At 43.0% G+C, this 144,179-nt stretch overlaps 4 protein-coding genes across 4 annotated transcripts in view; 1 reads left to right on the top strand and 3 right to left on the bottom strand.

Moving 5' to 3' along the window:
- Positions 1-60,928: 60,928 nt before the first annotated feature.
- On the bottom strand, positions 60,929-90,857 carry KIAA0753 (KIAA0753 ortholog). The gene is made up of 20 exons (XM_065418403.1): positions 90,791-90,857; positions 89,756-89,788; positions 89,291-89,419; positions 89,040-89,188; positions 87,817-88,414; positions 86,846-86,952; positions 86,500-86,562; positions 84,417-84,632; positions 81,975-82,185; positions 80,390-80,619; positions 78,425-78,594; positions 75,483-75,599; positions 71,526-71,615; positions 71,288-71,375; positions 70,772-70,855; positions 69,679-69,849; positions 68,521-68,602; positions 64,013-64,133; positions 63,600-63,827; positions 60,929-61,046 (listed from the first exon to the last, which is right to left on the bottom strand). The coding sequence occupies exons 4-20, from the start codon at positions 89,127-89,129 to the stop codon at positions 60,929-60,931; spliced, it is 2,784 nt and encodes a 927-aa protein (XP_065274475.1). The 5' UTR covers positions 89,130-89,188; positions 89,291-89,419; positions 89,756-89,788; positions 90,791-90,857.
- A 121-nt stretch (positions 90,858-90,978) lies between these two features.
- TXNDC17 (thioredoxin domain containing 17) lies at positions 90,979-94,312 on the top strand. The gene is made up of 4 exons (XM_065418391.1): positions 90,979-91,184; positions 92,650-92,731; positions 93,371-93,446; positions 93,990-94,312. The coding sequence occupies exons 1-4, from the start codon at positions 91,043-91,045 to the stop codon at positions 94,056-94,058; spliced, it is 369 nt and encodes a 122-aa protein (XP_065274463.1). The 5' UTR covers positions 90,979-91,042; the 3' UTR covers positions 94,059-94,312.
- Positions 94,313-96,517: 2,205 nt separating this feature from the next.
- Positions 96,518-102,845, bottom strand: MED31 (mediator complex subunit 31). Its single transcript, XM_065418228.1, has 4 exons — positions 102,770-102,845; positions 99,473-99,550; positions 98,588-98,684; positions 96,518-97,952 (listed from the first exon to the last, which is right to left on the bottom strand). Exons 1-4 carry the CDS (start codon positions 102,777-102,779, stop codon positions 97,760-97,762), a joined length of 378 nt encoding a protein of 125 aa, XP_065274300.1. The 5' UTR covers positions 102,780-102,845; the 3' UTR covers positions 96,518-97,759.
- Positions 102,846-129,893: 27,048 nt separating this feature from the next.
- The window catches only part of SLC13A5 (solute carrier family 13 member 5), a 22,597-nt gene continuing 8,311 nt past the window's right edge, over positions 129,894-144,179 (bottom strand). The window contains exons 5-11 of the mRNA XM_065418154.1: positions 142,880-143,002; positions 141,957-142,169; positions 139,461-139,582; positions 138,404-138,522; positions 136,292-136,453; positions 131,244-131,381; positions 129,894-130,022 (exon numbers count right to left, since the gene is read on the bottom strand). Coding sequence (XP_065274226.1) covers positions 129,894-130,022; positions 131,244-131,381; positions 136,292-136,453; positions 138,404-138,522; positions 139,461-139,582; positions 141,957-142,169; positions 142,880-143,002 — 1,006 coding nt within the window. The remainder of the gene's footprint in view (positions 130,023-131,243; positions 131,382-136,291; positions 136,454-138,403; positions 138,523-139,460; positions 139,583-141,956; positions 142,170-142,879; positions 143,003-144,179) is intronic.

The raw sequence follows: 144,179 nt of genomic DNA on the forward strand, positions 1-144,179 counted from the left end.
TGGAGTGGAAGCAGAGAGCAGTGACTGGAGTGAAGGTGTGAGGGTTGGATGACTTAACTGCTTGCTTCTTACTTGGACCGTAAGCTCTTTGGGGCAGGGTCTGCTTTCATGCCCTGTGTTTGTACAGTACCTAGCACAACGGGGTCCTGACCAGTAACTGGGGCTCCTAGCACTACCACGGTAGAATTGAACTATAGGTTCTGTGTGATGGTGGGATATACCATCTAGCAGCCTTCGCTAAATGCTAACAAAGGTTCTCTGTGTGGGAATACAAGTCATTGGTGGGCACTGGCACCAACATCTCAGTTTAATCTTCACTGCCAAGTCAGGGAAAGAGCAGTAAACCATGAGAAAGTTCTTACAATCCCTTCCCAAAGCAACTGAAAATATCTGTCTGGGAGCCAAAAAAAGTAGTAGTTTGATTATTGAAGTAGTGTTGTTACTGTGCTTGCAATCAATGCTATTCAATAGACTCTTATTTGCCTTAACAGCACAGGAATGATACCCCAGAGTAGGTCAACGGATCTATGAATGGTGATACTTCTGCTTTCAACCACTGGGCCATTCCAGAGACACTATCTCTATTCTGGATTTTGCAAGCTATAACGAGTTAAACATATGATGTGATTCCCTTCCACCTCATCTCTCCCCTCCCCACAAAAAAAAAAAAAATCCCCACCAACAACCTCAACACTTTCAGGTACTTTGACAAGCCTTAATTGGATTAGATAATACACTAGAACTGAGTAACTCTGTCAGAGGAAAACATTGAACAGTCTAACATGAAACGCGAATACACAAGTCAATTATTTCCACTCCATTATTAAAAACAGACAAATTTGAAAATTAATTTACCATTTACAAAAAAAATACCACCCTGACATTGCTTACCATAACGAATTACAAAGGAAACACCTGACCCAAAGGCAGGCTCACATGGTCTCTCAAAGAGAAATGCGGACAACATTTGCGTATGATTGAAATGCGCCTCCCACACATATCCCAGGACACAGGCTAGAACCAAAATCCCAGAGCCAAACCAACCTGAGCTTTTGCAAAGTTTGGATCCAAACTCTGTGGCACAGATCCATCTCATATACACATATACTGAGATTTTTCAAAGGGGCATAAAAGAATCAGGTGCCTAGGCACCTTTGAAAGTTCCAGCCAGATACAGAATTTAAATGGATTTCATTAGGAATATTATACTAGTGGCAATGACAGGACAAGGCCCAGGAGATTTCCAGGATCCTAGCAAAAGAAATGGACAAATGAAAGATCTGTGGACTCTAAAATGAATGGGCTAGATCCTCAACTGGCATAGACCTATTGACATCAATAGCGTTACACCGATTTGCACTAGCCCAGGGTCTGTCTCAGTGGTTCTAGAAGGGTCAGAAGATGATATTTTAGGAACGGGAGTGAGCTTGGAGTTCAGGGTTGGAAACCAGTGAACACGAAAAGGTCACTTATGTCAGAAAGGTCTCCTAAAGCAGCATGGAAAAGCTTCTGAGGAACCACCAGAAGCTTGCTTGCAATTTGAAGATTCTGAGCTTAAATACACAAATCAGTCTTTTAAAATACACTTTTCCTCTTATCCCACATAGAGGATAGATTCCAAAACACTGAATGATGTAAAAGTCTACTACCCTCATTTTTTGAGTGGTGAAGTCCTGGATCCATTTTTAAATGAAGAGGAATCGGTCATTTTCAAAGAACAACTAGGTAGCCAATCAATTAAAAGGGATGGCTGCAAAACAAAAACTATGGTTAATTTAATTTAAAAAATAATCTAACTTGCATGGTCATCGAAGCGATTAGCTGGTAGTAACCAGACACACATATGCTAGCATTAAGTAGAGTGGAAGAGGTAGAGGTTACGTCATACATGAGTTTGATTGGTCAGTTCAAATTAAAATGAAATTCAAACACTCCTTTGATCCACCCCCACTGAAATCCAGGTAACTTGCTAGGGTGATTAGTGCTACTTCACCTTAATATGCATAAAGCCATGCAGTTCTCCATGCATTCCAGAGAAGTTGTGAGTTGTAGCAACATACATAAAATTTGAAGGGAGGAGGGCAGGTTGCAGGAGAGATGAGTTTGGAGCAGGTACCAGGAAGTCAGAGTGTGCACATGGCTAGAACGCTAGCTGCAGCACTTCTCTTCCTAGTTGCTTTAATAAAGAAGAGTTTAGTTTTAAGAGCATGGAGTCTTCATGTTATTTCCCAGCATGATGTACATGAAACATGCTGGAAGTAGGATTCTTTTTTATTTTTTTTAAACAAAAACTCCTCAAACCGACCCTGAAAAATCCAGAGTTTGATATGCACTAGTACGAATTATGGTCCTCAATGCTAGAAACATTTAGCCCCTGGCTTGCTTTCACTATGGCAGTCTTCAACCATAGTGAGCAAACTTAGGTGAGGGATAAGTGTTTGCAGGATTGGGGCCAACAACATAACAGATATAAACTTAATGTACTACCTCAGCTCAACAGGTGACTGCTGACTACTAGAGGCAGGAATTACCACAGCGGTGAGGAGACTTCTGAGGGGCAGGGAAATACATATGTGCAGGGTGGCTACCCCTTTAAAAAGCATCTTTAAGCAGCCGTCAATGTAATACCCCATTTTATTTGATGCTGTTTCTGTCATAATTTGGTGCAAGCAGTAACATTTGTCATAGTCTCCCACTTGCTGTGTAATACCTTAATGCTAGGAGGTGGACATTTATCTTAGCATGCGCTTTTAAGATTGCCCAAGCAGGGAAATTACACTTTGAAAACTTGCATTCAAATAGATCTATAAATAAATGGCAGGCAAAACCCAGGAAATTTGCTTAACTACAGAGGAGAATGCACTAAAATGCCTTCCTTTCCAGCAACATGAACAGATCGTCCATTAAAAAGAAAAAAGAACAGGAGTCCTTGTGACACCTTAGAGACCAACAAATTTCTTTGGGCATAAGCTTTCGTGGGCTGAAGTGGGTTTTAGCCCATGAAAGCTTATGCCCAAATTTGTTAGTCTCTAAGGTGCCACAAGGACTCCTTGTTCTTTTTGCTGATACAGACTAACACAGCTGCTACTCTGAAACCTATTAAAAAGAAATTACTGGGGCATGTCAGTGGTAAAGAAATTAAAATGGACTTAAATACAGAATTATAAGACTAATTACTTTTGAACATGTATATTATGCAACTGAACTTTAAATAAATAGGGTTTTTAAAAAAAACTTATTTTTACTCAATTTAAATTTAGGATCATCATCATAATATAGAAAAACTTCTAATGTGATAGATTAATTTATTTCTGGTTATTTGGGCCTGAACCCTGCAAGTCAATGGAAGTTTTGCCATTGACTTCAATGGATACAGGATTAGGTTCTTGGATAATAGACACTTTAATAAAAGTATTCAAGGATTGAAAAAGACAATTAGGGGGTATAAGCTTTTTTGTTTGTTTGTTTGGGGGTGGGGAAGCCTTCCTGTGTCAGAAGCAGCAAGATTTTGTTATGGGGAGACAACTTCATTCAGCTCCCATTATAAATCATAGAAGCTTAGGGTTGGAAGAGACCTCAGAAGGTCATCTAGTCCAACCCCCTGCTCAAAGCAGGACCAATCCCCAACTAAATCATCCCAGCCAGGGCTTTGTCAAGCCTGACCTTAAAAACCTCTAAGAAAGGAGTTCCACCATCTCCCTAAGTAACCCATTCCAGTGCTTCACCATCCTCCTAGTGAAAACGTTTTTCCTAATATCCAACCTAAACCTCCCCCACTGCAACTTGAGACCATTACTCCTTGTTCTGTCATCTGCCTCCACTGAGAACAGCCTAACTCCATCCTCTTTCCTCTTTGGAACCCCCTCACTCTTCTGCAGACTAAATAAGCCCAGTTCCTTCAGCCTCTTCTCTTAACCCATGTGCCCCAGCCCACTAATCATTTTCATTGCCCTCTGCTGGACTCTCTCCAATTTGTCCACATCCTTTCTGTAGTGGGGGGCCCAAAACTGGACATAATAGTCCAGATGTGGCCTCACCAGTGCCGAATAAAGGGGAATAATCACTTCCTTCGATCTGCTGGCAATGCTCCTACTAATGCAGCCCAATATGTAGTTAGCCTTCTTGGTGACAAGGGCACACTGTAGACTCATATCCAGCTTCTTGTCCACTGTAATCCCCAGGTCCTTTTCTGCAGAACTGCCGCTTAGCAAGTCAGTCCCCAGCCTGTAGCAGTGCATAGGATCCTTCTGTTCTAAGTGCAGGAGTCTGCACTTGTCCTTGTTGAACCTTATCAGATTTCTTTTGGCCCAATCCTCCAAATTTGTCTAGGTCACTCTGAACCCTATCCCTACCCTCCAGCGTATCTACCTCTCCCCCCAGCTTAGTGTCATCCGCAAACTTGCTGAGGGTGCAATCTATCCCATCATCCAGATCATTAATGAAGATGTTGAACAAAACCAGCCCTAGGACCAACCCCTGGAGCATTCCGCTTGATACCGACTGCCAACTAGACATTGAGCCGTTGATCACTACCCGTTGAGCCTGATGATCTAGCCAGCTTTCTATCCACCTTATATAGTCTATTCATCCAATCCATACTTCTTTAACTTGCTGGCAAGAATACTGTGGGAGACTATCAAAAGTTTTGCTAACGTCAAGGTATATCATGGCCACCACTTTCCTCATATCCACAGAGCCAGTTATCTCATCATAGAAAATTCATTTGGCTTGGAAACTGCCAGATTTATTCTAAAGGACAAGAGAGAGTGTTTCTGCAAAGTATGATGAAAAGTGCATCAAACTAGTTTTGTACTATAGCCTGCCATGTCCCTAATTAAGACCATGGCCAGTTTAGTAGGTTACAGCAGGTCAGATTCGGGTCAAACTTAGTAGACTAATGGACTGGTCTACTTAACTCTCTGATCCCAAGAAATCAGCTATTATTGCATAGCTGTAGTGAGACATGAGACACATGACAGTTCTATTGATATAAAAAAATATCACCTCCTTGAATAGTTCTGGATGTATTTCCGAGCCTACTAGGGAGGTAATGATTGTTAGTTATGCTGTCTTTCAAAGCAGAGTTCCCCAGAAGCATGAGATACTGGAAGTGTGACATAGCCTGTCACTATTCAGTAATCAAATTTCAGATTGTAGGGTCTCTCTACAGCTAAATATATGGTGGCCAGAGCTACAACATTGATATGCTACAGTCCAGTATTTAGTATGAAACTTAAATCACTTCAGTACTCCCATCTAAATACACATCCATGTCCCTTTGCTTCCTGAAGCGTGCTATATTGCATCCCTTCAGCCTAGGTGCATGCTTAATGATAAACATCACATTACCAGTATGGAGTGTCTATGCTAATGGCATAATTTAATGCTAATGTCAGAGCGATTATGGTTATACCTGTGCTAAGCTTCCATCCTTGCCACCTGTGAGCTAGTTTCCTGAGGCCTAAGAAGAGCCAGACTGAGCCAACTGCTGATGCAGTCAATAAGAGTGCTGGTATCAGCTTTCCCAGGAAGCCAACCCATGAGTGTTTTTAAACATTGCATAGGTATGGTCTCAAAGTTTAGTAGGCTGATCACTGGATTTAGAATTGTTATATTTATGTGCCAGTGCGTGCGTACACACACACACACACACACACACAACCCTGACTTGAAAACAGACATGAAACTTCTCCGAGAGACAAGGTGGGTGAGGTAATCTCTTTTGTTGGACCAGCTTCTGTTGGTGGCACAGATAGAAGAATTACCTCACCCACTTTGTTGCTCTAATATCCTGGAACCGACACGGCTACAAATACACTGCATACGTGGAAGTTCTCAAACAGGCAGGGAAAGAATGGGAAACAAGAGCTCAAGTCACCCAACAGACAGCACCAGTCAACAGTAAAGCATCAAGAAAGGAAGAATTCAATAGCAAGCATTCTCAACGAAGCATCAATAGTCTTTCCTAGCTAAAGCCTATTCGGAAGGCCACACCTTAGTTACCTGTATACCGCATCCATCACTCACGCTATACTGACTACAAAAGGATCTTTTCTCATCCTCACACTGTTTGAAACATGGGCTAGCACAGGAGGCTGCTGTCAGCCAGGAATCAGCACAAGAAGTGCAGCCAAAAGAGATGCACTTCAAAATGACGGGGCTTCTCTGCCTCTGGTCGTGTTAATCTGAGTTGGAGCGAGAGGAAGGAATAAAGTTTGAGAACAGACCCGACATGTAATAGATTGTCAGCTCCCAATGCTTTTCTAGAGTCAACTGCGTCTGTTATTTCAAAAGGACCTCTCTCCCAGGGGAAACAGCTTCAGAACTCATTCGATCACACAACATGTATGCCTTTGGGTGCAAACAGATGAAGGATGGTAAGGGCTGACCTAGTTTGGCTTTGGAGCTCCAGGGTACAATTTTCAAAAGCTCTTAAGTGACTTAAGAGCCTTAGTCCTATCAAAAGTCAACAGGACTTAGGAGCTTTTGGAAGTTTTACCCCAAGTCTCTTTCCATTTGTTTCTATGTTGGAGTCGTATTACATTTAAGCTCCCCCGACACACATACTGACCAGACTGAGGCTTTCATTCCCTTTCTAACAGTTAATAAGAAACCTGAAAAGGTTTCAGGTAAGCAGAGATTGCGCATTTGTTTAAGGCTCCCATGATGGGCCTTACTGAAGATATGAAAAGGAACTACTAGTGCAGTTTATTGGTACTCATTTAAAGCATGCAGTAACATTGGGTTGAGAGAAGTAGGCCAGACACAAAAACCCATCAGTGTTAAAGACAGACAGACCTCCAACCCAGCTGTCCCACTCCAAGTCATCCCATCCATCCATCCCCCTCCTAGGAATCGTTTGGAAAAAATGTGAGTATTGCAATGTGACCTGGCCGTGAAATCTGGACTCTTGCAGTGCAAGGAAGCAAGAGTTCCAAAGCAACATCCCAACTCTGTCTGAGGTACTTGTATGGCCCCCCATTACTGCAGTATTTGAGAGCCTCACAATCTGATGTATTTAGCCTCACAGCACGCCTGTGAAGACAGGTGTGACGTGGCTCCATTCACCATGCTGGCGCCTCCTGCTGGCCATCTTGGGGATTAGCTCTGCAGGTCAGTATGCCCTCTCCCGATGGTGCCTCACCCGCTATAATTTCTGCTCTTGGACTCACATCACTCCAAGGCCCGCAGCATCCTCTTCATCACACAGCCCTCTGGCTATGTCATGATCTGTGCTCCCCGCTTCCGGAGGCAAGTGTTGCAGTCCAACTGTCCCGCCACTTCCCCAGTGGTGAATGGCCGGGGGGGGGGGGGGGGGGAGAAAACCCGGCCTGCCCACTGCTCTGCGTCCTGACCCAGGGATCCTGTAGATGGCAGCCATGTGCTGCGTCCCCTCTAACTCCTCAGTACCTCTCCCTGGGCCACTTCCCTACTTTGCCCTTACCTCAGGGCCTCAGCCTGCAAATCCCAGCAGACAGCCAGGAGTTCTCTCTAGCTCCCCCGGTCCTTGCTAGCAGCACTACTCTGTCCAGAGTACTAGCTTCCTTCTGCCTGCCAGGCACCCACTGCTCCCTCCTTGAGCTCCAGGGAGTAACTGACTTGGCTCTGCCCTACAGCTCTTCTTATAGGGGTCTGCTGGGCCCTGATTGGCTGCTCTTCTCAGCCCCTTGCTAATTGGCTGCCTCCTGCTCAGCCTCCCTAGGGCTCTATTAAGCCCTAGAGGCCACTGCGGGGCCAACATCCCATCACAGTAGGGAAGTGTTATCCCCATTGTACAGACGGGGAAATGAGGCACAGACAGATTAAGTGGCTTGCCTTAGATCACACAGGAAGTATGTTGGCAGAGCCAGAAGCAACCCAGATTTCCCATGTTTGGGGCATAACTCCAAAACTATCTTTCCTTTCTAACAGGTTTCAGAGTAGCAGCCGTGTTAGTCTGTATCCGCAAAAATAACAGGAGTACTTGTGGCACCTTAGAGACTAACAAATTTGTTAGTCTCTAAGGTGCCACAAGTACTCCTGTTATTTTTCCTTTCTAATTCATCCATAAGACAACCAGCATTTGAGTTAAGCCAAAGCTGCAACCTAAATAATACACAAGCTAATTAATATTGAAAAACAAGTCACTATAGTGCAAAACCCATCCTACTTTCTACAATACACCTAGGCTTTCTGCAATACACTCCACAGAGCTGCAGTAGCTGCCCACACAGTCCCACACCACTTCCTCCAGCACATTGCAATTGTGCTTTTCATGTGGGAACAGTGGAAATGTTGCTTTTAAATGAGTGAGGTTTTGTACAGCACTTTGAAATAGGCAACGTGAATGTTGTTGCAGCCGTGAAGATTATACTGAGATTTGGCAAAACAAGCAGCTTTTGACTTGACATTTGTTTACCAAGGTTCAACCTGTGGCAAGTTTCCCGTGGTTTGTTATGCACCCCTGAAGAGAAGGGTTTAATAATAGAAGTCTAGGCAGATGAAAACACATTCATTCCCCCCTTCATCTTGATGCCATTTAAGTCAACAGCAAATGCTCCACTTACATCAGTGGGAGTAGGATTGTGTCAGAAAAATAAAGAACATTCAAGTTGAGGGCAAGGGCTATTCATCAGCAGCATATTCCCAATCCTCACCCAATGCTGGCTCCATCAATTTCCACAGCTTGGGAGCCAGGCAAGTCCCATCACCTAGCAGGGAGCAGCCACATTGTGAAACTGGTTCAACCTTCTGCTGAATCAAGCCCTTAAGCTGTTCAACATTCCTTGCATATTTGATCTAAAGCAACTTCGGGAGGAACTTCAGCACAAGTTTTTACATGTCCCTGGATGAATCAAACTTGCAAACAACCGAAAAAAAACAAAAAACAAAAAACAAAAAAACGACCAAACTTATTTCCTTTCACTAAGTAAGTTAGAGTTCCACTTGTAGACAGCACTAACGGTAGGAGCGTGCTAGCCAGCTTGCAGGGAAGAAAATGGCCTGAAAATTGTGTGTCACAGTTTAACATCGTTAGGTAAAAATTAAGCACCTAGATATATCAGTACATTTACTCTTACAAGAAAGAACTACATTCATCAGAACAGAAAGATTCAGAGATTTCCCCCCCCAACTTTTGTGCTTTTGATATACTATGTGTCTAGTCAGTTTCTCCCTCTGTAGTCAATTTCCCCTGTTTGTGTAAGTCTCTCCCTCAGCTGCAGGGCACCGAAATAGGAACAGATAGGAAAACGTGTTTGTACAAACCACAAAACACAGCTAGGGGGAGGGGCTCAAAGGCATGTGTAGCATTGGGAACTACTTTTAGCTTCTTTAATTTTGTAATTGATTAAACCATGTGGATACATGTTCATTTAAAGATTTATGACTATTTGAAAGTTTCTGATGAAGGTTGCACCTTGAGAAGTTTGGTGAATAAAGAAAACAATTATTTCTTGGGTTTGACTTCATACTGGGCAATCTAACAGGGTTAATGGGATAGACCTTTTGGGTTTGGGGAGGAAATAAGCAGATATGAGCAAACGCTTGGCTATTCCCCACCCCACCCCACCCCATGTTTCTCCAGTTTCTTGATTGGTGCCAGAAGCTTAATGTTTGCTTCCTATGCTTGCTAGATTAATTTGTATCTCACCAAAGGTCATAACCCAAACCTTTCTTTTGTTGTGACGATAGCTCCGTGTGTTGTGTGTGTGTGTGTGTGTGTGCGCGAGAGAGAAGATTTGACTTCGTGCCATTGATGATCAAATTCTGTTCAAGGGTTGTCTCTAAATTGTTGAAAATTCAATTTATTTTAGCATTGTGTGCTTCTGCATCACAAAAGCCACTTTGAAGATTGAAGGGGTACTTTTGCTAATTTAGTCCTCACAACCTTCAAAACATGTAAAGTGTTCAGTTTCCATTATCACATTGCATTACTTTCTTATTGTACAGGGCTATGTTGAGGATTTTAATATAAAAAACATACTGGCTTCAATCATATCTCATGAGGTATATCTCTAGACCTCTGTAACCACAGCCTTGGAGAACAGATACAAGAAGAGTACAGCCATCCTTTGCTTTCCAGTTATAAAAAGAAAAGAAAAGAAAAAAAAAGGAGAGAGAAGGGATATAATGGAACTTGCCAAATCAACATCTGTTGGAAGCAATGGGTGAGAGCAATATAAGATGAGCCAATAGTGGTGTTAAAAAAAAAAAAAAAAAACCACCACTGCGGCCCTCCCCCCCCCCCCCCACACACACACACACAAACACATGCATATTCAGGCCAGGCGTAAGAGGGCAGAACGATCAGTTATGGTTGAATTTGGTCCAAAAATGTAGGAACTAGAAACCAATAAAGTTTAGTGCTGGTGGAATAGGCTGAATGCAGAGAGGTAATGACAAAAAAAAAATAAATTATGAAATATGAAACAAGTTCACAGATCAAATTAGTGTAGCTTTGGCAAATGCAGATTATCAGCTTTCAGACTCCTCTAGATTTGAAATGTGTGGAAAAGCAAAAATCCCTCTTTCAGATGTATGCATCATTCTTTCTTCACAGTAACTCTATTTTCAAAGTATTCTTTACATCCCAAAGATTTTCAAGAGAGACTACTGGTTTCAGGTTTCACAATAGTTGGAGCCAGTTTTGAGATGCTTTGAAAGGCCCCAATCTTAAGAAAGCACTAAGCATACACCCTCCGGAGTGGGGGAAACAACAGGCCTCTTAGTGTGTCTAGTAATTGAGACACCCAAAATAACTAATTACTTATGAAAATTTGAGCTGATCTATAGGTGTCTTCCGCCCCTCGTCAATTCAGCCTTGTATTTTCCCAAATGCTTTTGAATAGCAGCTAATTGCACAACAGGGACTCAAAAAGGATAGATTATTTTTTTAATGCCACGTATTGTTGAATGTAAGGAAAATAAAAGCCTCTAAAACCTATGTACAATAGCCAGCTAAAAACAGCTCAGAAGAGCAGTCTAAGAAAACTTGACCAGTGCTGGTATTTAACCAAATCAAAAGTGAACTTGCTATCTGTCTACCACTGAATCAATAACTTTCTAGGTCGGACCTTTTTTATTATTATTATTGGATGCCTGCATCCATGGTGCCTATGAAAGTTCTCTACTTGCATCTATGGTAATCTCTTCCCTGCACCTTCATCTGCTACACCATTGCCCATCTGGTGGCAGATCACCTTCCTTCCATCACAGCTCCTCTGACCTTCAAAATATTTGACACAAGGTGGGCGAGGTAATCTCTTTTACCAGTTCAACTTCTATTGGTGAAAGAGACAAGCTTTTGAGTGACACACAGTTCCTCTTCAGCTCTGTTATTACTTGTTATTTCTCAGTCTGTTGCATTATGCATCAGCTCTGCTTCTTGCATAGACAGCAAGATAAAGGGGGCTGTTTTACCATATATTTCTTGGAACAGTGAAGGTTATAGTTCCACTGGCTCTCTCCAGCACTTTAATCTTTCACGAATTAAATAGTAGTGTTTGACTTTTAAGTAAGTTCACCCAGAGTTAAGCTACATTTTCGTTTCAATTCTTAGGAGCAGGTCCTCAGTTGATGTAAATCAGTATAACTCTATTCAACCACACTGATTTACACCAGCTGAGAATCTAGCTCTCATGCAGTGTTTTTGCTGCAGCACAAAACTTTTACCATGCAGAACGCAAATATTTATTTTCTTCGCCAATGAATGTTTATTTTATCATGCAAAAGTAATTCAGTCAATAGAATTTTGATAGAGTCAGCCCTGTTCTCTCAGTTGAATACAATCAACTGTTCGGTGAATCAATTATTGAATCCAATAAGGTCGAAAATCATCTATCAGGTATGACAGATACCAAAGGCTTGAAAATTTAGTACAATTCTCAAGGAAAGCTGACAAAATTCATTAACATGAGTAGAAACTATTAAAATCAACCAAGCAGCCCATGAAATCTCCGTATACATTAAAATAAGCAAACAGATAGATGCATGCCTTCCTTTTAGCAATCAGAAGTGCCTGTACCAGACTCAGCATGGACTTAATATATGCTTTTTTTCAATGTACTTCATCTGCTCCACATCCACCTGTTTGTAGAGCTATGAGAACACCCTACTTTAAAGGTTCTGGGGGCAAAAAGTGTCATAGGGTACGTCTACATTGCAATCATATTTTGATTGCAACACGTGTAAACATACCACAGCTAGCTTTGAGCAAGCTTGCTCGAACAACAATAGTTGTGAAGCATGGCAGCACAAGCTATCACCCTGCGTGCATACCCAGCGCGTCCTACTGCCCATGCTGCCATGACTTTGTTGCTATTGTTATGAGCTTGGTAGATCAAAACTAGATTGAGCAGGTCTCCACATGCTCCAGTCACACATCCTTCTGCAATGCAGATCAACCCTGCGTGGGATAACGCAAGGACTATGTTGTGCTTATCCGTCTGAAACAAAAGTGCAACATTTCAACCAAAAGTTAATTTACAAATTCTTGGATGACATCACAATGATGATACTCACACCTCCTTTGTAAAGCACTTTGTGATCGATAGATGAAAAGTGCTAGAAGAGCTAGGTATTATTTATTATTTTAAAACATTCAAAACAAATCAGCTTTATGAATTTAGAAGCACTAGGAGCAGGAGCGGTCTGAGCCATTTTGCTGACCATGACAGAAAATGTTTTTCACGTTACCCCCTTCTTCCCCTCAGTGGCCAAGCCAAAAAAACAAACAAACAGAGCCCGTCTAAGTTAACTGGAATCTTCCTATTCACTTTTATGAGCTTTAGATCAGGCCCTCAAAGTTTGGCTTTTCTATTGACAATCCGACATGCCTCCCAAAACATTGGTGTTAATGCAACATTAATGATATGAAATCAAGAATTCAAGGATGAGAATAAATAAAGCTAGGACTAGAATTACAGCTTTAACGACGTCCCTGTCTCCTTACATCTAGTCTTTTTAGACAACTAAAAATAATGAACTGATATACTTTCTACAAACCTCAAATACATTAAGCTGCAGTTCTCAGTCTTGACAAGGCTTGATTTTCAGAACTCAGCAAGATCTACACACAAGCCAAGTTGCAAGAAGGAAATTATTTGGAGAGAATTGTAATGTGGATCGTCTTAGTGAAACAAGCCAGAATTAAAATTTCCTACTGACACTCAGCTAATGGAATCTACTGCAGCCGAATACACCTGTCTCCTGGCTAATTCTCCTTTGTATAGGAGAGACAGGTTTGTGGCCTTAGATTTAAGCAGCTAACCATACAGAAACTAAATTTTAAGTGACAAAATTCTCTCTACATATTCCAGTGTTTTGAGAGGAAAATGTTAAATACTGACGTCAGGTTTTCCTTATGTTGTTTTGTATGGATTTGCAAGAGAGGGGCTCCATTCAAACTATATTTATGCACTTTTCCTTGCCCTTTAAAATATTCTATGATAATCAAGATTACAGTCAGCTATTTTCTTCCGCTAACAAAATTTCGGTTGTCACTTCAAAACAGAAACACAAGAGTGCGTGGCTGCTGCTTGATTAGGATTCTACTGCATACTCTTCCTACTGTTAACGTTAAAATACTATTTTCCAATAGCACACTCTGGATTTCCTTTATGCAAGTCCAGTTTTTACCTCCACTTTGCCACTCCCATTGTCACATCTGTGCACAAACACAACTCATTCAGGAATCAAGCAAGGTTATTTCGCTTTACATATGTTGGATAGTAGTGTTCACATAGTAAATTAATGGAGTTCTTAGGGTAAAGCTATGATGCATGTGAAATATAGCTAAATTTCTTGCTTATTTTCAGTTTTCCTCCTTCTGAACATAGCATGAATGAACCATGTCATTCAGGATTTTAAACTAGCAATGTATGACGACGACTCCCCCCTGTCCCCCAGCATTTAAATGTACTTCTAAAATTTTATTATCCATCTCATCCAGCTACAAAGAAAATCCAGTGGTCTAATTTTGTTTGTAGTCCTCAGGCTACAGCTACACTACAAGCACTGCTCCAACTGTGTCGCTGTAGTGCAGGGGTAGGCAACCTATGGCACACCAGCTGATTTTCAGTGGCACTCACACTGCCCGGGTCCTGGCCACCGGTCCGGGGGGCTCTGCATTTTAAATTTAATTTTAAATGAAGCTTCTTAAACATTTTAAAAACCTTATTTACTTTACATACAACAGTTTAGTTCTATATTATAGACTTATAGAAAGAGACCTTCTAAAAACGTTAAAATGTATTACTGGCACGCGAAACCTTAAATTAGAGTGAATAAATGAAGACTCACCACACCACTTCTGAAAGGTTGCCGACCCCTGCTGTAGTGCCATAGCATAGATGTTTCCTACATCAGCAAAAGGGGTTTTCCCATTGCTGTAGTAAATTCGCCTCTCCAAGAGGCGATAGGCAGGTCAACAGGAAAATCCTTCCATCAACCTAGCCATGTCTTCACCAGGGGATTAGGTCCACCTAACTATGGCACAAGATTTTTAACAGCCCTGAGTGATGTAACTTGGTCAGCCTAATTTTTAAGTGTTTACCAGGCCTAAGTTAGAGTTATTTTCACAATTACAAGCAGCAAATATTTGTCCAATCCTAGACTCATTGGTTGGTATTATGCTTCCCTCTCCCAACAAAAGCTATTTAAAAAAAAAAAAATCAGGATTTTTCTGCAAAATATTTGCCAATTTATTAACTTAATCCTGCAAAACCTTATTATATCACCAGTCCTCCTGACTCCGGTTTGAGAGAAGGATGGTTTTGTGGCTAAGGCACTGGACTGGTCAGGAGACCTATATTCAGTTCCAAGCACTGTCAGACTCTGGGTGACCTTGTGCAAGTCACTCAGGCTACAGCTACATTAGAGAGCTTAGCAGCTGCGCTGTTGTAAAGCTCTCTAATCAGGGCCGGGTCCAGGGTTTTTGCCGCCCCAAGTGGCTCAAAAAAAAAAAAAAAAAAAAAAAAAAAAAAAGCCACGATCGCGATCTGCAGCGGCAATTCGGCGGGAGGTCCTTCGCTCCGAGCGGGAGTGAGGGACCGTCCACCGAATTGCCGCTGAATAGCTGGACGTGCCGTGCCTCTCCGGAGTGGCTGCCCCAAGCACCTGCTTGGCAAGCTGGTGCCTGGAGCCAGCACTGTCTCTAATGTAGCCACTTTAAGTCGACGGGCCTAAACTACTCCATCCCCTGCGAGTGGTGGTAGCCATGTCAGCAGGAGAAGCTCTCTCTCCAACATAAGCAACGGTGTGGACAGTACTATGTCAGCGTAACTTATGTCGCTCAGGAGGGTGATTTATTCACACTGCCGAGCAACATAAATTATGCCGACGTAAACCATAGTGTAGACATAGCACAGTCTCTCTGTGCCTCAGTTCCCCATCCGTAAGACTGAGATAATAAAGCTGCCTTTCTCCCTACCTTTGTCTATCTTGTTTATTTAGATTGCACAGCAGGGACTGTCTCTTAATAGGCGCATTCACAGTTCTCAGTTAGGACCTCAAAGTGTTGCTGTGATAGCAATAATAAAGTAGTAATATCACAAACACACACACACATGCGCACACACAAACACACTGACGAGAGAAGGCAATTCACGAGAGCAAGGCTTGCATAACGGGGGCCCTCTAGAAGAGGTTTGATTCAAAACGCTGGAAGAGGTCCCTAGTTCTTAATGATGTAAGATGGCTCATGGTCGCAGGGGGAAAGATACGACCTGTATTCCTGGTGCAGATCATGTAGTTAGAGATAAATTTGGCCCTGTTGATTAGAGGTTGCAAGAGATCAAGAGTAAAGTGGTTGGACAAGGATGCTGTATCCGCTAATTAAAGCTAGAAAGGAAGTTCTCTCTCCTCTCAGCTTACACTGCTCCTGAAAAATATGATACTTGAGCTCTTCACAAATTCTATGGCAAGATGTTGGACATCATCATCATCATCATCCTCAGATATTGTGAAACCTTTTAACAGAATTATAGAAGAAGGGAGAGATAGGGGCATTCCCTTCCTAGACTGTTTTATTCTTGTTACTACTGAAACAAGATCACAATTTACAACACAAGGGATGTGTGACTGAATGCACCCCTGTATTCACACCCTACATACTATTGTAATGATCTTTGTGCAAAATACACCTTGTGAGATATCATTTGAAAACTAATAACTCACTGGTCAATAGTAGTATGGTGAAATGTATGTAGCAACATTATGTATAAAGTTATGAAATCCCCCCTTTGATGTGAAAAGCACATGTTCAAACTCAAGTAACCCCAATTAGGTAGGTCAAAACACACCTGTCTTAAACAAGGGCTGTGTGTTTACTTCAATTTGCATATAAGATGTAAACAGAGTTCTCAGACAGCAAGAGGGGGAAGAGAGAAGATTTAAAATATAATCTGCATTTCAGCATACCCAGGTGAAAAGAAACAGCACAAGGCCTCCTGCCTCCACCAGGCTCCAGGTCCCCTTACTCTCAGCTGGAAGGAACTTTAACTAAGGGTCATGCTCAGGAAGATGCTTTTCAAAGTGTGACTGAACTATACAAGTGAGGGGCAAAAAAACACCTCAAGGCATCTCTCCCACCCATCTTTCTTGACAAAAGAAACCACCGTTAGACCTTAGGAGCAGATCCTGACCTGAAACATGGTCAGCAATGCTGCTGAAAACCCCTGGTAAGAATTTCACCTTGAATCAAGTCTAGTTTGTTAAGTTCAGTACTAGGAAGCATTTTATCTTTATTTTTCGTGTAACCATTTCTGACTTTAATGCCTTAATAGGATGTTAAGTGAGTACAGCTATCTTCTTTTGTTAAATAAACTTATTTTGTGTCTTTAATCAAAGCTAAGCCAGCGTTGTGGTCAAATGGGGCTGTGTAGTATCTCCTTTAAAAGAAACAATTTGTTGTATATTGTTCCATTACATGGACCACACCCCTGAAATATCTGAACTGTCCAGGAGAGGGCTGGACAGTACAGCACACATTTTGGGGGAGAAAATTCAAGATTGGGAAGGTATTGGGGTCACACTGCCAGCAGTAACCAAGGCTGGTGGAGGCCAGGGTGTGACTGGTGGGTGCTGCTCGGGTCAGAGTTGCTGAACCAAGGTTGCAACTATACGCAGACATTCAGGATGTGACCTGCCTGCTGGCAGGCTGTTTGTGAGCAGCCAGGTGGGAACTACAACAGCAAGGCATTGCGAGGCACCCACTATCGCAGGGGTGACAGCCCCTCACTGGTTTGGATTGCACCCCAGAATGTCATAGGATGGATGATCTGTATAATAATCAGTGTATTATACAAGGTATCTGATTTACTTGTTGCTGTGTTTTCTGAAGCAATGCAACCAGGAAATATAACAATTAGCAGCTTTCATGAAAACAGGTGTCTTTCAGAATTGTAAAGTAATTACTAAGTGTACTAATTCATCATGTTGCTCCCTCCCTCCCCAAAACACACACTTCACAGCTCTCCTAGCGTGAACTGGTAATTAAAAAGAAAGTCATTCCTGAACAGTGTTAAAGTCAGTTAAAGTAAGATTTCTAGTGTATAATAAGCTCATTAACCAATTTACCTGTACTAGACTTTAATTTCCTTAGCATTAAGATGTTTAAGTTCACAGCTGAAGTCTATAACCTATAACCATAAGGCAGAGCACCATACACAGCCAGTTGCATTCTCTCATGACTCACTTGCAGTGAAATGGCTTAACATGGCTCAAGGATACACTGAGCCAGTTCCAATCTTCTTGTCTTGTCCCTGGGAAAATACTGTTGCACCCTGCAGTTGGGTCAGGCAATAGATTCCATTCATCCCAATGCACTGCATTCAGTGGAGGCCCATAATTTTTTGGCTCAACATCTGAATATCTCCTTCTCATACTCAAAAAAACAATTCTTGTGGCATTATCATCATATATGTCTCTCTCTTTCCAAGGCACTGGCTGGCAGAGGACTGTTGAAGATCTCGATCCACACCTACTAGCAGGTAGGGTGACAAGATAGCAACTGTGAAAAAAATAGGACAGGGGGTAGGGGGTAATAGGCGCCTATATAAGAAAAAGTCCCCAAAACCAGGACTGTCCCTTTAAAAATGGGACATCTGGTCACCCTACTAGCAGGTCACTATTGGAATGCAGTCCCTCAAAGTCAGGCCTGGTGTAATTAAACACAACTCTGCGGTTGCTGTCAAACAGAATTTACACCAGGGCTAAGTTTCATCCCAGATATTTGGGGGCCATAAATAACTCTCACCTAACTGCTTATATGAAATAAGTTAGCGGTGTCAGCCCAGATCTTGAGTGTATTAACCCCACAAAAGTTACCACCATGGTTGTCCATGTCCTGGCCAGCGTCAGCAGATGAGGACTGGAATGGTCCATGTAGACTAAACTCCCCTTTGTTCCACAAACTAGCAGGCCACATTCTGCTCTCGGTTACAAATCACAAAAATGGAGTGCCTGCCACCCACCCACATGAATGGAAGCTGCAACTTGTGTTACAGAGCAGTGTTTTATACAGAGCAGTGTTTTATCTGGTTTCTCCAGGTCACAGCTGAGGCATGTTGGCAGGGAAGCATGGGATGCTAGATAGACGGCGTCAATGGACATCAGTTCAGTTTCTTTCTCTTTTAACTAACATTAAAAAAAACTGGCATTTAATAACAATGCAACATTAAGGTTGTGAAATCAAGTAAACACATACATTTAAAATATATATATATATGACAGTCCTATCAGCACACGTCCAATGTGCCAAATTGCTCTGGATTAAGGAAACAGAAACCCCAAAAAACACAGGGTTTTGTTTTGGTGGGAGGGGACAAGGATTGAGGCTGTGAAAGTCACCAAGTACCTTAGAGACCAAGCCCTTCCCCTGAAGTCAGTTGGAACATCAGACATGTTCCCCCTTACCTCAAGTTGTGCACAAATAACAGAACCACTTCTGCTCAAGTTTTCCTAAAAGAAAAGAAAATAGTCACCTTCAGGCAATAAACAATGCACTTGCTGCAGTTTCATGAAACCAATTTTCTCCACAATTTAAAAACAACCCCCCGCCCACCCACAAAAAACCTGACCCCAAACACACACCTCTACACTAACGCTGAAGGGCCCTAATTTACTATGGAACGCTATTGTTATTCAAGAACTATACTGTCTTAGCTAATGACACCTAGAAATATTGTTTTAATAAGTTACTTGTTATGCAGCAAGCTTGTTTATGATGTAAATTAATTCAAGAAATGAAATTCATTCCCCTCAGGTAAGCTATTACCTTCCAACTAGAATAAACAGAGGAGAGAAGTGACGGAACCTCACCTTTAAAAAGAAGAATAAATCTGAGGCGGTATTAGGTTTGTGTTTGGTGTACACAAAAATTCCTGCAAAACAGGAAGAATGTTTACCTGGGGAGGCAATGTTGCCTAGTGAATGGAGCACTGGACTGGGACGCAAACCTGGGTTCTGTTTCTGGCTTTGCCACTGGAGTGGGAGGAGTCATTTCACCTCTCCGTGCCTTGGTTTTCCCTATTTATAAAATGGGGATGATACTTGCTCTCCTTTGTAAAGCACTTGGAGATGGATGGGTAGAAAGCTGGGAATCATTATTTGCTAGCAGGGTTTCTGTTCTTAATCCAAGTTATTTGACCTCAGTCAAATTCTCCTATAAGCATCCCCGCTCAATCACCAGTCTCCAAACTGGAGGCTGAAATACACCTCAAAAAGGCATCATTGGGTGTTTTAAGACAAGGTCTTAAGGAAATGTCTGTGGCAAATCGCTTGATGTAGTAGGAAAGACCTACAGGTGTCTAAAGTGTTAAAGCTTTACACACACATCTTTGCATTTCTCTTTAAGAGGCACATGCTTCTGTCACATGCATTGGCTTGTTTGAATACGAGGTGCTCATGTACCCTAACACAAATTGTATTTTGCCCACCAGATCTGTGTAAGATAAATGGCTGGTTTATACAATATGACAGAAAAAAAAATTGGGACAAGAGCATGGCGTAGTGCTCAAAGCTGGGAACCAAGATACATCTACAAAGCAAATAAGGAAAAACCCACAGCAGCACATCTCAGAGCCCAGGTCAACTGATGCCGGCTCACACTATGGCACTAAAAATAGCAGTGCAGATGTTCCTGCAAAGGCTCTTATTCTGCCATTGAGATGCTGTGGAACCTTTTTAGATCTCCTGTGATGCTACCTGCCCAGCTGAAAAAGCTCCTACAAAAATTGCTATTTCCAGTGGAGTTACTCAAACAACTGACATCATGCTTGTTTGGTACAACAGCATTGTGCAAGTGAAATGAGGGTTGACATAACAGAAGTGCAAGGAACACAGTATTTTCACTACCATTTATTTTGTATTCTATGCTTGCCTTGGGAATGACTTAAAAGAGGATTTACACATTTAGGGGGAAAACTGCACATACTACTAAACATAAGGCTTACTACAGTGGAACTACCCAATGTTTTGATTTAAAATCATCGAAATGTAGGGCTGGGTGGGACCTTGAGAGGTCATCTAGTCCAGCCCCCTGCACTGAGGCATGGTTAAGAATATTTAATATGCATTGAAGTCAACAGAGGGACTTGCATGGACATCCAGGGGCTCTGGATCAGTACTAAACCCTATGCTTAGTTGCATTTGCAGAACTGGATCACACAGAGAAGTTGATAGAAAATGCAGTGAGGCACATTACTTCTTTACCAAGCTAGATAATGGAGATACAACAACTGACAACATTCCCAAAGCTACCGAAAACACCACCGTGTTCATAATAGAATTATTGAAGAGCATGAATTAGTCTCAGTAGAAATTAACTGAAAATAGATGCCATTGCACTAATTAAAGCCTTTCCCCTGGTTAGAATTTCAAACAAAACTATGATCAGTTTGAATTCAGGAGAGTTTTTCCACTATAAAAAAAAAAGAGCAAGTTGCTTTTTCGTTTGGAAACAGACTTGGGGTGAAAGCAGTGACCTTTGCAGTTAGAACATAAGAACGGCCATACTGGGTCAGACCAAAGGTCCATCTAGCCCAGTATCCTGTCTTCTGACAGTGGCCAATGCCAGGTGTTCCAGAGGGAATGAACAGAACAGGTAATCATCAAGTGATCCATCCTGTCACCCATTCCCAACTTCTGGCAAACAGAGGCTAGGGACACCATCCCTGTCCATCCTGGTTAATAGCCATTTATGGACCTATCCTCCATGAACTTATCCAGTTCTTTTTTTAACCCTGTTATAGTCTTGGCCTTCACAACATCCTCTGGCAAGGAGTTCCACAGGTTGACAGTGCGCTGTGTGAAAAAAATACTTCCTTTTGTTTGTTTTAAACCTGATGCTTATTAATTTCATTTGCTGACCCCAGTTCTTGTGTTATGAGAAGGAGTAAATAACACTTCCTTACAGGGGTGGCGTTTTATATGTGCCCATGGTGCCTGTACTACAGGAATATTCAGGGCCCAGGTGCCTGGCTCCACCAATGTTCGGGGCCAGGTCTCTCCCCCGGCCCTGCCTGCTGCCCCCACACGCCTCTCTCAGAGTATCCCCCAGCCCTGCCTGCAGCCCCCGGCCAATTTAAAAGGGCCCGGGGGCCCCCAGCCGCACAGCGGAGCTAAGGTAAACTTCCTTCCCGGCCTCACTCTGTGCCACTCCCGGAAGTGGGCAGCACGTTCCGGTGGCCCCGAGGGATGGGGGTGTCTCTGCGCACTGCCCCCGTCCTGAGCACCAACTCCGCAGCTCCCATTGGCCGGGAACTGCGGCAAATGGGAGCTGTGGGGGCAGTGCCTGCGGGTAGCAGCGCACAGAGAGACTCCCCAGCCCTCCCGCCTAGGAGCCGCTAGCAGAGGGGTGTGCCAGTCACTTTTGGAGCCACCCAAGGTAAGTGCCACATCCCTCACCTGCACCCCAACCACCCCCTGTCCCAGCCCAGAGCCCGCACCCCAACTCCCTCCCAGAGCCCACCCCCCGCACCCTCTCCTACACTCCAACCCCCTGCCCCAACCAAGAGCCCACACCCAAACTCCCTCCTAGAGCCTGCACCCCACACTCTTCCTGTGCCCAAACTCCCTCCCAGAGCCTTAGGCAAATGAGGGGGGGGCGGGAGGGACTTGCACCCATTCTGGGCACCACCAAAAATTATACAAACCTGCCACCCCTGTCCTTATTTACTTTCTCCACACGAGTCATGATTTTATAGACCTCAATCATATCCCCTCTTACTTGTCTCTTTTCCAAGCTGAAAAGTCCCAGTCTTATTAATCTCTCCTCATATGGCAGTCATTCCATACCCCTAATCATTTTTGTTGCCCTTTTCTGAACTTTTTCCAATTCCAATATATCTTTTTTGAGATAGGGTGACCACATCTGCACACAGTATTCAAAATGTGGGCGTACCATGGATTTATATAGAGGCAATATATTTTCTGTCTTATCTATCCCTTTCTTAATGATTCCCAACATTCTGTTCGCTTTTTTGACTGCCGCTGCACATTGAGTGGATGTTTTCAGAGAACTATCCACAATGACTCCAAGATCTCTTTCTTGAGTGGTAACAGCTAATTTAGACCCCATCATTTTATATGTATAGTTGGGATTATGTTTTCCAATGTGCATTACTTTGCATTTATCAACTTTTAACTTCATCTGCCATTTTCTTGCCCAGACACCCAGTTTTGTGAGATCCTTTTGTAGCTCTTCGCAGTCTGCCTGGAACTTAACTATCTTGAGTAGTTTTGTATCATCTGCAAATTTTGCCACCTCACTGTTTACCCCTTTTTCCAGATCACTTGAATATGTTGAATAGGACTGGGCCTAGTACACACCCCTGGGAGACACCACCATTTACCTCTCTCCATGCTGAAAACTGACCATTTATTCCTACCCTTTGTTTCCTATCTTTTAACCAGTTACCGATCCATGAGAGGACCTCCCCTCTTATCCCATGACAGTTACCATTGAATGCTGCTACATAATATTCTTTTTCTAGTCTGCTTTCCTGAAGCTATCAGGAGCCTCCCTGCCTGCCCATTAAGTTATCTAACAGAGCTGTCTGCATAGCGCTATTTAGCAACTATGCTACTAAATCTTATTAGAGGCCAAAGTTACACATTGTTATTTTCCAGTGGCTTCGTTTTAAATTTGCCAAATTACATGTATAAATACTAAATAGTCACTTTAAAATATATCTTTACAGTTGGGATGCCCCAGCTGAGAACAAGACCCCCATTGGGGTAGGCACCATACAAACATATAGTAAGAGACAATCACTGCCTCAAAAAGCTTAGCTAAAGCAAAGGGAAAAGATAATATTCTCTCCCCTTTTTGCAGATGGGGAACTCAGACAGAGAGAGATTAAGGCCTCAGTCCTGCAAAGAGCTGCATGCAGGTAGACCTACTGATTTAACTGCAGCTATGTGGGACCCAGCCACACAGACCTTATTGAAGGATAAGGATTTACAAGACTTGCCCAAGGTCACACAATGAAATCTGTGGCAGAGCTGGGGATCGAACCCAGATCTCCCAACTCCCAGTCACAAGGCCAAGAGCCATAATGGTGGCACCGTACGAACCTAAGGAGTTAGGATTTATTTCTCATTTGAGAATCTCTCTGATCTAACATATTGTGATGAAAGCAATAAAACAAATGTATGTATGTTCTTAAAACAGGTCAACGCTTAAAAGTTAGGTTGACCCAGCTATATCGCTCAGGCATGTGAGGAAAAAAAAAAAATCCATGCCCCTGAGCAACTTAGTCAAGCCTAACCACTGGTGTAGACGCAGCTAGGTCACCAGAAGAATTCTTCCACTGACCTAGCTACCACCTCTCTGGGAGGTGGATTAACTACAGCGACAGGAGAACCCAACCCATCGCTACAGTAAGTGTCTACACTGAAGCACTACAGTGGCACAGCTGTAATGCCACACCTGTACCCCTGCAGCATTTCTAGTGAAGGCATATCAGCTCAGAGGGCCCAAGTATTCCCGTGAACTTCATCTAGCACAGGGCGGCGCTTAAGCTACCACAAAAGTATATTGTGGGTTGCTCAGACACACTGCAATATGTTTTTAATATTGTATCGGCAGCTTTTCCTTTTAAGTAATTAAAGATCTACTACACTGCGAAGAGCACGAGGGAACTAATTATAAGATACATTGAACAAACAGTTTTATTTGCTGTCAAAAATACCCTCAAGGTCTTGTACAGCTCAGAGACATTTGATTCAGCTTTTAGCTGCTAAGCAATAAATCAGCGGAGGTGCTCTGTGCACCAAGCAGGGGACAGGCATAGCTCATCTTTACTAAGCCAGCCGCAGACCTTCCACTGGTTGCAGCTCTCAGCCCCAGAGGGAGGACTGAACTGAAATCATAAACCATTCTACAGTTACGTTAGTGAGAGAAGGGGAGGGAATAGTCTTCAGGACCAGAATTTTCTAAAGAGCACAGCTCCTATATTTAGACTCCAGACTAAGCAGCCAGACTTTCAAAAGACTCCAGCGCGTCGGGCAAGAAAGTCTGGCATTGAGTATCACAGTGGGAACTACTGAGTTCTAAGTGCTTCTGAAAATCTGGCCTTTATTTCAGGGTTTCACTGGGAGCGGAGCTCTCTGGAAAAATCTGGCCCCATCTCTGGGTGCTGACTGCGGAGCACCTGAAAGTCTGGCCAGGAGCTCTTTGGAAAGTCTGATCCAACCAGCTCAGGGGTGGCCAACCTGTGGCTCCGGAGCCACATGCAGCTCTTCAGACGTTAATATGCGGCTCCTTGTATAGGCACCGACTCCGGGGCTGGAGCTACAGGCACCAACTTTCCAGTGTGCTGGGGGGTGCTCACTGCTCAACCCCTGGCTCTGCCCCAGGCCCTGCTCCACTCCACCCTTTCCCACCCCCTCCCCTGAGCCTATGCCATGCCCTCACTCCTCTCCCTCCCCCCAAGAGCCTGCTGCATGCCACGAAACAGTTGATCGGGAGGTGTGCTGAGAGAGAGGGAGGTGCTGATCAGCGGGCGGGAGGTGCTGGGAGCAGTGTGTGTGTGGGGACTGCTGATGTATTACTGTGGCTCTTTGGCAATGTACATTGGTAAATTCTGGCTCCTTCTCAGGCTCAGGGTGGCCATCCCTGGGCTAGATAAAAAACAGTTCCAACAGTAGTTGCTTTCTGCTCTGCTGTGCTCAAGATTAAGGTTCCACAGTGACGGACAATATCCTTGACTAGGGCTTTGTAGCGGGAAAGTCTGGTGACTAGCTGGCCTAGTCATCCCATAGGGGGCCCTGGCTGTGGCCTCAAATCATCCCCTCATGCCCCGATTGCTCCCCCAGAGACTGGTCACTACAAAGAAGCAGGGAGGCAAGGTAGGGGAACCAGGGACCACCCACTCCACCGGGTCCCAACCCCGGGCCTGAGGCATATATCACAGCATCCATCCAAGTTATGTTTCCCCTGGATCACTTCCCACCAGTCTGAAGTGCCTCAGTTTGGGGAGCAGTTACTATCTTAGATTCAACTCCCAAAGGTGGCTGGGAGGCAGGGGGGCAGAAGGGAGGATACAAGTCCTTGCTACTAGAGCAGCCTTCACAAAGCTGTTGCCCTTCCTGGCACAGCTCTCAGCCTGGCTTCCTGGTGCCACATGCAGCTCACTGGCCTTTCTCCTGGGCTACCAGCTTCTTTTTAATCTGTTCCTCCACTGGGGGGATGCCTTGAGGGGCAGCACCTCCCTCGCCCAGTACTGCTCTGCTCCCTGACCTGGTTCAGAGTGGGACCCATAGATCCCATCACAGACTTGATTCCCCCACTTCTGAAGTCAGTGGAGATTTGCCATTGAGAGCAGGATCGACCTGGAAAGAACAGCGAGTGGTACTGAGCAGCTGGACTTGGTACACTACATGAGCAAGAGAAAATTAACTGAAGAACAGATTTGGTTCAAAACAGTCGTTTACTCTCTTCTGCTTCTCATCAAGGGGGTCATCTACTAGTAATGACTCGTTCCCAGGCTTCTGGAGTTAGGAATGAAAAACAGATTGCTTCAAAATGAGTTCCCACCAGACAGATGCCCACATCACAAAAAGCAATCACAACTGGTTATCTTGGTGGCAGTCTCTGCAGATAGAAGCCAAAGTTTAAAATGGACCCGGTGACCGAATTATCTCCTTGCTTCCTTTGGGAGGGACAGATGGATCAGGATTTCAGCACACAAGCATGGGGAAGCTTGGGCAGTGGCTCGAGGATCCGACTCTGTGGTCAAGTACGAAATTCACACGACCCATTTAAAAATATTAGTCATTACTCCAAGGCAGCATCTGGCTAGAGTTGCTGGGGCTTCTCCTTATGGTAACAGAGCGTGATCGGTTAGAGCAGGGGATGGGGCACTAGGACTCCTGGGTTCAATTCCTGGCCCTCTCACCCATGTGCGCTCCTGTAGGCAAGCCTGCATTTCAGCTGCCCCTCTAAAATGGGACAGGGCTTACCTCTTGCACTCTCTTACCTCTTAACTGGTCAAATTGGGATGTCTGTCAACGCCTGAGATTACTGCATATGAAGACATCATCATAAAGTGATGACTAACTAATCATCCACTGAGCATCACAGGAAGGAAAAAAAAAATCAATGGGTCAGTCTATTATACTAGGCGGCTTTAAATTTGCATCAGATTCTTCCCCTACTTTATTCGTCATCGGCTGCCTAGTCATACGTCATCTCCTCTCCGTGTTTTGTGCCATAACAGTGCTAACTAATAGCCTCATTTACTTTGAGGACTAGGTGACAAGAGGAATTCATTTCCAATGGGCATTATTGGTACATGTTGCACTGTAAATTTGAGCGGCACTTCGCAAACAGAGCGATCTCTTCAGGAGGGACAGGGAACATATTATTTCAGTAGCACCCAGGATCACCGATCATGCACTAGGACCCCATCATACGAGGCACTGTATAAAATACCTCTTGCAGGCCAGTCCCTCAGCTGGTGTAAGTCAGCACAGCTCTCTAGCCCTACAGTCCAAGGTCCCAATCTTGCAATACACTGCACAGAAGCCAATTGCTGCACCTCACTGAAGTCAGAGGTGTGCCCACGGGCAGTGATTTGCAGGTTGAGGCAAGTCAAACATCAGTGGTTCATAAAAGGGTGAAGGGAGGACAAAAGGAAGGAAGCATCTCCTGGAAGTAGGGGTTTACAAAGAAGGAATTTAAAGAGGACAAGAGGGAGTGGGAGCTTGGCAGACAAGAGGTGGAGAATGTTCCTAGCACAGCAGGCAACAGAATGAAGGACAAGAAGCCAAGTGTATGAAAGAGACAAAAGGAGCAGTGAGGCAAGGCTGAATGGGGAAAGGGGAGGAAGCCAGAAAGGATCCATTGTGCAATATCACGTAAGGATTTAAAAGTTAGGACAAGGAGCCTGTATGCAACACAGTGACTGACAAATTCAGGGAGGTGATTGGAGGAGGACATGACATGGCCACAGTGACAGAAAAGGATGTGGACCATAACCATGGCAGATAGGGAAAACCGGGAAGGAAGTTACAGTAATCCAGCCAAGAGATGGTCACGGTCCAGACAAGGGGGTGAGGGGTGGTGTGAAGATAGAAGCGTGGGTTTGGGGGATGCTGAGGTAGTGTTTGGAGAGAGAGACTGGATATTGGGGAGATGGGAGAAGAAGGGAAGAGGGAAGAGTCAAAGAGAACACCAAGTCCAGAAGACTAGCAGAGTTGTCAGCAATGAGAGAGAGAAAACCAGAGGGGAGGGGGTTATGGCAAAGGTAATGAGTCCCATTTTTGAAAGACTGAGCTCAAGAAAGCCTTGGGACATGCAACGGAGACATCAGGGGATAGAGACATAGGAGGAGATGTCAGGGACAGGAGTTTACTTTGGAACCATCTTCTGGACAGAAGTAGAAGTTGAAGCCAAGGGAGCAGATTAAGAAAATCAAGGACCAAGCCTTGACAGCCATCAGATTGGGAAGGGGAACTGAAGAGGAAGAGGAGCAGCAGCATCTGAAGAAAGTCATCTAAGATGAGAACCAGGGGAGCACACTGCTGCTGAAGCCAAAAGTATGGTTGGCTCTTTCAAAGGCAGTAGAGAGCATAAGACAAATTAAGATGGTCAGACTCAGCCAGAAGGGATACCATGTAAAGCAGTGGCTCTCAACCTTTCCAGACTACTGGACCCCTTTCAGGAGTCTGATTTGTCTTGCATACCCCCAAGTTCCACCTCACTTAAAAACTACTTACTTCCAAAAAATCAGACATAACATACAAGTGTCACAGCACACTATTACTGAAAAATTGCATGCTCTCTCATTTTTACCATGTAATTATGAAATAAACCAATGAGAATATAAAATATTGTACTTATATTTCAGTATATAGAGCAGAACAAAACAAGTCAATGTCTATATGAAATTTTAGTTTGTACGGATTTTGCCAGTGTTCTTTATGTAGCCTGTCGTAAAACTAAGCAAAATATCTAGATGAATTGATGTACCCCTGGTTGAGAACCACGGATATAGAGGGATGGTGACAAAACACTACCTAGGGCTCAAAAGAGTGCAAGATGCAGCTGTTCCTCATCACCACCACCACCACCCTCAGTATTTTGGGCTATGACATTCTTTTCCCATTGGGCCCAATGTTTTCCCTCGAATAGCATTTCAACAATGACACGTCCCTGGTTATCTACCATACTTCCTTCAACTGGCAATTTTGCAGCAGATGGTGTAAACAGGCCAGCATACATTTGCTGAACAAGTATAGAAAACAAAAACAGCCACATCTGCCTTTGAGCTACTATTTTAAGCAACAATTGACATTTTTGCTCTTGCACCCTATGGTGTCACTGACTAGCGGCACGGGGGTGGGCGGGAGTAGAGAGACAACAATCTAAGCTGTAAATCACAGACTGAACTTTTCCATGGTTTCTTTCAAATGTGGCATATGTCCTAGACCTACTTCTTGAATCCTTAGGCAGTGACTCCCCAACAGTAGAATTAATTTCACCATCCTCTCAGCCAGCACCACCGCCTCCTCCAACTCTCTCCCCAAATCCATACGATATGAAAAAGGTTAGAGAATATTCAGCAGCTACTGTGGATGGGCTGCCTGCACCATCTCTAAAGTATCCAGCATTCACAACAAAGTATTTGGCTTTCTGGGTAGACACGAACATTGGAGTCACTGCAGCATGTTGTAAAGTGATGTAGAAAGGGTAGTATGCCGCAATTGCTGTTGTGCTATCTGCAGTCACAGGCCCTGATCCTGAAAATCATAGGCTCCAATCTCCACATGTTTAAGCATATGCCCCAGTGGAGACATATGCCTGAGTATTTGCAGGATTAGGGCCTTACTCCAATTGCTCAGCATCTGAAGGACCCACCCCTAGCTCAGAACTCCAGATCAATTAAAAACAAAAATCAAATCACACCTTTTACTGATGCAGCCTAGGCAAGCAACAGACTAAGTCTGCCCCTCCAAAACGCATTCTCCCTCCCATCATGATCTCACATGTAATTTGATATTCTGATCAAATGCATGAGTGGGTGGACCTGAACCCCTACCATGCTAGGAATTGAAAGCAGTGGCCTTGGAAAGGTCATTTCCCCTGTGTTTGCAATGAAGTCTCAGATCTGAGATGGCTCGACACCAGGAAACAGCGATTGCCATGCAGGTAAAGTACAAGCAAGTCACATACACATTCTGGTACATTTGCATAATTCCAGTTCATACCGATAGGCTCAGTAAGAGTTCTAAAAATGTAGCTCATTTCCATTGCTCCTCTCACAGGTAGCTCTGGAACAGTCCCTATGGATAGGTTATTCACTTTTAAATGCCTCTTTAAAATAAAAAAAGGGGGGCCTCTTAAATCTGGCATAAAAGTTATATTTTGTTTAAACTCCAAGATCAATAAAAACGTATCCTTCATTTATAATCTTTTAAAATGCTGTGCAAACCTAGCTGAGTTTAAACAAATAAGCAAATCCCTGCAGTGCATGCAGCCCAAACACCAGTGAAAGACTTTCCCGATTTTCATTGTGCAAGGGGAAAGAAATGCGAATCAATGTACGAGAAGGTCAATTGGATTTTTCCCCACTCTTTTAAACAATTATCTCCTTTGGGTTTAAAAAGTTTGTTTTGTTTAATAGCAGGTTTGCTTTTGGTTGGTTATTACTGTTCTCTGTTTCAAGGGCACCATTTCTCAAGGGCTGCCATCAGTTTGCATCTGCCCAATGTGATGTGTCTCCTCCAAGCTAAAGACATTTGCTTGTGTTTATCAACACGACAGTGTCCCTTTTCAATCGGAGATGGAGAAAGGTGTCCTCCCCTCTGTAACGAATCCATCTGCAGACAACAGTGGTCACAAATACCAGACAAGTCTGGCACACACAGACATTGCTGCAAGCCAGGTTTTTAGTCCAAGTGAAGTCAGGCCTTTTGCCTCCAAACACACAGGCCTCTCCACAGGAGCTAGAAGAAATCTCCTTTTCCTGGTAGCCCTAATAGATTCCTTATTGTCTCTGCTGGCAAACCACTAGAAGGCAGCATCACTCGCTCATACATATGATCAAGTGCATTGCACCACCTGCCTTTTCTCAATTCAGTGATCTTTCCCAACTCATTTTCAGCAGCTGATACCTAGTGAAGCATTCCTAAACCCCTCCCTGCAACACAATCTAGTGGTACATGCATGTTTCTAAACCTATTAGACAGGTAATCAAATCCAATGGGAGGGTGGGAGAAGAAAGATGAAATTTACAAGATGGACAAAAACAAAAAAAACCACAACACCAGTCCCATCCCTTTGCCTCTTGGCAGATAAGGAATCAGCACTTTGTCCTGCAAGTGCCTTTTCTGAACAAATGGGTTAGCTTAGTAAGTCTACTTGGGGAAGAGCACCAGTTTCACTGATGATAAAACTGTATCAAGTGGTATTATTCTCAGAAAGCAGGGTTTCCCTCCAGATCTCTTAAAAACCCATTTCAAAAAGCTGCTTCTACTTTCTAGTTCGTTCACTCTTTCCCCCTTTTCAGTGAGGGGGTATAAAATAAAGGAAGTCATGGTGGAGCAGAAATCATTTAGGAAGCCGTTCTACAATAAAAATAGGATCTCAAGCGATATAGCTGTTGATTCTTGCACTCGCTCTCAGATTCTCCCCCCCCCCCCACACACACACACAAAAAAGCCGTGCTCAAGATTTTCAACAATGAAGTGTAAAGATGAATGAAAACCACATGCGATGCTTTCAGCTAAATATTACAGGCACCGATCAAGAGGAAACAGCCTCCTGGGAGCCTAAATAAACTTAGCTGGGAAAAAGAGGAGCAAATTAAGCGGCGTTTCCATTCATGGAAAAGTTTGTGTTTGTCTTTGCACCTTGGAAAAGGGCTTCATAGCTCTATGTATAGGAGAGGATGATCAGTCTAGCTGCATGTGGAAGTAATGGCTGGCTAGATCCCAGGAGAAGGTACACGCTAGCAGAAACCATGCAAGTTAACACTGCGTGACTTGCAAGAGATTTTTGTCCTGGTGGGGCAATACGACAAGGCAAAACCGGATTGGGGGGGGGGGGAGTGCGTGCTACAAAGGGAGCCAGTCGTGCAATAAAAACTGTGCCTAGAGCCCTGACTCCAGCAAAACCACGGCTGGGAACCAAATGGCCGAGCACCGCAATTTGGAGACGTGCAATGGAGGAACTGGACACGCAGCTGCCCCCACCCACCCCACAGCCGGGAGAAAGACGATCCATTCAAACACCCGCTGCAGAGGAGAAAACACAAGCTCCCCTCAAGCGAGCCCACCATCTGGCGAACTAACAAGGAGCTCGCACCATGGAGGCATGTACCCAAACCATCCCCAGCCACAAGCGCCAGTCCGAGCAGGAGCGCTGCCCCCGAGTCACGGACCCCGGCCCCTAGTGCCCTCCCCGCGCGGCTGGGGGGACCCCAGCATGCAGACCGCGCACGCTGCGCCGCAGTGGGGCAGGGACCCCGTGCGCTTGGGCGCACAGAGCGCCCCGGCGCTGGAGCCTCCCGCTGCAGCCAGACATTCCCGGAGTTTGGTGTGTCCCCCCCCACCTGCCTGAGCTGCGCCTCCCCGCTCGGCCCAACCCGGCCCCCGGGCAGCTCACCTGGGCGTGAGGCTTTCGCCATCTCCCCGGGCGCCTCGGCTCCTGCGGCTGACCCCCGAGTCCCGCACCTGCCCGAGGCCGCCGCTCTCCACGCCTGCTGCGCCCTAGCGGCTCGCCGCTGGAGCTCTCCTAGCGCACAGGGAGACGAGGCGTCTTGCGCTCCTTGGCCACATTTGTTTCCTTCGGCTGCCTCTAGCGGCACCTCTCCCGGGGTTCAGGCTGCAGCGCCGGGAGCCGGAGGGGAGCCGCCGCCAGGGCACCACGCGCTGCTGTTGCTGCTGCTTCTTCCTGCGGCTCAGCCGCCGGTGTAACGACGCCTGTTAAAGACGCAGCGGACAATTCCTGCCCGCGGAGGGAGACGTTAGCAGCAGGCGCTGCCCTCGCCCAGCGGCTGGGACAGTTTGGGATGAGGGGACGCTGTGTCGCTCTCTCCAAATCAAGATGATCAAGAACTGTGTCCTGAGAGACAAATACATACAACTCCCTCTCCCACCCCAGCCTCCCCTCTCCAGGGGAGGGGAATCTCAGGAGCGCCCCTCAGCCACCCTGTCCCACCCCACAGCCTGGGGAAAGGCAATGGCTAAGGACAACGTTTGGAAGCATGCGGCAGCGACACTGTCTCCCGGGCCCAGCCCTCCCTCCAAAGGAGATCATGCCAGGGTCTCACGCTGAAACCCAGAGCAGGAGACTTCCTCACCAGGAGAGACTTTTAAGAGGCTCTCCAAAGGCTAGAGACCTGTAAAGCCCCGAGACACGGTGATCTTTCTCCCTATTTTGGATTAGGTCCGCAAACGGGTTTCGCCCCTGCCTCTCCGTAAAGCAGATCTGATTCCTCCCCTTGGAATTCAGCAGATCTGCGACGATCCCCATCCCACCCACTCCCGTCAGAAATTAGCAATTCCTCCCCTCCCACACCCCAAAAGTCACTCCACGCCGCACTGGGATTTGAATCCCTTAACCCCCCCCCCCCCAACTCCTCCTCCCCGGAGTGGCTGGGCAGTAGATGTGGATGGAAGAGCTGATGCAAAGCCCCGCATCCTCGAGTAATTTTTCTTCATTACCAACAAAATGATAGCACAGAAATGACAGGAAGCAGCTAGCCAGTGGTTTGTGGTCCTTTTAAAAAAGCTTTCTGAATTAACAGTGCTATTCCTCATGATGATTTAGGGAAGGATCATGTACCCGAGTATCTATTGCAGAGCCTCAGAAGAGGTGCATTCAAGAAGTGGGAACTTTCACATTTTGGTTTGTTTAGGGCTGAAATGTCTTTCCGTTTGACCAAGCTCTCCCCTCCAGCGCGCCGTCCCCCATAAACCTCCCCTCGCCACCGATATATTTTTTCCCCGCTCCTGAATTCACACAGCTGTCCCTAGGTGATGATACAGTTGACAGTTCCCAAGTCCCAGCAAGGAACCCTAACTGCCACTCTATTACGCTGGGAAGACAACACAAGTCCCCATTTGAATACCAATAGAGAGAGACTCAGCCAGTTTCCTCCAATCTGACGTCAATTGCCAGAAGAGAGAACCGGGAAGCTCTGACTGATCAGCTGCTGAAGAAAATAAAAAACCACATGGGCTAAACCCTGTCCCTCTGATTCCAGTGAGAGTTTTGCCCTAGTAAGGACGGCAGGATTTGGCCCAAGTATTTATGAGCAACAAAAATAGAACAAGGCTAAAGCTCATTCTGCTGCAGCATACAAAAAAACCAAAACTACCCTGAGAGGAAGTGACAAAGCAAGGAGGAGGCAGCATTTTGGAGGAGTTAAGGATATAACAAAAGCAATAAGCCAGATCCTCTAATTGCCTCTGATCACTTTTTAATCGAAAGTCTTCAGGTTACATGGATCTCCAATGGCAGCTAGTGCCCATGCAAAGGAAAATTATGCCAGAGTTATCAGGCAAACAAAAGGAATTAAGCTCTCTTTAAAACACAAACACACACACAGCTGATCTTATTTATATGTACCACACACACACACACACTCAGTGACCATCACACCGCTACAGAGCAGAATGAAAAAATCATGCATTTTCCTCTGCTTGAGATGTCTGCCACACACAGAAAGAGGAAAGTGCATGTTTTTGCCCCCATTATGCTTTTTATGGGTGCGATGTGGGATTGGATATTTTTGAGTAAAAAAAGGGGCCCGCTCGACCACTGGGAGAACTCCTACTTAATGTGGATTAGGAAAGGATGTAGGTCCAGAGCTGGAAGCAGGCTCAGTGACAGGTAAAGGATTGCTCTATGGATCCAAGAGGATGAGGTGCCTGTAGCCAGCGCTTGAAATCTTGCAGCTCCTACCTCTTCTCCTGCAGCTGTGAGGGAGCAGGTGTATCCTATGTGTGCCCCACTCCCACCTGTAAGGATCTGCCCTTAATCCACTATAACTCCCAGTGATTTCTGGGACAGGATGGGCAGCCCAGTAAACATTGCATCTTGATGTCTACCTTGATATTTTCTTGCTAGCATACTGGCCTCATGGATAGGGGAGAAGCAGATGATGTTATGTATCTTGATTTTTATTAAGGCTTTTAGCAGTCCCCCATGATGTTTTCATAAGCAAACCAGGGGAATGTGTTCTAGATGAAATACTATAAGGTAGATGCATAACTGGTTGAAAGACTGTACTCAAAGCGTAATCATTAATGGTTCACTGTCAAACTGGGATGGTGTTTCTAGTGGGGCTTTGCAGGGGGTCAGTCCTGGGTCCGATACTATTCAATAGTTTCATTATTGACTTGGATAATGGAGTCAAGAGCACGCTTATAAAATTTGCAGGCAACACCAAGCTGAGAGGGGCTGCAACCACTTTGGAGAACAGGATTAGAGTTCAAAATGACTGAGCAATTGGAGAATTGCTCTGAAATCAACAAGATGAAATTCAATAACTATAAATGCAAAATACTACACTTAGGAAGGAAAAAAAATCAAAAGCACAATTACAAAGTGAGGAATCACTGGCTAGGCGGTAGTCCTGCTGAAGAGGATCTGGGAGTTAGAGTGGATCGCAAATCGAATGAGAGTCAATATTGTGAGTCTTTGCCCTAGAGAGCTCACCACATAAAGGCACAGGCAGTCCCAAAGCAGGCAAGTTGTTTGGAAAGTCTTCTGGCCATAGGCGCCGACTCCATGGGTGCTCCAGGGTTGGAGCATCCACAGAAAAAAAAAATGAGTGCTCAGCAGGAGCCACGCTGGGGGGCAGGGGGAGAGAAGAGAGGAGAAGACCCGGAGCCCGGCAGGAGCAACGCTGGGGGTGGGGAGGGGAGAGGAGCCCTGGACCATGGCAGAAGATGTGGGGCTGAAGTCCCTGGCTCAGGAGCCCCAGCCACCCTAGTGGCAGAAGCAGCAGGGCAGAAACCCTGACCCTCCTCTGTGCAGAATTGGCCTGAGCCCCTCTCTCCCCCATTGCCCACAGCTGGCTCTCACTCAGGCTGTGGTGAAATTCAGCCCAAATCTACCCACATTGGCATCTCCATTTCCGCCATCATCACACAGCTATGAATGGATTTAGCCTAGGAGGCAGGGTCAGTATTGGCCCCATTTGGCAGGTGGGATCTAGGGCGCACAGAGGTGAAGTAACTTTCCCAAGGCTAAGCAGGGAGTCTGTAGCAGAGCAGAGAATCAAACCCAGAATGCCTGAGGCCTGTGCCTTAACCACTAGGCAACCTTCCCACCCAAGGAGGGGGAACCTTCTCTGCCACTTTGAAAGTGTGGGTGGGAGCAGCCATTAGCCAGAGCCCCCAGGAGGTAGGGAGCAGAGAGAGATGGGACATGGGTGGGAAGAAAGAAGGGGGAAACATCAGGAAGGGGAGCAAGGACTTAGAGAAGAAACAAGAGAAAGGGAACGGGGCAGGGAGAGCGAGAGGAAGGGAGAGGAGAAAGACTCTCCACTGCTTGTCCCTCCCATCCACTTCTTCCCACAGCCATCAGTGGCCCTCAGCTCCCAAACAGGCCCTAAGCAGGTGCAAAGCCCAGAGCAAATGCAATGTCTTTACACAGGGATGTTAGTGAAGACAGCTTATAGCTGAGTGTAATGATTTTAATATACTGTAATTCATGATAATGTAATGATATATTTCATTACTATTTTAATAATGATTACATTGTTAAGGTGCCAATGACAGACATTCAATAACAGAATATGAAAGAAGTGTATAAATATGCTGAAAATTGCCAGTTTTGAGGGAAGGCTGAGCCCCCGCCCAAACACACACACACACACACACACACACACACACCCCTCGCCTTCAAGGCAGGAGGGGGCAGAAAGGAGTGAGCAGTGCGCAGGAGATGCTCAGGGGAGAGGACCTAAGGGGAGGGGGGCAGAGTGAGGGCAGGGCTTTGGGGAAGGGGCGGAGCCGGGTTGGGGCACCCACCAGCAAAACCAAAAGTTAAATAAAATCAAAATCAGAAAGTATCCACACAGGGTTTTGTACCAGTTTGTCCATATTGCTTTAGAAACAGAACTTTAACTAAACTGGTGCAGCTTTGAATGTAGACAAGGCCACAGGAAACTCACCCTTTGTTTGTTAGTAAGATTCCCCCATTTAGAAATCCCACCGCATGCCTCACCACTGTGCATAAACGGTGTATTTTGGAGTGCTAGTGACTTTCATTTTTCCCCACCCTGGGGTCCTATCAGCATGGGATAGATGCTTGATCAAAATAAGGCGCTGGATTTTTATGGCATTACTTAAAGAGGAACTAGGAAGGAATAAGCCCTTTGATGATACCTAAGTAGTCCTGGATGAGGAATAGGATAAATTTGGCTTCTGCTGTTCACACACAGACCCAAAAATGTCAGTTTCTTGTAACACATTCATGCTTCACAACTATCCTGCAGTGTGCTAGACACAGTGGATTGTCAAAAGCCTCACCAATGTGAGTGCCTGTACAGTCAGGTTAACTGCAGACCCTGAGAGGAAAAAATTAAGTTGTGTTCCATTAACTACTCAAGGATGAAGTAAATGTCCACCAGCCTGCGACAACATGACCAAGTCTTCAAAGCTTCCTTTGGTTCAATAGCTGTCTGTTTGAATGCCAGGGTGAGCTCCAGAGATCACAACTAAATAAATCCTTTCAATAAAGGATGCATACAGCTTTTCCCACCACGTTATTAACAAGATAAGGGATGAGCCACAGAGCTGAACAGGAGAGTTACGGCCAATTAATGCTGTAATCAAAAAAATGAAGCCAATCTTGGAAGACTTTGCCTTGGGTCAGATAGTTGTCTTTAAAGCCACTTCCACATCCCAAGGGCATATGAGAGAGAGAGAGAGAAAATGGGACTGGAAGCATAAACCTCCAAACTGGTGACCCAAAGGGCCCTCTCCTCAATATGTTGAGTAGGCTCCTGTTTAGCTTCTCCCGCAGACCATGTTCCATATTCGTACAGAGTTTTCTAATGTCACAAGTATTAATTGAAGCCTGCTTAAGGAAGGGTTTCCACTCCTACACCTGCAGAAAAGGTTTGTGCGGTTGGCAGGGCTGTCTTCCAGAGAAGATCTACAACCACAGCACCTCCGAGAGCCAGGTGACTCAAAGGGAAGGATGCTACCCATTAAGTTTAGACTAAAGACCAATTCCAGCAGGATTCAAATTCTCTCTGCCTGGAGGTCACCCAACCATCTTCAGCTCATGAGAGCCGACATACACATTGCCTGGGGTTTTGTGGGTGCATTTCAGTAGCCAGTGAAGTGATTCTTTTATAAAACTGGACTCAGCTGAAGCCTGACTTCTTTGCCGTGGTGCCTGCTGACACCAGGGCCAAGTTTGGCCTATGACTAGATGGCTTTGGAATCCACTGAGAGGCCCCATCTTGTGCCCTTTCCCTGTAGTCGAGAACGGCCGTTGAAGCCTTAAGCAAATAGCATGACACACAGCAAAGGGTAGGAGCTGTGAGTTGTGACAGCGACCATGGGATCCAGGCTTGCGTTCAGATGGATCCAAGCAGGGCTGTTGCCAGAATTTACAGGGACCAGGGCAAGATGACAAAAAACAGCCCCTCTTCCTGTAGCTCCATCCCTCCACAACTACCACCCCCCCCCCCATGTCATTATCTCAGCTCAGAGGGCTCGCCTCCCTCAGACAGGCTCCTAGCTCAGTCCCCGCCCCACAGCCACATTGGTCCACGCTCCCTCCTCCTGCATCAGGGCATGGCCCTGAGGGAGTGGTGGCTCTCAGCAGGAAGAGGAGCAGTTTTTGCTGGGCCCTGGAGTAACCCTTAGGCCTGAAAAGGAGCCTGGTAAGTGAGGGGACCTGGAGGCTGCTGCTCAAGGCCCCACTACTCCTGTCTAGGGCCAGATGCAAATCCCCTGCTCACTGGGCTGCTCTCAGCCAATTGTAGCACGTCAGCTGCCCACTAGAAAGTGCAGCACAACCCAATCTTACTTGGAAAGAGAAATTCTCTAGTGGCCAACTCATGGTCCTTTGTACCCATGGAGCGGCAAAAGGGGTCGTAGCACACCCAAGAATCAGACCCAGAGGGAGCAGCTTTAGGCAACACAGTGTTAAATCACTCAAGAGAAGTTTTGTATTTATAAGTCACCCATGACCATGTAACAGGACATCGAAAAGCTGAAAATAATACTTAGAGCAAAGCTTTGCCCAGGGTCCCAGAGGAGAGTAGCTGCTCTGCCAATGGAAAGGGAACGAAAAATAAGCCAGAGAGATGGGGTTGGTGAACAACAGAAGGTAAAACAGTTAGAGGAATTGACCTAAAAACCTTACACACCAAACCAGCTACGGCAGATGCTACAGCACAAATACTCTGGGAGGGAGCGTCTGGGGGAGGCCAGAGGCATGGCCAGGTTGTTACTAGCTCTGGCCATTTCCAGTATCTAGAAAGGCCTCGGGCAACCGCAAGTTCTGAGGCTGCACTAACTTATGCCTAGAGTCAAGCAGCCCCAGAGCTGTAGAGCAGGAAGCATGGTGTAAAATGCCCACCATATTTCACACCAAACACTGTACAGCCAGCCTTGAGAATCAGGGCCTCTGGTTTAAAAACAAACAACAACAACAACAAAAAAGTCAATATTTAAAGCCACAAGGGACCCTCATGCTCACCTTGTCTATCCTCCTGCATAACAAAGGCCAGTGAATTCTACTCACTAGTGCCTCAGTGGAGAAATGCAATCTCCCATTAATGGGCCAATCCAGCTGTCCTTCCCCATGGAAAATGCCCCATTAACTGCAGTTGAATCCAATTTCAATGATCATTTTCAGGAGCAAGAGCTGGAGTAGGTTCAATCTTGAACCAGTTCAGTGTTCTTTACCCACATCCTCACCAAGGAGTGCTCCCTATGCTTTGAGCTGAAGGATGCTGCCTCTGACACATGTTGCAATCTAACAAAGAGAGATAAATAGGACTTTTAGTCCCTGGCCTAACGGAATACGTGTATGCAGTAGAATTCTGTTCCCACTGAATTAGATGGCAAAGTGCCCACTGACTTCAATAAGAACAGGAGCAGGGTTATGCTGATCACTAATACAAACAGTCTTGAAGCCTTCTCAAGGTGGATGTTGTATGCAAGAGAGAATGGTACAGGTACTCATCCAGTTGCAGAGCCCTCCAGCTCTGGCAGCTGCTGCGGCAGGGGGAGATGGGGACTGGAAATGTAATAGAAATGGGTGAAGGCAGAGTTGGAATAATGAAATCAAAGGATCTAAGTGGGGCCTTGTGAATCATCACTTGTTGCTTGAATTCCTTTGTTGCCATGTGAGTTTGCTGCAGAATCCGTCTATTTTAATCAGGATTGTAGTTGTCCTCCACATGGTTTACAAATGCACCTCAGTCTTGTCTATTCTCTGCCTGTGGCACAGAATAGTCTTGTCTCCTGTGGGTTGTAATATTTTGGTCTCGTTTTAGTGGTTGGGTTTAGCATGTGGGTGCTACAGGAGGACAGACTAGATCTAGTGATCCCTTCTGGCCTTAAACTCCTTAATGAAAATAAGTGAGGGATTTGCACAATGTAAAGCAAAGAGTCTTCACTTCTAAAGGGAAGAGAGGAACAGGCTCAGCTCAGAAAGAATCACTAGTCCGCAGACACAAATAGGATCATACCACGGACCGGCCCCAAACCTTAAAGGAACATCCACAGAGCTTATGCATTTACAGTCATGACTTCCTTTTGTGTGGGAGTCCCACAGACAGAGGTTTTTAAGAGCAAGAGGCCCAGTCCCCTGTTCAGATCAGGACAGCAAGGGCAACTTAAACATGCTAAGGAACTGCTGGGAAGACCCGTTCTGGGAATGCCCTTATGAAATGGAGGAAGCTGTAAGAAAAACACTCAGCAGAAACTTTGGTATAAACACCATCTTGCCAACCCTAAGCCTTCAAAAATTCATGAATGAGGACACCTGCTTCCCCCCCCAAAAGGCTTTTGTTTGTTTGTTTTAAGTCCCAGGATTTTTAACCCAAATATTACACTTATTTGGTTTTTGACCCTTCCAGGAAGGTTAAAAATATCTGGGTGGTTGTTGTTTTTTTTAAATGAAAGCTGAAATTTTCAAAGCAAGAAAGCCCAAGCTGGGGTCATAAACAACAAAAAAACAAGTACTGAGAGCCTCACTATGAAATCCAGAGGGTTGGCAACACTGTTTAAAAAATAAAAAATAAAGAGACATTGATGACAGATCTAAATTATACTGATGTATAGAAAATCCAGCGGGATCAATCCATCCCTACACCAATTTAAAAAAAAATAATAATCAGGGACCCAAACCTCTGGAGCAATTTACAGGTTTGTTTGCTCTTACAGTCACCCAGCCTGATGTCTCTCATTGCCTCATCTTTCAGTAAGGAAGAACTCCAGTTTCCCTTCCCCGTTGTGATGAAGCATAACCTGGATACCATAACTTCCAATATTACTACCATTAGTTCTGCTTTATCAAGCCCTTTCTGACTTTTCCATTAAAAGAGGAAGACAAAGATAAATGGCAGAGCGCCTTGATTTCACTTAAGGAACCCAAGGCATCTATTCTTTCCACCTGGCAAAGCTTGACAGCTTCCCAATGTTATTTTCTGTGAAGGCAGCCTGATTTTCCAAAACATTGTTTTAGTGCCTAAAAGCGTTGCTAGGAAGCCTTCCTTCCGGAGCTGGGTTGTGTGTCCGTAATAAAATGGTATGTTGGGAAAGATCAGTGACAGAACAGATCATAATAAGTACATGCAGAGTCATTTAAGAAAATCAGAGATGGCTAGTTAATATTTAACAGGCCTGATTACAGGAGGGAAAGAATGGGTGCCAAAGGAACAATCAGTTGGTCTGACCTTCCTGGTATTTTATACATTAGCCTATTTTAGTCTTTGAAAACTGATGTGCTGCAAAGAGTTGTGGGTGGCTGAGATTTCCAAAGCACCCAAGTCCTACTGAGAGTCAATGGTTTTGAAAATCATCCCCCAGATGAATTGTGAACGTACGACATTAGCTCAGAGGGGATTATTCATTCAATGAATTTCACCTTTGTTTTTGCAGTCTGTAAGTGATCCCCAAATACCTGATGAAATTCTTCAGTGCATTCAAATTTGAAGAATGTCTTTAGCAAACAGTTCTTGGTTTGGTGATCGTTTGCAAGTTACAAACATCCACCATTCATACTGTGTCGGTTTCTAACCCATGCTAAAGAATTCAAGAGGAGGGTTCTCATGATTCATTCTCTGTTCTGGAGGCAGGGTTGTCCAATGGCTACAGACTGGATCTCGGGAGACCAGGGATTCTATTCCCAGCTCTGTCACTGGTTTTCTGGGTGAACTTGGGCAAGTTGTTTCACCACCTCATGCCTCAGTTTCTCCATCTGTAAAATGGGTATGATGATACTTTCCTCCTTATTAAAGCACTTGGGTATCTAAGGATGAATACCAATGTATAAGAGCCAGGTAATATTAATTTCCACAAGATTTTACAGTAGTTCCCATAGAACCTTCCTGGTTTCACCCTATTATATTCTAAGGCCTTTTTCTCTTGGTGGGGGAGAGTTTAACAACCCCCCCTAACCCGTTCACACTCTCCTCCTGATAATAGGCAATCATCATTGTAACACTTGTGTTCTTCCTCCAGTGAGCCTCAGTATATACATCTTGTACTTATCCTTTTATCAAGCAGCTCTGATTCCCAGTTTACTCACCAGTTCCTTTCATGTTATCCGGTAGTATCAAGGCATAATGGTTATTTCAATACCCATTCTGTTCATCTTTGGGAAGGGAGTAAAAAAAAAAAAAAAAATTCATGGCTATAGCTATGAGCATAGTCAAAGAGAGCTGCATAAGGGAGAGAAAAATCTCACCCTTAATTAAAAACTTCCCTGGGTGCCAAGACTGATGTAACAGACTGTGTGGGTTTTGAGTAAGTTAGCATTCTAGCTGCAGAATTCTGGCTAAGTATGCTGTAATTTGTAAAGTAAATTGTCTAGAGGGTCTGTTAAACAAGCTGATGCAATAGTGCTGCAGAGATACAATTAAGACATGATTAAGGACTCAGCCTCCTCATGAGACCCCATTGTTTATAGTTTCACTAGCTTCCAGAGATGACATTCTGCTTCCGCAGGGTTGAAGGTGTAGATCAGGAGTGACATGCACATGCCTGTCCCACTGAGAAGGTGTGGCCGGCGGTACATCCCTCCCATTAAAGAGGAAGCACATTGCAAGAAGCGCCATTGAGGAGGAGATGAAAGTGACCAAAGCAGCAGCACTATTTGCTCAGCAACTCATAGGGAAATTTCAAACCAAGCAAGAGTGAACACCCTATCAAGCTAGCCGTTGTTTTCATGGGTATCTGCCAAGATGGAAAAGCAAAGCAAAAATCAAACCATTATAACTGAAAAACTATAGCACTTATGTTGTGCTTTTAGCCTTCAAAGGACTTTACAGACATCAACTAATCCTCATTATATGCCTGTGGAGTTCTTAATGAAATCCTGTTCCCATTTTACAGGTAGGGAAATTGAGTCTTTTTGTACAGCGCCTAGCACAAAGGGATGCTGATCCATGACAAATGCCTGAGCACTAAATAATACAAATAGTAATAATTTCCCAAAACCACAGAAGGAAGTGAAAGCTAGGGTTGGCATTCAGGAGACTTGCGCTCAGAACACTCTGCCACACGGAGAGGCAAGTAATGTAAATGTAGAATAGCATGTTAAGAATCTATATCAGACAGTCACAGGATGGCAGTTCACATTCAGCCAGGGTGAAATTCAGCACTGGGCAGGCTGTCAGTAAAGGCCTATGTATCACTTAAGTCCTCAAAATAAGGCTTCAATGAGGCCTCAAACTGGTCCACTGCCCAGGGGCAAACTTCACCCCTAGCATATTTTATTTTAAAGGATCCCAAAGCACTTCACTGATTAATGCTAGATGGTAAAGATAGATGGTTCTAGAACCAGCTATATAATACAGTACTGACAATAAGTCACACATTAACACACTAGTATTACCAACCACAAACATTCAAAAATCATGAGCAAGGCCCCTATGTAGCTAGTTAAGTTAACCTGATCAAACCAAAAAGTGCATCAGATGCTGTTTTCTCACTTAGTCCCACATCAAATTTATAAGCAGAGACACAGAGTTGTGAAACAAAATTACAACTTAACTTACCGCTTCCATTGTCTTCATTGAAGTTTGGCTCAGGCCCTTAATGACTAAAATAAGAGCCAGAAACATATTAACAACATCTGGGAACTGGAAATCAAGGAGTTCTGAGTGCCTGCTTGCCTTTGTATTGCATATTCTTTACACTTATTTCTTAATGTATAAACATTCTTTTCCTTCCCCTGGCATTCAATAATGGCACTACACACACGTTTAAGGTTCTGTATGAATGTAAGTGGTGGCAAAATCAGAGCCTTAGTCACTTGAATATGTTCTTGGTGAGGACCAGCTCCGGTATCTTTACTGGGAGTGAAGGGTGCTTAGGACCTTGCAGTGAGATTAGCTTAAAACTCGTGAAATTTAAAAACAAAAAACAAAAAAAAAACCACACAAAACCCCCCACCACACTAAAATTTGGGGGGGAGGGGACAGGTGGAGAGATTATGTGCCTCCTTGTTTTGATCCATTAGGGGTCACATTGTCATGCTTTACTCAAGCCCTGGGGCCAGAAGGGGCCACTGGATTTTCAGAAGTGGCAGCTTGGGAAGTTCTCTCTCTCTGGCCCTTTGCCAGAACCCAGCTTTTGCTAACTTTCAGCCCCAAAAGTGACTCTGTTGGTCAAAGTATTTGTTGGACTTTGCAGGACTGCTGTGCAGCTTCTTTTACAGTGAGCTGGGGTAGCATAGAGAGGGACGTCATCTGTGCTCTCTTGTGGGCAGCACAACCTATTGCTTAATGTACAGATGACGGTATGGGCGCACTGAGGAAAAAAAACTAATCCGCTGCACCCTTCTTACTCAGCTGAGATGTGCCGATTGATAAATCCCTGCCTCAGGGTTTGTGCCACAATAGCATGCTGGGTCTGATATTGGAGGGCAGACCTTTGCTAGTCTTACACTGGTAATTATGCACAGGCATTGATGCATAATCCATCTTGGCAGCAGAGCGCAGAAAACTCTCTTACAGCTACTCTTCTCACTTTGCTCTTATCAGATGTCCTTCTGAACAGCCAAGTTCATTTGTTCTCAAGTAATACATACGGGATTGCCAAAATGAGCCTGGCCCCACTGCTATTTGAACATTTAAGTTGTATGAGAGGACCGTCTGCCGCCCCCCGCCCCCTCTCCAAAAGACTGCAGCATGAAAATCATTTATACAAGCATCACATCTGCCTCAGGCTTTGATCCCATTTTTGTTTAAATCAGTGGGAGTTTTGCCATGGTCTTCAAAGGGAGCAAGTCGGGGTGCTCAGTGTGCGGTGAATGTATTCTCGCTGCTCTTCTGTAAGCGCCTTGGCTTGCTGATTGCAAATGGAACCTGTAGGGTGTTTTCAAGCAATACCCACTCTCCTCTTCTCTGCTTCCTCCATGAGGGGCCAAGAGCCACCAACTCTCATTGGGACCTTTAGAGCCTGAGCCTGCATTACATGCACACCCAACACCCATCCCCCCCATCCATTGACTTCAGTGAGAGTTCACATCAGGACCCAGTTCCTCATTGATCATTTTCTGATTGTTCTCCTGGAATTTCTGACCCAGGTTCAGTTCTATTCCAAATAGCTTGTTCCAAGGTGTTCTTGCAGATAGTGCTTAGATACAAAGATAGGTGCCTAGGACAGCTACATATATTCACTTGTTATATTGGTGCCTAATTGTGCTAAGTGCTTTGTGAAAACAAAGTTTAAAAAAAAATAAAAATCCCTACCCCAATGAGCTTACAAGGTACAGCCACCATACAGATAAGCATTGTGATAGATCACTACCGACATGAGTGGTGACTGGTGAAGTCTAGCAAAGGAATCAAGTGCATGCTAATGGCTTGTGCATCTTGTATGGTTCACATAGTTCTTTAGAGAGTTTTCATCTCCTTCGTCCGGCCTTCTCTATTAAGAGATTTCAGGACATTAGAAGATCAGAATCAGCCCAAGTCTCAAGCAGACTAGATGAGGAACAGCCCAGTTCCTTCCTCTAGAAGATCTTGGCTCGGAGTCATTTTCCTCCCCTTCCCAGCATCATTTTAATGCTATTTATATTTAGTTAATATTGCAGATTTTTGCTCTGTCAACTCAAGAAGGGAATCAGACTGCACTGCAAGTTACTACCAGAAAAACACCAGCCAGGGTATGGATTTTTAAGAGTTTTACTAATAATCAGCATTGCTGGCACCATATCCTACTGACTTAATCCAGGTTAACAGTAAGGGGGGGTTTCTATGGGATGGTTAGAATCGCAGTTTGGAATGCTAACAATAGCCATTGTCTTAGAGAAAAGAATAGGTTATTCTTTTAACTAAAGTTACATTGCCCCACCCTCAGCCGTGTTTATCTCGGCTCTGTATAGTCAAGTCAGTTGCAGCAGGGGGTGAGGGGAAGATGCGCATTAGGCCTGCTTAGTATTAAATCAATTGATGCTAGTTAATTTCTTTATTTAAGAGAAATCTTTTAATTGGGAATAGAAACAACATGCAATTTGGAAAGTGCAACCTCTGTCACTGGATTTCAGCAGCTTTTATAAGTTCAAGAGAGATGGGGAAGAAAAAAAATCCATAGAAAACACTTTGATTGTTAATTAATACTGCTCTGACTGCCTATGTTCACACAACACAAAAATAAATCCAAACTGGTTTCATCTATCTATGCTGCCACTCCATAGACTGGCAGAAATCAAGGCTTGCAAACCTACAAGGTCCTAAGCATCCTTCACTCCCAGTAAAGATACAGAAGCTGGTCCTCACCAAGAACATATTCAAGTGACTAAGGCTCTGATTTTGCCACCACTTACTTTCATACAGAACCTTAAACATGTGTGTAGTGCCATTATTGAATGCCAGGGCTAGGAAAAGAAAGAATATGCAATACAAAGGCAAGCAGGCACTCAGAACTCCTTGATTTCCAGTTCCCAGATGTTATTAAAATGTTTCTGGCTCTTATTTTAGTCATTAAGGGCCTGAGCCAAACTTCAATGAAGACAATGGAAGCGGTAAATTAAGTTGTAATTTTGTTTCACAACTCTGTGTCTCTGCTTATAAATTATGTGGGACTAAGTGAGAAAACAGCATCTGATGCACTGTTTGCTTTGGTCGGGTTAACTCTACCAGCTACATAGGCATTGTCTCTAAGCCTTGTAGAAAGGGCATTTAGCTATATTAGTAAACTGATAAGTGATCAGTGCTATCTGCATTTCATTTGGGAAGGGGACTTCAAATGCATTTTGGTTAGCTTTTGAGATAAGTCTTCACTCATCACATAAACAAGCGTATCAAGATTCAGACCTATTGAAGAACACTATCCAAAATGAAGCAATCTTATAGAATTATGGGACATATTACTAGAGGCATTAGCTGCTAATACACATTTCAAATCAGAGAATTATTTTCCCCTCCCATTCCTACTGTGACTTTCCATAACACTTTTTTTCTTCAGATTTTAGAGTTTCTCTCTCTCTCTTTTTTTTTTTAAACTTGCAATCTGGGATTTAAACATGGTGTGGTATTTCAGGGAGTAACACAACAGACAGCAGTTGACTGGAGAGTAGATTAAGCAAAGTACAGCACCTGATTTACCTCCAGGTACCTCCATAGTTTTACAGAGTACAGAAAGATTGGCCCACATCCTCAAACACATTTAGGCTCCTAAATCAAAGGAAGTTAGAAGCCTAAATACCATGGCCCAGATCCTCAAAGGTAAGAAGTAGTGAACAGAGGACAGGGAGTCCTGCCTTAAGAATAGTGTCTGCACCTCTTATTGAAGCCAGTGGCATTTATTTGTATTTTGCAGCAGCGGCATCTCTAGTTTCTATTCCTAACGCTGCCTGCTTGCGACCTTGGGCAAGTCACTCAATTTGTGTGCCTCAGTTTCCCTGATCTGTCAAACCACTCCAATAATACTCAGCTCTGGGGTATATTGTGTGGCTTAACATTAGTTTGTCAAGCACTTGGCTATGCCCGGGTGAAGGGCACTCTATAAATACTCTAAGTGATCCTCTGTTAAGGTCAAGAAGCAATGAAGGAGGGTGGCCTTGTGGTTGAGGCAGTGGATTGGGACTCAGGAGATCTGGCTTCAGCTCTTAGCTCGGCCACACTTCCTGAGTGACCTTGCCCAAGGACACTTTAATCTCTGCCTCAGTTTCCCCATCTGTAGATTTCCCAGTGTCTCCTTTTTCTATTTAGGCTGTGAGCAGTTTGGGGAAGTGTCTCTCTTTCTAGGTGTTTGTACAGTGCCTCGCACAATGGGGCAACAAAGGTGCTAATGGAACACAAATAATACACAATATTTCCTGTTTCAAGGGCAGCCTGTGAGCAGAGCTACAATGGCAGGAATGGGTTAAGAATCCATCTGAAACTGTATGTTCATTTGCTGCCCAATCACAATCCTTTTACTTGGAGCTGGAGATCTCAGCAACTGTCAGCCAAAAGAAAATAGGTAGGTTTGGGCTAAGTCTGGCAAAGTTCTCCCTCCTTCAAGCAGCAAGCTTTAATGTCCTTGTTAGAGCCTGTGCAGATTACTCAGATCATGCATCCAGCATCTGAATGCTCCCCGAGTATAGGAGTTGATGCTTTAGTCATCCAAGGTTTATGAAAGAGAATTGACTCCACTTATTAAAGATGCACTGGATTATGTTCTCTCTGACCGAATACTCCTGGGAACCTGGCACTCAGCTCAGCTATTCCACACTGAGGAAACATCCCACTGTGGCTACTCTTAATATGCCAGATCCCTGTTCAGCATCTCTGAGGAGATAGCAGGGGGCATACTTCAGCTTCCTGAGGCAGGAGAGGGGAGGATTGGGAAACTCTAGGAGATGTTTTCTAAAGTTTTTGATCAATATTCCTTGGTGTGCGCTTGCAAGAGGAGGGGGTGGGAAGGCAGGTGGAAAATACGTTTTCCAAGTCCCATGGATCTCAGGGGGAGATGGCGCGCCAGCCTCTATCTACTAGTATCTTCTGCTAAACTTCCCAGCCTTCCCCGTCCGCCTAGGCAGCATGGTCCCCAAAGGAGACGTGGCACCGTTGGCTCTTCTGTCCCTAGCTGCATAATACCCTCCTCTCTGAAGGGGCAGCAGGAATGGTATGGAGGTGAATGCTACTTCTGATTCCCAAGCAGATGTGCCATAGACCAGTGATTCTCAACCTTTCTATACTATATTCAGGAGTCTGATTGGTCTTGCGTACCCCCAAGCTTCACCTCACTTAAAACAACTTGCTTACAAAATCAGACACAAGAATGTCGCAGCACGCTATTACTGAAAAATTGCTTACTCTCATTTTTACCACAGAATTATAAATCAATTGGAATATAAATATTGTTCTTACATTTCAGTGTATAGTATATAGAACAGTATAAATAAGTCATTGTATAAAATTTTAGTTTGTACTGACTTCGCTAATGCTTTTTATGTCGCCTGTTGTAAAACTAGGCAACTATCTAGATGAGTTGATGTACCTCCTGGAAGACCTTTGCGTACCCCTGGTTGAGAACTCTTGCATACACAGCAACTACTCCCTAGCCTCACTCCAGCTTCCTAACTCAGACACACACAGCTTGCATAAACATGAGTCATGCTCCTCAGCCAGATGATCACTAGAATCTAGAAGACAGGAGGACCATAATGAAGCAATTCTGACCAGTTAGTATATACCAGAATAAGCCTTTATGCAGATTTTTTTTTTTAATAAGATCCAACAGCTCCTTCTTATGTCTTGTCAAACATATAAAGAATCTTAGATTTATATTTGGAAACAACACTAGAGCTTGCTACCTTTGACTAGAAACCAGCCTATGGAGTTACAGTACAACAACAAAAGACTATTTTGAAATGGAGAGTTAAGGGTTTAAGGCCAAGATGTTCAAAGGTGCTGAGGGGATTTGAATGGTTGATCTCAACTGAAGTTAATGGGAATCCAAAATCTAACAGACAGCTTTCACAGTGTCACCCCATACTCGGCTCCTGGCACCCTCAACTCCAGCAAAGTTACAGGTGCTCAGCACCTCTCAGGATCAGACCCTTAACAACAGGTATTTAGCAGCGATTGTGATTCCCAGAGCATCAGTTTTACAGAGAGAATGAAAAATTAATCTAGGTTATTACAAAGACCCAGAGACATGCTCCCCTCTCTGTTAATAGGCTGGAAGGTTTGAGACTGATTACACTTTTTATTCTCTTTACTTACATCCTACTCCCCTTAATTTATGTTGCAAACATTTTCCTTCACCAGGAGAAGCACTACCTGAGGACATCCATTGGTGGGCTAGCCCTTTTCACAAAGTGCTGCTCCACTAATATCTAATGGAAGCTATATCTCAGCACGGGGATTGTTCACGTAACTATAGCTGTAACTAGCACATACCCTGTTTTCTGTATCAGGTCCAGCGAGCAAGCAGCTTTCCCAGAGCTCAGACAAAACAAACAAGTGAAAGCAATGGCTCTCATTGCCAAAGGTTTAAACTGAAAGCTCAAAGAGGGCCCCGGGTCTCCAAACAAAGTCAATCCATGGATGGCTTTTTACAGTCCACACACTAGTAATTCACAAAGGCAACTTTGCCCCAGATTACTTTCTTCCACAAAGAAAGTCTAGTTCCTACTGCACATTAAGCTTTTAAAAGGGAGAAATTAACTCCAGCTGGGCTCAGCCTGATCTCCCATGGACCGATAGCTCCATTCCTTCAGTAAGGGCATGCAGCTGTGATCCTTCTAGTCCTTGGGGAGAGTTAACCCTCTCCCTGCCAGCCTCTAGAGCGGAGTTTATACACCTTCTACAAATCATAAAACAGTCATGCTAAAAAAAAAAAAAAAAACATCCTGGCAAGGATAGTCCTTGGCTTAGTCATTCTTGAACACATTGGTTTTAGCTTGTTAAGTTTTTCAGGGCTAGGGCTGTCCCTTCTCGTGTTTGTACAGCACCTAGAACTAGCAGAAACAGATACAAATAGTAATAAATGCAGAAAAAATTAAGAAAAAATGGAACCTTATAGATTCACCCGAAAATAGAGACTGCTGCCTTTTCAAGACTGGATTTTTAAAAAAGCAAAACAAAAAACTTAGACATGTTACAGTTGAAACTTCAGTGTTAAAGGAAAATTCCAGTGTTGCATATGAAAGATTGACCAGGTAAATTAAGTCACAACAAGATACTTAAACATGTGCCTAAACTGCAAGTACATCAGTACTCCCAGGATTATACATGTGCTTGGAGCTATGGACATGCTTAAGTATCTTGCTGAATCAGGGAAATAAATATGCAAAAAACCCATAAATATATTAAAAAGTTAAATTACTTCAGAAATACCCCTTGAAGGTGCAAATCTCTGTGACTGTGGAGGTGCCTAAGTTTATGATTTATTCCTTAGCAACAGCCATCTTCCTGCAAACAGCCAGGCAGAAACTATCTGCACTGAAAATGACTTGAGAAGACCAGGAACGTTGAGCACCACACATACATATATATATATATATATATAGCAGGGATCGGCAACGTTCGGCACGCGGCTCGCCAGGGTAAGCACCCTGGCGGGCCGGGCCAGCTTTATTTACCTGCTGACGCGGCAGGTTCGGCCGATCGCGGCCCCCACTGGCCGCGGTTCGCCGTCCCGGGCCAATGGGGGTGGCGAGAAGCGGCCAGTGGGGGCCCACCAGGGTGCTTACCCTGGCGAGCCGTGTGCCGAACGTTGCTGACCCCTGATATATAGTGACTAATATGGCAATTTCCTGCAATATCCTTGAAAGACCTTCTTGTATTAAGTGTATGTGTTATTGGGAGCTGGGAGCCCAATGGCAGAATACAGGTGAATACAGGTGCAGTTACCCAGAAACTGTGACATATACAGTGGCAGCGTGCGTGGGATCTATGACAGTGTGAATTGCTGTAAGTGCCAACAACAGTGAAAGCAAGTAACGTAAGGGGGGGGAAACTCAGAGAAAAATCTCATAGTTAGGCTCAGAAGCATTAGAGTTTTATTGCAAAATGTCAGTAACTCGCGATTCACTGTAGACACACAAACTGACAAAAATATATTTCCACTGATCAGAACCAAAATGCACAGAGGGGCAAAGTCAGAAAAATACTGCTTGAGAACTTATTAGAGTTTGATTTAAGGATATTTACCTTATATATTTTGCACGTGATGCTGACAATTTGTGTTTTAACAGTTATAAAACTTTCCCTTTTTGAATCTCCACATCTACTGTCGTTAAATAATTATTGCCTGATCTCCACTGTTGTCTGACTGCTCTCTCTTAATTTCCTCCAAATGGGAAAATGTAAATGGATAAAAATTAAAAAAAAGTTTTAAAACATCTATATTATTGCTCAAAATTATAAAAAATAAATAATTTAATTCTACATTCATAGCATTTTCGGGAAAGGAATAGTGAAGAGAGAGACAGGAGAAAATGAGTTATAAACAGTTGATGGGAAGTCAGTTAGTTGAGCTATGCAGAGAATAGCAGTTGCACACTGAGGAGTGAACAAAGACACAGCTAGTCAACTTCTTGTATTCTGATGACCAGAAGAGAACTGATGGTCCAGGTTCTCAGGGAATGTCCAGCCCACTGGCAGAGTCCAGCAGGCGAGGGAAATATTAGAGCCAATGCCCTGGAGAGAAGCAGGGAAGATGCTGACAAAGGCAACATCCATGCTCCGTCCAGATCAAATACATCATTGCAACAGAGATCACAGATGGGTCTATGGGTACACCAGGAGCGGATACAGCTGGAAAGGGACAGGCTGCATCTAGAAAACCAGCTGTTTGCAGACCGGGAGTGCCAGCACAAGAAAGAAAAGAAGTATAAGGATCGTCAGCATCAGCTCAAGATGGGGAATCTGTGCCAGCAAAACGTTAATCCAGTAGGCCGATCCAGACTCCATGTACCTGTCCCAATAGGTGGCATAGACTCCAAATTATTTCTTCGCTTTAAGGAGGGAGATGACATGGATGTGTTTTTGAAATGAGGTGTGAATTGAACAAAGTGGGGCAGGAGGACACTCCTGTCAGGGACAAAAGCCTTAGACATTTTTCACCCTTACGGACAGAGAACTATAGAGATTATGGGCACTGCAAACAAGCTTTGGTGCAAAAGTTTAAACTGACCCTGAAGTGTATAGGGCAAGGTTCTGGGGAGTTCAGAAAAAATGGGGACATGACCTATGCTGAGGTTTTAACTCAAATTAGGGGTTACAGAAGAAAATGGAGAACTGGTTAGGAGGTTACCACAGGTGATGAGGCCTACAAATTAGTGGGTTTAGAATAGGGTTGCCAACATTGTATTTTAAAAACAAGGGACTATTTTCTTAGCACCCCCGCTGCACCCCTCCTTCCAATATTATCATCATCATCATCATCATCAGTAATAATGATACTAAGCAGTACTCACCTACATTCACCAGGGGTATTTCTTGCTGCTTTTTGCAGCACTCAGCACCTTCCAATCTTGTTGTACAGAGATGAAAATTAAGGGACGTCCCTTGTAACAAGGGACTGTTGGCAACCTGAGTTTAGAATAAAATTCTATAAACTCTGCCACCCTGACCTACAATCACAATTAATACACAAAGATCCTAGAGATGTTATTATAGCTGGGAAATTGACAGACCACTATGTAGATAGTTGCTTGGGTTTGATAGAAAACCTATTAGGGAAGGAAAAGGGTCAGGGGAGTGGGACTGGGCCCAGAGGAAAGGGAAGCTACCTCCAAGAAGTCCTGGGACAGGTGGGGCAAAGTAGTTTTCCATACGTGGCCAGCAGGGACACTTTGCCCACTCAGGCCCAATGCGGTGCTGGAAAGGCCAGCTGCACCCAGGGCTGGTGCAAGGAAGTTTCGTGCCCTAGGCGAAACTTCCACCTTGTGCCACCCCCCAGCCCTGCGGCAGCTCCCCCCCCTGCCCTGAGGCACCCCCCCCCCGCAGCAGCTTCCCCCCCCCCCCGGGGGAGCCATGCGGCAGCTCCCCACCCCAGCTCACCTCTGCTCCGCCTCCTCCCTGAGCACACCGCCCCCGCTCTAATTCTCCTCCCCTCCCAGGCTTGCAGCGCCAAACAGCTGATTGGCGCCACAAGCCTGGGAGGCGGGAGAAGTGGAGCGGCGACCGCGTGCTCGGGGAAGGGGCGTACGAACGCTGTAAAAAAAAAAATTGGCGCCCCCAAATCTTGGCGCCCTAGGCAACCGCCTAGTTTGCCTAAATGGTAGCACCGGCCCTGGCTGCACCTCAACCTCATAGAGTTAACTGTGTGACTGAATCTCCGGAGGGAGGGAGTCACACAGCCAGCCTGCCGATGGTGTAATATGTTCCTGCTGAACCATTCACATCCCAAACCACTGCCCACATGTCTGGCTGCACCATGCTGGGTGCAGAACCAGCAGAACACCAGTGGGAGTAGCCGGTGGTAGTCAATGAGGAGACATTCATTGGTTGGAGAGATACAGGGACTCCTCAAACTATAGTTAAGCCTCATGTTGTGAAACCCCCATCAAATGCTCTGCAGGTGTGAAATTGGAGTTAAAGTTTCTAGTGTAGACGCCTTTGCTCTACCTGCAGCACAGATTTCTACACAGGAAAGGTCAGGGATTCCGGCTGTAGGTGTTGTAGCTGTGGCCTGGCCTGAAAAGAGGGAGCAATTGGTGCCCATTGCCTAACTAATAGCCGGGCAACAAGCAATTGAGGATAATATTGTTCAGGCAGTAGAAATACGATGGTGGGCTGTATCAGAGGAGGTGAGCTTGCACCACAGGGCCGGCTCTAGGATTTTTGCCGCCCCGAGCAAAAAAAAAAAAAAATAACCTCAGAGAGCGCAACTGCGGAAGGAAAAAAAAAAACCCCACCCAGAATGCCACCCCTGGAATTGTGCCGCCCCAAGCACTTGCCTCATTTGCTGGTGCCTAGAGCCGGTCCTGTGCACCACCTCGTTCATGCTTTAAGCCTAATATTAATAGTGGTTCAAATGAGTACCCCCCACAGTGCTCTTGAAAATGTGGGTAATAAACTTGAAAAAGAAAGCACAGAAAGACAGAAATATAATGCAAATGAAACGAATGCTAATATAAAAAGCAGGGGAAGGTAGGTGAGGCCTGGGCCTGACATGAGTAATTAACACATGGAAGGTGGCCTCATTTTTTGGAAGAGAGGATTAGGGAAGGAAATAAATCATTAGGTTGAAAACAAAATGTTTGTGCTAAATAAGGTAAGTGAATAGGTCAGTCGACTAAGACGACAGAATATCTGAGCCAACTAAGATAAGAAGGAAAACACGCAGGGAGCTATTTATGATGAACTAGATAAACAAGGGATACATAAGAAAGGAAAGATGAGGTAAAGAGGAAGTCGAATCATGGACAGTGCGTGGTCAGCACGGGCTGCACAGGGATTGGCTTCTTCAAAGCCAATCCAAAAAATGTGTAATGCAATGTATAGTAAATGCAATAAAATGTGTAATGTATATAAAGGGAAAAGGTTTTTGTATAACTTTGGAGCGGTGGTGTGCCGTGCATCCACCCCCCACCCCGCCCCCGTGTTAAAGTCTGATCAACTCAGGGTGGCACTGCTGTATGCTAAAGATACCTGAGTGACTAAGGCCAAAGTCAAACTGCATTCTTGGAAAGCAGAGTGGAAAGAGGTCTCGGAGGGAATCCCAGCAGGTGTGTTGTCAGATATTTCATATTCTTTGCTTTTGAGGAGTAATATTCTGGCTTTAAAAGCATAAGGGGTTAATCAGACACCCCCAGTTAGTCCCTTGACAGTCTGGACCTGTGTTAGCCAAAATGCAATGGGGCAACTGAGAGGGAGGAGGGGAGATACAAGTGCAGTTACCCTGAAACTGAGACATACATATGGCAGAACTTGCAATTTCAAATTTAATGTTTTAAATCTTTTAGAGTCAGCTCTTGCCCAGGAGTTCCAGATAAATAAGGCAGATAAACATAGGGCAGCCTTCCTGATGTGCCATAGTGCATAAAAGCCCCACTCCTGAATCTGGGTCCTATTGTGCTAGGTGCTGTACAAACAGACAAAAAGACAGCAGCGGCCCCAAAGAGTTTAGAATGTTAGATAACAGATGGATACAGACAAACAGGGGAGCACAGGAAAACAATGAGCTCCTCTGATCTCAATCCCCCACACTTGCTTCTTTAGCCCCATACTTTCAGAACAGATCATTACTCTAGAATGTAAGTGGAATCTAGTACTCAAGACTGGTTGCAGGAAGGAAGGCTGGTTTGGGGAGAGGAACATGTACTGTAACTATTCACAAAAAGAACAGGAGTACTTGTGGCACCTTAGAGACTAACACATTTATTTGAGCATATGCTTTCGTGGGCTACAGCCCACTTCTTCAGATGCATAGAATGAAACATATATTGAGGAGATATATATACACATACAGAAAGCATGAAAAGGTGGGAGTTGTCTTACCAACTCTGAGAGGCCAATTAAGTAAGAGAAAAAACTTTTGAAGTGAGAATCACTAGTCAGTAACTACTTCAAGGAAAGTAGTCAAAAGGAGCAAAAAAAAAAAAAAAAAAAAAAAAAAGAAAGAAAGAGAGAAGTGGGCTGTCCAAAAAGGCATGATCCTGGAGTAATATGGAGACAGATCAATGAACCCAGTCTTGCTCCCATAGCCATCAAGGCAATGCTCCGATTGACTTTAAAGGAAACAGAAGTGGACCCAGCATCTGTGGGAAGCACTGGCAGAAAACACACAGTTGCTACCTCACTCCCAGAAACCCACTGATTTAATGTCTACGGTTTAATATTTAGAGTGAATTGTATTTATTTTCACAGGGGGTGGAGGACCCACTTAGAGAACACAAATGAGCAGTAACATCTTCGGGGGCCTCTTTCCAGGTTTCTCAGGAGTGGCCCCTTTGCTCACTTCGAGCCATATGACAGCTAGCAAACTCCCCCCTCACCCCTCTGCCGAGGGCTGCCACCTGTCCAGGTTTCCCTAGGATTGTCCCTTTTTTTGAGATAACTGTCCCAGGCAATCTGTAAGGGGGCTCCCGGACACACTGCCAGCCGTCCAGTTTTATGGGCTCAGGATCATCCTGGATCTCTTGGGTTTGTCTTGTACCTCAGAGATGGCAAACCTACTGCCATACCTCCCCTCTCCCCCTTCGAGTCGCTCCTCTAATGCTCCCATTTCTCTGACAGGCCTGTAAACCTGAGTCCTCCCTCAACCACATAGTAACGAAATAACAAATATATGTCAAGGGTCAACCCTCTGGTGAGAGCACCCCCTAGCACCCAGGCATGACTAAGCAGCGTTTCTACCTCTCTGTTGCTCCTGCTGGACGTCCGGGAGTCCCCTTCCTCTTCTGACAACGCAGCCCTCCAGCCAGGTCACGCACCGTGGTTCCCCCCCTTCAGGGTATCAAACTCCTACATCCAAAACAGATAAATCAACAGTCACAGTCACACTGACGTGGGGCCCTCGTTCCTGGCATCCCTGCAACATAGACCACTCAGTCAATAGTAGCTCAGATATTTCCCGCTCTGACTGACTCCCTGCCCCAGTCCCTTATTTCAGGCTCCTCACAGCACGTCTCAGCTCCGTGCTGGCTCATTTTCAGGCTCTGTACCAGGTTTTTGTGTCACCTCAAGTTGTGCAGCCTCCCTCAAGCTTCCCACTAAGCCCAGAGCCTCAGCCACCTACCACCAGGGCCTCTCTGCTTCGGGGCTGGCAGTGGGACTCCCTCGCCATCAGGCCTCACTGCTTCAGGGCTGGCACTCTCACGCCTCAGTAGTCTGAGGGTTTCCTTCGTTACAGGCCTGCCCTCACAGACACCCCCTCAGGTGTACCACAGCAATCCCAATTAAGACCTATGCCACCCCCCCCCCCCTATTGCCAGGTGTCTCCAGGCTGTTCTAATTAAGACCCTGATTCATTAACCCTTTCCTGAGTCCTGTTCCTTCTAAATAAATTCCCTGGCAGGGGGAGGCCTGTGCTGTGACTTTTTTTTTTTTTTTTTTTTTTAAATAGAACCGTTCAGACACATCCTTAGCGCCACTGCTCTGGCCTGCATTCCGTCTCTAGCCCTGCCCCTGCAGACTTACGCACATGCTTAACTTTAAAGGTAGCGTGTATAGTCCCCTGGACCTCAATAGGGCTACTCATCAGGTATAAAGTTAAGCACATGCATAAGGCTTTGCAGGACTGGGAACTATATGTTGTCCATTTAGGACCCACTTACATCAATGGGATTTCCTCATGCAGAGTGGTTACAGGTTGAGGGGCTTATATTAAGTGTTTCTCAGCAGGGGCCTCTTGAGTCTATACCAGGGGTAGGCAACCTATGGCACACGTGCCAAAGGCAGCACGCGAGCTGATTTTCAGTGGCACTCAGACTGCCCGGGTCCTGGCCACCGGTCCAGGGGGGTCTGCATTTTAATTTAATTTTAAATGAAGCTTCTTAAACATTTTAAAACCCTTATTTACTTTACATACAATAGTTTAGTTATATATTATAGACTTACAGAAAGAGACCTTCTAAAAAAGTTTAAAATGTATAACCGGCACACGAAACCTTAAATTAGAGTGAATAAATGAAGACTCGGCCCACCACTTCTGAAAGGTTGCCGACCCCTGGTCTATACTGTAGTTAGCATGCAAGGCACTCTAATAAAAATCACATGGACGGTAACATCCCGCAGTATTGTATTAGGAAAGGCAGGAAGGTGCTACCTTTCAAGGCCTTACTCCTGTATGGGTCCAAGGTTGAAGGCAGCACTCTGGTGCCAGCACACCATTCCTCCCAGGATCGGAGCTCACGGAAGCATCATCAGATTAAATATACAGTTAGTGTCACAAAGCCTAGTGGGAATTTATGCAGGGAGAAAATGAAGCTACTTTTGGACAGATTAGTAAGTTAGTAAGGGCCAAATTGTGGCCCAGCCACAAGGGTGGCACAAGATACTCTCTCAAACCCCTGCTGGCAACCCACCTCACAGATAGCAGTGGGAGAGGAGAAGCAGCCTCCGTGTGCAGGTGGCGGCTCCCCATCCCCAAGGCCCCTAGATGTTACAACAGATATAGACCTACCACTACTATACTCCTTCCCAGGAACAGTCAGGGTAGGAGTAGGGAGACTGGCCTTGGAGGCACAATCTCCTCCCCAAACCCCTCTAGTGGTAGTGTAACAATGCTCTTCCTATACGTGGTATAAGGCCATAAATGTGATGATTCAGCCCTCTATTAGCATCTCTTTTTCTGACTGTAAAGATTAGGATGGCAGAAATGAAGAGCATTTTCTTAGCAGGGAATGCAAACATGTCTTATTCATTATTTATAATAAACATGGGATTTAGATCCAAATTATTCTAAATTAAAAAAAATCCTCAATCAATAGAGTTTATTTGAAAACAATTCAAATATTTGAAAATACTGTTGCACATATACACTGCTGGTTTAGTGAACCCAGAATTTTTTAAAATAAATCTCTCTATACATTTTGAAAAAGGTACCAGTTAGCTGTATTTTGTTTTAAATTACAAAACCACACAGAATCCACCAAATAAAGAGTACACTGATATAAATAAATGTTATCAAAACAAATCACAAAACACAAATTACATACTTTAATAAAAACACTTTGGGGTTTGGGTTTTTGTTTATTTTATTTATTTTTACAAAAATGTGTTTTGACTTGCAAAAAATATAAATCTCGATATATTGGAAAATGATGCTATAATGGGTTAAACATTATTGCACAAAAGGAATTTGTCACAGTAAATAGCATTCACATGTTTTGGCCCATGAGTTTAATCATATACCCTTTTTTCTTTTTTGTTGTTGTTTGTCCTCCGGACATATATTACCAAAACTCAACACAGGACATTGATTGTTTGAAACTAACAAATGAGCCCAATATAAAAGAGCCAGGAATGTGGGTTATTCTATTTATTTTTATTGCACAATAAAAATATGGGGATAAGACACAATTCTGTGCAATACCATCTCAACACAAATCAATAAAAGCAAGGACATTTTACAAGTCTCACATTCCATCCCTAACCTGCAACTGAGTCTAAAGTATTCAGGTACATATCATACACACCATACCCCCACAACACTAAGAACAACTATGAGAAGTAAGGAAGACGCTGGAATACCCTAGATGGTTTGATGTCACAATTTTGGAGCTGAATCCTGCATTCCTTGTTTACGCATAATTCTTATTGACTTTAATGGGCATTTTAAGTGAATAAAGAACGCAGGATTGGGTCTTTAAATGGAGCTGCTGTTAGATGAATGGTATTGTTTTAGGCTAGTATTAAAAAAAGGGGGGTGGGGGGGAAAGAGAAGAAAACCTGTACCAATAACTTTTCTTAAAAAAAAAAAAAAGTCTTGTTTGTATGGACTGTTAAATGTTAATTCAGATATGCATAGTGCTGTAAAATATTCAGAAAACAATGTTACAACCACAAGCGGGTTGCAATAGTACAGCAGCACAAGCTTTCTTGCAAATAAATTGAGCCATTTCTAGCTATTGTTCAAAATACCCACTTAATGCTGTGACATGAGGATCACCCCTCTGGATTATTGCATCTAGTCCAAAAACCAGCTAACAAGACTGTGAAGAATGTTAATGCAGTTGTCAGACAAAATAAACAGCATCTTTCTTGTGTGATACTGGAAACACTGAAGGCAAATCAAACAGCATTTACTCTTTTGCATCAGCATTTTCAATTTGGGTTTTAGACGCATATGAAATAATACTTTGTATTTCCAGCGCACCTTTCAGAGGAGCTCAAAGTGCATTCTGAACAATAAATGATTAAGCCCCACAACGCTCCGGTGAGGTAAGTAAGGAGCATTACAAAGGAGGAAAGTAAGGCATGGAGTGGTTAAGTGACTTGCCCAAATCACTGAGAGTTCTGGGTTCCGTCCCCAAATCTGTTAACTTCCAGTGCTTTGCTCGTACCACTAGATCACACAAAAGAGTGAACAACTAATCACAGATGTACAGAAGGATTGATAATGGCTCTGCACACACATGTAAACTTTACTGTTAAATGTTTACTTCTCTTATAGTCAAACACTTTTTCAGCACCTTTATTACACTGAAATCTAAAAAGGAAAGCATCTTTATTATAATTTTTAAAAACCCCAAGATGAATCCCTTCCGAATTTCATCCATACATTGAGCAGATTCTTCCATGTGCTCAGTAGGAACAAAGATACTGAAAAAAACCTAAGCACCCAATATGCCTGGTAGGCTGGGATTTGACATTCCATTAGCTGATGGCAGATTTAAAAGCGTTTACTCTGTGGGCTGCAAGAACTCAGAAGTGAACACGGCTTCTGCATAATCCTCACATACATCCTGCAGCTCTGCTGCCACATCACATAAGGCTTCTTCTGTCAGTTCTTCTGCAAGGCTAAAGGAGAGAAAAGAAAGTTTAAAAGCCAAGGACAGAATCCTGGGGTTTGTACAAACGAACCCAAATATGCAGCAATCATTTCGTCCATTTATATCAATGCTCTGATCTCAAAAGAGAAATGTTTGTATTTCTTTTCACCTTATTATATATATATATATATATATTTACTATGGGGAAAACTCTTGTACTACAGAACCATCCTGTTTACTCCTAAGTTTTGTGGAGCATCTGAAATTTTTGCATCTATCAGCTTTCTGATAAAAGAGAGGTGAATACATGGTGTCCATGGAGGATTGGGGAATGTGACCAACCTTCCATTAACTGGTATATTTTTTTCCTTTTTAAAGATGTTAGATGCAAACATTCTGCTTTGTACAGAAAGATTTAACATACTCGGGACCTGATGCATTGAAGTCAATGGAAAGACTCCCACTGATTTTAATGGTCATTGGATCAGCCCCTTCTGAAAGCAAGGATGTTTACAGGGGAGCAGTGGGATCAGAGGTTTTAACTCAGGAGAACTCAGGTCAACAGAAGACTTCATAGTGTTTCAGCATTTGAGAAATTCAGGTCTTTGCTGGCCTGTTTAAAATTTCTCCTCAGAGTCTTACGTTTGCTGCAATAATACTAGGAAAATTAACTTTTCTGTGTCTCTAATACAGAGCAAAGCGGTTTCTTCTAAATGTTTACTGATACATGTAATGGTTGACAAGTTTTATAGGGCCCTCTAATGGTAAAACATTCACCAAACAGTGCTGTGAATTGGATTACATTTTTAGTTTGATTTCAAATCATATGTACAATACATACATAAGCAGAGCTGCAATTCAACTGCAAGGAAGGAAGGACTCATTTTCATTTTGTCCTTTTGCCAGTCATGAAGAGGGGCCAGTGTTTGAGCTACTGAGGCTCACACCAATGCCAATTATGAACACTCTATTGGAGTTGATAAGGATAGTGCTGAAACATGCTCAGGGATGTTTTAGCGGTCCATTCTAACCTGCCTCGGGTTATAGTGACCAGTCCAAGGTCATTCAATTCTTGCTCACATAGGCCCCACTCCAGCAAAGCACAGAAGCATATCTGAACTTTAAGCACGTGAGTGGTCCTATTAAAATCAAAGGCACTGATCCGGCAGACACTGGTGTTGAGGCTTAATTTTACTACAGTAAGCCTGTTGATTTCAATGAGACTAGTAGAGGTAATACTATGAAGTATTTGCTTAAGTGTCTCTAGGATCAGGGCCATAGAGACTACACACATGCTTAGAAAGTTAATCCCATGTTTATGTGCTTTGCTGGAGCGGTGCCTTGATCACAACACAGACTTATTGGTAGTTGATTTTTGAATGACGCATTCACAGACCGAAAATAAATTCTGGGGAGAAATGGCAGAACTTTTTGCTGGACATTCATTGAGGCACGCTTAGGAAATGATAACAGATAACACTGTTTACTTGCTGAACCTGTTACTTAGCAAACCAAAAATGCTTATTCAAACTTCACTGGTGGGATGGCTATTTTTTATTTATACTGTAACCTTTCAGCCTCCACCTCCCTCCTCATTTAGCAGACGTGGAGAGAATGAATAAACATTTTTTCTTTGCTAAGGAATGAGCAGCAAATAGTCAGTTATTTATTACTTTACCTCTTGTTTGCATTGCAGAGGACTAAGTGGTGATCCAGCTATGCCATACACTATTTATATACCTAGCAATGTACTCTACAAAATATTTCCTTTTTCGAATCTCTTCTTCAGTGAAATTTACAATAAGGCAGCTGCCATTTTAAAGTATTTCTCTTGTTATTCCAAAAACAGCACCATCCAGCCCCTCCTTTGTGAAAATTAAAGGTTGCCAATGTGTTCTCTGCTACTTTTAATACCTTGATTGACTTTTTATTAATAAATATATAAAAAGCTTGTTCCTTCCTTCCACCCATCATTGGCCTGGCTGTTCTTTTACAGCTAGCAAGGCAATGTTTGCTTTTTAATCAAATGGCAAAAGACAATCATGTTGTTAAATAGTCTCAGTTGAATGGATCAAGGCTCTCCAGAGCAGGTTCTCCAGCCTTACCACTGGGACTTGCATAAAGACAGAAGTGGATAAGGAAAGCAGAAGATGTAAATTTCCACATACAGATTTCTACAGCAATAAGAGCAGATTTTCACAAAATGATGTGAAGTGGAAACAGAATTACACACCCCTCTGGCTTAGACTCCTTTAGATAGTCTAAACCAATCTATATTTCACACAGATGACAGAGCTGGCTCTGTGGTACTGCTGTATGCTATAGAAAGACATGAAAAATAATTGCTCTTCTAAGATATTCTGCTATCACTCCCTTTAATTTTCTATGAACACTTTAAAGGTCCACAAGCATCAAGGATCATTGAGAAAAAACGCAGTAGTTACTGTCTTAAGTGTTCTGGCTTTCAATTCAGAATTTAAACCGCCCATTTTTCCCCTGTGTGTTTCTAAGTAAGGACAGAAAGACAGGTCTGGAACTGACACATTTACTTCACAAAATCAAACATCAATAGTTCATGTACCTCTCAGCAATGCGCCATGGATTGAAGTGCCCTACTGCCTCATGAGAAATAAGTTTCAGGTGCTGCTCATATCTATTGTTATAATCAAGGATGTTCTGGAGCATGCGCTTTGGAACAGAGAGAAAAACGCAGCGCTCCTTCTGCTGAGATATATTGCGAGTCAAGGGCTGCCAAATGTCATTTCCAGTCTCCAATTTCTCTTCCACCTCCCCATCTTCTTCAATAGCACTGGAAACACAAAAAACAGTCAATAAACCAGAACTTCTTGGTTTTAATGTCCTTTTCCACATGACCTAAAGCCACAAAGCCTCTTTAAATAACACTCCCTGGGGCATTTACTCTTAATGGAAAACATATATCTCCACAGTAAAAGCACATGAGCATTTTAGTTTATGACCAAATTCTCTACTCACTTTCCATCGAAAGGTCTTTCAAATACAATATCCACTTGTGACTCTTTGTGTCCTATCAATTTGGTTATTTGGATTGGATGAGGAGACACAGGCCTTTTCTCTATTGATGCACTCTCTCTTTCTAGAAGGAAGAAAACAACATTAAAAAAATGTTTCTTTGGGAGAGAAAAATCTAAATGTAGAGAAGTCCCCACCATAAGCATAGCTCCCTTCCAAAGTTAAGTCCTTTGGAGAAATGAAGAAAAATGTTACCAATGATGAGCCTCTAAGCTACAAATTTAAGGGGGTACTTTCAAAAGAACGAAATGTTTCAAACGCGAGCACTTTAGAATATGTCACTTTTAGTACAACTCATTGAGTATTTCTAAAGCGGTGATAGGAAACATTACATTACTTGGCAACCAATCTATTGAGATTGGCAGTAAATGGAGAGGGGAAATAAAACTAAAACAATTGGGCCCAGATCCTCACCTGGTGTAAAATGGCATAGCTCCTAAGAAGTCACTATGGGCCCAAGCCTCCTCCCAGAAAATTCAAGGGCAAATCTCCCATTGGTGCAGGATCAACCCCTATATGGTCAGGTGCTTAGCTGGTGTAAATTGGTATAGCTCAACAGACTTACACCAGCTGAAGACCTGACCCTATATTGAAACTAAAGTGGAGAGAGAAATCACGAGCCAAATTCCTCCCTATTGCTACTTGGCTGAGGCAAGTGGGGCTACAATCAGGATCAATATGTGTGGGAAATAGTAGGAGTGTTTGTCTGGAAAGCTAACTTTTTTTAGCAAACAGCTTCCTGCTAACATCCCTCAGGTTCTCTCTTCACCCAGTTAAAAAGCTCTTCTGATATGAAGAGCTACAGTAGAACCTCAGAGTTACGAACTGAGCAGTCAACCACACACCTCATTTGGAACTGGAAGTACGCAATCAGGCAGCAGAGACAAAAAAAAAAAAAAAAAAGAGCAAATACAGCACAGTACTGTGTTAAACGTAAACTACTACAAAAAAAATAAAGGGAAAGCAGCATTTTTCTGCATAGTAAAGTTTCAAAGCTGTATTAAGTCAATGATCATTTGTAAACTTTTGAAAGAACAACCATAATGTTTTGTTCAGAGTTACGAACAACCTCCATTCCCAAGGTGTTCGCAACTCTGAAGTTCTACTGTACAGTATCAGTCTGGGCAATTATATATATATATTTTTTACTCTCTATTACTGAGAAGTAAGGAGGAAAATATTTGTGAATGTTCAATTAAAATCTTTGAGGTGATTTTTTTTTAAAAAAGAAAGATTAATAACTCATGATAGAAGCACATTGGGCAGTATACTCTGATATAAAGAAAATGTAGCAATTCAGGGTTAAACCATAGATCGGGGTCGGCAACCTTTCAGAAGTGGTGCGCCGCGTCTTCATTTATTCACTCTGATTTAAGGTTTCGCGTGCCAGTAATACATTTTAACATTTTTAGAAGGTCTCTTTCTATAAGTCTATAATATATAACTAAACTATTGTTGTATATAAAGTAAATTAGGTTTTTAAAATGTTTAAGAAGCTTCATTTAAAATTAAATTAAAATGCAGAGCCCCCCGGACCAGTGGCCAAGACCCGGGCAGCATGAGTGCCACTGAAAATCAGCTCGCGTGCCGCATTTGGCACGTGTGCCATAGGTTGCCTACCCCTGCCATAGATCGATCTATGGACAAGAACTGAGAATTCGACTTTTTCCTAAACAAATCTAACTCCATCGTTTTTATAACTTTTCCATCATTTGATTTATGTGAAAGAATGAGTGGGGCAAAAAACCTGTACACTTAATGACTAATTTAACAGTGTTCTTTGCATTGACAGAAAACCTACACTGACAGCCAATGCATCGTCTTGTTCACTGCTGCATGGACATGATATATACCTGACAGATCTATGGAATCGGAGCCATTTAAATTGCTTGATTTATTTATTTATTTATTTTTTTAAAAGAGGAGGGAGGAGAAGAGCCAATATGACAATAAATATTCATTTGTTCTTTCCTGGGGAAGAATCGTTAGATAAATCAAGTGAGAGTGTTTGCTGTGTTTTACAGATATAGTCTCAGACTGTGAACTCTGAACTTTTCTACTACTAGAAATAATATTTTTATATGCTGGAGTGGAGTGAGAAGGATTATTGCCAGGGTATATAGAGGGAACTGGATTCCCTTGCAACAGCATAAATTAATCCATGGTCAAATGAACCCATACAAAATACTCTCTCCCCCCAGTTTTGGCTTTGTTCTCTAAAGTGCAGGGGGATTTACAGGCTTTGAAATTGATTTCTCAATCACAATGGCAACAGATGCGTCTTCAAGAGGTGTCAAAAGAGGTTTAATGAAGTGGCTCTAGTAATTGCTCAGTCTGAGGATGAAGAGGTGTTACACATGGATCTAACAACAGAACTGTTATTCTACAAATCACTCTAAACAACTGTAGTTTGTGTGTATCCCTCTCAGAAGTGGACTCCTTTCCCTGTCAGAATCCCACCGGCTTTAACTAATCCAAATTAGAGCCAGGAGCTGTATTTGTTCACAAAGTAGGTGGCTTCAGAGAAGTTCAAGATAAAGTTCATCCACTCAAAGAGCACGTTGCATAATATATGGCATGGGTCAGGATCTCATTCTTCTCCCCAATGTTTGAAACTACAGAAAGACTAAAGTCAAGTGTTGGCGCATTCAGAAGTTAAGCATGCTTTGAGAAGGCAAACTAGATCTTTCTGGAATATGACTAAGAATGTCTGAGCTAAAATGTGAACTTGAACATTTGACAGATTGCCTTCTTGGAGGATCACAGAAAACATCACTTGTTAAAAGAGTGCTGAGAACTCATTCTCCATCACTTGAAGTCTTTAAATCAAGACTGGATCTCTTTCGACCTGAAGAGCTATAGCTCACACAGAAGTCATGGGCTTGGCGGAGAAATTATTGGGTGAGGTTCTTTGGCCTGTGTTTGGCATGAGGTGAGACTAGATGATCATAATGGTCCCTTCTGACCTTGAAATGTGTGAATCATTGAGAATTCTGAAACAGATTAGCAAAGAGGAAAGAAGAGAGAAAAAGTGATTTATCCAGGTCTGTGTTTTTTAATTCTTTTTAAAAAACCTTGTGTTTACACTTGCATCTATATGTTATTTTCATTTTTTCCTTGTCCTTTCTGGCAATGGTGTATGAAAAAGGAGGCCTGAAGAATAAAAGAAAACCCACCAATTAAGCTTCAGAAAAGGGAGTCAGACTCGGTTACAAATGGATCAATAGAAAAGAAGTGAAAATAATTAGAAATAAGCAAGCAGAAGTCAGAAAAGACAAATAGAGAAATAAAGTTGAAGGTGGTCAGTAAATCCACTATATCTTATATTTTTGGAGAGATCCAATGGAAACTCTGCAAGATTCACATTTACAAAGAAGGGATGAGGTCACAGAATATACAAAAATGTTGAGAACCAACATTTAAACACAACATCCTCTCTGGTTTGGGACTACATACAAAATGTTTTAGGCCTACTTTATTTCTGGTAAATTAGAAGGGGGTCAAAACCAGGGTTTAGAATGGAAAGAGTACCTCAATTATGAAGTCATTATCACGACTCCATAGTGGAGCAGTGCTAACCAGACTTATCTTGATCCCCACACTGCCGCCTCCTCCTCCTCCCCGCCCACCCAGCGTAACTGATATGTGTTATAACAACAGGGTAAATTCCTATCTTCCATGCCATGTTAGCACAATATTACACAGTGTGGGAGGGGTTGGGAAAGAGTGCCTGGAGAAACCATCATATAATAGGGATCTCCACACCTTTTACACACTGGAGAGATGGGCTCTGTTCTTGTTCAAATTAGGCTGGAATGGAGAGAGTGTTAGGGCCAGGACCTGAGGCAAAACACATGCTATTGTAGCTCATAGGTGGTGGTTACTATTGCGGAGTTGGGGGAGGCCTGGAGGAACCTATTTCCTAAGATTTTGTGCATGGCAGACTGCAAGTTTCACCCACACTGAGAAGAAGAAAGGGAAAGAATACCGGTGCTACTAAGAAAAAAAAAAATCAATTATATTTTTGTCAAAGAATAACTGGAAGAAGAAACCAAACTTCACTTAAATCAACATCAAACATCCCCTGTTAAGACTCAGGCCCTAGTCCTGCAACTGGATCGCACAGGCAGACTCTTGCATCCAAACACTGCTTCAGTGACTTCAATCAGATCCATTCAAATAAAGCCAATTGTAAGATTGGTACTTTAGCTTGCAAGCTTCTCAGTTAGCCTCTCCTGCTTTCAGATATTAATTTTTAAAGCAACAGTTTGTAAACATTCCTTTTGATACAGTGTTTGTAACATACTTAAGTCCAAATGGTGCTATTTGATTATATTATCAAATCTAATCTACTAATTTTGGTTAGGAGACGTTAACATTTAAAACAGAGACTGCAGCAAAAATAAGTTGTATTTAAAAAAAAAAAAAAAAAAAAAAAAGCCAACACTTACCCCTTTTCTCTTCCTGTGCCCAGAACTCCGAATCAGCATAGACAATCTGATTAAATCTCCTGCGAACCGCATCTTGGTATCTCTTTTTTTAAAATGTACAAAATTAATCAACCAACAGATATTTAATCAGTTCAACTGTACTAGGTGATAACTTGATGGACAAGCAAACAATGACCCATTTTGATCAGGTTATAAATCTCCCCCCCCCCCCCCCCCATACCCTTCTTAAATATAATAGAGACAGAAAAAATAATCTTCGTGGAAATATCTTGATTGAAGTACAGCACTGTAAGTCGATTGATTGCAGATTGTAGGATTTGAGCCATAGGATGTACAAACATTTAATACCATGAATAGTCCCACTGAAATCAATGGGACTACTCACAGCAATAAATTTTACCAAGTGCATAAGTATTTGCAGGATCAGGGCCTATGGCCAGTCTGTAAGTCCCCTTACCTTTACTTGTAATGTAGCTGTACTTTTAATGTAGCTATTTTTACAGATATTCATCTTCAATTGCTTTGAGTAGCTTCTGGTTCCAGTCTCATTTCTACTTTCTTGCTATGTGAAATTGACCATAACTTGGAGATACAGCAGTTTAGCTTACACACTATGGAACATCTTGTAAACCCCTTACTCTCATTGGTGAGCAGTTACTCAGAGGAGTAGTTCCATTGACTTCAATAACTCATCTCATTCTAAAGGAGATACCTCAGGGAGCAGCACTAGCACCATTCTTGGACTTTCTCTCGCTTATTTAGTTAGATAGCCCCTATATCTGTAGTATCTGAGACCTCACAATTACGGTCATTGTGCAGATGAGGAACTGAGACACAGAAACACACGAAGTGTGATGGAGCAGGAAACCCATGTCTTCCAACTCCAAAGTTAGCCCCTTAATCACTGGACTATCCTTACTCTTATTCCTTGATCATTGGTCCAGTACGGACTCAGAGGGAAAGCGTCACATATAGAATCAACAGTTCTACTTTCTGTTACATGTAGACACTCCTTCAAGACCTTTCGTCCAAGTTCTGACCTAGTAAGACCTTGCTTAAAAAAAAAAAAAAAAGAATGTACCGGCTCAGGTTGTAAGGTATGGACAGATGCACAAGTTGACAATGTTGCAAACAACTAGCACTTAGACATTTGCTTACTTCGATTTCTTCCATTCTTTGCAGCATTGTTTCCAGACTAGGACTGTCATGCATGGCTACAGCCTCAGCTTGCATCTTCTTGTGTTGCTCCATATTCCAGAGTTCCTGAGCTGTATCTTCCAAAAGATCATCCAATAACTTCTCACTCAGCATATCTGCATTGGATGCAGCCTATAGATACAAAAACCCCAAAACAAACATTTATTTTTATTTATATACACATACACATATACACATACACAGAGGAAGCCAGTTCAAATGTATGTCTATAATTCAAATTTCTAAAAGCAGTTATTAGCTTTGATAAATGGGCTGTCATTTCTTTCAACTGCTTCCTTTAATGCAAATCTAATTACATTCTTAATACTTTTCTTTCACACAGACAGTAAGCCGAGCTAGTAAAATTAATTCAGCATGTACAGGACACTATAAAAATGTATCACCCAAGCCAATTGAGGGAGCTCAGCATGCTGAAGGATCAGGCCCTCAAATTTAGGACAGTTGATCCACTCACTCCCCAAATTCAGGGATCCCGTAGGAATCCACAGAACTAGAACTAAAACACAAACACTTACAGACATGCTTAGCTTTACTCGTGTGTGTTTGTAGGATCAGAGCCAAAGTAAATCTCAATTATGTCTTCTTAGCGTGACCATTTAGCTGGATAACTTTGCTCTAACAGGGCTATTTTCCTAGCTATACCGTTCTATATCTCAATTACTTTTTCTAATGTTTCCATAGAGTGTGAAATATTTTGGATCAGATACTATACATAGAAAGGATGTCGATAATAGTCTTATATACTAATTTTCTGAAAATGATTTTGCTTTTTTAAAAAACACTTAATATCCATTTTCTCCATGTTTAATGAATTCACACTTTGTATATTTAAAACATGATAGCTCGTCAACGGAAAAAACGTTTGTATAATCAACACCCTAATTAAAGAGGTCATTCTATTTAGTTTCCATTGGCATAAGCTACAGTTTAGGAAATCAAATCTAATGTCCTATCCTTTTCATGTCATGTACAAGAGAAAACATCATCATGCATTTTGAACAGCTTTACTCCATTATATCCAAACAGAACATACTTTTTCAGCAGCCTGGGATGACAGTTTGTTTATAAACGAAGAATCCTTCAAACGAGTGTTTGTTTCCAAAGAAAGATTGACTTTCTAATGAAACAGAAATATGTTAATGTTTATAAAATACTTTTTATATTGTATTAGCACAAATTAATTATGTTATTAAGGAAAGCTATAACACGAATTCCTAATATACTCTGATCAATACCAGTAATATTTAACATGGAATGCTCATAGTTATTCAAAACCATGTTCCAGTTTATCTGCTTGGCCACAAGATAACAGGAAAAACATTAATTTTACTGCAGATATGGCAAATATATTCCAATAGTCAAGGACCACACTGAGAAGAAAAATATTCTGCAAATGAATGTCTAAAAACTGTTTGGACTGGGTGAAAAATTTTGCACATGTTTTTCGCTAATCAAATTAAGGCGACCTGCCATTTGCTTTCCCCATAACAAATGTTTTCTAAATCTAAGAGACTCTTCAAAATGTCAGCATAAGCTTTGATTGCACTACCTGTGCTTTATCCAAGAGAGGTTCCAAACGCTCCCGAACTGCTTTCTCCACCTTGTCTGCCAGCTGTGTAGGAGAAGCACCTTCTAACCTATTTAAACAAACAAAAAAAGTGATGATGCATTTTAGTGAAAATCTGATGCGACAAAAGAACATAAACCCACTTTAAGAAAACAGGGCCACATGAGAGATCTGCTACCAAATTTGCTTCTTGCATGACACCTTTAAACTGGATAATTACCTCAATTTTTGTATTTTCTCCATTTCTTCTCTACTAAATTCCGTTAGTTCCTTCGTTCTTCTTGAAGTTTCTGCATCAAGCCAAGCTAGTCTTCAGAAATAAAACAGCAAGACAGAAGTTAAGAAAATAAAATGCATGTTTGCATAGACTATCTAATGAAATGATGTAAATTCAAGGTAAATGAAAACCTCCACAAAGAATCAACAATGAGAAGTTAAATATGTTAAGTTTAAGGCAAGGAAAATCTTTGTTCTGTCTCCCAGAACATCTTTAAGTGAAACTTTGTTTCAGAAGCAGAGTTGTCTAGTGGACACAGCACAGATGTGGAAGTTGAGAAACCTGGATTCTAAACCCTGCTCTAACATTGACAGCGTATGACCTCTGTTGTGGCTTTGGTCCACCCTAAAAGATGGATAATAACATTTACGTACCTCACAGCAGTGTTAAGAGCCTTAATCAATTAATATTTGTGGAACAATAAGTTCCAGAGATGGCATGACAGTGATAGGTATTATTATTACTTTCAAATACATAATGACGGGCCTTCTTTTGTCCCTATAATTCCTCAGCTTTCCTAACACACTCTTTTCATTAAATATTATAGTAGACATGGTACAGAAGATTCTGACACATCTTGCACCAACTAGGTATGTTAAGAACAGATTAGAAATTTTAATCCTTAGGCCAAGATTTTCAAAAGGGACAAGTGATTTTGGGGGCCTCAACTGTTGAGACCCAAAGTTGAGTCCCCATAAAAGCAGACAATGTCAGAAAGTGCTGAATACCTGCCCCATGAAAATCCTTTAAGGTGTCTCATATTGGGCAACCAAAAAAAATCATTAGGCATATTTGAAAATCTTGACCTTAATTTCCTTATTGTGGTGGGCTAAATTCACATATTCAAGATTACTTTAATCTAGTTAGTATGTTAATTGCAAAACCCAGTCTGGATTTCTTCCATGCTTATTTAAAGTTTAAAGGATGTTTAATGGTGTTTGCACCATGGTACTAAGCAAGCTGCGGTCTCTGTATGCCAAACCCCAAATCTTGTTTAACACTGTTTAATGTTGGACTGTGACTGGGTTTTATTTAAAAAACAAACACTTTTGGCCCATATATTCCATCTAATACATTTTTGGCACTGCAATGTGGAGCCTAAAGGGTTAATACATGCTCTGAAACTTGCATCTTGGCAAACAAACGATTTCAAAGTTAGTTTTTTTTTTTTTTTTTAAATCTTAAATGTGTTGAGCTTGTTTGAGGTAAGCATGAAAAGCAAACTATTAATATTTTAGCTTTAAAACAATTAATCTCTGTATTTTTAAGTTATTAATTGTTTAATCATCTTTTTAACAAATGCTTTCGGTTTCTTTTTATTCTTTTATTTTGAGGTTTGCAGTTTGTGTGATTGGTAATAATTTTGCTGATTTAATGAAAAGGTATTTTTAAGCAAAAGCAAAAAAGAGGTAAAATTAAGTGTTTTAAATTGTTGAAGGTTAAGTTGCTATAGAAGACATTTACTGAAATAACATCTTGGATAACTCTCTTGTTCACAAAATGCTAGCTTAATTCAGGGCTGCTACTGCATTGACTATGAATTTAATTTCAAACCAACAGAACCAAGGGCTGCTGCAACACCAAACTTTGTGATTTTTGTTGTTGTTTTATGTTTTTGCAATGTTTTTCCCCGTTGTTTTGTTTATGAAGTGTTTTTCCTTTGTTGTTTTTGCAGTTTTCTGGTGGTTTTGTTTTTGATGTCAATGATTTTTGTTGTTGTTCTCTGCATTTAAGACAGCACCGTGCTAGTATTGCAGGTTAGACTCCCAGAATGGGTTAAGTTGCCATAATGCCAATGTTGTCCTCACAAATATCAATAGTAAAACAGGTGGGCAACTTCTGTCAGACTAAAAATGCCTGTGAATTTAACGCCTTTGCGTGTTGCAAACGTCTCAGGAATGCAAAAGTGGCTCCAAAACAACATAACTTTGTTGCTTCTTTTTAAAGGAGGCAACGCACCTGGGTAAGAATGCCATCAGGGTTAAAGTTTTTCCCCCTGAGTAAGTAAGCTTAACCACTAGTGCATAAAATTTTCATGGTTTGTGTAAATGAACAGCTTTAATTGTGTAAGTGGCAAAAGAGGGGGTGAGTTTTGCCATGCTTATCCATTCTGGGCCCACAGCCAAAGAAGAGATAAGAAATGGGTTGTTTCTAAACATCTTAGAAACAACTTAAAACTGCTGCATTTGAAGTTTTCTTTTAGCTACAAATGAAGTGAGTTGTAAATTCTTAAGCTATGTTAATATCTGAAAGGTTTAATTGTAACTTTTGTAATATCTGATCAAGTAAGATTTGCAAATCTCAATTTTGGGATAAGGAATTTGCAAACCTTAAATTATAACCAAGCACCTTTTTCTTTTCTTTTTTTCTATATCCTTAAACTTTGTAACTGATTTTATGAACAAGCATCCAATCCTAGATCAAATTGTTTCATAAAGAGCATTATGTTCTGATAACTAGGCCTACAAATTTACTCTAATTGTGAGCTCAACTGTAAAAATTATGTGAAAGTTCATAAGATGTCACAATAATCTATAATAAATGTTGATGGGAAAAGGTACAAAAGAGGCAGAAAAACTGAATCAGTCCAAACAAGAAGGCGTACTGAGGTAACTCAAGGACTGTGTTAAGATCATGCTTGGTAAACAAGAAAATCTGTATCCGAAAATTAATGAATCAATATTGGTGTGTCAAATATTAGGCCTAATTGGCCAATGAAATAATGAGTGGACAAGCTATTCAATGCATCACTCCCTTTTTGGGGAAAAAATGGAAGAACAGATTGAGGCTGCTGGAGCAAGCTTCACCATTATGGCTGCCACCCCACCATCTCCTGGATCACCAGACCCTCTTTGTCCTAATCCCAAGTGATGTCCTGATCAGACAGGACCAGAGAGGGACCCAGATGACATCACCACCTCTGCTAGCTCCAGCAGAATCCCAAACACCAACTGTGTTTGATCAGACTTTAACAGCAGCAATGACGACAGCTCCAGCCCATCTCAATTAGCGTCTTCGGTTTTCCCCAAAAGTATAGTTATTATCATCTTTGACATCATCAAAGAGACTGTCAAACAAGAGGGCTCTTTTTCTTTTAAAATCTCTCCAGCTAAGGAAAGGGAATAAGAGATGCTGTTAAAGTGAAAACCTTACTTACTATTTTACATTTCATATGCTTTAACTATTTTTCCTTCTTTTCTTTATATTTAATAAAAGGTTAAAAGGATGATTAATGGTGTTTATGCCATGGTACTAAGCAGGCTGAGGTCTCTGTTCGCCAAACTCTGGACCTTATTTAACACGGTTTAATGTTGAACAATGACTGAGTTATGTTGACATTTTTGGCCCATATATTCCATCTAACACAACATTGCCTATCTCTGTATCCCTGTACTCAGGGAAAGTGAGCCTAGTGCCAATTGTGGAGCAGTCCTCAGAGTGGGGCCACTACTGGAGGTGCTGTGTAGGAATTACCAGGTTCCCTCCACCCTGTGGGAGAAGAGGAGGAGAAAAATGAAGAATCTCCTGACAGCTGGGAGGGGCTCAAAGGAGAGCGAATGAGAGTGTAAGGCCCTTTACCTCCAATCAGGCAGGTAGGGAGTGAGCTGCAGGCCTAACTTGATTCCTTCCTGGGGTGGCGGGAGAAAGAGAGTGGAGAGACTCCTCCTATTCCCTCACAAGAAGATGACTCCATGGTTCCCGTAGGACGGTTTAAAAAAGTGGTGTGGTTTAGCCCTTTGTATGAAGAAGTGGCCTTAATTCAGTTTTTGCCTGACTAAAAAGCATTAACTATTTTACCCTCAAAATGTAATTAATTTCACAAAGTGAAAAGAAAAGATATATTCAGAAAAATAATATATTATTGTTTGCGTTTCTGGATAAAGGATATCCAAGGCCAACCTGAGAGCTTCTTTTTCAATGGCTCCTAATCTTTCTTCTTCGGTTCCCTCTTTCTGCAAAGCTGACTGTTCTCTGCTGGAAGCTTTGGGACTAGCATTCATGTATCCCCAAGGAGCACTGTGAATGAGGAAAATTATATATAATATATATATTACTGAGATCGCATTCCCACTTTCCTAATGAAAAAGAGTTCTGTTCATAGCAGGCAAAATTATTATACCAAAAACTGACTCAGTTAGGCCTCAGTCCTGCAAGAACTTGCACACATTTCAGTTTACTCACATCAGTAACCCCACTGAAGTGAAGGGGTGGAGGCATGCTCTAAAACTTAAGCATGTGTGAAAGTGTTTGCAGGACCAGGACCTGAGTTTAAAAAAAATGGACATTAACCTGAGAAGTCTGGTAACATTAGCCTTGAATTTCTTCCCTTTTCTCAACATAGGGCCTGCAATGGGCTCCATGCAGAAGCAGAGTTACGCCCACATGGAACCCACTGCAGGGTCCTAGTTAGCTACAACACATTAAAGTATCACTTGTTCACAGAAGTCTAGCTAACATTTTTTAAATAGTGGAAAAGAGAAATAAATTCAAAGACTCACATTTAAGTTGTAACAGAACTTGCCCTGCCATGTTAGGATCTACTTTTCAAAAGCTTATCTCATATTCATTCTATCAAATTCTAAATTAAACTTCAAATAATTTATATCAATTAAAAATATGATGACTATTTAAAACATGCATTTAAAAAAAAATGTTTTCTATACCAAATCAATTATTCAAGCATTTATTCCTGGACCCTGCAATGAATCAACAGACATTGCTTGTTAATCTGTAATGTGTAAGAACATGAGAATGGCCATATTGGGTCAAACCAATGATCCATCTGGCCCAGTATCCTGTCTTCCAACAGTGGCTGGGGCCAGATGCTTCAGAGGGAATGAACAGAACAGGGCTATTTCGAGTGATCCATTCCTTGTTGTTCAGTCCTTGCTTCTGGCAGTCACAGGTTGTTTCCTATCTTGTATTCAATTATTGATCCATGAGAGGACCTTCCCTCTTATCCCATGACTGCTTAGTTTGCTTACGACTCTTTGATGAGGAACCTTGTCAAAAGCTTTATGAAAGTCCAAGTACACTATATCCACTGGATCACCCTTGTCCACATGTTCCTTGACCCCCTTCAGAAAATTCTAGTAGATTGGGGAGGCATGATTTCCCTTTACAAAAGCTGTTTTGACGCTTCTCCCTCCCCTCCCCCCCCAACACATTGTGTTCATCTATGTATCTGATCATTCTGTTCTTTACCATAGTTTCAATCAATCTGCCTGGTACTGAAGTTAGATTTACCGATCTACAATTGCAAGTATGGCCTTTGGAGCTTTTTTCAAAAAAATTGTCATTACATTAGCTATCCTCCAGTCCTCTGATAGAAAGGCTGATTTCAGTGATAGGTTATATACCACTGTTAGTAGTTCTACAATTTCATATCGGAGTTCCTTCAGAACTCTTGGGAGAATATCATCTGGTCCTGGTGTCTTATTACTGTTTAATTAATCAATTTATTCCAAAACCTCCTCTAGTGACATCTCAATCTGGGACTGTTCCTTAGATCTGTCACCTAAAAAGAACGGCTGGGTGTAGAGATCTCCCTCAGATCCTCTGGGGTGAAGACTAATACCAAGAATTCATTTAGCTTCTTCGCAACGGTCTTGTCTTGTGTGGTTTTTTTTAGCAGCTCAGTCATCCAGTGGCCCCACTGACTGCTTGACAGGCTTCCTGCTTCTGATGTACTTAAATATTTACTGTTAGTTTTTGTGCCTTTGGCTAGTTGCTCTTCAAATTCTTTTTTGGCCTTCCTAATTATATTTTTACACTTCACTTGGCAGTTGATGCTCCTTGCTATTTTCTTCACGAAGATTTGACTTCCAAATTGTAAAGGATGTCTTTTTGCCTCTAACTGCCTCTTTTACTTTATTGTTTAGCCGTGGGGGCATTTTTTTGGACCGCTTACTGTTTTTGTTTTATTTGGGATATACTATTAGTTTGAGCCTCTATTATGGTTTTTTAAATAGTTTCCATGAAGCTTGCAGGCATTTCATTCATGACTGTTCTTTTTAATTTCCATTTAACTAGCTTCCTCATTTTTGTGTAGTTCCCCTTTTTGAAGTTAAATGCTACTATGGTAGGTTTCTTGGACATATCCGCCCCACAAGGATGTTATATTTAATTACATTATGGTCACTATTACTGAGCAGTCCAGTTATATTCACCTCTTGGACCAGACACTGTGCTCCCTTTAGGATTAAATCCAGAATTGATTCTCCCCTTGTAGATTCCAAAACTAGCTGCTCCAAGACGCAGCCATTAAATGGTGTCTAGAAATTTCCAACTCTGCATACCATCCTAAGGTGACATGTGCCCAATCCATATAGGGATATCTGAAATAGCCCATTATTACTGGTTTTCTGTTTTTGTAGCCCCTCTAATCTCCCTGAGTATTTCACAATCACCATCCCGGTCAGGTAGTTGAAAGTATATTCCCACTGCTATATTCTTATTGTTTGAGCATGGAATTTCTATCCGTAGAGATGCTATGGTACAGTTTGATTCGTTTTAAGATTTTTACTATATTTGACTCTATGCTTTCTTTCACATTTAGTGCCATTCCCCCACCAGCACAACTTAATCGGTCATTCCTATATATTTAGTACCCTGCTATTTCCGTGTCCCATTGATTATCATTGTTCCAGCAAGTTTCTGTGATGCCTATTATATCAATATCCTCATTTAATACCAGGCACTGAAATTCAGCCATTTTAGTATTTAGACTTCTAGTATCTGTATACAAACACTTATAAAATTTGTCAATATTTAGTTGTCATTACAAATATAGTTGTACATTACAAATATAAAATGCCTGTCCCACTTGAATGTTAACGTACCGTTTAGGTGAAGCAGGTGGGGATGTAGGATTTGGAGGTACCCACGGTATTCTACTCTCCTTAACAAGTGGTTTGCTCTCTTTTAGCCTGAAAGCTACAGTGGTCTCTTGAAACCGGGCATGCTTTGCCTGAGGCTGCACAGGTCTCGATCTTGGAAGCTTACGGATTCCCTTTAAGACCTATTAACATTCAAAAGATGTTCAGACTTTTAAAAATACATATTCTGCACTGTGCATCAGAATTTCTGTCTTAGGGTCAGGTCTAAGGGACTGATTCTGCAGAGCTGAAGTCAATGGAGGTTTTAATACTGACTTTAATGAGAATATGAATGCACCCAAATAGAGTGTGGGCCCAATCCTGCATCCCTTACTCATGCAAACAATCCAATTGTTTTCAGTGGCAGTATTCGCATGAGTAAGGGCTTTTTACATATGGGATATTTGTAGTACTGGGCCTGCTCATGAGCAGAGCTATTTAGAGATTTATTAGGACTTCTGCAGAAGGGAGTGGCATAACTAAAACACTGCTAAGTTTATATTTACTAGGCTAAGAAACTAGACAATTGTTCTACAGTGGGTAAATTCTGAAAGCTATTTTTCACTCACAGGTATGAGCTATCCTGACGTCTGGTTGAAACACATGGACTGAGTCACCATGTTATGAATTATTAAAATGCTTAACCTAGCTGCTCACAGGCCGCACGGATATTAATATAGTAAGAACAAATATATATAATTACACCAAATCTCCTGATTTTTCAGGCTGAGGTGAGTGAGAAAAAAAATCCATCCATAAATGCATCCAAAAATATCTATTTTCAATTTTGGGGCATTTTAGAATGTTTTTAAAGAAGGAAATGTCAGTAACATGCAAAAAGAATGAATGAGTTTTCTTGCACCAAGGAGGCCATCTGCTGGTTGCAAATGGCATTTACTAAAACACAAGTAAGTGGTTATATAATTACAAATAATTATTTTAATAAATACATCATTAATGTCATGGGATGAAATATTTCAACTTTAAGTCCAAGTTGAAAAACAGCAGTACAAATCAAATACCATACAAACACTTACTTGCACACTAATTTTCTGCAGAATTGTTATATGTTATTTCCAGTTATGCAATTTATTTCCAACTGGTGGTAATGCTGCTTTTTTAGTGATATGTTTTTTTAAGTGATCACAAGAGCAGAAATAACCAAGCAGCAAGGAAATGCAGAACACTCAGACTCAGGAATGGCCATCCAGGTCCAGTGGAGTAATCGGGTAATTTTTTCAGTGTTTGGAGTGAGGGTAGAGCATTTAGGACCTGATCCGATGGACACAGAAATCAACAGAAAGCCTCCCAGGGACTCCAACCGGCTTCCTCCTGAAATGTGCCAAGTGTTCTCCATTCCCCCTGAAATGAATGGAACTTTACACTAGTGCAGCTGAAAGCAGTTGGCTTTAATTGAATGTACCTACCTCAAAGGCAATGTTAAAGCCCTTCCCTTTCCTCCATCACTCCATATCAACTACATTTATTAAGGATGCTAACGGGACACCACTGACTGAAAAAAAGACAACCATACTTCTGTATGAAAATGTATACCTATTACTATTGCCAACATGAAACAGAATTCTCTGTTTTTCCCAGTGCATTTACTAAAAGCATTTGATAATACTTTGTAGATAGTCAGTTTCACATTTCTGGTAGTCAGTTAGCTTTTTCTACATCCATGGGGCTTTCACAATGCAACAGAGGACAGAAAAAACTATTTTTAAAAACAGGAACATGTGGTTATAAAGACAAAATCTGATAGGGACATTCAGAGGCAGATGAAGAGTCTGAAACCGCTTTTAACTTAGTTTTTGAAAGTTACTTGGTTTCATGTTGATGGTGTCCCTTTAACAGTACCTTATATTAACTTAAAGCTCCCTTAAGAGAAGAGGAAAGGGTACATTATTTTAAGTGTCACATTTGTACCTGTTGTTTGGCAGGTAATAATACACCTTTCTTCTTCAAAGGTCCACTTTCAAGCACAGGGGCTTTTTTCACAGCTCCAGCTCTCATCAATGCATCCTGACTTGTTTTTAAAACTGCATATCTGTCTGAGGTGTGTGGGTCGTGCTCTTGCTGGAATTCTTGATCTGATAAATCAGCATGACTGCTTAGCTTCTGTGCCAATGGAATATTTGCAACCTGTTGATCTTCATCTACATAAATAATTAAAAATAAACCTTAGATTGGAAGCTCTTTGGAGCAGGGACTTTCAGTTCTGTCTTTGTACAGAGACTAGCACAATGGAGTCCCGGTCCATGACTGTGACTCCTATGCACTACAAATAAACAACCACCACCACGCTGGTAAACTCCAAACGTTTCCTTTGCCAAATAATACACAAGCTGGTTCTCTGCTCTGCTTCAGTAAGCAGTTTATATGCTTGAAAGATTCTTGGTATTCAAGGCCACTTGAGGACTAGAAAGAGACAACAAACACTACTAGCAGCAGGAGACATGAAATTCAGTAGATAACTAGGGACATGCGCGCTCTTTAAATTCATGAAAAACAGGATCATCGCACAGATTATACTCTCAGTAAGAAAGGAAAGGAAGTTAGAATATGCTACTCTAAGAAACAACCCTTTGAGGAAGACACTACATATAATTATACTAATGTTATAGTTTGGACTGCTTTCAGGATGTATCAAACTGCTTTAATTAAACCTCACAATAGAGAAGGAAAGTGTTATGAAGCCTGTATACAGAAAGGTTAAATGATTAGCCCAAGGTCACACAGTAAAGACAGAAATAAAACTCAGAACTCCAGCTTGCCAGTCCCCTGTTCTACCCATAAGCTAATGTTTCTTCTCTACGCCTTGAAACTAGGAGGAAGGAAAAGCATAAAGTTACTGTGCGAGGGGAAAACAGCCTATAATTAAGAGAGAGGTTCTTGGGTTTTTTGTCTCGCTCTCAAAAGCCTACACAAAACCAAGGAAATTCTGAGCTAAAGCTTTGACACCACCTTTCATTCAATCCAACTGTGTACAGGCATTGCTGCATCTATGGTGCAGATTCCCCAACAGTGGGTAATCTTATATTCCACTAGAATGTATTTCATAAATAGCTATGTAGATAGTTAGATGTATTTTATATACATCATTAGAATCAACTAGTAGAGAATCACCTCGGATATATACTGCAATATAGACATTGGAGGGTCTCTTTAGAAGAAAATCCAACTGTGCTCCAAAGCAAAAATAAAAAAGTTAAAAATAGTATGGCAAAGATATTTTTAAAATAAGTTAAATAATGAGGTTTAAGTTGGTACATGAAGCTGGAGAACCCTCTTATGGCAACAAGTTGTCATTTCATGTGAAGCATTGAAGGAATTGTGTACCAAAGCTGCAGGGTTCTGGCAAGCACACCATGAGCAAGAAGACACTCTTGTACCATGAATGGGCCATTCTGCTCCTCAGACAAAAAATTTATTATACAGGTCATTGCTGATCACTATGCGGCTTATAAATTAACCAATGAAATCCTTTTAATTAAGTATTCAGAGCACATACCAGTCAGGAGTTTCCTAGCTACTGAAGGTTTTTTCTGTTCTTGTCCAAGTCGCTCCTTTGAGATGGGTGGTTTCTTCTCATTTTTTGGAGATGCAATCTGCTCTCTGGCTGGAAACATCTCGCTGCTCATTGGAGATTTACCCTGAGATGCCGAGAGACATTTCTTCACTTTTTTGGGTGATCGTTTCTTCTCCAGCAGAGAATCCAAATCCTGCCACAATTTTTTTCATTTAAGTTAAACTCTCATTAAACTTGGTTTGTTAATGTTGGCAGACTGATGAGATGCAAAGCTCAAGGGTACTGATTTTTTTTAAATTATCACTCAAAAAGCTTTGGAATTATAATTAATGTAATAATCGTACATGAAAATGCCTGTATCATTTACATCATTTTTTATTGACTAAAGTAATAGAGCATTTAAATGTCATAAACACTTAAAGAATATAAACTAGTTTGCACAAACAGATATTAGAGCTCCATTGTGAAAAGAAAAGTATTTTATCAGATTTTAAAAAGCAGACAAGTCCTAAAAACTGCTGTTATAAAATGTGCCCAGATATATAATCCTAAAACAACTACTCAATGTTTGATGGTCAGTCCACATGGACACCAGTTCATATCACAAAAACACACCACCACAATTGGCATTAACTGACACCTTTGTTGGCAAGTACTGAATGGGGCATGGAGACTGAATTACTCTCGCTACTACAAATAGACTTTCTAGGGCCATTTGGGAAAATAGTACAGGGAAGCTTGTACTTCTGCTGCCATGCTGTACCCATTTTGTTGCCAAAGAAAAGAGAACAAAGTCCCCAGGGAGGTCAAGCCAGCACCTTTCACTAACACTGAATTCATTATTTTATTTAAGTGCATTTTCACACTGTGCCTCAATCACCTTCAGAAGCTAAATTAACCAAGTGGGGTCTTTAAACCTGAGAAGGGCTCTGAGAAGCTTCTGACAGGTCAGGTGGTTTTCTTGCTTACCTCCTAACAAACAGCTCTGACCATTTTGGTGGGCATCATCAGTTCTTATTTTGAGTGTCCAGAAATCATTCCAAAAATGTTCGAACATTATAAAATCCTTCTTATCTGGTCAATAAACAAGATAGCCTCCAACATGTTAAGTATTTGTGACATTTACAGACACATAGTACTGGTGCTCAGATACTATGGTGATGGAGCCATGCAAGTACTCAAATAGAGTATTTGATAAATAGTATATTCCTAGCTCAACATATCCCTTGCTGGCGTAACTCATCCGTAATAAGTACTGAAATGGTAGTATCAATGAGATTTCTCTGGCCTCAAATTGAACACGGGCAAAAAACAAATATCCATGATTGTGAGAAAAACCACAGGATAAAACTTTTGTGCCTTATTCTTGGTTTTCTCAGAACCTGCAACTCATGCTTCAGAAGTCTTCTGTGCTGAAGGCACATAGGGGCATTCCAGAACGAGGCTTGGCATCAGGAGATATGGTTTTAATAGACATTCCCCATAACCAGGCCACTACACTTCTGGTATAGATTATTCTTGCCAGAACCAGACTTGATATATATCTCCTTGCTAAAAGCACTTAGGACTTGAAATTGGCCCTTCACATAGACAATTTGATATTCATCTAGAATCTACCTAACAAATAATCTCCCTATAGGTTAGTTGATTTAAAAATCGCTCTTAAAAAGTGGACCTGTGGGCAACAGATTAAAAGCCTTCACCTTCCTGCCAGAGGGAAAGAAGACTTTTTCCAGCATGATGTCATAAGTAGCCTACCATTTTTTCCCCACCCGAAGCAACAACGATCATCACTGCTTTCTGTAGGCAGTTTATAGCACTTTAAATAAAATTACAGACATTGTAATCATAATAATACTTTAAGGTGGTTAAGATATTTTCTAAAAATCTCTCATGGCTGCAGTGTCAGTTCCACACCTAAAATAAGCAACAACAAATAATCCACTGTTTTATGTGGCCCACAGAATCTTGATCAGTTTAAAAAAAATCACTTGGGGTTAAAGGTTACAACAGTAAGGCTGATTTTGAGAGTTTCTGGTTTGTATCAACAGGAATAAATAAGTATTTAAAAAATTTAGAGCTGCTCTTTCCCCACCATATACACTCCCAGTGAGCTTCTACTTGATAATCATATACATGGCAGAAATATCTCCAACCAAAGTGGTTATGGAACATAGTGATGAAGTAAATTTTGCAGCTATATCTTTATCTCCTAGCTAGGTTCTTGTACTACAACCATTACAGCAGCATCTGAAAGCCATATAGCCACAAACCCTGGCAACTGCAACATGCACTTATTAAGCCATATTTTTACTGGTAATATTTTATCCCGCCCATGTGATATATAGTTTGCACCCAGAACTTAAATATTTCATCCAGTCTCTTCTACATCAGCTCTGAAGAAAAATTAAGCACTTTCCACACCTCAATTTGTAGCAGAATGTCTATGATGATGTCAGGAACAGAAGAATCCATTTCTAATTTGGCAGAACATAGAGAGAGTTGTCGAATGAGATTGCCCAACTCCTTGTAATGGGCAGGAACCTGCTGCTCTGATTGATCAGTAAATTGAGTGGCAAACACCTGCAAGGCACGAATGGCTCCTCTGTGGGCAGCTGCCACTCTGGACATGGCTCGAGACTGTGGCACAAAGGAAAGACATGGGTGATTAAATATCCACACGTTTCAAGTGACGTTATTCAGAGAATCGTTAGAAGAATTTCACTGATCATTTAAGTAACTATATTTTGCTCTCATTTAATTGTGATGGAGACGTATCCACCCTTGTGATGAAATCTGGCAGCTGCTTAAGCAGTGCAGAAAAGATTCATAGATTCTAAGGCCAGAAGGGACCACTGTGATCATCTAGTCTGACCTCCTGTATAACACACGCCATAGAACTTCCCCAAAGTAATTCCTAGAGCAGATCTTTTAGAAAAACAATCAATTTTGATTTTAAAATTGTCAGTGACAGAGACTCCACCATTATCCTTGTTAACTGTCCCAATGATTAATAACTCCCACCATTAAAAATGTATGTCTTATTTCCAGTCTGAATTTTCAACTTTCAGCCGTTGAATTTCTCTGCTAGATTGAAGAGCCCATTATTAAATATTTGTTCCCCGTGCATATACTGATACACTGTAATCAAGTCAGCCCTTAACCTTCTCTTTGTTAAACTAAATAGATTGTGCTCCTTGAGTCTATCACTGTAAAGGCATGTTTTCTAATCCTTTAATCATTCTTATGGCTCTTCTCTGAACTCTCTTGAATTGTGGGCACCAAAACTGGACACAGTATTCCAGCAGCAGTCCCACCAGGGCTAAATGTAAAGTAAAATAACCTCTCTACTCCAACTCCAGGTTCCTCTGGTTATGCATCCTAGGATCACATTAGCTCTTTTGGCCACAATATCACACTGGGAGCTCATGTTCAGCTGATTATCCACTGAGACACTCAAATCTTTTCCAGAATCACTGCTTCCCAGGATAAAGTCCCCCATCCTGTAAGTTTGGCCTATATTCTTTGTAAATGTATACATCTATGAACAGTTAGCTGTATTAAAATGCATATAGTTTGTTTGCTGCCCGTTTACCAAACAATCCAGATTGCTGTGAATCAGTGGCCTGTCCTCATTATTATTAACCAGCCTCTAATTTTTTGTATCATCTGTAAACTTGATCAGTGATTATTTTATATTTTCTTCTAGGTCATTGATAAGAATATTAATAGCATAGGGCCAAGAACTGATCCCTGCAGGACCCTACTGGAAACATCCATTCAAGAATGATTCCTGGTTTACAGTTACATTTTTAGATCGGTCAGCCAGTTTTTAATTCATTTAATGTCTGCCATGTTAATTTTATTAGACAGACAAGATGGGTGAGATAATATCTTTTATTGGACCATCTTCTGTTGGTGAAAGAGACAAGCTTTCAAGCTTACACAGAGTTCCAATAAAAGATATTACCTCACCCACCTTGTCTCTCTAATATCCTGGAACCAACATGGCTAAAACAACTCTGCATACCCCTATGTTAATTTTATATCATTCTAGTTTTTTAAATTAAAATGTCCTGTGGCAACAAGTCAAACACCTTCCAGAAGTCTAAGTATATTATGCCAACACTATTACCTTTATCAATCAAGCTTGTAAACTCATTAAAAAAAAAAAAAGATATCAAATTAGTTTGACAGGACCTATTTTCCAAAAACCCAGGTTGACTTGCATTAATTACATCATCCGCCTTTAGTTTTTTATTAATCGACGTTATACAGTCAATATACCAAATATTATGCTAGCCTGAACTAAAGCAGCTGAGTTATAGTTATAAATCCAAGACAGAAGGTTGATGGGAACATTTAGAGTCTCAGAATACTTCTCCAATAATGTTGTACTTCAGGAGCCTTTGGAACGGATTCCTAGAAACTGAACTAACCAAAAGATCATTCAAGATCCCAAACACTTGTTTTCAGAAAGATTCAATCCAAGTTCAATACGTCTTACCTTCTTCGTGTGTTTGATTTTATGAGGACTCAGCTTCTCCAAGTCTTCCTGAATTTCTTTTACCTGTTTATTCAGAAAACAAAAATCACACTCAGAACCAGCTTGTATAGATTAAAGACAAGCCTGTGTTGTAAAGTCTAGGTCCAGATCCCAACTTTCCAATTCAGAGGTGTTTTGATGGCATTTTGGTTCATCCCATTATAATGTTAAGGCCCAGCCATGAAATTTGGATCCAAATTAGAACTTCCCTGAAGTTCAAAGGCTTTTGTTTCAGGCCAGTTCTATTGCATACAGAATACACCATATTTTTTTATATACATCCTTTTAAAAAATGATCTGTTCCTACCTGTTGCTGGAGGACATACAGCATCCGAGCAGACCGCGCAGCTTGCTCCTGCCTCCTAATGCGAACTCGTCGCTCTTCATCAGGATCCAAGATTTCTTCACATCTCTCTGAAAAGTGTTATTTTTGCAAAATGCAGAGAGTTATAGGTCTTGACAATCCAGTTAATCTGATGAAATCCTGATTTAAGCTAAATACGTGATTACCTAGCAAGGGAGCTTCCTTCATGTAAGATCAATTCACAGTGCACCTTTACTTTGACAAGGCATTATCTTGAACTAATACAGAGAAACTATTTTATCTACACATTCTGTATCATTTGAGGATGTTTTTACATATTCTTATCCAGGTAAATCTTACCAGCCCCTATTATAATCTCCCAAATCAAATCACAAAGTTGTGGCAGGAATGTACAGAAAGTTATAGCTCTCTAAACCTCTTGCTAAAGATTACAAAACGAGTTAATATAACGTCAAAACTAAAAAAAATTTACCACTCCACCTCCCATGTGTCTCAACCTTGATGTAAATGAGTCACTTCTAACAAGCAAGAGTTCTGACAACCATTGGTCTCTTTCCTGTAACTGCTAACAATGATTCTAGCTGTGATGTGGTTTTTGTAATCTGAAGATCTATCCAACAGGAACAGGTCTAAGAGCATCACCAATGCATTTCACACAAGCCATTAAATGGCAACAGTGTTTTATTTACTATCAAAATGGCTTGGATTTGAAGCCATGTTATATAGGTAAAAGGCTCCATACCACCTTACTAATACCCTGAATGGATCATCCATTTAATTTTGTCTTAAAAAAAAAAAAAAAAAAAACAAAAAACACTTTTAACAAAATACACGCGTGCGCGCGCACACACACACACACACACACAGATTCAAGTCAAAGCATAAAAATGGGAGAAGAACAGAGAAACAAGCTATAGTAACTCTCTATAAAAAATAATTGTTGTGTCTTTCACCTTTTTTAGCCAGTTCTTCAATTTTCTGGATGCAACATCTCAGTTCTTTTTGCAGTCGTCTGACTTCCTGTGTACTTTTATCTTCAATTTTTTTCAGTCTTGGCTTGGGCCCTGGTCCTGGATCATGGGTGGGCGGAGAATCTGAAACAGGTGGCTTTAACTTGCCCTGATTTGGAGTGTAGAGATACACTTTTGCACCAGAGTTGGTAATCTCCATTTTGGAGGGTTGACCAAGTTGCTGATGATATTTCAAGCATGTCCGAGACTTTGATGTACTCCTCTCTGCAGGATTTTCAGATACTTCACTCTTACACTGCTCAGATGTCTGGGGGAACACTGATTTATTTTCAGCTTCTTTCACTTGTTCTTCCAGGTGTCTTCGTTTTACATCCCTTTTGGCTAACTGGATGGCCAATTTTAGTTTCTCTTCAGATATGACTGAAAATGTGACAGAACTTCTTAAATTGGTGTCATCACCACCACCTAGATCTCTCTGACCATCAGGTGGCTTCAGCTTTTCTATTATAATTGGACGAGGGCTGGAGAATCTGACAGCTAAGTTCTCTGGAGCTGCAGGAACGTTCCTATTAAACTGGAGCTGTTCCACAGATTAAACAAAAAATCCACATTATGGAGTATATTTCACAGATGATGCACCTCGAACATAAAATAATAAGGACAAATGTAGCTCCCTTCACAGTACAATTTATCATATCACCACGCAGATAATAGCTACTTTAGTCCTAAAGCATCCTTCCCACTCAAACAAAGGGCCAGATATTTAAAGGTTGCTAGACACCTAAAGATGCAGCTAGATGCCTAGTGAGGTTTTCAAAAGCATTTAGGTGCCTAGCTCCAACTGAAATCAAAAGAAACTTTTAAAAATCTAGCCCAAAGAGCTTTGGCACAGGACACTGTCATAATAAATATTTAAAACATTATAAAAGCAAAATGATCACAGGCGGTACTTACAAGTGAGAAGGATGGGGTGAAGACAGATATTTACATTTATTCATTTTCAGCTGTAGATTTCAAAGCATTTTACAAAAGAAGGGTAAATATCATGCCAATGGATGCTGGTGACACATGAAAGTAGGCAGGCAAACTTGACACTACAGCTGTGCACAGAACCAGCGTCAGGAAGTAGGTTAAGCTTATCATATTATAAAACAGGATGACAAACCCAACCCAGAGAAGTCATCACTGCAGAAGTCAAATAATACCTGTGTCTGGAGAGTCCTCGCTTCATTCTTTTCTGCTTGGATACTGGATGCAAATGGATCATAGAATGTGGCTGGTTTGCTTGGTCCCATCACATTGAATAGAATATAAGGATACTAAAAATCCACAGTCACCTGTAAATTGGCCTCTGCTAAAATTATAACAAGTAGACAAGATGTTTGGGTGTGGGGTTTTGTGTTTAAAAATAAGACAAGGCCTGACAATGTAATAGCTTAACAGGCAAAACACTCACTTGTGGAAGTAATTTTGAGAACATGCTTTTTGTAGTGGTACAGGCTGGAAGCAAAGTGGGGGATATATTCACATTTTCTGATGTACTAGATACAGCTTACATTCTTCTTTCACACTCCCAAGCAGCTGGCTGTAAAGCAACATTACAGACTGTGAAGGGAATGCTCACACTAGCAGCCATAAGGAGAATACAGGATTAAGGAAAAACTTTTGCAGCTGTTATTACTAGAACAAGGAAACTGTGGTCTACGGAAAAGAGGTGGGTGGAAAAAAACTATTTGTTTTCTCAAACTTGCCCCAAATTTTTAACCATAAGAGAGAGATGGCATAAAGTACAGAATATATTGTTGTCAGAAGCAGGTAGACCAATGGAGAGCACACATCTGGATATCTTACATTTCCTTCAGTAAAAAGGGAAATAAAATAAAAATAATGGAGCATGAAGCCCTGATATATATAAACTCACCAGCAATTACTTCCAGCTGGAGCTGAGGGTCCCCTAAATTCAAACAATTTCAAGATCAGGTATAATGACTTTGTTTCTTTCTCTCCAGCCTAAATCACAGATTCCCTTACTATGCTCCCCAGCTCCTCTGGACATTACCTCTTCTCTATTTCTTCCAACCATGCTGCCCACTGTTGGAGCAAGTGCCAGTTCCTCTGCAGCTCCTGCCAGGGTTACTCTGCTCACCTGAATCTTAATACTCCTCCATATATCATGTGAGCACAAATATTTCTCCCTTGCCTGTAACAGTTAATGCCACTCTACCTTTACTACCATTTATAACCAAACTACGTAAAGATAAAGACTCCACTTCTGAATCAACTTCAATTTCTTTCCTTCTCTATTTCAAAGCCCTGTACAATTCCACCCTGCTCCATTTCACAGCAACCCTGGGCTGGAAGGGATCTGTAGAGGTCATCTAGTCCAACCTCATAGCTCCTAAATTTCAACCCTTCCTAGTCCCTATTTTCTATTCGAATTTCTCCTGATTGTTCTCTGCCTCCTTTCACCCACTCCCAACGCGGTGTCCTTTCGCATCACCCATTACCCTTGGAGACCCTCCCACCTAGGATTTGCCAAGCCCCCCTCCCACTAACAACTGCGGAAGACCCACAGGTGCTAGGAAGCGTCCCGGCTATAGGGGCCGCACCTCAGCTATGGAAGGCGCGGGACCCACTGGGGCTGCAGGCTGCAGTCTCGGGGCGGCCGTCCCTGCAGTGGGGGAGCAGCCGTGCGAAGGGGATGAGAGCGCAGGCGCGTGGGGGGCTGAGGGGGGCAGGAGCCCTGGCCCAGAGCAAAGGCGAGGACACGGGGCCCGGGTGCTGTGGGAGGCAGGTCCCAGGGACCCGCCGCTCTGAAAGGAAAGGGGGGAGCGGAGGTCCCGGGGCGTTGGCCAGCGAGGCGACCCAGGGGCTCCCTGCCGCCCCGCTCCTAGCCCAGGCGCGGGATGGCCCGGGGCACCCTGGACCCCGGCTTCCCACCGGGGGGGATACCCACCGCAGCGGGGGACTTGGTGAAGCGCTGCGGTTCAAACTCGCCCCATAACAACCGCCGCCGCTATCGCGGGGGCTGCTGGGAATGTAGGGAAAGATAAGGGTGCCTGGGGTGGCCAATCCTAACGGCACGTGTCCTTTCACGGCCGCCGTAGGTAGGTCTGTTCCCCTTCAAGCCCCGCCCCGGGAGGTGGTGCTTAGTGCGCAGCCGCCGCGGAAGCGAGTAGCAGTGGTACGTTGGGACTGCAGCAGGGCCATGGGCTGGGAGGAGAAGGCGGCGCGGGGCTATAGCGAGTTCGTGCAGGCGGCCCAGCAGAGCCGCGGCCGGCCCGTCTTCGCCTTGTTCTCCGGGGACAAGGATGCCCAGGGCCGGAGCTGGTGCCCGGACTGCGTCACTGGTGAGTCCGGAGGGGAACTCTCCCCCCTTCGTAGGGCCTGGGCTGGGCTCCTGCTCTCCTGTCCCCTCCTCTATACCGACCCGGTTCCTCCCGAGCCGTGTGCTCCAGCCTCCCCCTCCTCCCTTCCGGGCTCTTCTCCCTCATCCCTGAGGCTCCCTTCTCTGCTGCCCCACCCCCGTTAGCTCCTTCCCTGGGCCGAGCCTTCTCTTGCATCTGCTCCACTCCCCCCCCCCCCCCGGGGTATCTGTCAGCTGTCTAGAATAACTCTGTGCCTGGGAGTAGCTGACCCCCTTTTTCTGTTTCTTACTCGACGTGGTCTCTGAAGGTGATCTGTAGTTGTTGCCCACAACCTTGGGTTGAGGGGGAGAGATTCTCGGGCAGAGCTCACTCATTCGAGACACAAAGGGTCCTTGCCCACTTCTGTTTATGTAGTCTATACGAGACACTGCTGCTCTCTCTCTCCTGTGCCTACCTCCAATCAGTGCTCCAACTGTTATTACTGCCACCAGTATTACACAAGTTATTACTGCCACCAGTATTACACATCCCCTTGTCAAATCTTCTTCTTGAATGATGAAACTCTGCTCCTAAGGCTTGGTCTACACTTACCCCCCAAGTCGAAGTAAGGTACGCAAATTCAGCTACGTGAATAACGTAGCTGAATTCGACATACCTTAGTTCGAACTTACCGCGGTTCAGACGCGGTCCACACGCGGCAGGCAGGCTCCCCCGTCGACTCCGTGGTACTCCTCTCGTCTAGCTGGAGTACCGCAGTCGACGGCGAGCACTTCCTGGTTCGATTTATCGCGTCCACACCAGACGCGATAAATCGAACCTGGAACTTCGATCCCCAGCCGCCGAACTAGCGCGGCAGTGTAGACATACCCTTAGATTACATACCCGTGAAAGGAATTGAGTTAGCAAACTTGCCCTGCAGTGTGGGCTACTTAAGCTGCCTACCCTGGCAGTTGAACTTGGCCAGATGCCGGTTTATGAGCAGTTAATTTATCCCTAATATACCAAGGCATTGCAAAATAGTGACTTCACATAGGATTCCTTAGCAGTAGAAAACCGACCTGGCGTGATGGCAGTTATGGACTCATACATCCCTATGGATTCTTCAGCATCGTGTACGCTTGATGTATGTATGGTAGTACTCACTGAGCTAAGTATGTTGCTGCTTGGAGGCGTTTATAATCCCAGGACATACAGACAAGGAGACAAAGGCTTGGGAAAAACAAGCAGGACTTCAGAAGCAACTTAAATACGTGCTGAGTGAGTTCAAGTAAGTTGTACCATACACAGGAGGCTGAGTAGAGGAAAACATGGTGACTAGTGAATGAAGCAGACAAATGAGCAGGAAAATCTGGAAGTGTGAGCAGCAGAGGTGACAGCATAAGATGCCACAACTGCAAAATATTAATAGTGTTATGTAAACTTAACTAGATAATTCTGTACTCTTTAGCTGAACCAGTTGTGAGGAGTGAATTAAATAGCCTGCCTGATGGAGCTGTATTCATCTACTGCCAAGTAGGAGACCGAGCCTAGTAAGTGCTAAAAAAGTTAATATTTTAATGGCTTCTTGTGCTATTTTTGTTTAAATAATTCTTTAGTTCTAATATATACACATACTGTTCCATAAAACAAATCTGAAATCATATGTTCAAACTGTTCTCAGTGAGCTGATCCAGACAGTTGGAAACCATATCCATCTCAAATGTCTAAACTAGTCTCTAAGTCTAATTACCCTTATCCTCATCCAGAGGACTTGTAAAAACTTGTTACCTTTATGCCTAGGATCATCCCTCATCACAGTAATATAACAGTTGAACTGAACATTTAACCTCCTAATCTAAGTGCAGCCATTTTGTGCTTGTTAAACAAAATACTTTAAATCCAAAGTTTGGACTTCAAGTGGTATTTAGAATGCAGAGAATTAGCCATCTGAAAGTTGCAGAATACCTCACTGCTAATACTGCAGCAGTTAATACTGATTTGATCCAGAATTCCTTGCAATTTATATTTCTACTTATTTTGGTGGTAGGTGTATGCATTAAGAATACAGAATCAGATTTCCCTTGGGCTTTCAATAATACTGATTATGCAAGAAATAGTAAGTTATCTTACCCTCCAACCAGAATGTAGAACTTTTGCATAAACTTAACTAACCAACTCTTTCAAAACAGCTGGAAAGACCCCAACAATGAGTTCAGAAAGAATCTGAAACTAACTGCAGTGCCAACGCTACTTAAATATGGGACAGTAAGTATTTTATGATTTGAATGTGTACACTGAAGTGAGATGGAAAAACAAGCTTGAGCCTGGCAGAGTGAACCAGGTGCCCTGCACTCCACTGCTCTGCTGAAGGATTCAGGAAAATTTATTCCTGACCTACAATAGCCTGGCAATTCCATTGTGGAAACTCTAAAGACACATCATTGGAGGCTGTGTGTTGAAAATGGAATGAGACCACAAAAGCATAGTATTTGGCATTCTTAACCTTTGTACTTTACGCAGTTTTACTACTGTTTGGGAAAAGGTGAGCAAGAAAGCTGGGCGATGTGGAGGGAGGTAGAATAAATTAATCTTCTGAACTGGACATCATAAATTTCTGCAGCAGTTTCAAACACCTATTTCACTTGTATAGGACAGCTAGAAAAACCTACAAAATAGAGACTAATAAGTTGGCTTTCTCTCTAGTTAAGAGAGTTCAATACCATTATGCTGAGCAAGGAACTCTGTAAAAAGACTTGACACTTTGAACTCTCTTTTCTTGAAACCACTCTTTTTTTTTTTTCCTTTCAGCCTCAGAAGTTGGTAGAAGAAGAATGTCTTAACAGAGAGCTTGTGCACATGTTGTTTACTGAAGATTAAGTTTTCTCTCTTCTTTAGTCAATCATTTATCTAGAAAGTAGATACCCATATCATCAGGCTGCTGGTCATTTTCATTTAAAGGAGCCATCATGTATTGCCTTATCTCCATTCAGACTTTAAAGTGTCAAGAGCATTGGCTGAGTGACCAAAATAAATGCCATGAAACTGCTGGTACAGAGCATGGGAAGGGATCTTGCAACACTAGAAAACTGTAACTGACCCTTGTGCTGAATTAAACTCCTACTTGCAACAAATTGTGTTTAGCAATCTTTTCAACAGGCTGAACATTCTCTATATTGATCAATAGAGGAAGTGAAGTGTTTAAGAAACAGGCAGACTCAATCATTGGATGGGCAAGGCTATCTAACTTATTGAAGGCTACTTGCAAGAAAATACTTGCTTACTTCTTAACTTAAATATTTAACTACCCTGTAGAAATAAAGGTCCATAGCTGTAGCTCAACACTACCCACTACTGTGGAGTAAAAATGCTTCTTTCCTTAGAAAGTAGGAATAAGGGCAGAATGTGTCTTTTAACCCCAATAGGGAATATTATTCTACATTACTTTACTACTTACCTTATGTACCACATTACAACGTCCTCTTTTGATTCTCTACTTACAGGAATGACTTATTCTCTCTATAAAGGAATGTAGTCAGAATGTATAATGAGCTATTCATGGGGAAATAGTGCAAACCCAGCCTTTGTAAAGTATTTTTACTCTAGCTCAAATGACCACTTAAGAAGCAGGACAGTTGAGGGAGGCTGCTAAACACCTACCTCACCTGGAGATTTTAATTAAAAGTAGAAGAACCATCACTGTCCATTTATGACTTATGCGCAAGGGGCACAATATAAATCCCTTCTAGTCTTATTTCTAATTTCACTCTTTAATAGATTTTACTTACAGTTTAGCCATAGCTGTTTCATTTAGGTACAGATTCAATATTAAAATAAGTATAATAAAAATTTGACTGTAAACTTCTGCTCTAAACATTATGCGTGGGGAAATTCTGTGCCAAAAAAAGCTAACTATTTTAAAATTCTTCAAATTTTATGTAAAAAAATACTACATAATCTTGCCAGTTTCAATTATTTTGGTAATTTATTTCAAAATACGTGTCAGCAAGTATGTCTGTAAAAATACACACACAAAAATCCCCCCAGAAATAGGGAGTTAAACTCCTATGATAGCTCAGTTCCTATTTCTTTCCCTTTCCCTGCCCTCCCCCCGCCAGGGGGCAGACATCCACAACCCCTCCCCAGCCAATACACCTGAATCCCCTATCCCCAAGAGCCTAGCCATGGGCCCCCCCACCTGAGATGCTTGCACCCCTTCTTCTCCAGAGCCCAGCTGTTGGGCCACCCAGCCCAGATACCCGCACCCCTTCCCTACAAGCTCAGCTATGTCTCTCCCCTCCCCAGATGCCCACCCCTCAGAGCCCAGGGATCCACCCAAGAAACAGCCTGCTTAGTCCCAGGCTTGGGTGGATTTTCCTCTGCCACTGCCTCCTTCCCTCAGGGCATCTGGGGAACTGCAGCTGCTGGGAACCTTCCCCCTGGTAGTGTCTTCAGTAGGTGTGAGCTGGGCTCTGCCTGGTTCAGTGGCAGCCAGCAGCACTACAGCCCAGTTCTGTTAGGGAAAAGCAAAGTCTGCACAAAAAACATTTCTGCAAAATTGTGCAGTGGTGTAGAATTCCCCCAGAAATAAAATGTGGTAGAGAATTAAAGGAGATATACTTAACTCAGAGTACCAACTGCCATGATGATAATCTCTTTAATCTTCCTGTCTCACATTTCACTGCTGTAATGCAGTCACCTCTCTGTATTGTGCTTTGCAGATGGGTGGCCTACTAACAACTGTTGACTCATCTTTTAAAAAGCTTGTCTTGCTCATTCACTCCTCACAAGCATGTGAACAGAGAAAGATTGATACACAGACCGTATACAGATTTTAAAACATTAACTTAAAGGCCAACAGTTTTTAGAGGTAGGGTCACGCCTTCAACAGCAGTCTCTAAACCTTACTAATCTTTTGAAAGATTAAATATAGTCCTTGGTGTGGAATAAAGGGAGAGCTACATAAAGTAGAGTTAAGCACTGTGGATGTGAGGATGAAATTCAGATGTATCAGTTTTGATTTTTCATAAGTCAACCTACCAGCGTTATTCTAGAAGTCCTTAACAGAAGGAACATGCGATATTGCACACATACTATAAAAACAATTCCACCTTTCAGCTTACATACCCAATTCAAAAGCTGGCTGGCAATATTTGCTGTGCTCTTATAGGTGCTTGTTACATTCAAGTTATGCTTTTAGAAAGAGAAAAGCAAGTGTTAGTCTTACAAACTGGCTATTTTTCATTGTAGAAGGTAGTCTAAGTTTAACCCTTTTAGAAGACAGCTACATTAGTTCTACAGGGCATGAGCCCATTAAAACTTAAGGCAGGACAAAGCTTTGTTATTTTTTATTAAATATAGTTTCAACAACAGCCACAGTCCTGCTGAAAAGTAATATCAGAGTCCATGAAAAATAAAAACCACTTCACTTTCTACTTTACTCTTTATAACTGACATTCACCTCAATCAATGGCCATGAAGAAAAAGTGTAATCCCTGCCTTTCTTCTACAGTTAGGTTATTACACAGTTGTAAGGTATCCTTATTTCTTTTTAATTAAGGCTTTAATTGGTGTCTGTAGGGGTTGTCACCTTGTAAAGAAAACAGTTGTATTAAAGATAAATACTTCTCTACCTCTGACCTTTCACATACAAGCCTTAAAAACATTTACAGCTACCTGAAATATACCTACTCCCTTTAAGCTTTCCTAACAGCAACTGTTTTGCAAGAGCCTTACACAGCTCAAGCTTGCTGACACTAAAGAGACAAGATAACCAAATGGATACAATTGTCATGGTCCCGTTTTGTGTCTGCACTGGTTATTTCCCACTGAAGGGCTTTTCAGTTAGTACTAATCTCCCCTCATCACCTGCAACCTCTATTATTCTCACCATTTTGGTTTATGCCTCAAATTTTGGTATCAGCAAATCTGCATTAAGTTTACAGCAAGGGCAGTAAACAATGAATCATTAGCAGACTTAAACAGAAGTGCAGCATCAGCCATAGGACAGCTCTGCTTCAATATGGACATGTGCACAATTAAGGTTTTCTGTAACAGATCTCATTTCAACTGTGCATACCTTGCCCTTGTGACAGAAATAGCTCTCCGCATCACATGGGGGCTCCCAGCCCTGCTTTTAGAGTCACCTTATACCATGCCACTGTCCTCCAAACATTCAGAGAATATGCCTTCAAACACAGACTTTTCAACTACAAATTCTTTCAGTAAGCTAACTCCATAGTTAGATACCAAGGTAATAGGGACCTTAGATAACCATATTTAGTTTTCAAAATAGATACATGGATGAAGGTCTATAGTGATCTTAAGACTGTACTCTTTCTTTGGAAAAAGACAAAACCCATCACTGAAGGTTCAACAAAGTATACATCAGCTACATCCCATTAACGTGGATACTACTTGATAGGAAAACAGTCACTTGATAAACCAAAAATGTTCTCTGTCTACATTAGCACATGAAGTTATGTATATCACTAATGCCAAAGCTACAAAAGTAAGTCAAATTTTCCCTTGCAAATACATGTATTGACATGAAGTAAATGTTGCCACTGTGTCAAACGCTCTCATTTTACAGAAGTATTGTTCTGTTGCTGCTGCTCTGCCAGTGCTTGCTGGAGACGCATTCTTTTCCGGGAATAATGCTGCCAGTGAAGGATCTGTTGCTCATCAATAAATTTAGCACACTGAGCATTTACCAGTTCTTTACGGAAGTGTTCATATTGGAGCAGCTCTAACATGTGCAAACACTGAGGATACCTAGATTAAAAACAAGCAGAATATATTTTAATACAAACTTTTACAGGTTTACCCAGCTTAGATTTAATATACTGCCACTTTCTGTACTAAAAATCCCATATTCTTACAGTTTATTATTTTACAATATTTATATGCAAGATATTCATGTTTTGAGAAGCTCCGCTACTTATAATTCAAATAATTAATTATGGTAATGCATTCTTTAAGATAACACGGACAACATTAGAGAAGGAAAATTTAAAACAAGTCTTCAAAATTAAGAAGTGTGCACAACCATGCTGTACTTTATATCATTTCTTTTCTGTGTTGCAAAATAACGCTGCAAGTGTTCTTTCTGTGCCTGACTCAGGCTTTGTAGTACCCGAGTGTTCAAGAATATTTACTATCAGCAAACACGGAAGCTTCTATGCAGGCTATCAAACCTCGATTTACTTCCACAATAGAGGGAAGGTAAGTGCCACCTTCTTATCTAGGTCATTAAATACAAGGTCTTCTCATGAGGCCATGTATGTATCAAACTTTGTAATGCAAATCAGCAGACTGGAAACAAATACTGGTATACAGTTATAGAATGCACAATAGAAGGTACCTATTATATTATTACAATGCAGAACACAAAATAATTTAACACCTACTTTAGGTATTTGGCATATTCAGGTTCTTTCCAGTAAAGTAAATATTTAAGATAATTTACAAAAGATTTGTCTTTGAAGTACCCTCTCTGTGCAAGAACTGAAACAAACAAACAAAACAAGAGTATCAACTGCACATGCAAGAAAGCAAATGATATTTAAAACTTTAAAAATGCACATATAAAAGCTTCTTTCTTCGTGGCTTAGTATATATTATTAAAGAGCACTTCTGTTTTTAAAATGTTTTAAACCAACTACTGTTACAAATCACTCCCAAGATTCCGATTACTGAGAGATGAAAAATACTCCTTTTTTCATTGTTTATTTTGCATATGATAGCACTCTGTTTATAGCAACTTAGTCACCTTTCCCCTTTTGTATAGGTCTGTCACACAGCAACAAGGCAGAGAACAGACTTTTAAAAATAGGACAATGTGTTAGTAACATCATAAAAATTGGCAAGAAGGTTGAGGGGCAAGGATAGAGGTAGCACCTTAAAATTACTTGAATTCTCTTTTGTTTTTAATTGCCTGATCTTCAAATTGATGGCGTCCCTTTAAATAACTTAAAAATATTTTAATATGCCCTTTAGCTGCTTCTGCTATTTATTTAGGAATTTATATTGGCGCCCAAGGAGTTTCATCAATAAAAACAATTACACAAAATAGAACTTATTATTTTTTTAAAAAACTATTCCTGCTATAAAGCTTGTCCAAACAAGAAGTGTTAAAAGACAAGACAGCAATTTTTTTATATATCAATAACTTAAATGATCCAACCCCCTTATTGTATTAGACCCTCTCTCAATATTAAGTAATCCAGAAACAATAAACATTGGTAACTAATATTCATTACTCAGGTCCCTGATGTTTCACTTCAAGTACTTACAGTTGAGGTAATTGGGGTTTGCCAGACACTGAACAAATTCCAACTCCAGTTGGAACCGAAGTCGATTTCCAGTATCATCTGATGTTGGGGGGAAAAGTAGGTCAATACAAAAAACAAAACAAAAAAACATTCATTCATTCTATGCATATGAAAACATTAATAAGGGTCTGAGCTATACACAGAATACGAAAGGTTTGCTTCTCAATACGAGCCACATACAAGCACTCCATCTGGAGTTAGTAGGAGATAAAGCAATATATTCCCCCCATCAAATCATAATATTGATTCATTTTGCAAGATAGTTCTTACCAAACCTGAGATATTGATTCATTTGACAAAGCGTTTGGCATATCAGTAAATATTATAGCACCAAACCCATAACTTTAATAGGCTACCTTTTAGAAAGATATCCAGTCTTGATTTGAAGACTTCAAGTGATGGGAAATCTACCACATGCCTGTCAGTTATATCAACAATCAATTACCTTCACTGTTAAAAATGTATACCTTATTTCTAGTTTGGATTTGCCTAGCTTCAATCACTGGATCTCATCCCTTTTCCTGCTACATCAAAACGCCAATTACTATCAGAAATCTCTTCCCGGTGTAGATACTGCAATCAAGTAACCTCTTAATCTTCTCTTGCATAAATTAAATAGATTGAGCTTCCCTAGTCTCTCACTATAAAGTGTGTCTTTCAGGTCTTGAATCTTCCTTATTGCCCTTTTCTGAATCCTTCCAATTTTTAACATCCTTTTTGAGGCACCAACACCAAACTGAACACAACACACTGAACACAAATAATAAATTCTAAAAATATGGGATTCTAGCAATGGCATCACTAATACTGAATACAGAAGTAATATGACCTTCCTACTCGATATTGCTCTACTTATACATCCAAAGATAATATCTGCCCTCTTATCTACAATTTGTTATCTACCCTGACCCCAGTCTTTCAATGTCATTGCCTTCCAGGTTACAGTTCCCCCCATCTTACAAACCAAGCGAGATAGGTCAGTCTTTATTTACCACTCCACCAATCTGTCATCTGCAAATTTTATATTTTCTTTCAGATCACAAAGAAATTAAATAGTATTTGCAAGGAACAGATCCCAGCAGGACCCCACTAACCACTCACCCGCCACCTATGACAATTCCCCATTTACACATATTTTTTGTGATTCATCAGTTAACAAGCTTTTAATCCATTTAATATGGGTGCATGCACTTGTATATTGGGGGGAGAGGGGTGTTAAATGTCAGATGGGATTAAATCAAACGCCTTATAGAAGTCTACATATATTAGTTCTCTCAACCAAATTTATGATCGCATCAAAAAATGATATAAAGTTTGTCTGACAAGGTCTATTTTCCATTAAGCCATGTTGACTGTCATTAGTTATGTGACTATCCTTTTTTACTGACCGTATCCCATATCAGCCTTTCCATGATTTTGGGTGATGGGTATCCCATAAAATGGGGAACCAGGGTAAAGAAGTGTCAAAGCTCTCCTGAGCCAAAGGCTCATGGGGCTGACACGGTTAAGGCACGTCAATCAGTTTCACAGCCAACGGTATGCAAGCGAGTGCTGTGGTCCGCATCAGGTCCGACCACCTCTAAGTGCCCCAACCCAATGGATCAGACATCCTGTTTGCAGCTTGGTGAACTGGAGGTGGCCTTTCAGTGTGAAAGGCAGCACAGCTCGGACCCCCCTCTCCTCCTTTCAGGATTGTAGTCGAGTGCCTTAACCACTCAGCCTGCTAATCCAATATCAGACAAGTAATAGCGGAAAACCCAGGTGAACAGAACCCCATACTTGAATAAGAGATGGGAACAGATGCCAGCTCTAATCCCCAGATACCCATCCCTCCCCCCCAGTGTCTGGACTCTGTTCCCTGCTCCCCTCGCTAGAGAGCACTCCTTCCCAAGGCTAGGCACAGGAGTCCCGCCCCAGCAGCCATGAGGGGCCGAGTGCAGCAAGCAACTCACTCCCTTCTCTTCATGTGTCATTATATAATGCCTGCAGCTGTCATTTTCACTCCATGCATCTGAAGAAGTGGGTTTTTTACCCACGAAAGCTTCTGCCCAAATAAATCTGTTAAGTCTGTAAGGTGCCACCGGACTCCTTGTTTTTGTGGCTACCGCCTAACACGGCTACCTCCTGACCCTCAAGCTTAGTGTGTCATCTTGGTGGACAACACTGCAGTGCAGGGGGGGGCCTTATCACACCCAGGCCCTGCTTCTTGTAGCGAGCCCCCCAGGGAAGGCGAGGCGCGCTCCCCTTAGGGGAAAGAGCAGGGGGAGGGTGGGAGTGAGACACGGATGCTCGGCAGACGCTGGTTTATTCATAGATTCTAGGACTGGAAGGGACCTTGAGAGGTCATCGAGTCCAGTCCCCTGCCCGCATGGCAGGACCAAATACTGTCTAGACCATCCCTGATAGACATTTATCTAACCTACTCTTAAATATCTCCAGAGATGGAGATTCCACAACCTCCCTAGGCAATTTTATTCCAGTGTTTAACCACCCTGACAGGAACTTTCCTAATGTCCAACCTAAACCACCCTTGCTGCAGTTTAAGCCCATTGTTTCTTGTTCTATCCTTAGAGGCTAAGGTGAACAAGTTTTCTCCCTCCTCCTTATGACCCCCTTTCAGATACCTGAAAACTGCTATCACGTCCCCTCTCAGTCTTCTCTTTTCCAAACTAAACAAACCCAATTCTTTCAGCCTTCCTTCATAGGTCATGTTCTCTAGACCGTTAATCATTCTTGTTGCTCTTCTCTGGACCCTCTCCAATTTCTCCACATCTTTCTTGAAATGGGGTGCCCAGAACTTCCCCCCTCCCCACATGCCCCGCCCCGCCGCTCCTCTCCGGCCCTTTCCCCCCCCCCCCACATGCCCCGCCCCGCAGCTCCTCTCCGGCCCTTCCTCCCCCCCCCCACATGCCCCGCTCCCCCATTCCCCCCACATGCCCCGCTCCGGGCCCCTGCCCCCCAGAGCATTAAACACCCCCCATCTCACCCCTCCCCGAGCCTCAGGCAACCCCACCTGAAGACCCAACCCCAAAGGGGGCGATCTCTCCCGCCACAGCAGGGCCGCACGGTCTCCGAGCGAAGCGGGAGACTAGCAGGGTCGCCAGCCGGGGGCCCTAGGCGGAGGTCGGCGGCTGAAAGCCGGGGGCTCTATGGCCAGGAGCTCCGCAGGGCGGACGCCTGGGGGGGGGGGAAGGCTCCCCTAGCTGGGGGTGGGGTGGCCAAGGCACGGGAGTGGAGGAAGCTGCCCCCGGCGCTCACCTGTCTCCATGGCTGGCGGCCCCGCTCACGCACCGAGACACCCCGAACACAAGATGGCGGCGGCCCCCGCCGGACGGAAGCCTCACGGAAGGCAGCACTGGTGCATTCTGGGAAGCCAGGCGCGGCGTGGGGGCGTTGCTAGGGTAACGAATACGCTGGCCCCATGGTGGGGGAGGGGAGCAGTGATTTGCTCCTCCTCCCTTTGTGTCCTGAGTGCGGGAGAACTCAGCTCCCGAGCAGGGCTGCGGTGTCACGACATCACAGTGCGCCAGGTGGATGACGTCACAACCCGGGGGTGCGGTGCTGCTCATGACATAAAAGCAGGGAATGCTGCGTCGATCATGACATCACAGTGCACTAAGTGAATGACATCACAGCATGGGGGGGTATTGCGCCCGCTGTTCATGACCTCACACTGGGGAAAAGCTGCTGCATTGAGCATGACGCTGCACTATGGCAGTGGTGTATTGTTCATGACCCCACAGTGCTGGGGTGCCATGCTGTGTAGGATACCACATTGTGTAGGTGCCACATTGTGTGTGACATCACAATCAAGGGCACTGCATCACAACGCAGGCTGTGTTAGGAACAGCCCGGATGGAACTCATTGCAGAATCAGATACTAATAGGGTGACCAGATGTCCCGATTTTATAGGGACAGTCCTGATATTTGGGGCTTTTTTTAATATGGGCTCCTATTACCCCCCGCCCCCGTCCCGATTTTTCACACTTGCTGTCTGGTCACCCTAGATTCTAAGATGGGACATGATAACTGTGTACAACTTGCAAACACCAAGCAAATGGAGGAATTATTCAGTGTGGTACACAGGGAAATAACTGAAAGTGATTAGGTGAAATTAAGAGGGATAACTTAGGCTGAATATCAGGAAACACTTCCTGACAGATATACTGGGTTGTGGAATAGTCTCCCAAAGAAAGTGGTGAAAGCCTCATTGCTCTGGATTTTTAAAATTGGATCATAAAAACGTGTGCTACAGTGTCAGAGAAAGAGCGAGATCAGGTGCTCTAACAATTCTTTCTCTTCTCTAATATAATACTCTGATGATGATGAGCATAACAATCAGTCTCGTATACAGTGGTTTTCATCCATAGATCTCAAAGCAAATTGTGTATATGATTAACAAAACAACATTATTTTTAAAATCTCAAATTACAAACCCTTTGTAAAAATGTTGATAATTTTTATTCACGAGTTTCCAATAAGTAGGCAAAACTACAGCACACAGAAGGGAAAATAGTCTCTCTTCAGAAACAACACAGAAAATAAAGGTAGAACACGATACAGAAAAAATAACACAGGTGAGAACCCACATTTTGGAGATCAAAGGCTTCATACTGCTCCCAACAAAATCAACAGCAGGGAGCATGATTGGGTCCATAGTCCACCATGTTGGTTAAGGGGAAGAAGTAATATATTAATGTATTTTAATACCAAATGCAGCTGTATACATAAAAATAAATCCAAAATAAAAACAGCAGGGAAATGTCTCCTACCTTTTGTACCTAGTCTCATATCCCTTGCTCACTCATAGCTGCCTATAATTTTAAAGTTTGCATTGGGCTGCTAAAACTAAAGCACAAACTCTAGAATCAAAGGACTCAAAGTTCAGTTTTGTATCAGTAACCTCCCTTTGCAATCAATGGCCTTGATTTGCACTCTTTTTCAGATGGTGCTTGCCAAAAAATTATGAGCTTTTGCTTTTTGAAAACCAGTGCTATATATAACATTTGTTTTGTAGTGATTATAATGACAAATAAGAATTTTTTATATCTACATTTTTGAAGTTTGTTCCCTAAGAAATTATAAGTTTTTTCCTTTTTTGCCACTAATGTAATTGACTATAAGGGTTAAAATTCTGTTAGTATTATCCAAATGAATACTAGCCATGTGACCTACTACCTAGATAAGAAAGTAGGAAATCTTTAGAGACCATATTCTTCACAGTTCTTTGCGACCTCAAAGATAATGGCAACACAATTTCTGCAGGAGATGGACAATTTAAATATAAGTGACCCCAAAGAAATGATGAGTTTAGCTATAAAGTGGGTACAGAAGACATTTCCAAATGTGGAATCAGTTACCACAGGGACATTGCAATGCTGGATGGAAGAGAAGCCAGAGGAATTAATCATTCTCGTAAGTGATTATTACCTATGCATTAAAGCAAGTACTCTGTAATTAAAATCAGTCTTGGTCTCCTGACTACCCAATTTAAGAGGGTAAAATTTTTCTATGTTCAACAAGTATTTTGTGTAACCTGGCTGTTCAGGTAGAATTTTTTTTTAAACTTATGATCTTATGTCAGACCTCTCTTTTTTCTCTTCTCCCTTCACGTCTTATCCTTTCCACATTGCACAAGTAGGGCCTCATAAAGCAGGGTGCAGTATAGGACACTAATAACACTTTGCCCCTTTATAACCTGGTGTACCCAAGGCTCTCAAAGCATGCTGGGCTCAGTCCTCTATGTAGTTGCTTTTTATCATTCTTTCTTGACCTGATTGTGATGCGTGCGTGACTGTGACAAATTAAATAAAAAGAAAGTTATAATCAAGTTCACTCATAGGGTTAGCGCTTCAGCTGCAGTAAACTGAGGTAGCACTGTTGAAGTCAGTGGCACTAAGCGATGTACACCAACTGAAGATCTGGAGGAAAGTTGAAAACCACAGGCTCGCACATGGGATTCTTCAAGAAAACAAATAAAATCTCTCGTCCCGTTATTTATTTACAGGCATTGTTATAGTGTTTCTGGTAGGATCTGAGAGCCATTTACTTACGTTAGGTTCAATTTATTCCTTTAAACCCACTGTATGGGCACCTGCACTAGGACTTTTCACGCTGCCTATCTAGCACTGGTGCTGCTCCTAGTGTAAGGGCCACTGTAGTTGGGGTTAAGTTGTTTGTGCAACTGTGCTATCTAACCCTACGTTAGTGCTTCTACCCTTGCTAGCATTGGGGAATCATTAACACCGCTTTTTTGCAACACCTGGATTTTCCACTGAGGTCTCCCAACCCAGAACCTAACCATCCCAGCTTTAGTGTCTGAGATGTACTGATGCCCAGCATAAGCACATGATGGTGCAGGAAAAAGGAATGTTGTAGTGGCAGCATGCTCTGCCCCTGGAAAGGAACTGCTGCCAGGTAAGAGAGCTCTGTTTGACGAGGCCTGTATTTTGTGGAGCTTTTGGACTGGGGGTTTAGTCCTGGTTTCCCAGTTGTGTAGGTCAGTTGGTGGGGTGAGAAGTATATATATCTAGTAATTGTATCTGCAATTCATTGATTCATTACAACTCCATAATGCACCAGATGTTGCCAAGTTCTAGATTCCAACTGAGGGAACTGAGTGGAGAGAAAAGGTGGGGTGCCAAGAAGCCTCTCTAAGAAAGGAAACTATAGTTTTGGCAGGTTACACTGTTAACCTCTTAGGCCTGGTCTACACTACGAGTTTAGGTCGACTTTAGCCGCGTTAAATCGAATTAAGCCTGGACACGTTCACACGACAAAGCCCTTTCTTTCGACTTAAAGGGCCCTTTAAACCGGTTTCTTTACTCCACCTCCGACGAGGGGATTAGCAATAAAATCGGCCTTAGGGGGTCGGAATTGGGTTAGTGTGGACGGAATTCGACATTATTGGCCTCCGGGAGCTATCCCACAGTGCTTCATTGTGACCGCTCTGGACAGCACTCTCAACTCAGATGCACTGGCCAGGTAGACAGGAAAAGCCCCGCGAATGTTTGAATTTCATTTCCTGTTTGCTGAGCGTGGAGAGCACAGGTGACCACGCAGAGCTCATCAGCACAGGTAACCGTGATGGAGTCCCAGGATCGCAAAAGAGCTCCAGCATGGACAGAACGGGAGGTACGGGATCTGCTCGCCATATGGGGAGATGAATCAGTGCTAGGTGAACTCCGAAGCAGTAAACGAAATGGCAAAATATTAGAAAAGGTCTCCAAGGCCATGAAGGACAGAGGCCATAACAGGGACGCACAGCAGTGCCGCGTGAAAATTAAGGAGCTAAGGCAAGCCTACCATAAAGCCAGAGAAGCAAACGGAAGGTCCGGGGCTGAGCCGCAAACATGCCGCTTCTACGCGGAGCTGCATGCCATTCTAGGGGGTGCAGCCACCACTACCCCAACCGTGTGCTATGAGTCCCTCACTGGAGAAACACACAGGGAAGCGGGTTCGGGGTACGAGGAAGATGAGGATGAAGATAATGTAAATAGCTCACAGCAGCAAGGAAGCGGAGAAACCGGTTTCCCCAACAGCCAGGATATGTTTATCACCCTGGACCTGGAACCAGTAACCCCCGAACTCACCCAAGACCCTGTGGGCACACAGGGGACCTCTGGTGAGTGTACCTTTGTAAATATTACACAGGGTTTAAAAGCAAGCGTGTTTAATGATTAATGATTAATTTGCCCTGGCAATCGCGGCCAGTACAGCTACTGGAAAAGTCTGTTAACGTGTATGGGGATGGAGCGGAAATCCTCCAGGGACATCTCCAGAAAGCTCTCCTTCATGTACTCCCAAAGCCTTTGCAAAAGGTTTCTGGGGAGGGCTGCCTTATCCCGTCCGCCATGGTAGGACACTTTACCATGCCAGGCCAGTAGCACGTAGTCTGGAATCATTGCATAACAAAGCATGGCAGCGTATGGTCCCGGTGTTTGCTGGCATGCAGACAACATCCATTCCTTATCGCTCTTTGTTATCCTCAGGAGAGTGATATCATTCACGGTCACCTGGTTGAAATGGGGCAATTTTATTAAGGGGACATTCAGAGGTGCCCCTTCCTGCTCTGCTGAACAGAAATATTCCCCGCTGTTAGCCACGCGGTGGGGGGGAGGGGTGAAGTGATCATCCCAGAGAATTGGGTGTGTGGGGGAGGGGAATTAGTTGGGTTTGTGCTGCACGTTAACCCTGAAACCGCAGCCCCTCCTTTTACATTGCAAACCCATTTTAAATGGCCAACCCAACGGGTGCTTGGTATGGTTAATGAGAGCAGTACTGTTTGAAACCATCCCCACATGTTAAGAAGGTTAAAAAAGCCAAAAGACTGTGTCTTACCATGGCTGCCTGCAAGCTGAAATCTGTGGCCTGGCACTGCGTGAGTGATCTCTCACACCAAACCTGCAGGCCCTCAATATAAGAGGAAAAATGCGACCTTGTAACGAAAGCACATGTGCTGTGTGATGTGAACAGCAAAATTTAACGTGAAAGAGTGTACCCATTGTTCTCTAAAATGTATCTTTTTTAACCACCTCTCCCTTCTCCTCCACCAGCTGCAAATCTTTCTCCTTCACAGAGGCTAGTGAATATTCGAAAGCGGAAGCGAAGGACGCGTGATGAAATGTTTACAGAACTACAGACTGCCTCCCACGCTGACAGAGCACAGCAGAATGCGTGGAGGCAGTCAATGACCGATTATAGAAAAGCCCAATATGAGCGGGCTGAAGAGCAGAGGTGGCGTGCTGAATCGCGGGCTGAAGATGAGAGGTGGCGTCAGCTTGCACACAGAAGGCAAGAGTCGATGCTCCGGCTGCTGGAGCATCAAACTGATATGCTCCAGCGTATGGTTGAGCTGCAGGAAAGGCAGCAGGAGCACAGACCGCCGCTACAGCCCCTGTGTAACCAACAGCCCTCCTCCCCAAGTCCCATTGCCTCCTCACCCAGATGCCCAAGAACACGGTGGGGGGGCCTCCGGCCACCCAGTCACTCCACCCCAGATGATTTCCCGAGCAATAAGTGTTAAAGTTTTAAAGTTTTAAACTGCAGTGTGTCCTTTTCCTTCCCTCCTCCCCCACCCATCCTGGGCTACCTTTGCAATTATCCCCCTAGTTGTGTGATGAATTAATAAAGAATGCATGAATGTGAAGTAACAATGACTTTATTGCCTCTGCAAGTGGTGCTCGAAGGGGGGAGGGTAGGGGAGGGTGGGGTGGTTGGTTTACAGGGAAGTAGAGTTAACCGGGTGGGGGGGGGAGGGGCGGAGGGTTCATCAAGGAGAAACAAACAGAAGTTTCACACCGTAGCCTGGCCAGTCACAAAACTCATTTTCAAAGCTTCTCTGATGTGCACCGCGCCCTGCTGTGCTCCTCTAACCGCCCTGGTGTCTGGCTGCGCGTAATCAGCGGCCAGGCGATTTGCCTCAACCTCCCACCCCGCCATAAATGTCTCCCCCTTACTCTCACAGATATTGTGGAGCGCACAGCAAGCAGCAATAACAATGGGGATATTCTTTTCGCTAAGGTCTGAGCGAGTCAATAAGCTGCGCCAGCGCGCTTTTAAACGCCCAAATGCACATTCCACCACCATTCAGCACTTGCTCAGCCTGTAGTTGAACAGGTCCTGACTCCTGTCCAGGCTGCCTGTGTACGGTTTCATGAGCCATGGCATTAAGGGGTAGGCTGGGTCCCCAAGGATCACGATAGGCATTTCAACATCCCCAACGGTTATTTTCTGGTCCGGGAAGAAAGTCCCTTCCTCCAGCTTTCGAAACAGAACAGAGTGCCTGAAGACGCGAGCATCATGTACCCTTCCCGGCCAGCCCACGTTGATGTTGGTGAAACGTCCCTTGTGATCCACCAGGGCTTGCAGCAGCATTGAGAAGTACCCCTTGCGGTTTATGTACTCGGTGGCTTGGTGCTCCGGTGCCAAGATAGGGATATGGGTTCCGTCTATCGCCCCACCACAGTTTGGGAATCCCATTGCAGCAAAGCCATCCACTATGGCCTGCACGTTTCCCAGAGTCACTACCCTTGATATCACCAGGTCTCTCATTGCCCTGGCAACTTGGATCACAGCAGCCCCCACAGTAGATTTGCCCACTCCAAATTGATTCCCGACTGACCGGTAGCTGTCTGGCGTTGCAAGCTTCCACAGGGCTATCGCCACTCGCTTCTCAACTGTGAGGGCTGCTCTCATCCTGGTATTCTGGCGCTTCAGGGCAGGGGAAAGCAAGTCACAAAGTTCCATGAAAGTGCCCTTACGCATGCGAAAGTTTCGCAGCCACTGGGAATCGTCCCACACCTGCAGCACGATGCGGTCCCACCAGTCTGTGCTTGTTTCCCGGGCCCAGAATCGGCGTTCCACGGCATCAACCTGCCCCAGGAACACCATGATTTCCACATTGCTGGGGCCTGTGCCTTGTGAGAGGTCTAGGTCCATGTCCATTTCCTCATCACTCTCGTCGCCGCGCTGCAATCGCCTCCTCCTTGCCTGGTCCTGGTTTTGCTTTGGCATGTCCTGGCTCTGCATATACTCCAGGACAATGCGCGTGGTGTTCATAGTGCTCATAATTGCCGCGGTGATCTGAGCGGGCTCCATGATCCCAGTGCTAGCTATGGCGTCTGGTCTGAAAAAAGGCGCGAAACTAGTATCTGACGGACCAGGGGAAGGAGGGAGGGAGGGAGGGAGGGGCGAGTGACGACATGGCGTACAGGTACAGGGAATTAAAATCAAGAAAGGTGGCTTTGCATCTGGGAGAAACACAAACAACTGTCACACAGAATGCCCCCCCCCCAGAGATTTAACTCAAAAGCCTGGGTTTAGCAGGCCGTTGATTTGACGGAGGGAGGGGGGAAGGAAATGAATACAGAACAAATCTATTTTTTACATCTTAAGACGACGGTGCAGCATGACTGATAGCCCTCGGCATTTTCTGGGTGCTTGGCAGCAAATACTGGGCGCTTGGCAGTTAGCCTTCAGGCCTATTGCACGATCTGCTGCTCAGGGAAGACTCAGCTAACGTGCGATGAGCCAACAGGGCGCGTGGCAGAAAATGGCATATTACGACTGATAACCATCATCATCAAGACAGTTCCATAGGACTGAGCATGTCTGCCCAGGTGCCCATGATTGACAGCCACTGCTGTACGACGAGGATGGTTACCAGTCGTAATAAACCATCTACTGCCAAAAGGCAAGGGGGCTGGTGCAATGCAGCCCCACGGCTGCCAGCCCCACGGCTGCCGGCACCCAGATCGCCAATGAAGGCTACCAGTCATGCTGCACCGTCTACCGCCAAAAGGCAGTTAGCTGCTGCTGCTGTGTAGCAATGCAGTCCCACGGCTGCCGGCACCCAGATGACATATGGTGACGGTGAGCTGAGCTGAGCGGGCTCCATGCTTGCCGTGGTATGTTGTCTGCACAGGTAACCCAGGTAAAAAGGCGCGAATCTATTGTCTGCCGTTGCTCTGACGGAGGGGGAGGGGCCTGACGACATGTACCCAGAACCCCCCGCGACACTGTTTTGCATCATTCGGGCATTGGAATCTCAACCCAGAATTCCAATGGGCGGCGGAGACTGCGGGAACTGTGGGATAGCTACCCATAGTGCAATGCTCCGGAAGTCGACGCTAGCCTCGGTACTGTGGACGCGGTCCGCCGACTAGAGCACTTAGAGCATTTTATGTGGGGACACACACAATCGGCTGTATACAACCGATTTCTATAAAACCGGCTTCTATTAATTCGATCTAATTTCGTAGTGTAGACATACCCTTAGACAGGCAGTTTTAATTTTAATTTGAAATCAGTTGCAAACCCCACTTCAAAAACAGCCAAGTTCTTCAGCCTTTTCCTAATGGAACACGAACTAGAAAGGTCAGTCAGGCTCTACAGTGAAAGTTTCATTCATCCAAGTGAGAGCCAGGGCTGGATTTCGGCGCAGGCAACCAAGGTGACGGCCTGGCTTGGGGGGGGCGCTGGGCTCAGGGAGCTGTAAGTATTCAACAGTTTAACAAATGGAGGGGGGGGCACTGAAGACGCTCCTTGCCTGGGGCACCATTTGGTCTAGGGCCGACCCCGGTTAAAGGAGTTAATAAATGGAACTCTCTAAAAGAGCAGAGCTCCATTGTTGCATCAGCACCCTGGGCAGGAACTCCGCTTCTGAGGTTGCATATTTATTCCAAATGTTACATTTCTGCCTAGTTCAGCCTTTCAGCTGCCAAGCTAGCTAAGTTTTACTGCTCCTGCTGTTGTTACATTGCAGTACCAATGTTATTTACAGATTTACCTAGAACCTGGAATTTGATATTTTTTTTTGTAAGCACTTTGCTATTTTTATAGGTTAAAATATTTTAAAATGTCTCAGTTAGGAACTGCCTATAAAAGTATCTGTTACAAACTAACATGTAGCATGGATTTTGTTTTTCTGGGAATTGGGTTATAAAAACAGCTACGGACGACTTATTCTTAGCGTTTGTTAATATAATAGGGTTGCTTTTTTCAGACTGGATCTTTGTGGTTGTGGGATACTGCCATTATCATGTTGAAAAGTACAAAGTCACTCCCTGGTAAACACAGACTTAAGGCTAAAAGGAGAGATCAGACAGATCCCACGGGGCTGCTTTTCTATTCTGGAATGCGATTTCGCTCCCAATAGTGACTTCAGAGGAGAGGACCCTGTGAAAAGGTTGACTCACAGGAATCAAATTAGCATGTAGGTTTGCCAAAATCAAGTCAAGAATCTCAGTTCTTGGCCATCAATATCAGGAACAAATTGAAAATCGAGGATAAGAAATAAAGGCCAGGGACATTCTCTGGGGAAATATTAAAAAAAAAAAAAACCTAGTTAGTTTGTATGGGAGACGCCTGAACACGGGACTATGAGCCCAGAACTCTCAGCACTGATACGGGCCTTGAGCAAATAACAACCAACCTGCTTCAGTGTCTTCATCTATAGAACAGGAGTGATAGTACAGACTTACCTACTCTATCTCAGCGCTAGGGCTGTTTATTGGTTGAGATTCAGTGATGCAGTCTTTACGCCTGTAAATTCAATGGCACTACTCATGTAAGCAAAGATTGCGGACTTAGATCCTGATTGTTTCTAAAGTATGTTGAAGGGATATGCTAAATACTGTTTGCTTTAAGTGATTATTTATTTTTATAAAATTGCATTTGTGTGGATTGTAATTAACAAACGTAGGAAGATGAGTTCCCTTCCATAAAGAAATTAAAACCTGTGTAAGTGAAAGCTGTGTTGTAAAAATGACACATTGCTACTGTATGTAATTACCACTGCACCTAAGTGGCAATAAAGTTAAGCTCTTCCCATGTTATTATAACGTAAAGATAGCAGGTACCAAGAGATCTTGCCAGATCCCGGGTAAAAACCTAGCCCCCGTAAAGCCAGTCAATGGGTGTTTTGCGATTGACTTCAACAGGGCCAGAATTTCACTGCCTAATTTCATCCACCACAAATGGATTCAGACTCAGTTGATACTGTCTATTTATGTAGCCTCTCTGTTGATTGGAAAAGGCTTCCCTTTAAAACCTGAGATATTACATAAGGTACTTGTTCCTCTGCAGGACTCAGTGGGTAAGTTTCATGTTAAAAACAAGGTGCTTTCTGTGTGAACGGTGGAATATCACATTAAGAACTTTACATGGTGCTTGTGCTTTTCAAAGTCATTTCCTGGGATTTCTGAGGAATTAGAGGTGGAAATAACAGCCTTACAGCTTTATAAAAGCAGACTGTATGAGACAACTGTATCATTTTTCACATTGAAGAGTAGTTGTGACTGACAAAATAAGGATAATTTTGTAATAAGGATTCTATAAAAATCTTTTTTTTCCCACTCAGACCTTACATTCATGGAGTTTATACAGAACATTATAAACTATGGGCCAGATTCTGTCAATTTGCTCATGCTGAGTTGTACTTGACTGTGAATAATCCCATTGAACAAAATGGATCTACTCATGGAGTAAGCTACTACATAATGTCAGTAAGGGTGACAGAATCTGGCCTTATATAGTTATAGCATCACTGAATGCAGCCCCTTCTGGGGTGTGAAGCCAGTACCCCATCATCCAGCATACACTGGTGAAAAGGGATACGTTGGGCAAGGATAAAACCTTATTCTTATACAAAGTGCCATTGGATAGTCAAATTCTACCTAGAGGAAACCATATATTGCTTAAGATCTCGTCTACAAGATTTTAGCGTATTTAAATCTGTTTATTTATCTCAGAATGATAATGGGCTGAAGCAACACTGCCATGATTCAAACCAGAAGTCCCAAAAATTGTTAGTATTTCTTAGCCAGTGCTTAGCCCGTATAAGTCATCTTCTCCAGCCTATGCACCTTCAATGTCTTTCCCCACCTAGAAGGCAGTCCTGTCACTATCTCTGTCAGTAGGTCTTGAAAAATTGTATTCATAGTAGGTCAGACAGACCTTGTGCAGACTCTAGAACGTCCTGTTTCAAATATGGTTAAATAATAGAGAACAGGGTGCACATTATGTTATATTTATAACAAGCCTGTACAAAGTCTGCAATTTTTTACTCCAACTCTATAATTGTAGCTCAATAGCAGTGAGATCATAGTTATCGCTGACTGAAATGATTGTTAGAACATATTTAATTAAAGGCTTAACTGTTCGCTTGAGTTTTATTTTTGAGGTCAAGGGATTGGCAGGTAATGTGAATCACAGAATCACAGAAATGTAGGGCTGGAAGAGACCTCAAGAAGTCATCAAGTCCAGTCCCCTGCATTGTGGCAGGACCAAGTAAACCTCCTAGACCATCCCTGACAGGTGTTTGTCCACCTTGTTTTTAAAAACTTCCAGTAAGGGGATTCCACAACCTCCCTTGGAAGCCTATTCCAGAGTTTAACTACCCTTATAGTTAGAAAGATTTCCCTAATATCTACCCTAAATCTCCTTTGCTGTAGATTAAGCGCATTACTTCTTGTTTTACCTTCAGTGGACATGGAGAACAATTGATCCCTGTCTCCTTTATAACAGCCCTTAACATATTTGAAGACTTATCAGATCTCCCGCTCCCACCCAGTCTTCTTTTCTCAAGACTAAACATGCCCATTTTTTTAAACTTTCCTCATAGGTCAGATTTTCTAAACCTTTTTGTTATTTTTGGTTGCTCTCTCCATTTTGTCCACATCTTTCCTAAACTGTGGTCCCCAGAACTGGACACAGTACTCCAGCCGAGGCCTCACTAGTGCAGAGTACGGCTGAACAATTACTTCCCCTGTCTTACATACGACAATCCTGTTAATGCATGCAGACTATTACCCTTTTTCACAGCTGCAGCACATTGTTGATTCATGTTCAGTTTCTGATCTACTGTAACCCCCAGGCCCTTTTCAGCAATACTACAACATAGCCAGTTATTCCCCATTTTGTAGTCGTGCATTTAATTTTTCCTTCCTACGTGAAGTATTTTGCATTTGTCTTTATGGAATTTCACCTTGTTGAATTCAGACCAGTTCTACAATTTGTCAAGACAATTTTGACTCATTTCATGTCCTGAACCATGTGTGCAATGCCTTATACCCATCTAAGAATGAGACCTTTACAATATTAGTTAATACAAAATTACAAACCCAACATAGATACCATGTTTTGGAAATTAATCATTCCAAAGAAGGTATTTCTATCTCTAATGTGGTGGGCTCGTCATCAGAATGTAATGAAGAAGGTGTCTTTCCATCCTTCCAAACCTTCAATGATAATTGCATCCGATGTGTCCAATCTAGACACATAATTGTGTAGAGGTGTAGTGTCTTTGAAACCTAACTGCTGCGAACAGCCCAATAAATGAAACCTAAACACAGTTTCTTTTTCTCAAGTGTTCATTTCCTTTGTGAAATGTGCATTTCACAAAGCCCATCCTGTGATAGTCTTTGCTGAAACAATCTTCATCAGGAGTTTATTAGACACAGATGAAATTTTAATGAAGCCGTAAGTTTGGCTGTCCCAAGACTCAAGTTTTTGTAGCTTTTTGTGAACATAGTCACATGAGCACATGTCCCTATGGTTCATTCCAGTTTCAGACAACTAAGAGGTAACATAAATAGATCTGATATTAAACATCATGCTGCATATTTTAAAAAGTCATAAGTAATTGTAGGTTTTATTTTAATGAGTTAAAATTGGTCAATGTTCTGTTCTTAGGACACTCGGAGTGCAGCTGAATTTGAAGTCAGCCATCTGCCAGGGGCAATACTTATTGACCCACAGAGTGATACACTGCAAGAATTTCTGCAGAAACAGCTCCTTCCAGGTACAGAAAAGATCTCAGTAGAACTCGTTCTTTGTTGTTGCAAACAACTTTCAAGCTGCTCTAAGGTGAGAATTTTCAAAAGAGCACAGTGAGCACACCTGGGGCCAGCGTTTCAGAAGTGCTCAGCCTGTGGGGTGCTGGAGATGACTGGAGAATGGCTTGGCACACAGCCAGCTGAGAATTGGGGAAGTGCAAAGGCCACCTTTTCACCACCTTCCTGAGCTATTTCTCAGCCAGAGCCAAGAATCTGGGCCCTAATATTAAAAATAAATAAATAAATAAATAAAATAAAATAAAAAGCCTTACCTGGGTTATTAACAACACTCAGGATTAGGAAGACTAAACCAATGAAAAACCAAATTTACTTTTCATCACATATTCTGGATTATTATTATTATTTTATTCTCTGTATGGCACTCAGCCTAGAAGGTATAACTGGACTGGGCAATTTCTACTCAGTGTTACATTCAGGTTCTCATACACTGGCACAGAGCTGAAGAGCCTGGGTAAAGAAGTTCTAAAGGGCATTTCAATCTGAAACAACCATTTTCGTTGCTATTAAAAAACACGAACACGTATAATCATCATTAATATTAGATTTTGTTATATAAAAAGAGACAAACTAAATTTTGTGTCTAAATGGCTTGACAAAGGTGCTGGGATATGCCCCGTGCGGGTGTCCTTATTGCTGAAATAATCATCATAACAACAGACTAGAAATATTGCCAACTCTCATAAAAATGTAATGTTTTTAAAGCCCCAGCTTCTGGAGTCAAGTGAATATGTGAGAATCTCAGCTTTAAAAAAAGTTCTCAGCACTTATGGATGCAAAGCTTGAAACTGTGGCACCATCCACCATATATCCTAAAGGCTCAGAAACTAAACATTGAATAAAAAGGACCCTAAATTCATTATTAATTATTATTATTATTATTTAAATCTCATGATTTTTAAGCCAATCTCATGATTTTTGAGAGCATGCGTTACTCCTGTTTGGAGTTGGCAACACTAGATTAGTGAGAAAAACTTTGTACATGGCTTTTAACTCCATCCTTGTTTTTTCCGTTCTATTTCAGAGAGTAAAAATAAAAATATCATTTGCTATTGCACTGTGGGATACAGGTCTTCCATGACTGCCCAGAGCATGAATGAGTTCTTGTCAAGTGAAGCCGGCCAAACCCCCCAAACTTCCCTGAAGGTTTATAATGCAGAAGGAGGACTGGTGAAATGGGCCAGTGAAAGAAGGCTGATGGTGGACAAGCAGGAGCAGCCCATTCACCTCGTTCACCCCTACAGTGCAGCATGGGCAAAACTACTGGAACCAGAGCTGCAAGCACAGATCTAAAGCATTTCTGCAAGTCTGATCTTAACTGGGGCCTCTAGGTGAAATACAAATTAATAATAAGAATAAGAATTAATGGGGGCCCCAACCTCAACTGTGTCTTGTAGGCATAACCATAATGCTACTAATAATAGAGGATTACAATATGTATTGTAGTTGTTTTAATTGGTGGGCAGAACTGGCTAAAGATACTAAGCCAGCTTTTCAGCTGGTCTAAAGTGGAGTAGGAACTGAAGTCAATTCAGATATGACAATTTACACCAGCTAGACTGAAATCTAGATTAACAAAGAGCATGGGACAATACAGAATCCATGTGCAGTCTGGTGAAAAGGGAGAAGTCCTGGCAAATGCTGGGAACAAGCCTGAAAGAGGTTATTGTGCCATAGCATAAGAAATGTAATAAAGGCACATCAATCCTCCTCTTACGCCAAGATGAAACAGAACACTTTAGCTTTATGAACCTTTTCCTTCAGTCTCCAGGTCTGTCACTCTGGCACCTATCATAAGAATCTTTTAAAAAATAATATCTAATAAAAAATACAGATAGAATCCCACAATCCAAATCATGATGAACGGAAAAGCAAAGCACTGCATTTCTAGCATCTCTGTTACTGTTTAAATTTGCTGGTGCAGTCCTGTATTCACCAGATAGCTTGTCTAGATGCATCTAATCTTTCTGGGAATAACAGTGGGCCAGTCACCTAGGTAAAGAGAAAGAGAGCGCCAGCTGGAGATGCATAGTAACCGGTAAATAAAATGCTATGATTAAGTGAGATTATTTCCTGCTAGTGAGTTAGGTTCTAAACATATATGAGCTCACCCATATACGATGAAAATAACTTTAATTCTTGGTCCTTGCAAAGGTGATGCACAAATAGTTACAGTTTCATGGAGGCCTAAATAAATATTTGGGAAGAAGTATAAATCCGCTCGTTAACTGCACTCTAACCAACCTGTCGGTGCTTATTATTTGCTCAATTGCTGTATAATCTTGACTGCAGCTCTGAAATCCTTTGGAAGCATTTCTAAATATACACACCTCTCAACTTGGACATTTTAGGTGAGTGAAAATAGCGCATCACTGTTTGAACCTCTGTCTCTTCCTTGACCACTTTATTTTAAAAATAGCAAGCTGTTGACTTATTTTAAATAGTTGTACATGGAGTACTACAACTAAGAGAAATCTGAAACTGTTGTTATAATTTCCGAGGTGCCTGATCTTGCAGTTTTACTCTGGCAAAAAAAAAATCGTCCCAATCTCAAGAGTGGTTTGGTGGGTTGTTTTTTGTTTGTTTGTTTGTTTTGGGGGGGTTTTGGTCTTAACGTTCAAACCTTACAGCTCTAAGGGCCTAATCCAAAGCCCATTAATGTCGATATGAGCCTTTCCATTTACTTCAATGGGCTTTGGATCAGACTCACGATGAGCTGCTAGGGCAACGGAACTGAAAAGAGCTGGAGAAGGAGCCTGGGGATTCTAGAGAGTAAGTCAGTCAAAAACTAGATTGCATGACACTGGTCTGACTGCGACTGAAGATGGAGCAGTCAGCGTTTGGAATGATCAGATTGATGAACAAAAAATACAATGAAATATCTAAGCCACACAGCCTGAGCGGCTGAGACAACAAGGTTTGGTATTTGGTGAATGACGTATAGAAGAAACACAGCTAGAGCTGTTACAAAAGGGAGGCCTAGTGAGAAGTGCCAGTACTTCCTGTACACAGAGAACCAGTTCAGAGCATGCTGCTGCTTCTGAGTGGCAGAGGCCTCCTCATGGCCATATAACACAGGGGACAATGTCATCTTAAATGTGCACGTGTCAGGCTCCTCCTGGAATTTATAGGCAGCATGACTGTCAAGCTTCTTGTATCTTATGGCTTCAGGCTGCCCCTGCAAGCAGCTGAGCACAGCAAGGAACTCCAGAGCTGTCCCTAAGCAAAGCAAGGAGTTGGGGCCCAATCAAGCCCCTGATCTGAAGTCACTCACAGGGTGGCGGAGGTCGCATTGACAGGGCTGGTGATGAAGTCAATGAAGGCCATAAGAACTGTGAGCCGGGAAAGGGAAAAGGCTGGCTTTGCCCTTTAAGGAATGGACCACGGGAGCACTCTGAGCGCTTTCTCCCCTCTTGTGTTCCCGCTGTCTTGTGGGGCTCCCCCATCCCCTTTGCGGAGCACCCCCTCCTGACCCTCCCTCAGCCTTTGCCTCGTGACCTTTGGAGTGGACTAAGGGAATACTTCCACCCCTCTCACCAGCCCTCTGTCTCAGGAGGGGGAGCAGCTCTTCCTTTCCAGCTGGAGCGCTCTGGGGTGAGCTGCTCTTTTAAGGTCACAGAGTCCCTCTCACTTGGCTGCCTCACAGTGACCTCTCAGCAACTCAACCAGCAGCTGGGGAAACAAAAGGGAACGTTGGAACTGGGTCCCCTAGGCCTAGTTTCCATTGAAATTCAGCTCTGAAGTCTCTGACCTGCCTTCCTCCCCCATCTTTGATCCTTGTCTCCCGGATGCATCCACTTTAGTCAGTGCTCAGTGCAGGGAATACTTCAGTTACTATATTTAAGCTTAATGGCAATGTTCACCACACAATCTGTTCATTATTTGCTCCCATGATGTAGAGGTTGCTATTGGAGTTGGTGACACTGACCCCCACCCCCTCTTTGTCACCCTGCCCAGGCAGGTTACTGGGACCAGCACATAAAGTCCAGTTTCTTCCCAGCACTTCGGCATGTCAGAGAGGGCAGGTCCCAATTGCTTCCTTGGGATTAATCAGAGATCAAGGCCTATTCCAGGGTTAAAATAATTAACAACAACTGAAAACGCCCAAAACCTGATTCTTCCTGAAGTAATGAGATGCTGGCAGTTCTCCTAAGGAAACCACAAACCACATCATTTACCCACACTGACTAAGGGGGGGACAATCAAGGGATTTTAACTTCACAGCCCCAAAGTTCCATGTTCCGCTAATTATTTCCAAGATTTTAACATAAAAATGCAGTCAGCAGAAATAAAATAAGCAGAGAAAAGCCAGTCCTTTTGACAGGTGGAGAGAATCTGTTCTTCATGGAAATTTGGATCCATATTCAATATCTACAAAGTTCAGGGTATTTGGATCTGGGCTTTTGGTTTGGGCCCATCCCTCCTAACAACAAAGATAACGGTGGAAATTAACAAAGGATGCTGTATGAACCCATTTACGGGGCGGGGATTAACTGCTGCGGGGGGTAGGTTATTATAAGGGGGAAAACAAGAACAAGAAAAAGACTTATCCAGAGAATTAAAATAAGCAAAAAGGAGCAGATTCCTTCTCTCTCCCAGGCCCCTGAGAGGGCAAACTCTGTTCTCCCCTCTGGGTCAGCACTTGTCTGAATTTCTTCAGAGTGCAGAGAGGTAGGTATGAAGTTCACTCACTCCTCTCCTGGACCAGCAGGGGGCGTCCAGCTCTATGGCACAGTTCCCATCTCTAATTCAGAGATAGTGGTATTGAGTGGTTCTATTTAGGGACTGTTCTTAACCCAATATTCATGTCAAACGGATCATTTTGTTTCAGCTAAATGTAATCTTTAATGGGCCTATTCTAGGAAAGGTAAAGTAGAGGGAATAGGTCCATATACAGACTGAGATCAGTTTTCATTTTGGGAGCATGCATTTTTTTGGCAGATGTCTGCACTAGGAAATGGTAAGAAAAGAGAAGAGCATGGGTTGTGGTGGTTAAAGCAGGAGGACGGGGCATCAGGGTTCCTGGGTTCTAGTCCCAACTCTGGAAGGACAGTGTTGTCTAGCAGTCAAAGCAACAGACAATCTAGAAGATCCTGCATTCTCTCTGTGAGTTTACAGTAAACAAGCTGCAGTAAAGACTGCCATAAAGAGGCCCCACCACTATGCAAATCCTTTTAATATCTTAATGAGTTAACAATTTGCCAGATTCACTTATCTCAGCTGTAATAGGCTCTCTCCAGATGGACTTTATTCAAAGATCGTCATGACCCAAAACGCAGTTGATTTCTGTGCAATCTGCTAGTTACAGAATGACCCAACTATATATGCTCTATAAATAGTTTACAAAAAGTAAAAAGCAACAGAGGGTCCTGTGGCACCTTTAAGACTAACAGAAGTATTGGGAGCATAAGCTTTCGTGGGTAAGAACCCACGATAGCTTATGCTCCCATTCAGATTCAGACTAACACAGCTACCCCCTGATACAAAAGGTAAGCGGACCTAGAGATTTTCATCTACATAATGCAAATAAGGGTGGTCTAAAGGTTGGCGACATGTGTATCTCAATACTGTTTAGGGACCTCATCCAATACTTTGCCTTCTGCAGGAATGGGATTTTAAACTATAGTTTGGTTTCCTCACATCAATCTCCTGTAATTTCCACTTTTTGTATGTTCCTCAAAAAGATGAGAACGGTGACAATCTACACAGACCTCAGTATCTGCTGTAAAATCTCAGGCCAGTTTTTAAATGGGTCAATAGAGATGCATTTCTGTGGTGGAGTTTTGCAGAGCTAGATTTAAATTCACCTGTGGGCCAGCAAGATCTTGAGAGGTGTGTCAAAATGGAGCCATCCAAAATCAGTAGCCACTTTTGAAAATATTGGCCTTTGCAACTTGGTCACACAGGAATGACAGAGCAAAGAATCACACCTGGATAATCTGCCTACTTGACTTGTTCTTGCCACATGGCCATCTTTCCTTCAAAAGACCTTGAGTCAGTTCCAAATTTGGATCACTATTTTGTGTCTTCTAGGGTGAGATTTTCAAAAGCACTCAGTGCTGGCCTAACTCATGTCAATGAACCACTGCTTTCAATAAGAACAGGATTAGGCTAAAGGTGAACAATTTTGAAAATCCCACTCTTACTGACAAATACTAGAGCTGGTTAGAAAATGCAGGGAGGGGAGATTTCAATGACAATGAAAATAATTGTTTTCTACTGAAAAATTTGACTTTTAATCAAAAACCTGAAACTCTTTTTTTTTTTTTTTTTTGAGTTTTTGTAACTGGAAAAACCAAAATATTTCCAGATGAAAAATCAAACTTTTTTTGTTTTTTGCTCAGATCAGTATAGCTTTTGGTTTCCAATGAATAATCAGAAATGTTCAACAAAAACAGTCACCTTCTACTCACAATAATAATAAATAATAATAATAACTTAACTGAAAACTCAATTTCCCATCAAATTAAAATTGACAGAAAATGTTCAACCAGCCTCACTAAATATTAAGTCACTGAAACCCATTATTGGTCATTAGTCAGCAGAGGAGGTTTGTTTTGTTATAAGGAACATTCAGTCTCTCCTGACTTTTCAAGAATCTGGTTGTCTATAGAATCACTGCTCTTTGGAAGCTGCACATCACATTTCTGGCATGAGGTATTATTTGAAAACGTATTGCTGTCTGACTCATTGAAAAGCTACATTGCAAAGAAGGCCAGGCAGCAATTTTTCATGGTTAAATAAAGTGAATAGACATGGGGAAGATAACATCTTTTTACTTGTAAAAGAAATGGTCAGCTGCTTATGACAAGGATCTATGGGATACAAGGATCCTTATTGAGTAATGAATGGCCACTATTATTGCAGCAAAGAAACTCAGATGAACAAAAATAGATTTAATACTGGTATTATGATGCAATCACCAACACTGTTTTAAAAAAATTGCAGTATTATTGCTAGGGATAGTTTTGTTTATTTTATCAGGCGTGTTATGTCCATTATAATTCCTTCCCCGCCTCCCCCATTTCCATGTGGTTATAACTTTATTTCACAATAGTGGTAAACTTTTATGGCTACCTAAAACATTTTTGGAAATTTTTAGCAGTCATTTGAGTCAGTTTGGAAAATAAAGTGCCTGAATATGTGTAGAGTGGCTGTGTTACTGAGGGACTCTTAATGTCTGCATTTCCAGACATGGAAAAAAAATTTACTGAGTAATTTTAACTTTTCATTAATACTGTGTTTCTCCCTAATACAATGTGGAAATGGTTAGAGCAGTGGATTGGAAGCCAGGACATCTGGATTAAATTCTTGGCTCTGCCACTGACTTGCTGGATAACCTTGGCTTAATCACTTCATCTTTCTCTACCTTCTCCTATGTACAAGTAAAACAGAGGTAATAATAATACTTACCTACCACAGAGATATCCTGAGGCTTTGTTAAGGATTGCAACGTATTTCAAGAATCTTGGATAAAAAGTTTCCATATAAGTAATATATAGTAATTGGATATGGTCACTGATTTTTATTTGTATATAAATCTAAATGTTAAAGAAATGATATCAGTAAACAGCACCTTGCATTAATGATGAGCAGCAAAAGGAATATTAGAAAGAGGCTGGGTCACATTGTGCATTAGGGTTCCATTTATACAAAGGTTACTAAACAGTTAACATTATACTCCTGTTACAGCCATGAGTAGTATGTGTTATAGATGGTTATAAGCACATCAGTAGAAGGTGTTATGCGTGGTTTTAAGTTATGGTTTTATAAACTATAGACCTGTTGGGCTCTATAACAATCTATTAATCATTAATTAATCCTTTATAAATGGAACTTTAACACCAAGCCGGATCAGATTCCATTAGAATGTGATGTAACAGGGCAGTAGAGTTTCCAGGATTATACAATTGAAATAGGGAAAAATTTAACTGAGGCAGGACACAATCCCCAATTATTCTGTGCAATTATTCTCACTACGTGATGCCATGTGGTGCATTGCATAGGCTTCTTCAAACAATACTTTGAACAGGGAAAGCAGCCAACCAGTCAGGCACAGAATGTGCTGCTGCTACTGATACTCTGGGAGAGTTTTCAATCTCTCAAGCAAGTTGGTGCTTATTGCTCCGCTAATGTGTTATACCAGTAGCTGCAGAAGTGGCCATTGTCCATAATTAGCCGGAGATTGGATTGTTCTAGTACATCAAGGTGCCACAATGGCACAGATCAGATTGAACAATATAGGAAAGTCATCCGTTTATTGACACACTAGAGTACATTACAAAACAATCCACCACCTTTATGGAACGGCCAATGCAGCTCTAACATCAAGGATTTGCTATTGCATGCCTCTTTCCATAGTGAACACGAATGTTCAAAAACCAACAGTTAGTCTGTTAAAGATGCAATTTGTCCGCCATTATTTTGACAAAAAAGACACACCCTGGCTGGTTTGATTTTAGGACTTGGTCTTGCATTTACATTAGACTCTAAAGCCAATTCAGTAGGCTTTTCCCCCGCAACTGATTCCCATCCCCCATCCCTGATGCAAAAAAATCTTTAGCAAAGGCTTTCACCATATTCTGAGGTTTCACTCTTTAGAGCAGAGATGAGCCTGTGCTGGAACACAAGATCTGAAACTGCCAAAACTTGACCAAGAGTGATCCAGCTCTGGATTCATAGATTCTTTTGGGGGCCAGAGCCTCAGTGATGTGAATCAGCATTGCTCTGAATTCAGTGGCACTATGCTGATTCACACCAGCTGAGGAGCTGGCCCATACTTTTTAAGACCAGAAAGGCCCATTCTGATGATTTAGTCTGACTTCCTGCATAACGCAGGCTGTAGAATTTCATCCAGAGCTCACGGCTCAAACCTATCTCTATAGTCAAAGAAGAATTCTTCTCTGCTTTGGAGGGAAATCAGTTTCAGCCCTGAATCCATATTACACTCTGATCTGTTTCTACTGGAATGCTTTTTTTCTCACTTGTGCATCTTATACAGTGATTTATTTGCAAGGAGAAAGGAAAACTGTCCTACTCCTTTCCCTAGCTCTAAACAAACAACCACCACCCAACCAGGAAAGACATTTTCTCTTCCTTCATAGATTCTCCTGTGGGTTGAAAGCTCATTTGCTAACTAAGGGCTCCATCCTGCATAGCATATATAGTCATTCCCACACAGAGGCCGACTGAAGTCAGTGGGACTGTATGGGAAGCACTATTCATCTAGAGATAACTGTTTTCAGGAGCAAGCCCTATATCACAGCAAGCTATTTACCATGGTCCTGCACCTTTTGGGACTTCCTCTCTCATTCAGGAGTTCCACACCAAAAAGCTCCACTGATCTCCTAGACAGTAGGAAGCAATATTAGCTGCTCAGTGTCCAACAAAAAGAACCTTGAACTACTGCAGCTCTATGAGCATAAAAGCAGGGTAGGGCCAAGGCTGTACTAGAAGAGGGATTTCAAACAGAGCACTGGATTTGCTCCTGAGAGGGAACCGCAAAAGTTTTGTGCCACCTTGTCATCTGACATCACATTGATCCCCAAAGAATCAGGCTCTGTCAGCATGTGGATGGTGTTCTAGCCCAGGTGAGAGAATTACTCTCTGTCTGCACAACCCATTCAGGCAAAAAACCCTGATGCTGCCACATCTGAATGCTGCTCCTTCCCCATCCTCTGTTGATGTCACTGGCAAACATTTTGGGCTAGGAGCCCGCTGCGTGGGGAAAGGCTGGTTTCCGTGCCCAGCACGGCAACCAGAAACATAAGGCCATCAACTCCGATTGCAGCACTTGATCTAAAGCATTAACATTGTAAGAAGGAATAAGAAGAAATGTTCCTAACATGGATTTCTATAACAATTTGTACCCGGGAATGCAAGCAGCAGACATAACCTAGCACTGACATAAACAGAGTGCAATTCTCCTTGCTTTGCCAATATATATTTACTCAAGGCACTGGAACAAGACGATATGCATGCTTGATGCTGAAGAAAAGCCTGTTTGTGCCTATTAGACTGGAGACATTGTACAAGACCAGATTCTGACACCTATACTTGGATTAGATAGTACCTTACTCTACGGGGTAATATCATTGAAATGAATGGCACTTCTTATGGAACAAGGAACTACTCAACACAAATATGGGTGGCAGAAGGGCACTAAATAAAAATTCCTTTCCCATATGGCTGCTCAGCAGTTTAAACTTGGATTATCAGCCACTAATTTTGCCGCCTGGGGGAGAGGGGACAGCTTTGACATGACAAGTAAGCCAAGCATTCATGTAAAGTTTGCATTCAGCAATTAAGGGTACTCGTGTGTCTGAGGCAATTCCTCCCATTTTAAGCCCCATCTTGGGTCTAGGCTTTAACTTGACCAGTTTAGCATGTGTTGAAGTCTACACTGGTTTTTAGCAGGTGTTAGCTAACACACGAACAGCACACCTTGGAATCCTAGTCCGGGCAAGGCCTGGAATTCCGCTTCTGCCCCCTTCCCACAAACCAGATCGTCATCCCTGAGGCTGATTCTCCACCCCATTTACCTCCACGGATTTCAATGCACTGACACCAACATACCGTGTAATGCAACAGAGTGTAATGCAATGTCATCAAGCCCTGTGTTGGGTAACAAGAAAAACCAGCCATGCTGGGAAGAAGATGGAGTTCACCCACTTGTTATTTGGCAAGTTCACATCCTGTGACTTTTCCATTTAAGTTGCCTTAGAAAGAAAGAGTTGATATTTAAAGGACCATGCAGGAGTGGCGCCAGGGTGTTTGGCGCCCTAGGCGGGGGTCCTTCCGCGCTCCCGGTCGTCATCGGCAGTTCTGCGGCGGGGGGGTCCTTCCGCGCTCCCGGTCTTCAGGGCACTTCTGCAGCGGGTCCCGGAGCGAGTGAAGGACCCGCCGCAGAATTGCTGCCGAAGACCCGGAGCGCGGAAGGACCCCCCCGTCGCCAAATTGCTGCCAAGGGTGGCAAAATGCCGCCCCCCCCAAATCCTGGTGCCCTAGGCAACCGCCTAGGTCCCGCCTAAATGGAAGCACCGGCCCTGGGACCATGACATGTATGAAGAGGACTCAATGATTACAATAAAAAGGGCTCAAACCCTTTGAAACCAGGTTCTTTCTTTTCACACCTATATGTTCCTCCTGCCCCTCCCACTCCCGATAAAAAAAGTCTTATAAGCCCATATAGGAAAATAAAGTTTAATTTCAACTTCTACAGCAATACAGGAAAAAGATGCCCTGACTGACATGAGAACTCAAGTAACAACTTCATTTCCTCTTCTTACAAAAATTCCCCACAGCTCACTCCTGCACACAGAGCTGGGGAATGACTACGTTAAGGCCCCACCCAGAAACCTACATTTCAGAGCAAATTTTTTAATTCGGTTAATTTAGACAGGAAAACTAAGAACTAGTCCTAGCATTCTAGTGCTACCAGATTTTACATCCCAGCTACAGCGGGATGAATAATATGATTATTTTCAGTTCATTGGCAAATTTTGAAAAGTCATGAAAAATATTCTGGGTGGAAGGAAAGGTTTTGTTTTGATGTTGTCCATTTGCAAACTCTTTTGAATTTTATTTGAGTTTTTTAAATAAAAGAAAGGAAAGTTTGGAAAGGAAAAGTTGTTTCAAACTGAAAACTTGAAATGCTTCATTTTGAAAATATTGAAATGAATCTGCTTCAAGTTTCGGTGTCACCAAGTTGACTGGAAAGTCTCACCCAGCTCTCATCCCACCAGTCAAAAATGAGAATTGTAAGTTAATACTCTCCAGCAAAACGGTCCTTGGACCAGCTCCTGTGAAGTCACTGTGAGCTGAGGGCAATCAGCATCTCCGGGCAGGCACATTGGGCCAGATTTACAAAGGGATTTAGGCACCAAAAGATGCAGAGAGGTGCAAAGTGGGATTTACAAAAGCCCCTGAGCAAGGTAAGTGCCGAACACCCATTGATTTCGCGTATCTGTTTAGACAAGTGTTGATCAGATGCCCACAACCATATTATTTCTTGCTTGGACTGGGATCTTCCTTAACAGATTGACAGATATTGCTTGTCAGGTGAAGTTCACCAGCCACAGAACCCAACAGCTAATCTGCGTTGTCCTCACCCTGCAGTTATAGGGAGAGGGCCACCCAGGTTGCATTGGGCCCTTGGCCACACTACAGACTCTTTAAGCCTAGGGTTGCCAGTTCTGGTTGGACATATTCCTGGAGGTTTCATCCCATGACATAACCTTTCATTAAAGATTCATCTTTAATTCCTGGAAACTCCAGGACAATCCTGGAGGGTTGGCAATCCTACCTGAGATGAGCATGTCCTTTAGAGAGGTCAAGTGCAACTCTCACTGCAGTCAATGGGGTCAAGGGTGCTCAGCACCTTATATGATCAGACCCTTAGACAATGAATTTAAATCATTATTAAAGTGTTTTCCCTTCAGGACATGCCTCTTGCTCTCACACCAGAGGTTTTTGTGGATAAATAGTTTCCTTGTTTTTAAAGACAAAGCAATAATTAATGATTTTTTCCCGTTCTATAAAGAAAGTCATAATAACAACAACATTTAATAGCTTACAGACATTAACTCATTAGGGACCCCAAATCCTGAAGCCCTTATTCAGGCCGATCTCCCAGGGCTGCAGGAGTTGGGCTCTTAAGCCTCACAACACCCCTGTGAGGTAGGTAAGTATCATTATTCTCATTTTGCAGCTGGGGAAACTGAGGCACGGAACAGTGAAGTGATTTGGTCAAGGCCACATAGTGAGTCTGGGAACAGAACTCAGGAGGTGCCTGGCATCCAGCCCTATGGCCATTCCACTAGATCATGTGGCCATGGCTTCCATTAATTTAGTCTCCAAATACTAAATTAAAACCTTCCCCATGACACTGGCACAGACGTATGGCCAGATACATCTGTAGCTGTCTGCCACCAGCTGCTTCAGAAAATTGAGAGAAATCATAGTGCTATTCCAGTTATAAACCAGGTGCTACAAAACACTTTACACACAGGACCTTCATCAGACAAAACTGCTATTGGAGCCCCTGGACCCAGTCCTACAGGGATCCATGCGTAAGGATTTCAGGACTCAGTCCACAAATAGCTTTAAATTCACTCTCTGGTTATTGCTATACTTTGATACAAGTTGGAAGAGTGTTCCTGCTTAAAAGCTGGTCTTTCAGGCCTTGTCTTCGCCCCAGAATTAACGAGTTAACTAGCACTCTGCTGGTAGGCACTTAAAGGGTTAATCTCGGAGGTTTAACTACACCTGGAAGTCTTGCCGCCCATCTTGATCACTTCCATGCTGTCTAATAAAGTACTTGCCCTGTTGAAACCACACATACTTCTGAGTGCAACTTGCGCCAACGTGAAGCTGACCATGATTCAGCCTTGCTTGATGCCAAGTCATGGTCAGTCAGCCTGGTGTTAGTCAACCCGACTCTTCACTGTGAGGATTTGGGAGTGATGACAAGGCCTCAGGGAACATTGCTGGCTCTGTATTGGAAGGAATAGTTCTCACCGCACGGCTGAGCCCAGTCTAAATGAACCATTCCTGCGTTAGCCTGCAAGTGACAGCCGGGACACTCAGTGCAATTACTGACTGGCGGACACTGGAGGACGTTAAGGAACTGCAGCAGGCCTCAGACTGTATGAAGTGTCCGATGCTAATGATTTCCAAGTGCACACTAGTTACACGGAGGTGCGATTCATTTTTTGCAGTGCAGCCTCTCTTCCATTTAATAAAGTTAAATAAAATCTTGAGCTACATCCCCATCTTGCTTGGAGAGAAACAGAGATCACAGGCATGAAACGGACACAGCTCCTCAGACTTCGGTGCGGAAGCAGCACTTACGGCTCAATCACAGCTGGAATGAGTTGATTTGCATTTGACCTGAAATTTAGACCTCAGAATGTTGCATTCATCCTAACCCAGCATCTGAGGTGCTGATAAGGCTCTTGACAGGACGTGGGGCCAGGAGGAAACAGTACTAGGGTTCCTTTGGGTTTTCTGATAAATTCTTTACTGCTCACTTTCCAGCTGTGGCATTGGCCCAGGATGGGAACGTGTCCAAGCTGAACATGGGACGTCCCCAGGTATTGATGGCCAAAGTGATGCAGAGGACTCCGATAATGTTCATCACTATTCCAGATTTAGCCTGGAGGGGAAAAACAAAAAACAAAACACCAGCACAAATGAGTCTCAAAAGACCTGCCAGAACTCATGAGCATAAACACAATGAAGAAACTTGAAGGTGTTCTTAAGCTCCTCATCCTATTAAAGCAGAGAGATAACCACTGTGCTGGCAGTTCTGTGTTCTTCTGTAAATGGAACTGCCATGGAACGTGGTGCAAACTCTTAGCTCTGTAATTAGTTTGGAATCTTGAAAGACTGTCAAACAAGCTAGTTTCCACTGTGGTATGCAGTGTAGGTCCCAGGGTATTAGAGAGACAAGGTGGGTGAGGTAATATCTTTTATTGGATCAACTCGAAAGCTTGTCTCTCTCACCAACAGAAGCTGGTCCAATAAAAGATATTGCCTCACCCACCTTGTTGTCAAACAAGATGCATTTATTGGCTAAGGGCCAGATTCGGCCACAATGAGGCCATGGCTACACCACAGCTTAAATTGACATGTTATGTTGCTCAGGGGTGTGAATTAGCCACCCCTGCTGAGTGACATAATTTATGCTGATTTAAGCGCTGGTGTGGACAGTGCTATGTTGGCAGGAGAGCTTCTCCTGCTGACATAGCTACTGCCACTCGCAGGGCTGGAGTAATGAAGCCGACGGGAGAGCTCTCTCCCGTTGTCTTAGAGTGGCTACACTAGAGAGCTCACAGCTGCATCGGTGCAGATTAGATTCCAATCCAGCACATGGGTGGACTCCAGAGAGCCCCATTGACTTCAGTATGGCTCCGCGTGGTGCAGCAGTTTGCCTGCACACCATCAATTGCAGGATCAATCTTACTCATGTTGAGGAGGATGTTCTGCTATTGGCCACAATGGGCCCAGGATCAGGCCCCCTGCTACACTAATGCAAACCCATTGAAAACAACGAGGTTGCAGTGAGCACAGTTTTACCCTGTACGTATAAAAGACAAAACGACAGACTGCAGAATCAGCAGTTTTATCCTGCGTGGCAATTACTTGGAGCGAAGCGCCACTGCTTTTTACGTACGAGTTCCTATTACAACGCAACCATAACATGGGGTGGTAGCATTAGAGCTGAGGTTGTTTCTATGTATCTCTTGACAGTCAAGGGAACTTGGGAAATGCAGGACCATAAAACTAAGCTACATCCATGATATTTACGGAAGAGGGTAATGGAAAGCTTAAGTAAAATACCAGGGAATCATCATCATCATCATCATCATCTTACCATGTCCAAAACCTGGAGGTGACCATAGGAAAACACTATCGCATTTGGAGGTGTCGCCACAGGTAGCATGAAGGCAAAAGAGGCACTGAGAGTACAAGGGATCATGATGTACAAGGGATTGACCTCAATTGATTGTGACTGGGGGAAAAGAGAACAGACGTAGTGTTAGGACTGTTCAGAAACAGAAGCAGGCAGAAAGCCTGTGAGATCCAACAGACACAACATGTCAGTTCATCCCCCCGTATAAGTCACTTCTGAACCGTAAATTCATGATGCACTGGACTCCTCTCATAGCAAAGGGCTGCTTCACTAAACAGAAAGTTCATTCTAACCAGACCTGCGTATTGCACACTGCATGTTACTGATGTAGGTCAAGGCTTCCATCCTATTTCCAGAGAGAGGGACATGGGTTAATGGTTTGAATGCAAGACTAGATGATAGGAAGTCTTCAGGTCTAATCCTGGATCTGGCACAGACTCTGTGTCCTTGGGCAAGTCATTTGGAGTGGGATTTAAAGAAGTGCTCAGTGTTGGCCTAGCTCAGTTCCCATTGAAGGCAATGGGCACTTCACCATTGACTTCAAGAAGAGTGATTCTAGGCCAGCACTGATCTCTTCTGAAAATCCCACCCTAAAGGCCTGATTTTCAGACCTGCTGAGCACCCACCACTTCAGCTGGAGTCATGGGTGCTCTAGGGGCTCAGCACCTTTGAAAAATCAGGCCCTCCAGAACTCTGTCTCAGTTCCCTATCTGTAAAATGGGGATACCGTTGTAAAATGTAAAATAAACACTTATTTACCTCACGGGCATTTATGAGGATTAGGGTAAAGGATTAGGGCTAAATTTTCTTGTTCTATGTTTTAACAGCACCTACCACAATCATAGAACTGGAAGGGACCACGAGAGGTCATCTAGTCCAGTCCCCTGCACTCATGGCAGGGCTAAGTATTATCTAGACCATCCCTGACAGGTGTATGTCCAACCTACTCTTAAAAATCCCCAATGATGGAGATTCCACAACCTCCCTAGGCAATTTATTCCAGTGCTTAACCACCCTGACAGTTAGGAAGCTTTTCCTAATGTCCAACCTAGACCTCCCTTGCTGCAATTTAAGCCCATTGCTTCTTGTCCTATCCTCAGAGGTTAAGAAGAACAATTTTTCTCCCTCCTCCTTGTAACAGCCTTTTATGTACTTGAAAACTGTTATGTCCCCTCTCAGTCTTCTCTTCTCCAGACTAAACAAACCCAATTTTTTCAATCTTCCCTCATAGGTCATGTTTTCTAGACCTTTAATTATTTTTGTTGCTCTTCTCTGGACTTTCTCCAATTTGTCCACATCTTTCCTGAAATGTGGCGCCCAGAACTGGACACAATTCTCCAGTCGAGGCCTAATCAGCGTGGAGTAGAGCGGAAGAATTAATTCTTGTATCTTGCTTACAATACTCCTGCTAATACATCCCAAAATGATGTTTGCTTTTTTTGCAACAGCATTACACTGTTGACTCATTTAGCTTGTGATCCACTATGACCCCCAGCTCCCTTTTCGCAGTACTCCTTCCTAGGCAGTCATTTCCCATTTTGTATGTGTGCAACTGATTGTTCCTTCCTAAGTGGAGTACTTTGCATTTGTCCTTTTTGAGTATCATCCTGTTTACTTCAGACAATTTCTCCAGTTTGTCCAGATCATTTTCAATTTTAATCCTATCCTCCAAAGCACTTGCAACTCCTCCCAGCTTGGTATCATCCGCAAACTTTATAAGTGCACTCTCTATGCCATTATCTAAATCATTGGGGCTCTAGTCCACGACTGGGGCTCCTAGACACTACAATAACAATATATTTTGCCCTTAGTGGGGCACCCAATTCCCATCCAATCCAAAGGCGGCTGCACAGGCATATCTGAGGGCAGAATTTGGCTCCATAATGTTTTCAAAGCCCTTTGAAGATGATCTATCAGTATATCTGAGGTACTTATGTGGCCCTCATTAGCGTAGTATCTGAGTGCCTCACAGTCATACACTCTTAGGAATGTAGGGCTGGAAGGGACCTCGAGAGGTCTCAGCCCCCTGCACTGAGGCAGGACCAAGTAAACGTAGTCCATCCCTGACCGGTGTTTGCCCATGTTCTTAAAACCCTCCTATGATGGGGATTCCACAACCTCCCTTGCAAGCCTATTCCAGATCTTAACTACCCTGACAGTTAGAAAGTTTTTCCTACTATCTAACCTAAATCTCCCTTGCTGCAGATTAAGCCCATTACTTCTTGTCTTACCTTCAGTGAACATGGAGGACAATTGGTGACAGTCCTCTTAATCACAGCCCTTAACATGATGTATTTATCCTCAACAACCTCCCTGTGAGGTTTGGAAAGAAGGTCTGAGGTCCAGACCTTCAACTGATATAATCTGTGTAGCTTCACAGACTTCAGTGAAGCTGCTTTAATTTATGCCAGATGAGGATCTGGTCCAAAGAGTGCCAAATTTCATTATTACTTCACTATACACTGAATCTCACTCTATATGAATTCTGTACAGGCAGGGCCGGCTCTAGGATTTTTGCCGCCCAAAGCAAAAAAAAATTTGGCCGCCCCCCCCCCTTTTTTTAATTACCCCACCCCCTGCCCCGCCTCAACTCCGCCCCTTCCCCAAATCCCCAGTCCTGCCTCCTCCCCCCAGGCTCTCAAGCCTGGGAGGGAGGGGGAGCAGCGGCGCGCGAAACAGCTGTTTCGCGCGCCGCGGCCGCTTGGGATCTCCCCCTCCCTCCCAGGCAGCAGCAGCGGGGGTGAGCTAGGGCGGCCGGGGCACATTTTTAGGGGCGGCATTCTGGCGCCGGCCATGCTGCCCCTAAAAATGTGCCGCCCCAAGCACCAGCTGGTTTTGCTGGTGCCTAGAGCCGGCCCTGTGTACAGGCAGGTTTCACATGGGGTATAGTCTTGTTGCCCTGAAATTGCATTCAACTAAATATCTCCATAGTCACCATTTAATATCTGTTGTATTTTAAAAAACTGTTTATGCATTTGATGAATCAATATTTCTCATGCTGGCTTTCCATTCTTATTTTACTACTGTCCACCTCTTCTAAATCAAATATATACAATGACTGTCCCAGGCCCGTAACCAGCGCAGGGTGAGCAGGGCAGCTGCCCATGGTGCAAAGCCATGGGGGCGGAGAAATGCCAGAACCCCCCCCCACGGGGGGCACAAATATGGTTGCTAAAATTCCTAGTTATAGCTCTGCTCTGTCCTGTTGGATCTTCTAGGTATTCTCTCCAGTTTTGTATTTACAGAGCTGCCAACACTGGATAGGTTCCATTAACTTCTACGTTCCCACACATGGAATTTTTTCTCCTAAACACGGCTTGCTACATGGCCGGTTTAATTCACTTCACAATTCACTTTTGACTGCAGATGCAGAGTAACATTTAAAAATGATACTTGATGCTTTTTTTCCCCTCTGCATGGTATAATTTGTGGTTCTGGTCAAATTTATATGGAGTTCTTTTGTTTGATCTCTAACAACACTTTGAGAGGGTTTGTCAGAGCGACACAGGAACTTGATTATAATTACTAGGCTCACAGAGCAAAACTTTTAAACATTCTGCCTGTTTTGTGGGATTCTCCAGTCCCCAGAACTTGTGTGTCAATTTAAGTCACTACCAGCTAAGCAGCCTGGGTCAGGATAATTTTACTTGAAAGAACAGACTAAAACTCTTTACAAATAAAGACAAAACTATCCTTCCGCTGTGGTGCCAACTCTGCTCAAAAAAGGCTGTGACCATTTTTATTCCTTTCCTTGTGTGTCTTAGAGTTTAAAAATGTTCTGTTCTGCTCAGCAGAAATGACACAATGAACCCTATACAGATGCTCTTGTCTTCAGTGCAAAAGAGACAGAGATGGCTGAAACATCCAAGGAAATGAATGAAGAGGGCTGGATTTGAACAAAGGAGAACAAAAATCTAGGAGAACAAAAATCTAGAGCCCTGCAGGAAGTCTGTCACAGCAGAGAAAAATAACATTTTACATGTATACAGCATTTGTAATCCCAAGGGATCCTAAAGTGTTTCACCAGCTATATACATTCACGGCTCGAGGCTCCATTGCCCTACACCTTGGGTCATCACTTACACCTGTGCAAAGTGGGGGTAAAATGTTAAACTCAGAATGGTGGGGCTTTACGCACGTTTTGTACTCACTTTGCACTGGGGTAAATGAGCACACAAGGTGCAAGGCAATGGAAAAACCAAGCCCTCAGTACTAAACTTGCCCCTCTCTAAGGCAGGAAAGCATTTATGAGCATGCTAAAGTCTATCCCCATTGGCTTCAATGGCACTGAAGCATATGCATATGGTTACGGACTTCACATGTGCTTAATTTTAAGCTTGTGTTTAGGGTCTATTGACTTCAGTGATGCTCCCCTGAATGAGAGACTAAAGAGGTGAAATGTTTTTGGTGGGGACTGCCTAGCACATGGGGGGAATGCAAGATAGAACTTTTAACCTCCAGGCTGCTGGCTGAATACAGCTCAAGTGACCAAAAATCTTTACCAGCTGACTGGTGTAGGGTAAACTATTTTAAATGAGTTGGTGGCTCAGTCCACTTTCCAGTGGTCAAGTGCCCACATCACACAAACCACCATTGCAGTTGGCATTAACTGGCCTCCTGATAGGCAATCTCAGGAGAGGAGCCAAGGAGGCTGAATTACTTTCTCATTCCAGGAGTTGGACCATCAAGGTTGATGCACAGTGGCAGGGCAGTGCCAGGGAAGTCTGCAGTGCCGCTGCCTGTTTGATACCTATCCTGTGGATAAATAAAGGATTCCAGGGCTGCAAGTCTGGCCTTTTTCCCCCCACCAGCACTAGAGCCAGCTTTGCTATCTGATGGGTTGTTTGCTAGATGCTTTCCGGAGTAACCCTATTTGCAGATAAAGTCCCTTGGCTTATGGCACTAAATGTGGTATTGCTCCATTTTTAAAGACTTTATCCGTTTTCCTTGATTTTTAAGTCATTTTTCCAGATCAGCAGTGAGAAAACCCAATAAGAAAAAAATCTTACCAAGGACGCAAAGACAGGTAGAAAGAGGGTGGCCGTAGCTACATTACTGGTGCATTCGGTGAAGACAGCAATAACAAGTGAAAGTATCACTGCGATGGCCCATGGTGGGACAGCGTGCAATGGGGTCATCTGATCACCCAGCCATTTCGACAGACCAGAAGCCTGACAAAATCAAGAGGGGCAATTCAGTAAGACACAGAACTCTAGGCCATCCATTGCCTAGAGAAGCTCATATTGCATGTAATGTATTGCCAGATCCAAATACACATATGAAAACAGGCCATCAATATTAGTGGTTAGATCATTCAAGAGCAAACAAACTAGATCATTTATAGAACAAGTAATGTGATCTTTCTTAAAAAATAGTAATAATAATAATAAAGGAGATTCCCTGCCAGTTGGAAATTAAGTCAGATTTATTTTCTCTCATTCTGGTCAGAAAGTACTTACATTTTTGCCAAGTAGAAGCTCAATACTGAGTTATACCAGAGACCAAGGAAGCCACACAACTGCAGACATTTAATGAATTGCTCAGAGGAATCATTGAAAGAATTGCTAAGGCTTCTGAAGATACGGAATTGAATGATTGTGTTTTCCTTCATGAATACCATCATAGATGAACTCCAGTGTCTTACAAAAGTTTTCTGCTATGCAGTCCAAAACCACCATACTTTGGATCCTCCTGATCCAAAGTCTGGGCAATGTTCCAATCCAGGGCTTTGGTTTGGCCCATCATTTAAGAACAGCCCAGCCGCAAAGTTTGGGAGATGGATGTGAACTTCCTCAAAGCTTGGCAGTTTGGGGATCTGGGGGTTCTGATTCAGACCCATCTCAACAGGGGTGCGTGAAACAGTTTTAATGGAGCCAGGATTCTTGCAAATCCTTGCCTATTTCTAGAGCTGAATTGAAGTTAGGAACATTGGATCAGAGTAGTGGTCCAGTGAGTCCTATGTCCTATCTCTGATGTTAGTCCCTACCAGACACTTCAAAGAAAGGTTCAAGAAACCCCCTCATGCAGCGTTTCTCAAACTGGGGTCCGCGATAGGTGCCACCCGGCTGGAGCCCGCACCCCACACCCCAGCCCCCTGCTCCAGCCCAGAGCCTGCACCCCCTCCCGCACCCAAACTCCCTCCCAGTCAGAGCCCACACCCCTCACTCCCTCCTGCACCCAAACTCCCTCCCAGAGCCCACACGCCCTCCTGCACTCCAACCCCCTGCCCCAGCCTGGTGAAAGTGAGTGAGGGTGGGGAAGTGCGAGCGACGGAGGGAGGGGGGATGGAATGAGCGGGGGGCTTTGAGGGGTCCCAAAACTTTTTAAAATCAAAATGGGGGTCCTCGGGTTGCTAAAGTTTGAGAACCGCTGCTCTAGTGGATGATTATGGAATAACCTGCCCATAGAGAGAGTTGCTTCCTTAATCCCTTCAGTGAGTGTTTGCTCTATGCCCTGCAGTATGAGGATTCACATCCCTTCTAAACAAACCCAAAACAGCTCTGAAACGCTTAGATACATTGCTGCACTTCTGTTGTTTGGCCAGAAGTAGATCTGGGGGTGACAATATACAACAAGGAAGGCCGCTCTCCTGCTATTTGCGCTAAGGAAACCTCAAGGAAGATTTCCTGTCAATATTGCAGATTCTGGAGGCTCAGGTGTTTTGGAGAAGCAGGAGTTAAGCACTTGAACTCCTGGAGTTCAATCCCTGAGGCACACCCATCCTAACCAGAGAGCAATTATGCTAATAAATAGAGAATGGGCTGAGCTGCTAAATTGTTCAAGTTACTGTCCAGATCAGTGCTTAATTAGTAATGAAAGAGATGCCGTCTCTCAAACAATTTTTTTACATTCATAACTGAGGCAGCAAGCCCAGAGGTGCCGGGGCTCTGAACTGCCAGGCCCAGAGGTGCCGGGGCTCTGAACTGCCAGGCCCAGAGGTGCCGGGGCTCTGAACTGCCAGGCCCAGAGGTGCCGGGGCTTGGCCATGGCAAGCCCTGGCACAAATTAAGCACTGGTTCAGATGCTGGTTCGGTTTGAACCTGTTACTACTAACAAGGGACCAGAAAGCAGAGCAGAAAGATCACCCTTAGACTCAATGGCAGCTAGAGTTGAGTACATACATCGCTTCCACTGGCCAAGGCGAAGCCTCCTCCTAGCAGCAGCACGATGTTCCAGGGCATCTTCCTCTGAACTACCTTCCAGTCTAGCAACGGGGCTGGGAAAAAGGGCTCTTTCATCACTAAAAAGATAAAAGCAGAGCAAAGAATGCTGGGAGGAGGTGAAGACACCGACTTCGTTCAAGGCTGTATACTCAGATGTGCACTTACTGTAGCTACCACCCCAGGGCAAAGGAAGCACTAGAGCCCAATGACACACAGTGTACGTGATAGCCCAGGACAGGCATGCTAGTGAGAAAACTGCCCATTTCAGGAGCACAGTGATATACAAAAAGCAACAAAGAGTCCTGTGGCACCTTAAAGACTAACCGCTGTATTGGAGCATAAGCTTTCGTGGGTGAATGCCCACTTCGTCAGACTCATGTATTCACCCACGAAAGCTTATGCTCCAATACATCGGTTAGTCTTTAAGGTGCCACAGGACTCTTTGTTGCTTTTTACAGATCCAGACTAACACGGCTACCCCTCTGATAAGTGATATACAAGGGTTATGGTCAAGTGCCAGCAGTAACTAAGAAGTGGGATTAGTTCCCAGGAACTGCACACACTAAGGGCTTGTCTATACAAACACTTAGTTCGCAGCAAGCTGGAGTGTGAATCTGCCTTGCACTAGCCTTTCGCACACTCACTGTCCCCAGGCTTCATATGGACACACACTGAAAGTTCCGCTGTGCACTCTGATCTACCCTGCTTTGAAACAGGAGTAGGACAGTGTATACTAGGGAACTTTTAGTATGCCGCAGCAGGGTCCACACAGACAGTGTGTGGCAGGCTGGCCTAGGGTAGATTTACACCCGAGTCTGCCGCATGCTAATGGTTCCTGCAGACAAGCCCTAAGTCACAAAGGAGTGCTTCTTCCAGCACCGTTAGCTGGAGCTGAGAAATGGCTTCACAATCTCAGCACGGTGAGTTGTGATCTCACCACAGAATCATAAAGCTGGACTGGCCGAGGGAAAGCTCCAAGTCAAGCATCAATATTGTCAATTTCTCTTTCCATTACCTTCTCTGTTCTGTTCAGGGCTAAAGCTATTTCGACTACAGCAGTTGAATTTGGGTTTAGTGGCAGGAACTACAAACAGTAGTAGTGCAACAAAGAGAGCTACACTGGCATCAGTAACGTACCTAGAAGAAAAAGCAGAGGGCAGGTTAGAATATGGTACACCATTGTCTCAAAACATGGCATGCCTCCAGCATGTGTACTATTGTCCCAGTACATGGCATCCATCCAGCACACACACACACACACCCCATTGTCCCAGTACATGGTAACCATAAGTCCTATTTACTTTTGTCTGTACAAACTCTCTATTCGGTCTTTAAGAATGTAGCAATATTTTGTACCCTGATATTGCAGATTCTGATATCCAGACTAGCAAAACTCCACATAGCCACATTTGCATCATCTTACTTAATATCACTTTGCAATGCCGTCGTGCCTTCCATTGAAAGATCTCCAAGTGTCGTCTCCAGGGCCGGCTCTGGCTTTTTTGCTGCCCTAGGCAAAAAAGCCACCGGCCGCCCCACCCCCACCCCCCATTGCGGCAGGGGAGGGCGCCGAGCCCGGCTGCGGGCCCACAGTCCCCGACCGGCCGGAGGGGCCCCGCTCTCCCCGGCCGCCGGAGCGCCGCGGGGAGGGCGGCGAGCCCAGTCGCGGCCCCGCTCTCGGGCCGGAGCGCCACGCCACGCCGCCCCCCTCCAGGCGCCGCCCCAAGCACACGCTTGGTGGGCTGGTGCCTGGAGCCGGCCCTGGTCGTCTCTACCACACTTCTGTTAAGTAGGGAAGTATTATCATCCTCCTTGTATCCAGGGAAAACTGAGGCACGGAATGCTAATTAACTTGCCAAAGGTTGAATGAATGCCAGGAACAGAACCCTGCTTGGATTTAGGCCGTTTGAAAATATTTCCTTTACAGACTAAGTGGCTAAAGAGCTGAAGTCCCATTTTCAAGAGTGACTTCGGCACTAAAGTCTAAGGGCAGGACTACACTACGGAGTTAAGTCAACCTAAGTTACGCAACTCCAGCTACATGAATAAGCTTAGGTCGACTTATTGCAGTATCTAGAGTATTGCAAGTTTCTCCCATCAACTTACCTTATGCTTCTCGTTCTGGTGGAGTACCGGAGTCGACAGTAGAGCAATCGGCAGTCGATTTAGCAAGTCTTCACTAGACCCGCTAAATCGACCCACGGTGGATTGATCACCGCAATGTCGATCCACGGTAAGTGTAGACAAGCCCCAAGTCTCATTAAAAGTCAATGGGACTTAGTGTGCATCCACTCTGCAATCAGTGGTGTGACTGCAACACATGTTGTACATGGGTACTTACTCAGGCACTTAGGCTGTGCCCAAGTCCAAGCTATTTTGGCTTCACTGCTATTGATACCCAAGCTAGTTAGATTAAAGTTGGCTCGCATGGTGCAATCACACCTCCAATTGCAGTGTAGACCTACCCTTAGGCTTCTAAGCTGGGAGGTCCTAAATCACTTTTGAAAATGGAGTTAGGCTCCAAAGTCACTCATGTACTTTTAAAAATGTTATACTGTAGCAAATACCAAGTCCTCAAAACAACACCCAGGGCATAGCTATTTAACATGTTTCCTTCATATTTCAAAGAAAAGTGTCTCACTCATGCATATATTTTATTTAGTGTAGTTGACACCTTTTTCTCTTTATTAGTTTATGTGGAAAGATTTCAAGTGTAAAAAAAAATCCTAAGCACTAGTCTCTAGAGATTGGAATTGTGAACTTCGCTAGTGAGTTCTCTGAGGTAAGGGCAGCCTTTTTGTTCTATGTTTGTGCAGCACCTAGCACAGTGGAATGATTGGGACTCCTAGGTGCTACCACAATACAAATAAATAAAAGAATAACAAACAAACAGCTGTAGGTGACCAATCATCATCATCATCAGGTCGCAGGTGAGACTGGTGCATGTGAGATGAGTAAAGACACTTCTCGACAGGAAGCCAAATGAATTCAAACACTGTAGCATAGGTGGGGTGTGGCAAGAAATGCTCTTAATTATGTTTCCCTTTAAAACCTGGGTGCCAAGGTTAGGAGCATAGGAGGAAGATGGAGAAGCCTTTCAAATCACTGAGTCAATTTCCTTGTGAGTGCCGGACAGATTCTCCTTTGCAGATGACATTACTGCATATTAAAATGATGTTCAATCTGATTTTAACTCATAAAATTGAAGGGCTAATAGAAATGAATAAACAAATTGGATTGAGACACAAACAGCATGAATTCCCCTCACATTGGCTATGCCAGTCTTAGGCTGCGGCACCCTCGCCAGCTGTGCCTCTTTAGAGCAGAGATTATCAATTATCTGGTGGTTTGGTGCAGTGTAACAAATGAGAACTAGAAATCAGACCTGTCAAACAACTTCCATGTGTGACTTGATACAGGATCTGAATTAAAGGCCCCTAAGGATCAAACGGGAGTAGAGCCAAATAAAGTATTACTAAGTCAGCCAAAACACTGCAGGATTCAAACTTACTCTTTCTCGTTATTGAAGAGGAAGGTGGCCCAGCCAGGAATGAAGCCTGGGTCTCTGCTAAACCACAGGAGAATCAGTAGAATGAAGAGCATGAGGACATTGAATTCAGCAAAGGAGATGGAGCCTAGTTTCCGGAGCTCTGCCTTGAGCACATTGAGAGTGGCTTTCTCTTGGTCAGTTCTCTCCATCCCGCAGCCCCACGTTTTCCTAAAACTTTAAAAAAAAAAAAAAAAAAAAGGAAAGTTGTAAATATTTGCTTGCAAGAGAAAATTACCAGTGAATCCACTTTGACACTTGCCATGTGAAGCACAGAACTATGTTAGCTACTGCCTAGAATGGCTGCAGCATGTTATAAAGTGAACAACATCTGATTTATCCTTTGCACATAGCTGCCACTGGTTACCATCTCTTGCTGAGATGTGCAGTCTGGGGGCCAGGCACTGCACTGGGAATCAGGAAAGCTAGATTTTTTTCTTGGCTCTGCCACAGATCTACTGTGTGACCTTGGGCAAATCACTTCACCTCTCTATGCCTCTGTTTCCCCTCACCTAGTTAGATTATAAACTCTTTGTGGTAGGGACTGTCTCTCACTAGGTGTGTGTACAGTGCCTGGCACAATGGGGCCTCAATCTCAGTTGTGGCCTCTAGGTTCTACTGGAAAATAAACACTAATTACAAATGTGGTTGTAATAAGCACAGTTCAATCTCACCACAGACAGTTTTACATATGTGAAGTTTCTACTAAGATACAATGTTATGTGACGTATGTCATTCCTTGTCTATACAGTACTTTTCTTCCAGATTGCAGACCTAGCCATCATATAATCTCAGGAACATGTACCTGATGATAAAAAGACAAACCAAGAGGGCCAGATTCACACCTGCTGAGGATCTGGCCCATAACATTATATTTTTATACTTACTTGAACCCCATGAATGAAAACTGGAGCCAAAACCAAGATAACGTCAACATCAGAATCATATTAGGAAACGCAAATCCAAACCAGGAAGCAAAATTCAAGACATCACCATTTTCAGGGAACAGTCTGAGGAGAGAAAACAATGGTTTCTGTACCAAGGTCAAACCATTTGAGTATATTCTCCCTTCTATATGCGCTAATTGGAATAATATAAGAGCCTCAGGGCTCATCCATTGCTCACCCATACGGGTCTCATCCAAAGCCAATTGAAGTCAGTGGAAAGGCTCTCACGGACTTCAGACTGTACCCTAAATGCCTTGACTGAACTTTCCAGTGTTCTTTATAGAATGGTTTACATTAATTGCACACAGCAGCCCATGTTGCTATTTTTCATAATTCATAGAGTTTAAGGCTACAATGGACCATTAGATCATCTAGTCTGAATACCTGCATATCATAGCCCATTACATTTCATCCAGTTACCCATTTATTGAGCCCAAATAACTTGTGTTTGTCTATTTTGGTCCCATATGACATAAGCGCAGTTTAAAGACCCACAGGTGCCCTATCAAAAACTTGGGGAAATATTTTGCTTGCAACAAGTCTGCTCAACCACCTATGCTTTCAGCATTCCCTTCCCCTAACTCTTTAGAACGAAGGGGATCTTCAAGAAGATAGGAATTTAGGACATGATCCTGCTTCTATTGAAACCAATAACAAAACTTCCATTCGCTTTGATGGGACCTAGGTTCGGCTCTTAGTTTCTAAAGAGTTAGGACACATTTTGAAAAAACAGTCTCTAACTTTGTGCCTGGAATTTTGCATTCACAGTCAGTTGTGGATGTGACTCTATTGTAAATATCAGTTGCACATTTTCTACTGGTTCCATTTGGGCCAGATGGATTTTTGAAACCTATTGGTCTACTACCTGCTGGGGCTACTGGTTCTCCAGCAGAAATCAGTTGAAGGATAGCAGTGGAGGCTACTGGAATTTCCCCTACAGAGACTGTAGCACTAAGATCAGGGGTTCCCAAACTATTGCATAGTCAAAGACAACATCTTAACAGAGAAAGAGCATCTTGTAGATGCCACCTCTCCTCTTCCATAACATCCCTGTGGCTTCTACAGCAACTGCTTACATGGAGAAATCATATTACAGAAATATTTACTGTATTTTAGCTGGCTTTTTTACGTTTTGTCCATTATGAAAAGAGTTAATCACAGTCTCCTGTTTCTCATTGCATTTCCCCTTCCCATTCATTCCCTTATAGATGGAAACAAGGAGGAGCCAGCACCATGTGAC

The sequence above is a fragment of the Emys orbicularis genome, chromosome 17, assembly GCF_028017835.1.
Source record: "Emys orbicularis isolate rEmyOrb1 chromosome 17, rEmyOrb1.hap1, whole genome shotgun sequence".
NCBI classification, from domain to species: domain Eukaryota; kingdom Metazoa; phylum Chordata; order Testudines; family Emydidae; genus Emys; species Emys orbicularis.

Excerpts from the sequence above, each read along its gene's own strand:
- TXNDC17 (XM_065418391.1), top strand. The coding sequence starts at position 91,043 with ATGGGCTGGGAGGAGAAGGCGGCGCGGGGCTATAGCGAGTTCGTGCAG. Across the intron at positions 92,732-93,370 it reads CAAGTAGGAGACCGAGCCTA|CTGGAAAGACCCCAACAATG; the intron begins GTAAGTGCTAAA and ends CTTTCAAAACAG. Across the intron at positions 93,447-93,989 it reads CGCTACTTAAATATGGGACA|CCTCAGAAGTTGGTAGAAGA; the intron begins GTAAGTATTTTA and ends TTTTCCTTTCAG.
- KIAA0753 (XM_065418403.1), bottom strand. The coding sequence starts at position 89,129 with ATGGGACCAAGCAAACCAGCCACATTCTATGATCCATTTGCATCCAGT. Across the intron at positions 86,953-87,816 it reads TGAAGAACTGGCTAAAAAAG|AGAGATGTGAAGAAATCTTG; the intron begins GTGAAAGACACA and ends AACACTTTTCAG. Across the intron at positions 70,856-71,287 it reads CTCTCTTGGATAAAGCACAG|AAAGTCAATCTTTCTTTGGA; the intron begins GTAGTGCAATCA and ends CTGTTTCATTAG.
- MED31 (XM_065418228.1), bottom strand. Across the intron at positions 98,685-99,472 it reads AAACCCCAATTACCTCAACT|TTCTTGCACAGAGAGGGTAC; the intron begins GTAAGTACTTGA and ends TGTTTGTTTCAG. Across the intron at positions 97,953-98,587 it reads GAATATGCCAAATACCTAAA|GTATCCTCAGTGTTTGCACA; the intron begins GTAGGTGTTAAA and ends TTTTTAATCTAG.